This window comes from Sinohyriopsis cumingii, unplaced genomic scaffold (genome assembly GCF_028554795.1).
Source record: "Sinohyriopsis cumingii isolate HCF-2022 unplaced genomic scaffold, ASM2855479v2 utg000792l, whole genome shotgun sequence".
NCBI lineage: Eukaryota > Metazoa > Mollusca > Bivalvia > Unionida > Unionidae > Sinohyriopsis > Sinohyriopsis cumingii.
Window position 1 is genome coordinate 387,485 of NW_028315931.1, and position 133,012 is coordinate 520,496.

Sequence of the window (133,012 nt, forward strand, 5' to 3'; positions counted from 1 at the left end):
CCAATTTCTGCTAATACTCTAGTTCTTAAACTATGCAACTGAAAGGTGAAACCGAAGCCACCAATTTAAGTATATTCAATAAATAATTTATTTTTCTTTAATACGGAGTAAACATATGTAAGACACAGTATAGGACGTTCCGAATAAATTCCAATTTTTGTAATGTCTCAATGTATCACAATCATATAATCCAGACTGTCTTTGAAGGAGTCCCCAAAAATCCCAAAGTAGCTTTTTAGTCCACTGTAATTCCTATGCATACTTTAAATAAATCATTCGTGTAGAATTATATCCGAACACAACTCCAAACTCTGATCATCGATTCCCAAAGACAGATGTCAATTAATAATTACTTACCAAGCCTTTGTATATACAAAACATCACCTGTCCTGAGAATCAATAGTATTTGTAAGGAGAAGCACAGGCCTTGAAATAATATTGCTTAATGCTTAGAATCATTGCAATTAAAAACATGTAAAGCACACTATATATATATATATATATATATATATATATATATATATATATATATATATATATATATATATATATATATATATATATATATTAATAATACATAACAATTATTATTTTCAAAATAAGCAAATTATCGGGTTTTGCTAATACTAGTTGATTTGAGACTTTCACGATAATAATGAATACAAGAAAATAGTATGCATTACGCTAATATTAATTGTTTGATGGATCAATAAGATATTTAAGTGTCATCATAATTAGAATGCAAATACGGTGGAAAATGGCATGCATTTATTACATCAGTGTTGCATCCAAGGTAAGAATATTTGTTTTTGTATTAGTTCTCAGCTGTAACTTTAGGCGTTATTACACTATGTCGCGAGTCACCAGCTATTAGAATGTTTTCTGATTTATAATGTAAATACCTAAACAGTGGTTCTAAATCTGTTTGCAAAAGAGTGCTTATTGATGACCAATAGTCGCACATTTCCAAATCGTTTCTGAGTCATAACCTTGTTTCATTATACAAAGACATACTATCATGAGATATTAAATAGATCGGTAGAGATCCACTATCCAAATTGTGACAGAGTTACGGCCAGATTTTAACTAGACATAGTTCTGAAATCTTAATTTGAGCCACGTCTTTAACAGTGCACATCGCGTAAGCTTCACAAAGATACATGAAATATTTTTACTCACATGCAATGTAAATACAGGTTTTTAAAAACAATGACATAAAACTTTAAGACTACTTAACTGCCAAAGTTGAATCCTAAAATATGAAACAAACTTTTACCATGATACGTCAATGACATGTTGAACGTAAAGATCTCAAGCAGTTCAGGAGATAATAACTGGTAAAGTGTGTGACGGATAAATAGACGTACGGACGGACACAATTAGTGAAAGCGAAATTCTAACGGTAAGAATCTCGCAAAGAGAATCCTTGCGTGAAAAAGTCATAAATATCAGGAATCATTAATATACCTCAAGTAGTCCTATATATGTGACAAATGAGAAACATGTGACGAACAGAGAACCGATAGATACACTCTGTACTAGAAAGAACTCTTCCAAACATACAGGCTTTCATTGCAAACCACAACGTGTCACCTTGTGACAAAAACATACCTAGTCTAAGAATCATCTTAAAGGGCTAAGGAGATATTAAGCAAGCAGACCTGACTGGACATATTGGGGTTATGAACAATATGTAGCGATTGTCTGCATTGTGACGGTGATGCTTTGCGCATAACATAAAACGTTACTTCCAGTTTGACAGAAAATGCAGTTTGTCAACATTTGCAGACATAAATTTGTACATAACGCTTTCTATTGTCTTGTAAGCCAAAATAACTATATAAATAAACATATGCGCCTCCAATTAAATCATTCTAGTTTCATTTATTTCATAATCAATTCGCTTATTGTTTCACTAAATTGCGTAGATGCATTGGTGCTGCTTTACCACTTGCGTCACGTGAATCCATTGATGTCAAACTGGTTTCTGGATTCAAGGCATATCATTTCGCTATATTTTCCAACCACATTTGCTGTCGTTTATCAATGAATAATTGTGTCATTTGCATGGTCAAAGTTCAGTATTATGTCTGACCTATCTGAAATTGGAAAGAAAATAATCGAACTGGGTATCTCATAAACTTATGTTGTATAATTCCAACAGTCTTTCCTTTGTCAAAAACGTCTCGAGTTCGACGCCGTGATCTAAAAGTAGCTCCACAAAGTCCACTTTGTTCCACTGTAGTGCTGACAACATGATGTCATCTAGACTGCCAGGCTAAAGATAATACATATTTTAAATACACACACACACACACACACACACACACACACACACTAAGCTTGTCCAACAGTATAAACATAATAAACTAACTGGTATATCATGATGGTTCTGAGCCTAACATTTTGCAAACCAGATGTAAAGTTTGGATTATCTGCTGCTTAGTCCCATATTTTGATCAAACGATATCACCTATAACAGAGACATACATCACACTTCATTGTTATATACATTTCAGACGTAAGAATTAAAAAAGACTAACTGATCTGAAATGTAACCAAAGTGGAAATGGGAAGTGCACATCTAAGCAAACTATGTAAATTAGTTAGGCCAGAAAATACTCACTACCTTTACGCCTGGAATTGTTTTTTATATTCGAATAGTTCCATTCCAGGCGGAAAAGGAGTGGCTGCCTTCTAAATGACATAGTATCTTGTCCGTGGGGGAATTCATTGACTATCAAAATATCGATATGCCGAAAGTCAATTTCATGTAAAGTATCAGTAATGTTTGAATATGCGTGCATACTAACAGAACGTTGATGCCCTGTGAAATTATATCAGATTACAACTACAACCCGTTTTGACACCGGACTCTGTCTATCTAACTAAAAATGATCAAGTTGTTCTCCGACTTCTATTTTTGACATTACTGGGGCGTACAGGCTCCATAACCAATCGTGGATCGCACAATCGATCCTCACCACTACTAATGGCAGAAGAAAACATGACGGAGAACAACCTGTTGGTCTAAGTTGCTTCATAATTCACCATTCTACTTCTGATACTTGATGTCAGGCTAATGTTACTATCCACGAAGACATCCAACCATAGTCAACTGCTCAGTTTACTCATGAATATTTGTTTCTATTCATCAAGTCGTCATTGTCTTATCTGCTTTGCACCAAGCTGAAGTTACACGATACGTAAAGAATTGTACAACGTTTGCTTGCCCCGTCAATGGTATACCCATCTATTATTTTTCGATATGTACACATATATGCGATGCCTCTATAAATCCCATAATTATTTTGAGAACATATGTATATCCATTAAATCAAATCATCTCAAGGAATCTTATTAGGTGTTTGTAAAAGTCCGTCAGCTATAAATTAGGGAGCGCTTATGGGGTCCTCATAAACGAGGGACGAAAGGTGATGCTCAAACGTATTTACTTAGATTTTAGCAGTAAAATTATATCAGTTAAGACGAATTATTTGCTTTTTATAAATCGCAAATATGTGTACATCAAATCATTTTTAAATTAAGTAGTGACATTCGTAAGTTCATATTTTTTTAAAGTGATATTAATTATGATATCGAAATACACTATAATTTGACTGGAGTAATAAATATAGTGTTCAGAAGTTTTGAGGACAAAATGAAGATTCAACGAAATCATGGTTATTTAAAATTTTCGCAAAGATGTTCTATAATAATTATATTTTGTGAAACCAGGGTTTTTTCTGCTTAGCTATTATTTTTAACCTTGACAATTGGTGGTATACATCTTATTATTTCAAGGAAATGAAAGTATCAAAGTGTTTAAATAAATCATTAAAGAATTTTTGTGACTCATAACTACTGGAATTACGGTTAATCGGGAGACAAATCATTATTCATATTACTCATTTGGAGGTCTGATTCTCTTTTCATTCTATGTTTTCAAATATTGCTAACTAAACATCTGATCATCATAAATATATACATACATGTATCTATATGTGAAACGTGTTTATTTATCCAAATATAACGTTAAAAGCACGAATAAGAATTAAGAAAAATCAAATATAATCTCCTATAATAATATTTGCAATGATAGTATGCAGGAAGCCACACATAAAACAACAATCCATTATAAATACATTATCATCTTATTAACATGATCTAATTCATGATACAAAATAAAACAAAAAATTTGAAATCTGGTGTTTGATGGGGAGAAAGAAAACGTAGGCTGTGGAAAACATGATGAATGGTAGGTGTTTCAAGCATGCAAGTATGCACACAGTCAACGGTCGAGAGAGAGAGAGAGAGAGAGAGAGAGAGAGAGAGAGAGAGAGAGAGAGATAGATAGAGGGAGAGCAAATAACCTCCCATCGCATGTCAGCAGTAAAAATCTCACTCCTGGCGAAATCAATCCAGTTCCAAGTTAAAGCTAGTCTCAGCTGTTCCACCAAATCTTTCTCGTTAGCTGAATAACATCAAAATTTTTAATCAGTGCATTTATGTGCTTTATCCTTAGCTATACTTATTCAGTCGACTTTGGTAATGGGGGATCAGCAGTGAGTCTTACCACTAGTAATATTTATGACCTCAATTCTGCACGAAATAATACACACGTTTACTGTGTATCAGATCATGGATTGTATCGTGTATCTGCACGTATATGTAGTGTAGGTAGAGTGTAGGATGGGTAGATAAGTAAGTATGGGATCTTTCTGACACTTAAGCTACAATGTAATATCAACTTACCCGGTACAATATGATTCTTGTCCAGTATCATGCTCGGAGGTACCAGACGTCATTTATAATTTTAATGATAAAAACAATTATAAAAAAGCAAGATAGGATAGATAGATAGATAGATAGATAGATAGATAGATAGATAGATAGATAGATAGATAGACAAAACATACATAGATAGCTATATTGATGGATATGAGATTTTGTAAAACATTCTCAGGGAGGAGAGTTTGTAGAAAGTTGAACGAGTTCTTCCATTCGAATTGAAGTGAATGAAATGCAAACACATTGATTTGTGATTTCAGTTTCAGCAAATATAATAAGTTACATTTGCACAGTGTGTGCATGCTGTTAAATTATTCAACCGATATTTTTTGTTGCAGTATTGTAATATATGTATTGGTTTCAAACGTAATCCTGCGAGAAATGTTTGCAAATCATCTTACATCTATGCTTGCATGGTTTTGAAAACTGACTGACTTGTCTATGTATTACCACAGCATGAGGTATATTAAGACCCACCGAGGTATACCGTGATACAAACGTGTGAGTGATACCCAGCAGTTGCAAAAATATCCTCAGTATCACTATATGTGTGAAACACTAATTCAATGGTATTATATGTGTGAAAATTATTTGCACCTACATGATAATTATTGACGAACCATACAGTAATCATATTTGGGTTTGCGTTCTATACATTGATCATACCTGGTGATATAGCCATAAATGTTATATTTGCTAATAGGTAACTAACACAAATGTAGCCGTAACTATCAAGTTTATCTTGTCAGCTCGATATCTGAAGTTCAGCAGTAAAATCCAGTAAATATTTTAGAAATACTGATGCCTTTTCGAAGTCATGACAAATTGTCCCAGACAGATACGCGTTTGGTTTATTGTAGATAAACTTTACAGATTTTAGTTAGAATGGCCATAAGCATTTTGCTCTTCGATGTTTGGTGACATTAATGACGATTTTAGTGTTGGGCTCGCAGAAATTATGTTGTATCAGCGGTAAGTCATTAACATTCTCAAAGTTGTGAATACGTCAATATTATCCTCAGTTTAACTGCACACTTTCGCGGGACAGTACCATCAAATATAATTCTACACATAAGTAACTATTATCAATTTGGATCACAGTTTCAATTTGAAAAGACGGTATATGAGCATAATCCTGTGTTGGAGCAAACGTAATATTGGAATCTCTGAATAACTGCGGAGATAATTCATGCAACCTATACATATTGAAGCAAATTATTTAAAGCGAAGGCAAGAACTTTTTGGAACACTATGTCATGCTTGACTTGTTCACTATGATGAATGATACAGGACTTACTAGATAAACATTTAACATCAATCCGAAAGGCAGCACCATTTAATATTGATACACCAGTCACTGAGAACATTACTAGTATCTTTTTATTCATTTAAGTTGGTGCTTAATATACGTAAGGTATCATTGCAATAGGTACAATTATACATTTATTTTACTGTAATGTATTATACAGGTACAAAATGAAGTACATATATAAGGGAAATATCTTGCATTAAACGTACAATTGTAACATGGCTGCAGTAGCAGCAGTGACAATAACTGTTAGCAACAGTAACGGGAATGGCAACATTTTTCCATTTGAAATATATTAATAACATTTAGTTATTTGTCCCTTCAAGAAAAAATATTGTATTTCAAATGTAGTGACCACATACCTTTAAGTAACGCTTTAAGCATTGTTTCCTGAAGATCTTGGTCACCGCTGCCCAATTCAAATATATGGATCAGATCGAACTTGTCAAGGCAGTTCTCGATTTCCTTGATATTCTTAGGAATATCTTCCATTTTACAGAATTTGCTGTGCATCATCTGATTACGAATGTAGTCTTTCAGGTCCTTATTCAAACGTTTCTTCGTTCTGTTGCAACAAATTTATTACATTCTCCAAGTCAAATTCAAATGTACAATTCACTGAACTATATTTCAGTTTTTCCACTTCTTTCCATGAGAACAAATATGAACTTATGAAACATAGTCAATAACTGTTTATATAAATAAACATAATAAATTGGAGAAAATATTTATCAAGGAAAACCCCTACCGTTACCACCAATTAAATAATGTGACAAACACAAATTCAGAATATAATATACCACCATTATAACGTGAGCTTTTGATTACATACCGACATTTTCCACTTCCTTGTTCGACTGATATTGAGAAAATGAGCGAATAATTAACAAAATAAGAATAACTTCCAGTCCAAGTATTAATTCTTCATACTTTGGAATTTTGTCTGGTAAATTATTGCATCTAAGATAAATCAATATGTTCTATTCGAAACAATTAAAACGAAAATTTGAATCCTTGTGTACTGACTTAATTTTTTGTTTGATTTGTATGACCTAGAACCTTATATTAAATGTTATACAATTAAGTTTTAGAAAACTTTGCTATAACTTATAATATTACTTGGTAATAACCATACACCAAGTATAATGGTATGGTACGGTTAACCTGAATGCCAACATGTTCCTTTGTTTTATTTTACCCACTCACACAAACACACACACACGTTTGTTTTGCATTGAAACTATGAGGTATTGATTGCACTTAAATATGTAATCTACAAATGTGGTTAATATTCTGATTTTACAGAATATATATGTAGTGGTTCAATGATTAGTAGGGTGCTAGTCTAAATAATGTCACTTTACTTGAATTGGCATGGCATAGAGTATGATATTGATGTGATATTAAAACCAAAGTAATATCAATTAACATCTCCTAACGTACTACTTCATTTTTAAGAACAATTTTTATTTATAAACCTACTTCCTGATGGTATTTCCCTCGTCACCTTTAACATTATACTCAGCCAGCTCTCCGTTTTTTAAGGCATATGCTAGCAGGTCTGCCGATCTTCCAGAACCCTGAAATATTGTGTCACGATGTCGATATGCAGTTTAAGATTGTTTGTACTCCTTTTATATCATTGGCCTTTAATCTCTGACCTAGTATAACAGTGTCTCCATCAAACATACATGCAAATTGCAATGATATAACTCATGAAAACATAATCTTAATCTTAAACATATTAAAATCAAGAAAACTGTTTATATCAATATGTTTTCAAACTTTGTTGCTCTTTTCGATGTTTACATATTTCATGAAGAACATTCAATTCTGTATTAATGTATCCTTATTGACGGATGATCCACAATACGTATATATTTATAATATCACATGATTTACATGTGAAAGTTTATAAGCCAGTGTTTTATGTTGACCGTACAGGTAACTTCGAGTACAATAAATATGAAGGCACCAAATACATTATATTATTATGTGCCATAATCTTATATCCTATGAACAACTTTACATAATACTCTGGAAAAGTCTTCGCAATATACTTCATCTTGTCCACTATTCAGTTATATCCCATATTTACCTATAGCTTATTTCATTATAAACAGAGTTTACCCTGAAGTTTAGCATCATCTTATGAGGGTGGATGACCTGACATAGCAAGAAGAATACAACATGTAAAAGCCTCAGCTGTATGTATCGGCTACTTGTAACGGATCTCATTATTAATTTACCTTTATTGCCTATGTTATGTTTATCTAATTTATATTGTTTGCTTGACCTTTTTCTTACACTGAGGGTGGAGTTTTGGCATACCTGACTATTACCATGGAATGTCTATTTGATTTCTGTCGCGATTATATATGTGGTAAATAAGATGTTACTAAACTTAAGTTCATGGCATGATCCTGTTTAGAATTAATGAATACCAATGATCCGTTTTCCAGACCTTATTGTTGCGTCATAGATCAGGTTACAGCGTGTATATAAATTACATTATTCAACAATGTTTAAGATCAGACTGGTGTGCTGTGATATGATACCTCAAGAAAGGAATCTCAATGTCATACTCCTAATAACTTTACCAGTCCTTCTACAAATATAATCAGGCTTGTTTATGACATGAATACATCTGAGCAGAAAATTCCTACGTTAATGAAACGGTACCAATTACTTCAAGCAAGTAATTTATCTTTAAATTGGTGGATTCAATTATTTCATGTTATTGCTTTATCAGCATGAATTTCGGATATATCTAATTTCTAACGAACTGGGCTGTTCCATGAGAAGTTTACCAATGTGAATGAGCCCAAATTATGTTCTCTTGCAGCAATGCCTTTGTCAACTATATGATATGTAGAATGGGGGAATATATCTATGTGGTATTTAGTGCTTTTAAATCATCGTTATGACAGATAATTGTGTAAATTGAACAGCGATTTTAGTATTCTAAACTACGCGAATCGCAAATAGCTACTGTTCATAAAGCACACAGTTACTGGGCAGCTTTCATAGTGTTCAAATAATCTTTCTCTCCGCTTTCTCTGTTTTTGGTTTGTTTGGTAGGGTGGGGTTGGGTGGAAGTACTGTTATATTAAAAATAGTTCTTGATCAGCGTGATTGTGCTGCGCGTTTGGGTTTTTTGTATTGCATTTTTTAAATTGCAGTAGGACATCAAGAAAATACCATATATTCAGTATAATAATAAGGCTTTATAAACCAGTCTTTATGTTGCAGACACCATAGCTTTTTGTATACCTTGACAATGACAACTGGTGTAGTTTCCGAGAGAGCATTTTTAACTGTACTCAATGTTTCTGGTCCTCCGTTTATAACCAATAAAACTACAGGCACTGACTTGAAATCTGCAATAGACGTGTAAGAAAAATATATTCAACGTTCAACATATTTCTATGATATAATGTGCATTATTATCCAACACCATGCTTTGCACCAATATTCGAAATAAAGATGTATATACCGGATATTACAGATAGGGTCTCAGTTATTGCCAAAATCTGTCGGTATTCCTAGACTGATTAGATCTGGAAGTTACCAGTACAAGCGAATTCATTAAATATTAGTATACCAATAAACATGACATGAATGTTATTCAACCGGATTTGAATATATTCACGGTGTGAAGACGTATATTTATAGGTTACTGCATTTGTATGGGAAAATAGGAACGAGTTTTCGGAATGAATACTGCAAGAACTTGTGAGTGCAATATATCCTTCCGAAAAAACGAGTTCCTATTTTCCCATACAAATGCAGTAACCTTTTTATTATATGCTCATTTTTTTTTATTCAACCTAAGGTTAAATTATATAAACAAAATACACTACAAGAAACAACGTAAATGAATGAATGCCGTATTCCAAACTAAATACACAAGCGCAGATTTGACATTACAAAATGACATCATTATTAATGCGCACATAGCTCCGCCCAGATATATTTGAACTTAGTCGCGCGGTCGACATAACTTTCGAAAGAAAATGGCGTGTCTAGTTAAAATTGAAATTTGCATTCATATTGTGAATGAATGCGCATTGCAACGACTTTTCCATTTGATCTGGAGTGAATGTATTTTTGGTAGTTTGTATGGGAAAGTTTGTGATTTTGGACTGGATTCATCTGTGGAAATTATACATGAAATTCATCGGATTGAAGTGGCGCGGGAGAAGCGTATTTACGTCTGCAAATGTGTTTCTGTTTCTGTCATTGAATGTTTGAAATCATAACGTGGGAAAATATGAAGTCTTTCAATTGCAATTTTCAAAAGAACGCTATGGAATTTAATGTGTATTTCATTTTGAGTGCAGTAAGGAGGATGCAATTGGACTTATAGAAATTACAGCACACTTTTGAAATGTGTAATCCAGATTGAAAACCTATGATGTGGCTCATGTAATTCCGATTTGCAGAATTAAGAAAAACAATTTTGAGGAAATTCAGGATGTAAAACTGTAAGTATATTTTATTTTGCCATTCTTATCACCACATGAAGAATACACTATATTCCTTGTCAGTTGTATGTTATTTGTAAGGACATGATCGTCCGTCTTTTATATAATGTAGCTAGCCTAAATCCGTAACATTGTATCAACGCAGAATGTGCCAAAACAGCTGGGTTTTTTGTGTGTGTACAGTCTATGAAACATGTTTTAGTTCATTCAGAAACAAATTTAAATAACCACAACGTAAAGAGCCTCTTACGCGAGTGTACATGATTTGTTTACAAATCAAAAGTGCTGGTGTCTGCGTCTTTGCTTGTTTACAATAGAAAGTAGTTCCTTTATTCACGTGAATGCTATATGTGGCTTGTCGCGCGCATTCAGTATCGGGGAATACTGAACGATTCCGACAATGTAAAGTTAACGGGGGAAAAAATGAGCATATAGTATATATATATATATATATATATATATATATATATATATATATATATATATATATATATATATATATATATATATATATTACCTTCGCAAGAGTTTTAAAGCTACCGGGTAAAATAATCCATACTAAAGCTGATGGAATAAGTACAGCTGGTTGAGTCCTTCTTTGCTTGTAGAGAGCAATCTAATATTATGACATCGTCATACTTGCTACTTGCATGTACTTACAAGCTGGTGATGCACGTAGTTCGGCTGTGTCAAAAACGTATAGGTTGAGCGATCTGGATATCCTCTTAGATTGTATATCATGTGTAATGTTATTATGCTGAGCTTCTGAATAAATAGATCACGGATGGTATCTGCTGCTACCTAATACCGGTTAAAACAAGGTCTGATTCGCAATCTGTTTCGCACAAGTTGCTTATCATTTCATGACGTGTGTACCACAGGGCCGGTTTTCTTTAGTTATTTCGGACAAACCTTTTTCGCAGGTAATATATAAATAAATAATTATTAGTTTTTATCAGACAAAAATACAATAACATGGTTAGTTCAGCCCCAAAATGATACCTGTCCACAGAGGACACAAAAAGGACCAACAACATTTGTCCATTGTAAACACTTGTCAGATTTCTGGAAGGTGATAGGAAAATAAAATTAAGACTTGTTACTGAGTGGACAAAATTATTTTATCCGTTGAGGACAGGTTTCAAATTTATATGTGTTACATAAGGTAGTGAAATCAAGAAACGGCTTTAAGGGACAACATAGTGTGATCATGTGCAAGGTTGACAGAGGTTGTATAGGTAAGTTAAATAAAAAGGTACTCGGGGATCAACCATTTGTGCTGTTTGCTAGTATGAAGTATGCATAAGGATGCATAAGAAGGAAATGAATTTAAAATACAGGACCTAAGGGTCCTCTTTATATTGGGATCGGTTTTGTGGAGGTTGAAAAGGGAAATGAAATTCCTCAAATGAACTTAAAAGGACCAGAAGAACATGTCCTGTATTGGCAGTTGTCTTGTTCATAGAAGTTAAATATGGAAAGAAAATTAATAAAAGGGTCTTAATGAACCAAAACATTTATCCTTTATCAATGGGTATTAGGTTTCGAGACGTTGATTTGGAAATAAAATTCGGCAAAGAGATTTATATGACCAAATATGTGTGCCCTTGTTAACAGGTATTAGGGTTATAAAAACTAAATATTAAATGAAGTTAAGAAAGGGGACTTCAGCCTCCTTTACCTAATGAGGAGTATCCATCATAAAGTTATGCATAAGAACTTAATAAATCATTGAACATGAAATACAAATTAATGCACAAATCCGATATTATGAGTAAATGATAAGAAAATCAGTCAGGTTTGATATATAGTTGTTTCAGATTAAACACATGCACATTGATCTCATACGATATTGACGAGATAAATTGCATATATGCAAAACTGGCATAGAGTTTATTTTAATGGCACAATTATAGTCTTTACATACATTTTACTTAAATTACCAAGGGAAGATGAAAAGGCAAAAGTGCAAGGGTGGGGCTTATATATAACATTAGATATATCCAATTGAATGGACATTTGAAGTATATCAGAGAAAGGGTACAAAATATGTGTTAACAAGTTTATACGAGACATTAAATGAATTCAATCCCAATAAACATTTAAGGGGTCGCATAAAACGAAAAGTGAAAGATCGATGTGTTATCAGTCTTATGTTTCACATTACATGGTTCAAATATGATAGACGTTTGATAGTGGTATACTGCAAGGCACTTTTAAATCATTTCTCGACAAATTTCAAAATGAAACCGAATTTGTATGAGGCATAATCGCTAATTGAATGGTTGTATCAAGTACTTGATTATCGTCCTTAAGAGAGATTATTGTCATCGACGATACGTGTTATTACCTTTACAACTAAATTGATAGCATAATTTATGCAATTGTTTCTCACTGGCTGTCAAAATATTATGTGAATGAATTTTAATGCTTCATCTTATAACATTGTTGTGACAACTTTTGACGTGTGTTCGATATGATGACTCGTTGTATGTAATAATACAAGTAAAAGTTTATTTAACTACCACTAAACACGATAACTATCAAAGTTGTCCACTAAATCATGAAACAAAATTGAAGGCCTTTGTTGTAATGTTTAATGAATATGTATATACTGGCCCTTTCATTGCAATGTATTTTATAAGTTTCACTTGCTTATAAAACTTAATATTCACCTCAGCAATGTCTTAACTATATATTATTACTTTCTAAACTTTGATTGGCTGAACAGGTCACACGTGTTCTACAGTAATACAATGAATTAATTTCCTCAGTTTCATTTGATATCCACAAATCTTCATTTTGTGCTAAAACTGAAAACTGACGTAATCCAGGTACAAAGGTAACGATACGATTATGGACTCTTCTTTGCTGAATAAAATCTCGACAAATGAATTTAATAATATATTATTGTTACGTCCATATTTATATTATAATTATTATTATTATTATTATTATTATTTCAACTTGCTACGATTAAAAAATATTTCAGCACAATAATTAAATTACCATGGCTTCAAATATAATACTTTCACACGTGTTCTACAGTAATACAATAAGTTAATTTCCTTTGATCTTCACAAAACTATTGTGCTAAAATTGAAAATTGTCATAATTCAGGTACAAAGGTAACGATACGATTATGGACCCTTCTTTGCTGAATAAAAACTCGACAAATGAATTTAATTATATATTATTGTTACGTCCATTTTGATATTATTATTGTTATTATTATTATTATTATTATTATTATTATTATTATTATACATATCTATCATAATTTTATGTGCATAAAATTCAGCTAATTCTAAACATTAAGCATTATGGTGGCACTAAAATAACAAAATTCAGAATCTGAGGTTGCAATTGGATGTTTATTATCTACCAATTCGACCCAAAGTTTCAAAATTACTATCCTTGTTATTTACTACGACAACCTCGATCTAAACCTCAAGTTCGAGAATCTTATATGTTCCAGGTCATGGTACAATCTGCTCGTTCATCACTACTAGCAAAGGCTTCATCTGTCACTTCATAATGTAATGACAGGTCTATATCATCACATTCTACAGTTGGACACATTACAGTTATTTCAGCTCTATAAAGCAAACTATTGTTCTAGAATTCAGGCAGAAGAGTAATGTAAACAATTGTAACAACTGTGTTTTTGTAGTTAAATATGTTTACTTGAGGTAAGATATATATATATATATATATATATATATATATATATATATATATATATATATATATATATATATATATATATATTAGAGAGAGAGAGTGAAAGAGAGGGAGAGAAAGATAGATAAATAAATATGTTAAACTTGACAAAATCATGTAGCTGTACATTATCCTATCATTATTTTTAGTAGAACAAATAGCAATAGTAGTAAATATTATATGACTCTGTCATAATTATATTTGTACTAAGTGCAGCTAACCTGAAAGAACTATATATTGTGCTGGAAGATCAAGCATAGAGCTGATAAAATTCAGAAGCTGAGTTTCAAGCTGGATGTCCAACATCACCCATTCAGCTTGACACATTACAGAATAATATGAAATATCAAATTAAACACCATTACCATATTCATCGCATTTGTCCCATTCCAGCCGAGCCCTTAATTGGGTCTCTGTTCCAAACTTGTGCTGGGTACCATCATCTACCAATATATAGTGGCTATGATTTGGGTTCAGGAACCTCTCGTTTTCTTTACGTTCGTCCTCTATAGTGTATTTTATTGGTTCTGACTTCTATATGAAAAAGAACATGACAAGTTCTAATGAAAACCAATATATTATAATATTTTCTGAACTCATCCTACGATCTAAAACGATTACACTAATAAGTATGCTTTCGCAATATTTTGCTCAATGACTTGAAGGTCAATCTAATAAATATGTTGAGAAATCCGGATGTAGGCTTATTATCAAACGATTTGTTTTGTCGCCTTTTTAAATTTGAGGCTTATAGCAAGCTTAAAATTCATTTAAATGTGTAACCATAAAAGTAATGAATATTATTTCTAAATGGCATCATTGCTTAATAAATGGAACGCCGGATTTATGTTCGAAATGTCCTGAGTTTGAATGTCCACAGTGTATGTGCTGTATGACACAAATCATTGACCTGAAAAGTTCAATAGTTACACTGTCCTTTGGTCCAAGTGAATAAAATCAATGCAAATTGATGCAGCCAACAACACTAAAATGTTATCCACTATATGAACACTAATAAAACACCTATTTTTGTTGGAGTGACCAACGTCAATGCCAACCGATGCAGACACCACAAATCGAATTGGTTAATAATCTAATTCATCCACTGTCCATAATTTAAACTAGCCAAAGACCGGCTCTCACTATCTCAGTGCAATCGGCATGCAGTGGCAATATTTGATATTTTTAAAACTCACCAAAAATCGATGTCAACCAAATTGAACGTCAGTGGAATCAATCTTTTGTTTGTGACTGCCTTATGTGCAAATCTACTTGAAGTTCTTAGGTCGCCTTAGGGACTCCGACTCCGGATTTTCTGATGGGTTTTACTCCCTTAGCCTTTCCTCTGAGAGGGTATAGTCGCAAGGCAGCGAAGGTTTGAAATCGGAGTTTACCTTCTCCTAGATGGGTGACCACCCAAGGTTAACGAGCCCCATCTGCCCGAAGCATCTGGTTTTGAGGAGCCAGAAGCTCACCTGTCATCCCTACTCCAGTCAGTTTAAACAGGTTCCGCCACTCGTGAAGGCCTGGAGCTGGATTTGGTTATCAGAGGCTCTATCAAACACAAGCCATTGGGAGATTTCCAATGGAAGTGGGTGCCTATCTCCTACAACCGCCCCCGGCGATGACAACCCTTGAAATCCATAGAATTCAACACGGGAAGCAGCAGTTTACCGGTTATAAGTCACCTCTCGATTAGAGTAGAGCCATACGCCAGGGGTTGCTTCTGACGGTGGGAGTGACCAACATGTTTCACTGGACATCTACCGCCCGCCTCAAACTGGGCAACCCTAAGCCAATAAGGTGCCGTCCCGCCACAGTTCGCCTGCCTTGCTGGGTGCGTAAGGCTTAAGGTACGCGAGTACCTGACAAGCGGACTGCAACTACTGCACCAAGAAATAACAAAATAAAAATAAAAAAGATGACTTCAATCCTCAAGCTATGTACCTGGAATGTCCGGATCATGCTGACTGGGCTTTTAGATGATCTCCAGACAATCGGTGATGTTCGTAAGACTTCAGTCATCAACGACGAACTTGCAAGGCTCCAGGTCGACATCGCCTCACTACAGGAGACACGATTACCATATTCTGGGTCCCTCAGAGAAAAGAACTACATATTTGTCGGGCAAGGAAAGAGTGCAGGTGAAGCCAGAGAGTTTGGTGTTGGATTCGCTGTCAGGAACACTCTGCTGGGAATGATATAACCCTGCCAACAAGGAAATGAAAGACTGCTATCCCTCCGCCTCCACACCACAAACGGGCCTGTCAACCTGATCAGTGTTTACGCTCCCACACTAAGATCCGCCACAGATACCAAGGATAAGTTTTATGATGAGTTAAACTCGCTCATCGACAAAATTCCCAAAGAAGAGAACTTGATTTTGCTGGGCGACTTCAATGTTAGGGTGGGTGCCGATCATGACTCTTGGCCCTCCTGTCTTGGCAAGTTTTGTGTTGTGAAGATGAATGAGAATGGGCAGCGCCTTCTAGAGATGTGCTCATATCACGAACTCAGCATCACCAATTCATTCTTTCAGACAAAGCCACAGCACAAAGTGTCTTGGAGGCTTCCTCGGTCTAAACACTGGCACCAGCTGGACTTGATCATTACAAGACGGTCAGCTATGACGGGTGTGCTTCTTACCCGTACCTTCCACAGTGCTGACTGAAACACCGACCACTCGCTGGTGTGCTGCAAAATGAAGCTTCAACCAAAGAAGATCCACCACTCTAGGCAAGAGTGTCAGCCACGCATTCATGTGAGCAAGACATCATATCCAGACAAGGCTGAGGAATTCACATATGCTCTTTCCAAGACGTTTGACTCAGAACCCCCCAACGGCAGTGCCAAAGAAAGATGGGATTACATCAGAGAGACTGTATACATCACAGCCACACGGATCTTTGGTAAGAAGCAATCAAAGAACAATGACTGGTTTGAGGCTAACTCTGTCACACTCAAGCCAGCCATAGAAGAGCGTCGCAGTGCTCATCTGCAATACAAGCGATCCCCCTGTCAGAAGACACTACAGGCACACAGGTCTACCAGAAGCAAAGTGCAGAGATTAGCATGGCAGTGTGCCAATGAATACTGGCTTCAGCTCTGTCAGAGTATCCAGTCAGCAGCAGATATTGGAAACATCAGAGGCATGTACGATGGCATAAAGAAAGCAATGGGTCCCACGAAGAAACTGACAGCACCACTGAAGTCTGCCACAGGCGATACCATCCACAACAAGGGCAAGCAGATGGAGCGTTGGGTGGAATACTACTCCGAACTGTACTCCAAAGAGAACCACTTGAACAATGATGCCCTCAATGCCATTGAAAACCTCCCTTTCATGGCCGACCTGGACGAGAAACCTACTGTAGACGAACTAAAGAAAGCCTTAGAGAAACTGTCCCTAGGTAAAGCCCCAGGGAAGGATGGCATCACAGCAGAACTCATCAAGTGTGGATGTAGCGTGCTTCTCAAACACCTGCACGACCTCCTCTGCCAGTGCTGGGACGAGAGGGCTTAGCCTCAGGACATGAGAGATGCTAACATCATAACCCTGTACAAGAACAAGGGTGACAGAAGTGACTGCAACAACTACAGGGGCGTATCACTTCTCAGCATCGTGGGTAAAGTTTTCGCACGCGTCATCCTGAAAAGACTACAGACGCTTGCTGACAGAGTTTACCCAGAGTCGCAGTGCGGGTTCGCGCAGAGAGGTCCACAATCGATATAATCTTCTCTGTCAGGCAACTGCAGGACAAATGCTGAGAACAACACAGACCCCTCTTCCTGGCCTTTATAGACCTCACCAAGGCATTCGATCTGGTCAGCAGAGACGGACTCTTCACAATCCTGGCGAAAATTGGTTGCCCTCCAAAGCTGTAATATATGTTTTAAAACTAACAAGACATTAATCGTGTGGGTCCTAACTCAATTACTTACCACGCAATATAGATATACATTACATATAACACGGAGAAAATCAAACACAAATACAAATTAAATTAACTTTGTATAATCCTCCATATTAGAGACATACAGTACTTTTAATGACTTTATGCAAAAGAAAGAGTGACACAATTAGAGCTTATGCTTCAAATGCATGTTCAGAAATAAATAGTTTAAATCATTATAAACCTCTTGCCCCTAATTCTGACCAGCAGACCCTAAAACATGAAATTCTTAAATGAAATGAAACAGATAAGTAAATATAATGCCGATTGAAGCTGTCCTGAATGCAGGACGATATCACAATTTATCAATTTGAAGTTGATGATATAGTTTGATGGTCTTAAAAACGTTTCTGAGATAATCTGGGATCATAATTTTTCAAAGGACAACTTTTCACCCAGTCATTTGGTTTGCTGAGACAGCAATAAAATAGCGACTGTTCATGTGATGAAAGGCAGAGTGTTAGGCATCATCGCTCCTAATTATGTCTATATAGTCTGTATATGATTGAAATATAAAATACTGATAAATACACTACAACAATATGCTTGCACTTACTGCAGTTGTGGTTATATTTATTTTTATATTATATGTAATGCTGTGTTTTATATACAAATATTGCTATTTCTGAATATATTTGTGTAACCCAAAATTAAATACTCGAAAATGATGGTCGACAACTAAATGCAAAAATGAATTGAATTTAGATTGTATATAAACTAACTGATGGTCTAAGGTTGTCATTGCCCGGGGTGGGAGTGGGAGACAAGCGCCACAATCCTCCAAAATTTCCCCATACGGCTTGCGTCTCTAACTGCCTCTGTCAACTAAAATCCAGCTCCTGGCCTTCGCGAGTGGCTTAGATTTGAAGCCCGGCAGACCATGTTTTCTACTAACAGGAGAAGGGGTGAAGGCGGCCCACTGGCGCCTTAAAACCAGTTGCTTCGGGTAGATAGGACTCGTAAACCTTGGATGGTAGCTCATCTAGGAGAAGGAAAACTCCGATTCCAAACCTCTGCTGGATTGTGGCTATACCCACTCATGGGAAAGGCTAAGGGAGTACACCCCGACAGAAAATCCGGAGATGGAGTCCCTAAGGCGGTCTGACATTGACTTCATTGTCATTCCGGCAACTCCTGCGACGCCGTTGGTGCCAAGCTGTATCGGCATTCGTCGTTCCCTTGGGCACACCAGCTGCATGGAGAGGGGGGATCTGCTGAATGGGCAACAGCTGATTCTCCATACCATCCTGCCCAGGCTTCATAGCTCCACTGGAGAGGACACTCCAGCGTCGTCGTACGGCGTCGGCACAACACGAGAAGTAGCAGTTTACCGGTTCTAAGTCAAAGCTCGATAGACGTAGAGCTTGGCGCCAGGGGTTACTTCTGACGGTGGGAGAGATCACCAGGTCTCACAGGACAGCTACCGCCCGCCTCAAGCTGGGCAGCCCCCAGTCAGTAAGGTGTTGCCCGCCATGGCCTGCCTGCTTCACTGGGTGCGTGGAGCTTAGAGAACCATCTCGACATATGGGCCACAAAACTCCGCACCAGGAAAGACTAAAAGAAGAAATAAGAAGTCTCCAACTCTTTGTTTTGCAACCTGGAATATCAGGACCATGTGTCCTGGATTGACCGCTGACCTACAGCAGATCGACGATGCACGGAAGACTGCCGTCATTGACAGTGAACTCTCCCGACTGAACATCGACATTGCCTGCATCCATGAGACCCGACTGGCTGATAGCGGCACCATCAGGGAAGCCAATTACACGTTCTTTTGGCAGGGGAAGCCCTTGGATGAACCTAGGCAGCATGGTGTAGGCTTTGCCGTCGAGAACACGCTAATCGCCTTCATTGAACCTCCATCATCAGATACTGAGAGAATCCTTGCCCTCCGGCTGTCAACATCCTTAGGCCCGGTCAACATCTTCAGCGTGTACACCACAACCCTCTGCTCCACCTACGAGGAGAAAGACAAGTTTTATGAAGCTCTGGATCAGGCAATATCCAGTATCCCCAACAATGAAAGCCTTTACTTACTAGGAGACTTAAATGCTAGAGTGGGAGCTGACCATGAGGCCTGGTCCACCTGTCTCGGCTTTTACGGAAGGGGCAAGATCAACGAGAACGGTCAGCGACTGCTGGAGATGTGCTGCTCCCACAGCCTATGTGTGACCAACACTTTCTTCAAATGCAAGGAGATCCACCAGGTGTCGTGGAGACACCCACGTTCACGCCACTGGCACCAGCTAGACCTCGTCATCACCAGGCGTGCAGAACTGGCCAGTGTCCTCCTCACCCGCAGCTACCACAGTGCCGATTGTGACACGGACCATTCCCTCGTGGCCAGCAAGGTGCGAATATTGCCCAAGAAGCTGCACCACGGCAAGAAGAAGGGTCACCCACGCATCAACACCTGCTGTGCAAGCAACCCAGAGAAAACACAGAAGTTCATCAGCAAACTGAAGGAAGCCCTCACCAAAGTGACACCTGAAGACACCATTGACTCCAAGTGGTCCCATATCCGTGACTCTGTGTACAATTCAGCCATCACAGCATACGGGAAGAGAGAGTGAAAGAATGTCGACTGGTATGAGGCAAACTGGGAGGAGATGGAGCCCGTGACTGAGGCAAAGAGGAAAGCCCTCCTGGCATACAAGGCTGTACCTAGCCCCAGAACACTACAAGCCCTCAGGATTGCAAGGAACAACGCCCAGAAGACCGCCCGCCGCTGTGCCAACACCTACTGGCTGAATCTTTGCAACAGTATACAGACAGCTGCTGACACCGGGGATACAAGAGGAATGTATGAGGGTATCAAAAAGGCGACAGGCGCCCCCAGTTACAAGACCTCCCCCCTCAAGTCCAAGACGGGCGAAGTCATCACAGACCAGGGGAAACAACTGCAGCGATGGGCTGAGCACTATCTCGTGCTATATGCAACCCAAAACAATGTCACTGGAACTGCCCTGGACGCCATTCCAGACCTGCCTGTCATGGAGGAACTAGACACACAGCCCACCCTGGAAAAGCTCGGAAAAGCCATCGATTGCCTTGCCTGTGGGAAGGCTCCTGGAAGCGACTGCATTCCGCCTGAAGTCCTCAAAAGCGGAAAACCAGCTCTGCTCCAGCCCCTACACACACTCCTCTGCCTTTGCTGCGAACAGGGATACATCCCACAGGACATGCGTGACGCCAACATCGTCACTTTGTACAAAAACAAAGGAGACCGTAGCGACTGCAACAACTATCGGGGCATCTCCCTCCTCAGCATCGTCGGAAAGGCTTTCGACCGTGTTGCCTTGACGCGCTTGCAGATCCTAGCCTCCCGCGTCTACCCAGAGTCCCAGTGTGGATTTCGAGCCGGCAGGTCAATTGTAGACATGATCTTCTCACTACGTCAGCTGCAGGAGAAGTGTCGCGAGCAGCAGATGCCCCTCTATATTGCCTTCATAGACCTGACGAAGGCGTTTGACCTGGTTAGTCGGAGTGGACTCTTCAGACTCCTGCAGAAGATCGGCTGCCCCCCACGTCTGCTTGCTATCATTATGTCATTCCATGAGAACATGCACAGCACAGTGTGCTTCAATGGCGCAACCTCTGAAGCATTCCCAGTCATCAGCGGAGTCAAACAAGTCTGTGTCCTTGCGACGATGTTCTTTGCCATCTTCTTCTCCATGCTTCTCCAGTACGCATTCAAGGACTGCAGCGAGGGAGTGTACATCCATACCAGGGCTGACGGCAAGCTGTTCAACATCGCCCGTCTCCGTGCTAAGACTAAAGTCACAGAGGTACTCATCCGTTAATTGATCTTCGCCGATGATGCAGCCTTGACATCACACACGGAAGATGGACTGCAGCAGCTGGCATGCCGCCTCTCCCATGCTTGTAAGGAATTTGGACTGACCATCAGTTTGAAGAAAACGAATGTCATGGCGCAGGACGCAAACTCCCCTCCCTCTGTCACCATCGATGGGTACAACTTGGAAGTTATCGAGAACTTCACATACCTCGGGTCTAACATTTCCAGCTCACTCTCCCTTGATTCTGAGGTGAACGGCAGGATTACCAAGGCAGCTGCAGTGATGGCCAGACTTAACCAGAGAGTCTGGAACAACCCCAACCTCACAGAGAAGACCACACTGCGTGTCTACCAAGCCTGTGTACTCAGCTCACTTCTCTACAGCAGCGAAACATGGACCACCTATGCAAGACACGAGAGGAAACTCAACAGCTTCCACCTGAGATGTCTGCGATGCATTCTGCACATCCAGTGGCAGGACAAAGTACCCAACACAGAGGTTCTAGAACGCGCCAACATGAACAGCATGTTCTCCATTCTCAGCGAGAGGCGCCTTCGCTGGCTTGGCCATGTCAAGAGAATGGACCCAGGTCGCATTCCCAAGGACCTGTTGTATGGGGAGTTAGCAGAAAGTGCACGACCAACTGGACGACCACATCTGCACTACAAAGATGTTTGCAAGAAGGAAATGAAGACGGCAAACATCAATGTCAACGACTGGGAGAGCTGTGTAAACAACCGTTCCAGCTGGCGTCAAGCTGTCAGGCAGGGAGTTCAAAACGCAGAGGAAGAGAGAAGAATAAAACAAGCTGAAAAGAGAGCTAGAAAGAAGGATAAGCAAAAGCGTACTTTGGAGCTATGCCATCGTCTCCCGTAGACGGACGGATGCCAGGAGAGAAAAACTAACTGGGAAATTAAAAGATGCATATACAATTCAACTGTATTAAAATCTCCTGTATGAGGTTCTGATAGAGTCAATTTTCAGGACATGCCATATTCATCACAATTAACTGGGAATTCGTTCAATAAAGAGGAAAGTTCCACCATAGTACATGAAAACTGACTTAAACCAAAACGTAAACAGGCAGATTAACGGATGTATAAGGTAAGACATTTGCACCTGTCAAAATATATCAATTTATGGTAGGGCATAATAATCTAATTAATCCCACCTTTTTATTCTCCAGTAGTTGTTTGTTCTGAATAACTCCCCATGGAGCTATTCCGATGGCAACAATATCCTTCTCATTTGTAGAAGTCAAGAGAGAATATTTTACTGCCTCTCCAACATGTTTTGGTACACCTTCATGGGTTCCTCCAGTTATAATCCAGGCATCTGCAAGAAAATAGTTGAGGACCGTTATATATCACATGCTAAACCTGCCTCCCCTCGCAAGAAAAACAAAATCTGGGTGCAAGTAAAATTCCATACAAGGTTTACTAATTCAGATTTACAGGCAACTAGTTCTCGATGTAGCAAATACAAATGTCAATATAACTGGCCTTGATGAGCCCCTTTTACGTCATGTCACAGTTGCTGCGGGGAGTAAATAGGTTTACAGCATACGTGACATACTATTCAAGAAGCAGGAACCTCTCAGATAATTACAAACATCCACCTAGTACTCAAAGACTTTACTAGTGTCAAGGGATGAAAAGCTTACAATTTATGCGGAGTAAAGTCATTTCTTTCGATCAGGAACCCAAGACACAGTCATCGTATATTATGTCCTGCAGAAACAATCCTACCAAGTCTAATCTAAAACAGGTGTTATACCAAATGAGTGGGAAAATATTTTGCGCCTGATTCTTAATTTAAACAATAGTATCAATATAAAATGAGTATGACGGAATTAGTTGGAACTCCGAATTTAATACAGCAATTAACCCTGTGAATATGCACCTGAGTACAGATATCGATAACAACATATTTTGAATTATTACACTCTGATGTGGTCATAATGTACAACATGAGTTTTCTAGTTGTCATTAATTTGAAAAAGTATGCATACAGAAAATAGGATTTTTGAAAAATAATGCTTGACTTAATTGATCAGCAAATCCTCCAAAAAACAAACACGTAATCCTTCAAGTGAAATTTAACTAGTTCGTGCCACCAACTACAGCATCCACGCCCTTATCATTTCATTATTTTCTACTATGTGACAGACAAGCATCATTCATTTGCTTTTATTGGCTCAGTGTCGGGTCCTTTAGGGCCTAAGATGACTATTTTATACAAAAATACAAGTATCGCCTACTTTAACGATATCATAATGCTGCGGAGGATTCCTCAGTGTTTGCAAGTACAGCAAATGACTTTTTGTATATACAAACAAAACTCAGTTATCTTTGCACAATATATAAATACGCACTATAAGGCTTGATACCAAGGCAAAGAAATCCTAAACTCACAAATATATTATTTTCATTCTGCTTCAAAGAACTTTGCAGAAGTCAAAATATGTAACCTTCTAAATTGAGATTTCTTATATACTTCTACCTCAGCTAAAAAAAGAACATACTGATAAACTCAAATATTTTAATCAGTGTTTTGTAAGTGAGACAACCAAGTAGAAAAAATGTACTATGGGCATTATGTGTTTGTAAAAAATATGATAATTAATTGTATCTAAATAGGCTCAATATAAGATGTGCCAAGAAGCAAAACTAGGAAGTTTATATTCAAACTCTTTACTTCCTACCTGTGTTACGCGCAGCATTCACAAGACCAAACCGGAACATATCTCGTAAGTCAGGCTTCATGTTGAAGTTTTTTGAACCACCGGTCACAGAAATGAGCAAGTTTGGCTTATCCATTCCCCACACATTCATCATTAGCTCCAGCATCGTGGTCACATCAGTGTCACTGTCAACACGGACAAACTGAAAATTTTGAAAGGTTAAATTATCTGATAATGTTTTGATGATAATTGCTTGTTTACATTTGAAGCAAATTGTCAGTTGACTACATTCATCACGTCTGCAAAACTATCAAACAGAATGTATTTTACTGTGCAACATATCTGAAAATGGGTATTCACTCTAAACTGATAACAATAGCTACTCATTATATGGGTTAATAACAAAGACTATATCAATATATATATGTTAATTATTTGTATCTATATGTATATTGCGAAGAACTCACACTCTATCATAATGTGTATAAAAAACTTAAAATTAATTTATCTTCGCATAACTATAAGTTGTAACTTATACTCATATTTAACTTTATACATAATTACGCGGGTTGGTTTATTTTTCATTCACTGAAAGAATGGTGAACATCACTAACATATCTTACTTTTGCATTATTTCCTATAAAACCAACAAATTCTATCTCTCCAAATGCATTGGTTGGTACAGGGTCTGAGTGATCCTCAAAATTCCATTTTAATGTGGCTGGATGACTTTTCCGGCCTTGGTTTGGTTGATCTTGTTCGGGGCGATCAATGACAGCTTTATCATGGTCCAGTTTGTGGTACCCACACTGGCAAATGCTGTAAGAAGGAATACACGATGGTTAGTATACCATGATATAGTAGCTTCCGGTATGACAAATAAGGAACTGCAACTATGATTACATCTGTTACGATATAAATATAGACCAGCACATCAACGGCTATACATTGCTAATTAAACGTTAAGTCCTAAAAGTAACACATATAAAGAATTGCAATGTACAATCTTTATGAAGACGCAAAATTAATGATTGCCTGATGCAATTTCAACTCAAGCTGCAAACGTATGCCACTTTAATAAAAAGTGTGCTTTTATGTATAATAGTCGATATTTACGAACAATACAAAGATTTTGTGGGTTAAATCCGTTAGTATAGATTAGCATACATGGCTATATTGAAACCAAAACATTAGTGCACAATAATAACCGACTTTCGCATCAGATCTCATATTTACACTATTTTGATGACATGAACACAATTTTAAACACGTGACTTTACCATCATTTTGCTGATAGTTAATGTTAGCAATAATTGTTATGCACGTTTCAATTTGCAGAGTCTAAATTCTAGAGTTTTCCCATTTGAGAACATGTGCATCAGACGTAACCTGCTAATGTAAACACTTGCATCAAAGATACCTGTTATTGAAGGAAATTAATATTTTCTATTGTCTGCCATTTTTGGGGGTTATATATATATATATATATATATATATATATATATATATATATATATATATATATATATATATATATATATATATATATATATATAGTCTGTACATATGTTTATAAAGGAAATGGTTTACTTCGTTATAACCCCATTTTGAGATTTGACCAGTCATAACCTCTACATAATAGACAAGTGTTACAAAAGGAAAAGGTTTACTGTGTTATCGGAACATTTCTCTGAATTGACCATACATATCCCATTTAGATAATGGATACCTGCTTGTTTTTGTTCTTCTATGAATGCCATTTATAAACAGGTTACAACTGTATCTTTAGAGAATTGGCTAGACATATATGGTGGTATAAATATATGTAGCAGAGATAACAGCATACACATGTATAAGATAAGAGTATTCTATCATATTCTTAGTCGTTGATGAAATAAACAGCTGTATCGCAAATACTCTTTAAAATTATACTCCGACCCATGGAATTTTCGTAGAGCAAAAAACTAATGATTTCTTATGATGTCCAGATATATACTTGCCTATCTAAGCATGCAAACTTTAAAAATAAATAAAGTAAATACAATAATAACAACAATATTAAAAAGCTGAAAAGTTGTAATATATTCATAAAATAATTACCTAACTATGATGGATTAGCAACTTTTAATAGTTAACGTCATACAACAAATCGAATACCGTATCGTTATAATTCCCATACGTGAATTCATTCAATATCAAATTGTGATCATCTGTTTTGCATTTATGCTATTAATTCAAACTGATGTGACCCGTTTCCATTTCACTTCAAGGGACTACACTATTTGTAAACAGACACATATGCATGCGTGAACCTATGGTCACATACACTTTGACGAGGGACAGATGATTTCTTTTTGTGAAATCAGCAAGGAATTCATCATTTGAAAATCTAACTATTAAATAACAATTAGCGGTACACATTATTTGGTTAAACCATTATACTTCAAAACCATCTGCTTCAATAAGTAGAACTCCCGATATAATGACTATCAGCGATAACAAAACGGCCTACAGGAGCGCATAATGTGATTTGTCTTTTTTAAATTTGGTCATACACATAAATTATCGGGACATTTTCTAATAAAATTCACTCAAAGTTCCGTAAAACTGTACCAATAATAAGTATCACTGTCATATAAGTATAATTTACCGTGATAAACTAGAATATTTAATAAGTGTATGTTCTTATACGGTAATACATATTGGTCTTTTTGTGAAATTCACATTTTTATTTCATAGAATTGGTTAGATAACTTTTACGTCTGGATTTAACCAATGATATGTTTAATTATCCTATACAGTTAATTATTTTTTTCACCCCCATAACACTTTGAAAGAACTTTAAATAATATTATTTAGATGTTGTACCTGAATATGTGAACTACCAATAATTTCAGTCGAGTAAATTAGCAATTTTCTAACTGATATTTGGACTGGTGCTTGTTAGCCAGAATCCAACCAACAGAATCATTTTCAACACATGGAAATAAAGTCTAAATCTATGAGATGCTTTTGGTAATGATGTACAAAGAGGTTTGCGTAAGTGTCTCAATGGTCTATTTTAAAGGATGTTTGACTCCATCAATATTTCAAACTAATGCAATGACAATAAGTTAAAATAAAAAATACAATAGATATATACATACGAAAAAAGGTAATGTATATTCAGTATGCGTAGATTTTGCAAACCTACACATTTGCACAATATTTACTGACAACCATGCTACCTGGAACTCTGATGCAACCTTATAAATACAACTTACTGAACGTGAATATTAACTCAGAAATATATTATGGCTACATTATATATATTAGCCTACTCATGCGATGAGGCCACAAAACCTATTTCATAGTTTTCTTGAACAGGGAAGTGAATTTTTTTACTATTGGTACAAGGTTTTAACTTGTAAACAATTTTCTGCCAACTGTAGCACATTTTCGTTCCTTGCCGAACTCTACTGGAAGTGTTTCCAAACAAATTCTTTCAGATGAAATATGGTCAGATATATTGTCGGTGTCATAAATAAATAATTGAACATTAGCAATACATTAAATCATACATATTAGGTTACAGTATCAAACTTTTGATATGGTCAAGTTACACTTCTGAAATTACATCGACGTTTAAAGTTTGATAAATCAATATGTGATATTTTCAAGATATTGAGAATATAAATGACAAATAGCTCAAGTACAGAAGTCAATCAACATGACAATTCGGTCAAAGATTCCATGTTTTGTGTGATTCAGCTGTTATTCTACGAAATTCCAAATATAAATGTGCAATATGGTCACTGATATCAAAGGGGTATTGATCAAAGAGGTGAAAGTTACGTTTAATTACTCTTCTAAAAGTTCACCGAGAGACAAATTTTCGTGGGTCTATATGCAGTAGAATGGAAGTTATTAAGTGTGAAACAATTAGTGAAAAACAGATCACTGAAACATGCAGTTAGACCACAATTACAAACTTTAATAATGGATACGTTAGTCTGCTTGAGATGCCAACACATGAAAATGGATCCAGTATATCCAAAGTGTAATAAAGAAATAGCATTAAATGACCATATGAATACATGAATATCCAAACACTACAATCCCTCAAATATTTTGTTGACTAAACCTTAGGAGATGAAAATGGCTTTAAACTAAATTGTATTACAAACTAATCAATAGGTACTTGTACTAAACATACATTTCACTGAATTGTATTTGCACTTTGTTGATGCACACAAATTTTAATTTGTCTGAGATTGTTTGCAGTTCATTCACGTTTGTTCTTTCAGCTAATCATATCATAGCTTTTTCAATGGTTTCAAACAAAAATATATTAGATTTTATTTTCATTCCTTCCACTGACCATCTTTAGTTTCACTCTGAACAGAATGTTCTTGCATTATCTGGGTGTTGAAGGGACATAACTATTGGTTTCATATATATTGTCTGCTCAAATTTGTACTTCAATTACAAGACCGACAGTGCATATTATGCACCACAAAAATGAATTCAGATTAATTTAACATAATACTACAACTGTAATATGTACAAAACTATGGTTGTGGGGTATCTGACAGCAAATATGATTCTTTTCATTTCGTAACAAGTGTTCAGATACATATTTCAGGTGATGATGTTATCGTATCAAGGGCAGTTGTGTTTATGTCTGAATTGACAAAAGCAATGCATTGGCTTGAAAAGGCTGAAAATATTGACGGTGATGAAACGAATATGACCCTTTTGTAACATAACACAAATGCATTTTTGTAATTATTCGGTACGCTGTTTACATTCTGGGTGCAATTCTTAAGAAACTGAATGTAAAAATGTCTGAATTGATGCAAAACTATGACAATATAGACGTCAGTGAAACTGCAATAGTAATTAATTCAGTACTGCATGTATGTGATACACAAATGGAGGCTGCGTATTCATGGTGGATGAAAGATTAAAATAAAATATCATATAACATAATGGAAAGATTCTAGCTGATCTTAGTACCTATACTGTACTTACTCCTTACTCTTGGTATTTGTAGAAACAATATAATATGAGCATTTTCTCATTTTGATGTTTTGCTTGATCCATTTCACCTTTTCTTTCTGAAACGAAAAAAGTAAATGAAAAGAAAAGATAAATACAAACATGAAACAAGAGTTCCATTATGGCAGTGATGCTCTTTTGCTCAAAACACCAAACTTAACCATTTGTTTCAAAATGTAATAAAAGCATGTATACTATTACAAAACCAGATTTACCCGAAAAACAACCAGATGCCTATCATGAATAATAAATATAAAATGTGATTTCTACAGAGTTGAATATGAGTTTCATTCTAGCTGGTAAAGAAACCAGTTCATTGAACACGAGGTCACAAATATTAAATAATTATATCTCACATTTATCTTTATTAATCACTTTTAAAGTAAACTAACTGGTTAGTATGAAAGTGAATTGGCTAACCCGTATGCTTCACTAACATAGCACCAGATGGTAGCTAATTCATGTTTATTCCGCTGTCAATCAATGTATTTATGATACGCCTATCTTACTGATACTTCAGTACTATGCAATATGAACAAATTCGAAACTGTAACTGTATCAATGTTAGTTACATTTGCACAGCGTATTGCTCTCTTTTTAAGTATTAAAAGTTTGTAAAGCAAATATTTTTACCAGAACAAATGTGTTTATTTGCAGGCAACGTTATCTGTTATTTAATAGCTGTCAATTGTTCTTTATGAAATAATTTAAAATTGCAGTGTCACTAAAATTACCGATCCTGCTTTCTTTTAGATACAAGATCTGAGCTGTAACAAATTTCTAAGAACAACCATTCAATTATTAGGTTTACATTTACAATAAATGCCGCTGCTTTTTTTTCATGATGATGATTAATGTCAAGACTGAATAACACATTTCAAGCATTCGTTCTTTTCATTCATTTCTTCCGGTATTGTTCAGAAATGTTGCTGAACATTGAATGACAATTATTCAGAACATGCTTTCTATCTTACCGGATAGTTTGCACATCGCTGAAGAATTTCACACCTTGCTAAATACTTTAGCAGTTTGCTGAATATTTCCGCAGGGTGTTTACCAACAATGTAAACAAGAAACTGGGTGAAAATGAATTCACATATGCTTACATCAGACAAATTTCTAAACCTTCACGCATGGATGCGCTCTGCAATATTAGCTCGAAATCTGTTACGCCGTTTGGAGGGGACAGTAATTTAAGGTAGTTAGCAGCTGGAGAATTATCTGATATGCAATAAATTTACAAATTGGGGAAAAGTCATGCCGCAGCATATTTCATCAATTCTTAATAACTGTAAATAATTAAAATAACGCTAAACAAGGAAACATTCTTGAATCAAAGAGATATGTTCACATTAAACAAATTTTTATAATATAGTGGTTCCCTCACTATGATAATGTTTCCAGGGAGACATAAAACAGTACTGCTTAATAAGTAAGAGCACTTTATATTGAGGCACGTTTCACATTAAAATGACAATCAGAATAAAATAGGATTCATGGCCAGGCCCACTGAATATGAAGCAATGGCGCTATATACTGAGGCACGTTTCACAGAAAGAAAATATGCAGGCCCACACCCATCCGTAGGCGCGTAGACGCGTTTATTTCTTCCATGATGTTTCACTGGTGGGGGGAAACAACCAAAAACATTTTTGTGGGGTTTTTTTAAAGTCAATGCACAATAACGCAAATTGTTGCGAAGTAAACATTTTGATTATAGTGTGTTTCTTACATAATTTAAGATACGATAAAATACGTCATGAGAAACCATTACATGTGCAAATTAAAGGTTATCCATTAAGAGAGCTGGTCTTTCAAAACAAGTCATAATCCTAAGAATTTCTAACTAGTTCCTAAATGGGAATGAGAAAATTTGTTCATACATAAACTAAACTTGGAATTTCTAAAATAAAATAAAAATAGCACAGTACCAGTTATACTCGCGTATATGTCGATTACATCTGCAAATTGAATAGACCAAAACCTGCCATCGCATAGTACAATGACATTATGATAATTGGACATAATAAAACTGATCGAGTTAGAATATCTAATATACTAAAAGCCTGAAATTAAGGGATTCAAGCCTGGTATATAAACCACATTGTCTAAATAGGCAAATATTTTCTCAATTGACACATTGCGTTATTTGCATGGTTGTGATATGGAACACACAGGTAAGGTCTGTACAGATATATGTATATATCATACATGATACCTACCCAGTCATCGGCTACAATTTATGTAAAAAGATATAAAACCGCAGTGTCCATCTCTCTATATCGTAACTCTGTATTATAAGTAAAACCTATATTTTCATAATATTTATAAAATAAGCTAAACTTTCTAGAATAATATAATATGATCAGAAGTATTCTTACCCTATACTTATAGGTTACTGCATTTGTATGGGAAAATATGAACGAGTTTTTTGGATGGAATACTGCACGACCTTGGGAGTGAAGTATATCCATCCGACAAAACGAATTCATATTTTGCCATACAAATGCAGTAACCATTTTATTATATGCTCATTTCTTATTCTACTTATGGCTTAATTTTATAAACAAAATTTACTACAAGAAACAACGTAAATAAATGTATGCCGTATTAAAAATTAAATACACAAGCGCATATTCGTCATTACACAACAACAACATTATTACTGTGCACATAACTCCGCCCAGAAAAATTTGAACTTAATCGCGCGCTCGACATAACTTTCGAAATAAAATGGCGTGTCTAGTTAAAATTGAAATTTGGAGTCATATTGTGAATGAATGTGCATTGCAACAACTTTTCCATTTGATCTTCAGTGAATAGATTTTGCTATTTATTTCGAGTCTACGATATTTCAAGATTATGGGCTGGATTTGTATCTGACAAATCCATATGAAATACATCGGATTGAAGAAGCTAGAGAGAAGCGTGTTGATATATGTAAATGTGTTTCTGTTTCTGTCATTGAATGTTTGAAATCATAATGTAGGAAAATATGAAGTCTTTCAATTGCAATTATCAAAAGGACCCTATAGAATTTAATACTTATTTCATTTTTTAGTGAAGTAAGGAGGATGTAATTGCACTTATCATCGAAATTACAGTACAATTTCGAAATGTGTAATCAGGATTGATAACCTATGACATGGCTCATGTAATTCGGACTTGCAGAACTAAGAAAGTACATTTTGAGGAAATTCAGGATGTAAAACTGTAAGTATTTTTTTGCCATTCTTATCACCATCTAAAGAAGACGGTATATGACTTGTCACTTGTATGTTATTTGCAAGGACCTTTTCTTGCGTCTGTTGTATACTGTAGCTAGCCTAAATCTGAAACATTGTATCAACGCGGAATGTGTCAAAGCAGCAGGTATGTGGCAGTCCAAGAAACATGTTTCACTTCATTCAGAAACTAATTTAAACAACCACAACGTACAGCTCCTCCTACGCGAGTGTACGTGATCTGTTTACAAATCAATAGTACTGACGTTCACGTCCATTATTTGTTTACAATATAAATTAGATCCTTTATGCACGTGAATGCTATATGTGTATTCGCGCGCGGGTTCAGCATCGGGTAATACTGCACGATTCTGAAAATGTAAAGTTAACGGGAAAAAAATGAACATATAATACGTATGTTTATTGTATAGTTGGTTGATAGTATGCTAGAAATCGTTGAAGAGTTGAAAATTACATGCAATCGAACTGTATTATTTTCGTTTTTATTTATATTATTATTGTAATGGAGCAAAATAACTCCATAAATATTGAAAAATCTTATGCACACAAATTTTCAAATTAGGATATAAAGCCTTGTTATACAATGTTACTGAGGTCTTTTGTATCCTCCACAGATTTGGTGGGAAAAAATATTGTCATCTGATTATCTTTCTTATTACTAGTATTATATATTGATATAAGTATTACTAATTATTATTACTAGTATTAATAATACTACCACTACTGCTACTAACACTATTAATACTACTACTGCTACTACTACTACTACCACTTCCATACTACTACTACTACTATTACTACTACTACTAATAATAATAATTATAATAATAATCATAACGACAATATTAATCTTGACAATATTGTTATTTTTGTCATTATTATTATTATTAGTATCAGTATTATTATTATTATTATTATTATTATTCGAACAGCTAAGGATAATTATGATTGACTTGTGATATTCTTGCTTATCAAACGTTTCCAACGAACAACAAAAACACTGCAAACCAATGAACATCTTTAAGACGTTCGGGTCTTATGCAAGTTATATTACTGAGGGTAATCTTTTGGCTTATCTGATTTTGCCATTTTTAAGAGATGCTTATTTAAATTTTAGTTAAGGGCATGACATTATTTACTAATAGTGAACTGTTAAAAAACATTATTTTTAAAGAATATTCTGTTGCAAAGTGGGTCATGAGACAGCTTGATTGTTCATAAACAGGTTTCAGCAAGCAGGTATTCATTCCTGTTTTATCATCAGTTTTGGGCATCATTCACTGTTGCGTTAAGATATAATTTGAGCAGAATCGTTTATTTAAATTATTCATTTGGAATTACGAAGTGCTGTTATACATTTTGGAATAAACAATTACTTTATTGTTAAATTTGTCAAAGACATTCTAGATTAAATCATTATGATACATCTAGACTGTTGGTACATCAAGATAACCAAGATTATTCATTCAGAACATTCTATACTTTTGGACATGTGATAGACCATTAGGAATATTTGGAATTTAATTCACAATACTATTAATCATGAATGTTCATTTAATATTGCAGGAACATAAACTAGTTGTCGAAGTTTACTATACCTGTAAGTTTTTCGTCTTTCAATTAATTAGTTTAAGACTATCGAGTCGTATGACATGTAGCATTGCTACATTTGTACAAGCCCAACAAAATTGATATTGTTCAATTGTTCCTCATTCATTGCGGAGTTGAGACAATCTTTCTTACTATTCGTTGAAAAGTATGTGACCCATCTCATTATCCCTGCCAATATTTGCATTATTCATAAAAAGACACACACATGCATGGATATCATCAGTAAGAGGTTAGTGTTAGGACTGGTCAGTCTGGTGTCAGGATAATGTGACTGGGTGGGACATCATGCTACGTGTCTGCGGCATGATTCCCAAGTGTTAGGCATCACATTATACTGTCACATTGCAGACATCGTAGAGATATGACTGAAACATTGTTAAAACTAAGTTAACAATCCAACAAACACACACACACACAAACATATATACTATAGCATTTGCTAAGAGTTTGTTCTTATTCATTAGAACTTGTTTGTGTTCCTCTCTCTTCACGACAAGAACTGACCTAACAAAGTTCGACTTGTGTATTTCACAATATTTATTGACTAAATTTTAATTCCGACATTCATAATTTATGGCGCAGAACGTTCTGAAGGAAATATTCATGCAGTATTTAGATGTGTTAGCCTGTATATATAAACAGAGATTTAGCCATTTTATATGATATTCTGATTTGCTGTTAGCACGTCGCTTGTCAATATCCAATCAGAGATGTCTTGCAAGTATATTCATTTTTTGCTCGTGATGATTTTAATGTACCAGACAAAAATATTTGCATAAACAGATAAATGATCCGGTACAATGGATTATTTATTTCCCTGAAATTTTACCTACTTCACTGATAATCAGAAAAACTAAAAATGCAATAAATCTTTACATGTTACAAAACTTATGCATACTCAACATGTGTACGTTTTGCAAAGCCTGCGTATTTACACAAAAAGCATGTGTAATATACATTTGTACGTCAGCTCGCTGGATCCCTGATACAATGTATCATAGAGAAGCAACAAAACTCTTGTACTAACACAGTTGCATCATAATTGCGATGCGCCTTTTGTGAGTAGCCAAGATGAACTCCTAAGCTGATTTCATGAACAGCAAAAGTTGGTATATTGCTGATACGATATATTTGATTGTAAACCCTGGAGCACAAGAGCAATTCCTGGGCACGTTGCTGGAAATGTGTCTACAGAAGAAAAAAAAATTATTGTTGAATCTAGAAGAATAGGGTCAAAGATTGTAGTAAATGTAATGAACAAATACCCGAAATGTGCAAATCACTAAACTGAGAATATTATGTCACAAAAGGACAACATTCAAAATTTAATAAGTCTATATGTGATATGTTTCAAGTAATTGTGGTAAGGGCTATGTGAAACAAACGTTTTTTTATAATCTAAATGGCACACATATCTGGGAAGGAGTAATTCCGTTTAATTTTATTTGCGCTTCATTTGTATTGCAAATAAACATCTGAATGCATTTGCAATCCTTCCACATTTACTTGAGTCATACCAAAGACTTACAAAAATGGTATTAACACCTGCCTCGTTTGGCGCTCAGCATTAAAAGGTGAGTGTTAGGACTGGTCGGCCTGGTGTCAAGATAATGTGACTGGGTGGGACATGATGCTACATGTCTGCGGTATGATGCCCAAGTGTTAGACATCACTATAAACTGCCACACTGCAGACATCTTAGCGATATGACTGAAACATTGTTAAACCTACGTTAAAAATCCTAATCACACACACACACACATACTCCTGTATGTATGTAAAATAACACATCATTGCTTCCGTATCTTGTCTTTCCAAACGTGCATTTTATCTTGAAAAAGCAAATGCGTAAATTGCAAACATAAAAACAACGAGTTAACAATCAATGAGAATATAACAATAACTGCATTAAGTATAAATATACTGAGGATTTCCACCCGCTTCTGCATACGCAAGATTTGGCGGTGAGTATCAAATCCTTAAGAGTTCCCTGACGGTGGATTTATAGTGCAAAGTAACTCTGTACCGTCACGAGATAGACGAATCCTGTCAGGAAGCTGTCTACGTTGACAAAACGACTTCCATGATAAACATAATAAAGTATTATGTTACATGTAAGAACTTCCTGTCGCTGAATATTATGCTTTAATTGTTCAGCCCAGATAAAAAAAAAATAAGTCATCATTTAATTCGTCAGCGCACGTAAAGTATAATCTATATATTTTCAAGTGATAGTTGTAGCTATCTGAATATCGGCTTCTTACTTTTTGGGATAAGAAATTGTCAAGAACTATTGTAAGCATAAACGAAAAGATAAATTTACAGTGAAGTTCAATTTTGTCATAACACTATCTTTTGAATAATACCTTTACTTTAATGTATTTAGCACTGTAGTAAACATAAACGTAGCTCATAAAAAAACAAACCAACCCTGATTCTATAATAATTTCATATAATTACATCTTACGTTTCCATTGTGGCAGCAATAAGCACACGGAATATAAAATTGCTTCTAAAAACATTGAACTGAATGATTTCCACGAACATAAAATATTATGAACTTGAGTTACATTTTCTGTATTTATGAACTTAATATATAGTAAAGATAAAGACTGAAAATTTTCATGGACTTTCCATATTAAAGCTGCGATTAAAACTATCGCACATTGTCACGTGTCTTCTACGGTGTTATTTCTAGCACCGAAGAAGATGGATAGTTAAAATTTAAAAAGCTGCAAGCCACCAGTAAGCAATGCCCACGGCCTAGGCGTATACAACAGTTAAGGTGAAAGGAATAACAACTAAACAAAATATATTAAATATATTCAACAATTTCATCGGCAAATTTTTCAATCGCAATTTCTTAAAAAAAGATACAACGACATATTCACAGTAGCCAATTTACTATTTCATCATATGAAATTAAAGTATTAAGTGAGAGTGTTTTCCTTGAGTGTTGTCTCTGTTACTCATCTGTCCGCCGCTTGTTCTCTTCTGGTACTTCCGGTACCCTTGACTACGTGCTCTACTGGCACTTTCGGATCCGTCATTCCAATACTTCTGGTACTCTCTTCCATGTTTTCTTCCGGAACTGCGCCTCCATTCAACTGCTGACGTCACAATAGACCTCCCAAGTGCTCTTAACGTGTCTTTCTCTCTCCAATCCTAGGGTGTCACCTCTCACATCCATTCGGAAAGCTTCCTGTGTAATTAGAATGGACGTACAATCTTGTCTCATTGCTCTAATCTCAGAATTAACCACACTGTCATAGACCTTTCATCAGAATAATGTCGAATAAATTATCAGGTCAACTGACGCACTCACATCTAAATATTACATAAGCGCTTTGTTCCATAATAAATTGTCCTATAATAATAACAATAATATCAACTACTTCTAATACATGCATAAACATCCCTAATTGTTAACCTCTCGATATAGCAACTATCATCATCAAAAACAATCATGTGCATTTCCCATCCTAAGCATTATAAGACATATAAATATATAAATACATAATTATATGTGCACAAGTCCAGCTATGACTAACTCTGTATAATTCACAATCTATATATTCACATACTAATAACAAAGTACAAGTTCTAACACAATTCACTAATAAATTCAGTCATGCATTATGATTCAGCATAGTAAATTAAACAATCCAACAATCTACATAGGTTAATCTTAAATATTAATAATTCGCTTTATGCTACGTTACGATTTGTTGATAATTCAGCTATACATGGAAGATTCAATTTCTAATAAATTAAGTGTACATAATAATGTATTAATCTAATATCACCTAGCTGTAAAAGAGAGACCAATTCGGACAAAGATAAGTTACCTCAAGAAGCTGTTATCTGCAAATCCAAACTTAAAATTTCATTCGAATACCTTTCTGCCATTTTACGAGTGCACAACTCGGAGAACAGTCTAATGCCTCCCAACTCCGATGCACACCTGGCAACGTTCGCGCGTGCACTGACTGGAAAATGGACTTTGTTCGAACAAATTGTATATTGATACTCATCCCTAGATTTGAATCTCTCAGTTTTGATTGGATCAGTCTGGTCTCTTTGAAAACTGTCGTGAAGAAATTTGGCACTTACCTGTCATTCTTGGTTTCCGCTCTCCAAAAATCCAAGCTTTCTGCCAAGCCGGTCGTGATATCATTGACTGATGGCAAAACAAACAGAGAAGCCCCTAACTTGACGGCCTGATGGTAGATGTCCCTTTGAATTTAACCTCGAACGGGTCGTCGCGTAATGGTTAAACAACAGACAGGCAGTTTCTTTATCCAGAATCGGGTCTAAATTCGTAATCTAACATAATACGTATTTAAATCATCTCATTAACTAAGAATTAACTATAAGAAAGTATGCGTATACATCAAGCATGAAGCATCAGCAAATTTTCCCCAAAACGTGACACACCTATTATTTTAAAACTCATAAATCATGTTATATACAGACATCAAACGATTTTGTTTCAATCATCCATTACAATTTTTTATTTTGGAATTACGCCTAACTTAAAAATAAGCAAACTTTAAAAATAAATAATACAATATCAAAAGAAAATTATTAATAATTACTATAAGCTGATGCTTATATTATGCGAGATATCTAACTATGTCGCGTGATTTACTAACAAAGTAGAGACAATACCCGTTCACGCCTTTGTTCTGCATCTTCTTCATAATGCTGCGTACCGGCCCTACTGATTGTTCTCTGCCTCAAGGCTTGGTTAGAGTCTGCGGGGAAAACTGATGTCATGGTCAGGAGGTATAATCTCTTCCCTTTTTAAAATGGCTATCCTGGAGAAAAACACGAGTGATAGCTGTGCATTAAGATATTGAATAATTACAATAACTACAAACCAGTGGTTTTTAAAACCTGTGTTAGTTGCAAGCATCCAATTAAGAAGAAATTAAGTTTTAATCCAAAACACTATTCACAAATGTTCTTACAGTAAATAATGGTCAACATCTATAATCAAATCTGAAGAATATGGAGGTTCATGTAATATATAGTTTCTTAACAATTAATATCGAACTTTAGTATATCATTCTCAAAAGCATCTCTACAATGTATAGGAGCTCAAAAGTTTGCTTCATTTTCTATTTTTGAGCATCATTGTGCCAATGAATTCGAATTTATTATGATCCTTCAAGCCATATCTCTCTAGAAAATGTCTTCTCAATAGTTCGTTGGATATATACAATGCAGGTATTGATGAAATGTTATCTTCTATACGTTAAATATGTAAAATTAATACATTTATCCGCTCTTAATGTTCACATTTATAACCTGGTGACTTTTTTGCGGGAAACTGTAATTTTGTTGGCGGACTTTATTTGGTACTAGCAAATACCACAGTCCTAAGAGGCAGATTAAAACTAATGTGTTCATACGAAGAGCTCGGAGTGTTGTGTACTTTATATTATTGTTCCTTTATGACTCAGTGATTTTTAAAAGTGCACCATTTCAATCGGTTTGGAAAGTACCGCCAGTCTTTCGAAAAGCATGGCTTTACAGGGATCACCTTTTCTGTGAAAGTTAATGATACTAATTAGTGTGAGCGTTGGAACAAAACTATTACCACTAGTGTCTTTAGCTGGGGGGAAATGGCCTATATCCGCTGCTCAATGGCGAATCAAAAAGCATGAGGCAACGTTCCAAGTACCTGTTACTGCTCAGCTGCTCAACTTTCAGAACGAAAAGTGATAAGAGCCATTATTTATAAGCAATCTTATAACTTCAACGTGAAGACGAGAATACGTCTGCCACTGGTGCCTCTACGTCTTCGGCGTGGGCGACCTTTAAGAATCCCAACGAACGGATGTAGCACTATAAGCATAACGCCCTGCTATGTGTCTTTACTGAAGCAAGACAGAAACAGCCTAGACTCCACAGCCACTATGGCCAGATGCCTGTTCCGTACATTTTGATGCAGATTTCAAGACAATAAACATGCCAAGTTAAGGTCCTGCCGGTACTTCAAAATAAAGCCGTATGCAAACATGTAAATGACCAGACTCAATGTAACATTTTATATAACGTCGTTTGCACAGACTGGCTTTCAAAGGGGTCAGTGATATACCGTAGCAAAGATGTTCTATGGCCGATAATGGATTAGATGTAGTCGACTGCGAAGTTTCCAAGAAAGCCACAGACGGTCACATAAATGGATATGAACTATGTAACAATATTCGAAAGACCACATTGTATGGAAAAATATTCCAATTCTAAACAACGTTAAGAAGTACACGACCTTTCTCCTGGGGTACCGACATGTAATAATCATTCCATTGTTTTTGAATAACAGCCTGGAAAAGCTAGTTGCTAATATGACCAATGAGTCATTGCGTACCACCGCAAGGCACACAAAGCTTTGCACCAACGTTAATCTCCTTTCATGCAAAATCGTCTAAATGTGAATTTAAAAAAAAACTATGAGTACTTTGGAGAGATAGAGTTTGCATCGCAAGACGCTTTTTGTAAACAACGATTCGATTCTGGTATAAACAAACGACTATGATATTTGGTTGCCAGAACAAAAGAAGCTTCTTGACCTCAAGACGGGTGCATTTCTGTTAATGGCAGTGTTCAAGGTATTGGGTAATATCTAACTAAATAAATATGACCTCAGCTCGGCATATTACTGCAACACACCCGGAATAAGCTGTGATAATCTCGTAAAAAGGCAGATACCACCTTCGATCTGTGTCATAGACCTACACCAAATTATTGAGGAATGTAATTATAGTGGCATTTCAACGGTAAGCAAGTATCATGCGAAAACAAGGAACCCAGTGTATCCTAAGTTTGATAGTGCAAAGAGAACAAGATGTATAGCCTGCCTCAGTGTGAACAATCTTTATAAAAGGGCCTTGATGCAGTGTTTCCTAAAGGGTGAATTTAAGTGGGTTAATCAAGGCGCATTTTGCCCATTGCAGTGGACGCATCCAAGGCCTATATCAAGTTTCAGAAGGAATGTAACGGGACACACAATGATTATTTGCTGGCACACGAGACTATGAAAATTCCAGAAGGTTGGCTAAGAGACTATCAAATGTTGCCGGTAAGTTCACTGAAAACATGACGGTAAGTTCTAGAACTATGTGGACCACTAACGACACATCCAGTTCCACGCCTGACATGGAATGCTCGAAGATGCACCGGGGAATACCTAAGAAGTCAAATTGAAATCAGAAGAGGTAGTAAAAGGCCTCTTCAAGTCGACGAAAACCGTATTTTGGAAGACCGTGGAAAACGCAAGACAGATGATTTCGGTAGATCTCTTGACGCCTGAAGGTGAGCCAGACATATTTCGTATCTTGATCAGCGTTTCGGTCTTGGAAATTGTTTTGCTATTAACAAAGGTTAAAGAGAAAAACCGTTGCCTCGTCAATACAGAACAAACTATTCTTTACTTTAGAACCTCATGCACGATGTTTACCACAATCATACAAAAGTGATACACTGACAATCTGCTGCTCAGTTTCGAGACCTCTGTTACCTTACGAGATATGTCCGAATATATTCGCTTCTGTGACGTGAGCGAATATCCTAAAGAGCATCAACTCTATATCGCCTCAGATGTTTCAATCACTGAGTTTATCAGCTTCCGACCGAAGATTTACTTAGTACTAGTCAGAGGAGACAAATTTAGAACATAAATACATAAGATCAAAGTCATCTCAAGGCCGGTCAAGAACCGAACATGGGCATTAACTCTACCTCAAGTCCTTCCAAAAGAAGAAAATGTTCGGCAGTCTATGACCACTATACTCAGCAACCCCACAATGGAGGATTACTTATTAACGAGGCAAGCCTTACTTCTCTTGACACAAAAAAGTAATGTGCCAGACTGTATTATGACGCAGGCATATTGGCTCTATCATGCCAAACAGTAACAACATGCCTGAGCAGAGGAGTATTTCAGTGAATTCTTTTGCATGGCCATTGGAGAAAACTCACCGTAAGTGGCAGGTGGGTACATTCAGACACAATCTTAAGTTCTTTGTGAACTAAACGTCTACTCAGAAGCCACTATCAGAAAACTAGAATGTAGATCAGGCCTAGTATGTCAAACTGTTGACCTAGGTGAACACTTTGAACGTCTGCACAGGATCTGTGACAATGTGTTGCCCACCCTCCAGTTCTCCAGACGCACTAAGGAACCAAATCGGAGTCTTTGATGTCAGCGGTTCATGTTTTTTTCTAGTCCAACTTGTCGTGTCTTAATCACTGAGGACGTAGCACGAATGCTATCAATGCGTGTTTTTCTGTGAACTGCGTTATTCCACTGTTTAGGGTCGCCATAACGGCAGGTGCCTGAGTAATCCACTCAATACCATCAGTTTGACAAAAAGCATCTCATGGGCGTACGGGTGACTAAACATCCGAACAGCTAGACTACGATTGGACCACTTCACAATGTTCAGGCTAGAATCGCGCAACAATAAACGCACACATTGCTCAAACAAGATTGTAGGCTAGACACCCACAATCTTCCAGCCTGGTTCAAACTTCAGCAGCTGGATCCACTTTAGAAGCACCTGCTTGTAGAGACTCCTTGGTGTTCAAAGACTTAGTCTACTTGTATCTTCTGACAATTGCGGCCTGAGAATTGTACTGTGTTGTGGAACGTAAATTATGCACGTGACATGATACTCAAGTCACGTCGTGGCAATATCTTGTAAACGTTTGGCGGCTTTTCTGCCAGTTTCTTAACTACTGTCACATCCTTCCAGTCACACTTTAACTTTCATGCAAAGGTTTAAAACCTGGCGAATAAGGCCTTTGGTGACTTTTGGACCCTAATTGTCGTACATTCGTTTGTCAGGTATACATCAGTATTTCGCATCTCGCTCATGTTGCATTTGTGAGAGTACGCTAGGTACTGTTAATATAATTTATTAGGGCCACACCTAGACTGGGTCGGCCATCGGCGTCTAGTCGAATGACAAGCGCGCAGTAGATGTGACGCACTTGATGCTTCCTGCCTGGATACTTGCTCTCTGGCAGTCTAAGCAGTTTTTCAAGGCTTCGGTGATGTCGACGCCTAGCTTGCACTCGCTTGCTGTGTCCTAATATTGGTTGATGTTGCACAAGTTCTATGGATTTTTCAACATTATCAGTCGTTTTTGCATGCAGCGTAGACAATATGCACATGTGCTTAAAGACGTGAAGACTCTTTAGTCATATGAACAGCACTAACTTTATAGCATCAAAAAAGCAAAATAGGCATGTCACCAGTGAACCCTGCCTTCTGAAAACTTCCTACACTTGCTGAGGAAATATACAGTTACTGCAGAATCCCATGACGCGCTAGATGCAACTAAAAAGGCTCAGCGTGGTTGGGCACAGAGCGGAGGATCGGGAGTGTCATGACACCTTGTGGCAGCTAACAACTCTACCATTTTCAGTCTAGGAATATATCAGGTAGTGTTCATGTTTGCATGTATGAATGAATCTAAAAATACATAGATAAATAATTTCACCGAATATAAAGAAGACATACAGGACGTTGTTCAACAATATGTACGGTCCCTTGTGTTAGATATTTTTTTTCACTACCATTCTATCAACCCACCCACCATAGTCCAAAGACTGAACTTAGTATCTAAAGTAGTTCGATAGAAGATGATTCCATCCTCATGCTTATTATAAAACCTGGCAAAACGAAAATTGTCTGAAGATTAACATGAACTGGTATTTAAAGAGCACTAGTTTTCTGATTTCGTTCGATTGTTATCGGGGCTATCTGAGTGGTGGGGGTCCCCTCCACTTAAACTATTAATGTCTGCCACCTTTGCGTTAACGGGGTAAACTATGAATGGCACATATCAGACAAGACAGGAATAATTACAATCATTGTATACTCCAGTATGTGATAATAAACTCGCACTCAAGGGACAGATATTCTAACCTAAAGATAGGGCTTTTGCTGTGATTCGAAATGATGTTTAAAACCATGTTTGTATTCGAAATGGCAGAAATGGCTAAGCATGTGTATAACATTGCACGTGAAATGTGTACTGCAGATAGTTTGTTGACCAATACAAACATGAAACGGACTAAATCTAAATTCAACTCCTATCAATATTATAATTCGAGACAGATATAAAATAATGATTTAGCCCCATATTTAACTTTGTGCATTGATTTATCATTCATAAATAATATAACGAATATGAATCTAAAATAAATAACTTTTACAACAGGTTTTTTTCCTCGGCTCTAAATAGGACTATAGACGATGTAAATGAACTAGATCGATCAGTGAAAAAGTTCTGTTTGCACGACACTTAACTTCAACCTATGTCTTTTATGGTACGTGAATGTGTTCCAATCAATGTTTAGTATCTTGATTATGTTAACGAATGCTTCTGCCTAATTATACCATGTAACTGTTCGATAGGAAGGTGGACATTGTGGAGGTCCTGCTACATTGTATGTATTATGCTTGTAGTTCAAGGGCAAAGTGATTCGCAAGTAAAGGTAAAGGTCAGGTGTGAGGTCGGATAAAACCTTCTGCATTGTTGTTCAGCCTTGAAATCTCAATCGATACTGATCATGAATGCGATAATCCCTAGCCGTAATGCGAGAATCATGGAGTGGTCTAATTCTGGGGTTGTTCAACGCTGGAATAAGGAAGACAGATTCGTTTCTTTACATGTCAGATCACCTTAGTGGGGATGAGCATAGTACCAGGGTAATAGTGAGGACGGGTTTATTTTTTTATTTTTTTTATTTTATAGTAAACTGGGAAATAACGAATTATTTCCACACTTCTGGGACATGGAAACATGCTAATAAAAGTATATTACTTTAAAGTATTAAGTGTTGAATTAAATTATTTGAGGTTGTTTGAAACATTTACATTTCTACGAGTTCCTAGAGTTTCAGATGTACCCGTCACCCGGGAAGATAACCACAGCAGCCTCAGTAAACAACTTTGCTCAACTTTGTAATGAGCATGAGAATGGAACTAATGACACATGTCTGATGTAAATTTCAGCAATGTAGACCGATGTAAATTTCAACAATGTGGACTTCTCATACAAGCTTATTTTAAAGTCAAGGTATGTGGGCATAATGAAAGTCGCCATACTGAGATTCTCTCTGATTAGTCGATCACGATTGCTTGGTATAGAAAGTAAGGTTTGATTCGCAAGAGGGCAGTTATCCAAACATATTTTAACTCAATATATATCCCCAGGGTCAATATGGAACGAAATGGATCCGTAAACCTTAGATAGCAAACATATGGCCCTCATGATGTTCATGAAATAGGTCCGCGACCCTTGAACAACAAAAGTATGGCCGCAATGTTATCGGATAACATTGGTTCGATTGGACTGGGTCGATCGAGGTTTCATACCATTTAAGACTAATTCGTTTTGAATTGACTAGCTGCAGCTAGTTCAGGAACGAAGGTAACATTTACACAATGTTAAATCCAGTAGAAATAGCAAATTATTATTTAAGAAAAATAACTCTGATCGTAACTTGAGATTCATGATGTAACCATTACACTTATACACTTACTCTTTGTGTAAACGCTTGTACCTTTATAAAGAAAAGAACCGCTCCGGTGGCCTAGTGGTTAGAGCGTCCGCCTCGGATGCGGGAGGTCGTGGGTTCGATCCCCGGCCGAGTCATACCAGAGACTTAAAAAATGGTACTAACAGCTGCCTCGCTTGGCGTTCAGCATTAAGAGGTTAGTGTTAGGACTGGTCGACCTGGTGTCAGGATAATGTGACTGGGTGGGACATCATGCTACATGTCTGCGGCGTGATGCCCCAGTGCAAGACATCACTATAATCTGCCACACTGCAGACATCGTAGCGATATGACTGAAAAATTGTTAAAACTACGTTAAAAATCAAAATCACATCACATCACATTACATCACATAAAGACAAGAAAACACGCTTACACAATCTCAAAATCAATACGTCATTTTTCTTAGATTTATGAGTCATTCTTTCAAAGGAATTGTTATCTCTCAATAAGGAATAATTGCATTGTTTTTATCATGGTTATAGATTATTTCTAAGGTGACTATTGTAAAACTATGGAGAATAGTCGTCCATTCCTACACATAATCAAGTGCCTGTGTAGCGTGGAGAGGATATATAGAACACATTTCCGTTACGAAGGGGTGTTAACGGTCAAGTGGGAGAAATGTCCGCTTTTCTGTATCTCGTGTACATAAATGATGGATTGAATGACTAGTCGCGGGTTAATCAGATGAACATACCTGGCATGCTTTTAGCAGACGACACTACTTTACTAAGTTCTACGCTTAATGGATTACATATACTCGTGAAAACAGCTTAGCAGTATGCACATAACAGGAAATTGAAACAGAATCCAAGCAAGAGTACTTGGATGATATTTAGAAGAAGAAAAGCAAAGTATACTCATCAAACGGAATTACTATGGGATTACAGGATATTCCTAGAACAAAACAAGTAAAATATGCAGGAGTTACTTGTTCGCAGTCAATGAAAATTAATAATCGTGTAGACTATTCTTGCGATAAAGCTGAACGTGTAATAAACTCCCTATACCCATAAAGATTAAATGCAAATATAATTAATCCTGTAATTTCTGTGAACGCCTGGTAAAGAGTTACATTAGGGGCCGCTTTGCATGACTCAGAACTCTGGTTCAAGATGACATAACAAGATATTGAAACATTGGAGTAAATACAACGACATTGCGCCCGAAGTGTACAAGGTTTCTTTTAAAGATCACCTATTTTATCTGCTACACTGTCTACAGCATGCACGGGGACGCTTTTAACGGAAGCTCGCTTTGATAAGCAAAAACGTGTATTTCAGGGTCGCATGTGTAGAACATCGGCAAACGTAACTGCTAAAAGTTTTTTCCTCAGGGCTATTGGCAAATTAGATATGTGACCCCAACAAAGCTACAATTCTTGATATATGATATAAATAATGTACCCTAAATTTATGATTTATAGTCTGACGATACATAACCGTTTGTTTGTACCCCGCTACTAATTTCGTAAAGAAGAAGTATAACTAAGATCAGAAATGCAGAGAACTTACTCTGTTCATTCATTGATTTATCATTTCCAATCCGACTGCAACTATTGTAGGCCGAACAGTGTTATCCTCTGCGCGTTTCATGCTTAACGGAAGTTCCGATACTAACATGACGCTAGTCGGTATATTACATACACTATGGGCAAGTCTATTTTGGTCTCACTGGATTGTTTCGTATTTTGACACCTCGCTAATTTTTAAGGTACAAGGCATGAACCTAATTATCACAAACATAGCATTTATAAATTCACACAGAAGCTAAATATGTAATGTGGTTGAGATATGCTTTGAGTTAGGCTTGGAAATGGGTTGGCTTCTTGGTGACAGCCTGTCACAGTTCGACGAGCATCAGAGATCAAATGCGTAACTTGGGCTGCAAATGAGCAGCGAACTTGGCTTACGTATTTACATGTGTCAGCTGTAACAGAGGTAAATATCTAAAAATCTAGATTGTTGAGGGGTGATGAAAAGTATGCTAATTTGTTATAGTACTAATGAACTTGATTCATGCATAAGGCACATACTAATTCTTTTAGCTGCCTTATCACAGGAAAATATTCAAAATAGCTCTTTCCTCTCAAAAATGAATGTTAAAAAGGCGTTGGTGGCAGCGTTGGTTCAGTATAAAAGCCACCAGTTGCATTAGGAATTAACCTGATTACCGCAGTAAAAAATCTCATATGTATGCTTTCTACAAAAATCATTAGTTTGTTTTTATTTGTATCTTCAGTGGAAAACTATTCATATTTTTCTGCAATTGGTCATTGTCGGATGAAAATTCACCAAATAAACTGGCCAGTAAGACCTTGCCTCAAAATAGTGACGTCACTACACCTATTCGGTTACTCCCGGATACTTCCGTCAATTACGGTATGGTTGAGAGTTATATCCCTTTGCACACTGTAAAATCGACGTGAAACCTATTTGTAGTTCTGATTGTTTTCCTTTGCTGCATTTCACATAAAACACGTTCAGTTCTGTGTTTTAGGATGTGTTGTGTAAATATATCAATTTTCCAACTTAATGTAAGAATCAGGAGCTCCTACATTATATAGACGCTGAAATGAAAACATAAAAAATCGGTTCCACAGTTCAACGGGTACTTGTGGACCGATACAGTGTCTGCATAAACAGATTCTACGTGATAGGTAATAGAGCCATCTTCCACCGTTGTTTCAGGTACGTTTTCAAACACCAGTTTCTTATTTTAATCGTTAACACTTGCATATGACTTCTTTTTGATTTGTAAAAAATATTTTTATGAGTTTTGTGATAAATTATGCACCTATTTCTTACCCTTATTTATTTTGCAACAAAAAATACACACTCACACACATATATATAATTTGAGTTTCTTGGCTTTGTCAGTTCATTTTATAATTTACTTTTTACAAAATTGGGTATAGATTTGTTTAAAATATGAAAAATTGCATCTTTAGAATGCCTAACACTCCATGCAAGCTATACAGCTTTGCGATTGCTCATTATGTGATACAGTCCAAACAAACAATTTAAGGTAGCATTGGTCCTATAATACCTTTGCATAGGAGTAGCCAATACAATTGTAATGTTAAATAAATCACATATTTAACCAATGAAGACAACCTGTATAATCAGTATAGTAATCATCTGTGATTATTAAGGGCTGGATCTTTCCAAAATAAAATCATAGATGGCTTAAAAGGGTATGGTGTTTTATCGCTATCAGAAAGATCAGCTAAGACTGGAAACATGGCTATGCCTGAATTGTCATGAAGAAGAGAAACCACAGCGAGATACACAAGCTATAGTAATTGATGACATTCTCATTAAATAAGAACATATTCAGATCTTGTAATATTATATGCAGAATTAGCATCATTTGTATTTTTGTTCATTGTTCATATAGAGCAGTTAAATCATAATTAGGAATAATCATCTTTTCAGGATGAATGTATTTAATAACAATCCTGCTTTAATGTATTATTTTCCTCAAACCAGGACATAGACTACATGCAAAAAACCCACAGTAATGAGAGAAGATGGATCTGATGATATGATAATATGCTTGTGACTCAAACAAAAGGGACACTGGTTCAACTTAATACATCATGGCTCCCCACTGATGTGGAAAAAGATGCTTCAGAACAGTCATTGCCCATTAATGATGATCTATTCAATGGAACACTATTTGCAAATTTAGAAATTTTATCAATGCATATTATGTAACTTTTGTAGCAAGCACAGTAAAGAGGAACACTGCCCCAAAAAATGTTGTCCTAATGAGGAATAATACAAGAGAGATATAGAGACTTCTAAACCACTATGTAATTACAAAACTAAAATGTTGTCATAATTTGTTCATGTTTTCAACAATTATTATTTCATGCTGAAAGTTTCTTTTAATGTACATATATAATGTAGTAATTAGATGAATCAGGAGATTGGTAAACATAATAAATAATACATTCATATCAGTTACACTACTTACTTTCATACACTGTACACATTTGATGGGTTTATTTTGTGTACATGTTTAAATATGTGCCATTGGAAAACAACATGCTTTGGCAAATGACCTATAACAAACAAGGGAGTGTTTTATGTGTCTTGAGTTTACTTTACTGTTTTGACACAATTGGTGACAGTGGACTTTTCCAATTAATCAATCAATTAAAGGATTTAAGTCGCCTACACAACTAGTGCTTTCGCGACTGGTTAAGTCTCGAAGGTGAAGATTTTTAATTGATCGGGACTAGGAATGGAGCCACTACAGTCCTGCTTTTATGTGCAAATGTCACACTTTTTAATTGTGGACTTTTCCAGTAAATTATGCAATACATGTGTGTATGAAAACAAATTCATATTAGGTGAAAACAATCTGTTTCTTAATGCACTGGTGTGAGTCAATTTGGGTAGGTTGATTTCATGGGGGGCACAACTGACTCATTGACATACACAAATCTGTTTTTTTTTTAACTTGTAAATTATTTTTAAAACTGGGTTGGGTGATAGTGTCAGCAACAAAAGCAAAGACAGTCAGAAGATAGAAAACACAATGGGGGGCTTATGAAAAATTATTAAATATTTGGTTTTTTGATAATATTCAATTGCAGTGGTTCATTGTACAATAGTAAATATTATGGTCATTTTAGATGAAAACTTGATACTTATTTGTACATGAAGTATTTGACTAACAACTTCCCAAAACTATTGAACCTTTTTAACATAATTTATAATGTCACAGTCATGAGTGAGGATTGTGTACATTCGAATATTTTTTGTCCACAATAAATGAAATGTTAAAATGATTATTGTATACAGTCACCACCATTATTAGTATCATAACATTATGACAGAAGTCATAATGGGAAACAATGATCATTAAGTTGATAGTACTAGAAAAGCTATCAAATATATTGGGTTAAAAAATTATGACAGCATAACCACTTTAAATTTTCATGAATATTTATTTCATTTCAAGTAAATTATATAAAACATTACTTCATTACAATGTAGCTATTGTTAGCCATTTCAAATGAAAATTATATGACATCAATATATGTAACAAATAAATTAATGATAATATTTTACTTGCTTCATATTGCAGGTACATGTTTATTCAATAATAACATGTACACTTATTTGTGACTTTCTTGTAATGAACAATTATTAACAAATTCAGAACATTGCATATTTAGCACTGATTGTGAACATATACATACACACACACACATATATATATATACACACACATATATATACATGTATATATGTTTGTGCATGTGTTACAGTGAATTATCTGTGTGATTGATGGTATACATATGTACATCTTATCATTCATAATGTAACACTTCATTTCCAAATATTATGTTTATTTGTTTGGATTTTTATCGTAGCTTTATCAAAATGGGTCATATGCTATGCTCTCTGTAGTGTGGTACTTTAAACAGAAGTCTAGCATTGAAGCATGATGCAACAGACATGTGGAATCGTGTCCCACCCAGTTATATTGTCCTGACAAGAGGCCAGTCAGGCCTTTCACTAAAATATTAATGCTGATCACCAAGTTAATCAGCTGCTAGCAACATTTATACAAACATTTGGTATGACTTTGCCTAGGTTACAAAATACGACCTCCTCCTGCATGGTCTAATTACTTAGGCTACCACCGGACCCGTAGTTTACAAGTAAAGATTATGCATAAGTAAACTATAGAAAATATATAACTGAAACAAATTTTATATTGTATTGTTTAAATGCTTCACTTTAAAGGCATTAGGAATAAGCTCAATCAAATATACATTTATTTCATTCTCATAGGAAGCTACCAGAACTTTACATATTACACTTATTCATCATAATTTTCATAAATTCATAATAATTTAAAAAATTGTAATATGGATACTAAATGACTTTGAGATTTTTAGAACCATCCATTACTGCACACTGAAGGAAAACCATATGTGCAGATGACCAGTTACAGATTATTTTAAAATGATTAGGTTGAAAATGTTTCACAGCAACTGTCCTTTTCATTCAGTAATTATAAATGATGTTAACTTTCAAAACTTCTGTTGTGAAAGATTGTCCACCACCAATCGCACAATGATTTATTTTTCAGTTCTTTGCAACATTTGTCATGTACTCACTTCACACATAACTCACATTCATGCCAGCTCACATTCCAGATTCTTGTGCTCAAACCTGGAGGCTCTCTCTGTTGACAAATGTTGCAAGGAATGTCATGGTCATTTCTGTCATCGCTGATGGCATCAGAGAGGTCATCATCATCTGTCAATTTTTCATTACCTGAATCAAATGAGTCTTCAGAGTCTGTGTCATCATTGTCACATTAATTTAGTTCAATAATTACTGGGTCTACGTCATCCTCTTTGATGCCATCAGTTCCCAAAATTTTTCCTCTACCTCTCTGATTACATGACTTTCAATTTTTTGCCACTGAACCCTATCAATTCTTTGTCTGGCCTGGCTGTACAGGGTTATGATGGTATCCTTTTTAAAGGAAGAATTGTCCCTAGCAACACAGCCCTTTACATCAGCCCAAACTAACTTTATAAGGTTAAATTCATGGCACCTGGGAGGTAGACATAGCACCTCATGACCATAAAGAGATGCAAGTTCATCAATTATGTACCTTGGATTAGGCTTGTTGGTCTTTACTAACCCCAAGAGCTCAGCCTGACACATTTCAGGATCATAATGAACTCAGCGTCTATCAAGCCAGGCTTGAACCTCAGCTTTATGGCTAGAGCTACTTGGAGCCTTTGACTGAGGATCAAGCTGGGAATGATGGCTTGCATTGTCCATTACGATGACTGAGCTCCTGTCCAGTTTTGGGATAAGTGTGTCCCTGAACCACTCAGTAAAACACTCTGCATTCATCTCATCATGGTAATCACTTCTGTTGCTTTTGGACTCGAATATTAGGCTACAGCCTGGTATGAGTCCCATTTGTGATGAACCAGCATCAGCAATTATCAGTTGAGAGCCCTTCCCAAAGGGGACAAAACATCCAGTTGATTTACAAAATGGCTCAAAGGTATTGGTGGATGAATGATTTTCTTAGACCCATCCTCCCTTAACTGTATGGTGAGATTTAATCTAAGTCTCATCCAGGTAGACGATATGGCAGCCTTGTTCCCTAAGTTTCTTAATTTTATGTAAATAAGCACTGGGCTGGGCAATCACTTCATCACGCTCCACCATGAATCTTCATCCAGTAACATTTCTTTTATATCTGCAAAGAGAAAGACAATATTATATTGAAGAAAAGAAAAGCACAGGTACTATTATGGATAGTGAAAGAGAATGTTAGATGGGTATTGATGACTACTTTTAGGAAAAGGTAGTAGGTACCAAAGATTTTTTTAATATGATAATATTTTTTTGACATTATGACTTTGTAATTAAAGATATGAATATGTCTTTAAAAATTACCTTGCCATAATTGGCAGTCAAATTTAATGTTCACTACTGACATTAGTTCGAATAGATTAAACAAATTCACCTAGTTATTCAACATTATATTTAATTCAGATACATAAAGACACACATGTAACATGTGTGCATCAATTGCATTTTATCATGATTACATAAAATAATTACATTACTGTTTATTCTTTCTGATGTTATTATTGTTATCTCTCATTTATCTATAAAACCATTTTGTAATTGTTACAAATTGGACATAATTGTCTCTAAAATTTTGAGTGTCAAAGTCTGTATTGTATGATACTCATTAACTTGAATATTACCAGCAATGACGTTATAAAAAATCAATGTAAAGTTTATTAAATACTGAAATCCATGTCTTCTAAGTACTTTGCAGACAGTTGTCTGTGAGACATCCACACCCTTTTCTCTTAGAACAATCTGTAACTTGGTAAGAGTCACTGGTTTTCCTTGCATGAATAGGTCATGGACTGTTCTGTTACCAGATTCTCATCAATGCCATCTAGTTTCCCCTTGCAGACGTTTTGCTCTTGTTTGTATTTTTGGTGCATGGAATCAATAACATTTAGAACTGCTTCATTTTCATCCTCTTTTTTTAGTAGGTTTGGCTTATTATTAATGCCTATAAAATGGGGGGAAAATAAGTAATTATATAAATAGCAAGACTTTTTACATCAACTGGCCATAAGTTCAGTTAGTTTATTATTTAGACCTTTATATGTGATGTGTATTTAACCATAATTCATCATTTAATTAACATTTGCTATTTATATTACTACTAGATTGTTATTTTTTTTAAAAACGTAATTGATATTCCACATTTCCAAATGAATGTACCACATTACAGTTCAGCCCAGAAATGAGAAACATATCAACTTCTTTATATAGCCTAGAAATACATATTATCAACATGTAAATGAGGATATAAATAATGTATTAGGTATCTGTTTCCAGTGGAGTTATACTTGGCCCCTTTTATTCTCTTTTTTCCATTTATCTAACCACCGCATGCAGGTGGACATATTGTATTTTGAAACTCTAACCAAAAGTAATAATGCTTTTGGAGAGAATGCCAAAGATGCATAATATCTGGCAATACTAATTTTGTTTTGTTACATCCATTTTCATGCATATTAATCATTGTCTCATTTACCTTGGATAGGTGTTTCACTGGAAACGTGCGATATTTGAAGTGATTTTCTTTTTCCGATTCAGATAGTTTCATTATTTTCAGAATGACATCTTTAACCTGTAAAATACTGTATATTACATTTTTCAATGTTACTCTTATTAAAGATGGACAATAAAATGTATTAAATGTCTTTTTTATCATAGGACCCTCTTTTCATGAATACATATTGAATAAAATATTACATCATCCAGATTATATCACAATAATTGAATATTTCAATAAGCATTTTGAAATATAGAAGTAAATTTGTAAAATCACATGGATAACAATATTCATCCTTCTTCATCATATTTGTATAATGAAATCTTTGTGAAATGAAGTTCATCATAGTAAATCATGTCTGTATAATGATCTTGTTTATAAAACTGGTGGATGAATAACTCAATTAAATCTTGTTAGGAACAATTGACATGGTAATTCTCTTAGTATATCACACACCTCTATTTTCCAAGCACAAAACTCAAAGCAACACCCATGTTGAGAGTTGAGACAGTAGTAATCTCTAAAGGTGAGTGGTTTAGATCAGTATGTCACCAAGGAAGAGCAAGTATAAAAAGATTATGCCATGTTGATTATGTATAAACTTTCAATATGATCATGATCCACTGTGTATGTATAATTATGTAATGGGTTCATGGTAATTTTCAGACACTATATCATTCTGAATGACAAGGACAATTAAGAACGATCCTGGCAAACTTTTCAGTCTGTGTATATAGTACTTTGGTATTACTTTGAAATTTCTCAGCAATATCTCCAACCCATCTATGTCATGCACTGATCACAATGCATAGGTAGAGAATGTTTTATGGTAGTTAAAGGTATGACATGAACAATTCTTTCATTCCTAATCTTTTTTTGCGAGACAAAGTTTAATGTGGTATGCATGTTTGCAAGTGATATACATAGATTATTTTTGTTTAAGCATGGAAGAAGTAATGTAATTATATATATAACATTTTTATTAATATTATTATTACTATTATTAATTTCAATTGATTAATTAATTTTATCTAAATATTATGAACATTGAGGAAAAAAACATTTCTTGTGATACAGCTTGTAAGTGTAATAATAATGATAATGAACAACCTCATTAACATAATCATTCTGAACTGCAACAATACAATGTGTAGGTAATAATTGTAATGTTGTGCAGTCATGCTGTTATATTTTGTGTCATCACCACCTACATAAATAAAGAAAAATATTCCAAATGTTTAAATTTCTAATCAAATTATACAGTAAGGTCACAATTTATGAAACAACTTACTGTGCAGGTTCTCAAATTTGAGGGCACATTTTTTAGCCAATTTCGTTGGATTTGCTTTGGTGAAATATGACAATCAGACAGTAATTATCGGAAAGAGATGATGTAGTATTTACCTTCTATATACATACATGTAAAGTCATGCATCCACCCCTTCGCTGAAAATGGACTTGTCCAGGAACTGGAAATTGATGTCGAGCATGGATATGGTTGATAGTGAAAACTTCCGTTAAGCATGAAACGCGCAGATGATGACAGTGTTATTGACACCCTGGTGGCAATCAGGTTAGAAATTATAAATCAATGAATGAACTCCTTAAGATATGTGGATTTGTGATCATGTTCATGCTATTCGTTATTGAAATCAGCGGGGGGGGGGGGGGGTACAAACATATGGGCTTGTATATTCTGACTATTGTACTAATTATTTGACTTTGACTGGAAGATTTCGAGACAAATTAACATGGACAAACTTAATTGGGACAAGATCAAAGGTATTCAAGGATAGACAAGAAATAAGTATAGAAATCCATCGGAGGGATTCAGTCGATTTTTAAAACTTAATCTTGGACTAAAATATATCATTTATGGAAATTCACTTACACTGACTCGAGCATAAAAATGGAATTTGGGATATTAATTTTTATTGGAAGAATGCAAGCAAGATCTGTCTATACCAACCCATTAGTTCGTGCCCCCGACCGATTCCAATAATTGAAACCTTTAATGTGACAAAAAGTGCAAGGAACCAAGTCAATTCATTCATTGATTTATAATTTCTAACGTTACTATGAGTAGATTGGCCCTAACACCGTAATCATCTGTGCGTTTCATGCTTAATGGAAGTTTTCAATATAATAGACCGGCATGCTCGAGATCCATTTCCAGTTCCTGGACAAGTCCATTTTCAGCAAAGTGGTGTGTGCAAAGTCTGGTTCCCTGCTTAGTATGCTCCCTGTGTTGCCCTCCGCTATACTAAGTCAGGCGAACGCCAACGCCATATTATCACGTGATCAAAACAAATGGCCTCACATGGAGAGATCTCGGTAATCTAACCATGGCACATTTATTGCTTTAATATTCTGTTTGTTAATGAAGCAATGCAAACTTTACTAATACTTTCGAGTTTAACTATAGCAGTCGTTATATTGTGTTCAAGCTTAACCAGCAAATTGGCTACGTAGGTATTTTTACAATATTTCTACGATTAGGCGAAGACAAAGTATAGGGATACACACAACACTATTTTGTTAATATTGCGCGTTTCTCACGTCATCTCAAAAATTCCTTTTCCAATAGATTCCTTGCTAAATTTTACGTCAAAATTGATATGAGGTTATGTACGGCAGATTTAATTTTGCCAAAGATTAAGACAAAAATATCTTCCCCATTTTACCAGGGGTGAGGGTAACGATTGTTTTGCAAATATTGCACATTTCATACTGTGTCATCTAAAATATTCTAGTTGCAATGAATTCCTTGACCAATTTTATATCAATATGAATATATTGTTTTCCATGACAGTCCAAATTTTGTCAAATATTAGGATTGATATAACAACCCTCTTCTACGAAGGAGATAAAGTGACAACATTTTGTCAAATATTGCATATTTCAACTGCATCATGTACGACATTCCATTTGCTATCGATTACTTGATAATTATTACGTCTGAATTGTTATAAGATGATAGATGACACCCTTAATTGGCCAAAGGTTAATATCAAATCCCAACAATGGGGGGGATGTTGCCAAAAACTGAATATTTTAGACAGCATCATCTCAATGTTCCATTTTAAATAAATTGTTTGATCAATTTTAAATTGATATTGATGTATCTTTGAACATGACAACCCACATTCTGCAAAAGATTATTACCAAAATACCAACCATTTTTCTTATTACGCTGACAACACTGGTCAACAGTGAAATCATTACTGACTTGAAAAGGCCCTAATCTGTAGTATTTTGGTGTGCCGAACACGAATATAACCGTGAAAAATTTGTATTGGCTCTCGTTTTGAAGATATTCATATACCTCATTTTCTATGTTTCACTGTGTAAATTTCTCCAGTAGGACTGCAGCAACATCCGGAATAATGATGTAACATTGCATAATACCATCATGCTCACATCATCCACAGTTGATTGCATCATTTTCTGATGCAATGCAATACTAATGCCATGCGGCTGCTGAAGTAAGTTGACGTCAGCAGTGTACTATACATGTGTAGGCCTATTATACTAATGCCAGGCGGCTGCTGAAGCTGACGTAAGCAGTGTACTATATAAAGCCCAATCAGATAGGTTCAGCATTTAAAATATTTTAGACGTTGTGCGAGACAGTTCAAGCTACTGTTACATAAAACTTATTATTTTATCCATTTACGTACAATAAAGAACAGTAATGCCTCGAAAGTGTGTTAATACCGCGGACAATTTTTGCTATATTTGTGGGGAAGTGACATTTGCCAACCAGAAGAAAAGTATCAATTCTCAAGTGAAGAAGGCATATCATCTTTACTTCGGATGCAAGGTTGGTGACCAAGACAAGCCTTGGGCTCCGCATATATGCTGTGCTACATGTACAACACAGCTTTCACAGTGGTTGAATTGCAAAAGGTCATCAATACCGTTTGCAGTCCCAATGGTGTGGAGAGAGCCAAGCAACCACCTAAATGACTGTTACTTCTGCTTGGTTCCTCCTCTTTCCGGCGGAATAACGAAGCGAAAGAAGTCGAGAATAGTCTACCCAAACATTCCGTCTGCATTGAGACCAGTTCCACATGGTGAGGGACTTCCTATTCCAGAACCTCCAGCAGAATATTCTCTTGATTCATCTGACGAAGACAAAGGTGAGTCGACCTGTTCTTCTCCTGGTCCATCAGCATGCAGTGATCCAGATTTTCACTGTGGTGCATCATCAACCCCACACAGAATAACACAGGAAGAACTAAATGACCTGATTCGTGATTTGGACTTATCAAAGAACAAGGCAGAATTGCTAGGATCAAGACTCCAACAATGGAATCTTCTAAGAAGATGTCACAATTACTGCATATCGAAAGCGCCACCAGCAATTGGAGCCTTTCTTCAGAAAGGAAAGTAATCTGATATTCTGTTCCGATATTGAGGGCCTCATGAATGCTTTAAAAATCACTCATGACCCACAAGAATGGAGACTATTTGTGGACTCTTCGAAACTGAGTCTCAAGGCTGTGCTTTTGCACAATGGAAACATTCTTCCATCTATTCCAGTAGCGTATGCTGTCCACATGAAAGAGACATACGATAACTTAAGGCAGCTACTGAATTCCATTGAGTATAACAAGTACAGCTGGCACCTCTGTGGTGATTTGAAGGTAGTTGCCCTTTTAATGGGACTGCAGCAAGGATATACAAAATACATGTGTTTCTTATGCGAGTGGGATAGCCGAGCAAGGGAAATGCACTACATGAGGAAGGAATGGACTCACAGGCAGAATGTAGCCATTGGAGAGAAGAATATCCAACACCCAGCTCTGGTTGAGGCTCAGAAAATCTTGCTACCACCCCTTCACATCAAACTAGGTTTGATGAAGAACTTCGTGAAAGCCATTGACCAGACTTTGCCAGCATTCCGATACCTGCATGAAAAATTCCCTCGACTCAGCGAAGCAAAGATTAAAGAGGGAGTTTTTGTGGGTCCTCAGATTCGAGAGCTTTTCAAAGATGACCGGTTCAACAACTTGCTGGAAGGTGACGCGAAACAAGCATGGAATGCTTTTCGCCTAGTTTCTACAAACTTCCTCGGAAATGTTAGGGCAGAAAACTATAAGGAACTAGTAGAAGACATGTTGATGAAGTATAAGAAACTTGGCTGCAATATGTCTCTAAAGATTCACTTCCTTCATTCCCATTTGGATTTCTTTCCTAGCAACTGTGATATTGTTAGTGATGAACACGGCGAACGTTTTCATCAAGATATCGCAACAATGGAACAAAGATACCAGGGAAAATGGTCCACTACAATGCTGGCTGACTACTGCTGGACACTCCTCAGAGATGCTCCCGAACAGCTGTACAAGAGACAGGCGAAGAAATCTAAGATGTAGTCAATGACTTGATTTTTTATAGGTAGGCTATTACAGTTGACCTTTTACTATTGGAATGCATTTCGTTATGTAAACATTAATTTCTTGCAGATTACAAAAAAACTAGAGCCAATTTTGCAATTTGACTGTCATATTCGTGTTCAGCACATAAAAATTGATAAGAATTGACTAATTTTATTTCAGTAACATGACTTTTGTAAAAATTTGTTGTCCAGTGCAATCTGGCTAACATTGGACATTTCTTACTGTTAGTTCCATTTCAAATTGATTTCTTGAAAGAAAGTGGCATAGCATCCCTTACAAACTGGGGTGGTGGTGAAGGAGCCTAAAATAACATCAGACAAACTTTATTGGGAGTGGGCCATATCAATAAGTCTTTGGGAGAGTAGGAGCCAAATTTCTTGTTACACCACTTACATTGATATTGATATATTACTGTAAATATATTCTATTCATTAGGCAAGGCACATTAATTGTCTCCACATGAAACAAATTTAATGTGCTGCTGTGTTGCAAGATTTCCAAAACAAACTGCATTCAGGTTTCATTCACATTCTTATATTGGTAAGATGCTTCAAAATTCACTCACTATATCATCATAACTGAAATACAGTGTTAGTACATTTAATGTTAAGCACTGTACAGAAGTTTTAATGTTCTCATCACTAATTTGATTTGCTTCCATAATGAATGCTGTTTTCAATATTTAGTTAATAAAATTCCAAAACTTAATATAAACTTAGTTTTTCAGTATTAATGCAATGTTGAGAGATGCATTATTAAAGATAACACTGTAGACAAGTTGAGACAGCGTTTCATATTTATTTTGTACTTTTCATCATTACTGAAGCATGACATGAAATTGAACAGTATTTTCATTTTTTATACTGTCACAATCATTCATCCAAATATGTGTCCTAACAGTGATTTCTCAATTTAACCAAATGTGTTGTTGGATGTAAATATAAAAACAAATAAAACACACTGACATGTATATTAAAGGAATCATTGAGCCTTGTATGATTAAATATGGACAGCAGTAACTCTGAGTTGCTTTGATTTAAATGAAAATGTATCAAATATAACACTTGCATATTTGACTTTCTTAGTTTCTCTTTGTTATCTGTCATTGTCATGTTCTGATAACTGAATACATACAGTTATATGCAAATGTGATACATATTTCAATTTACGCCCATGTATAAACATACGAAAGGAAAAAAAATGAACGTAGCAGCATATCTTATGATTGTTTTGTGTGTGTATATATAATCTTAAATGAGTTCATTAATAAGAAATAAGTTATGTAACATTCATATCGACTGATTCAAAAGAGTTCATTATGTAGTATCAATTATTCTTGTGTTACGATGAACATCAACTTAAACACACATTTGACATACACTTTGTACAGTATTAGTACTGAAACACATGCCAGACTATCATGATGCATATAGTTTTTATGATAATTATTTAATATCCATCAACAGAATGTAACTCAAACTCGGATAAGTGTTCATCAGTGAAGTATTCGTCAAGTATATGTATGAGATCCATGTATGTGCAGTCCTTTTGAAACATAGAGGGCTTCAACTTAAGATGTGCTATAGAAAGAAAATCTAAAAAGGCAGTTAAGTAGTAACAATGAACATTTTCAAAGGATTTTTTTCCAACATCAACAGTTTTCAACAAAACTGGATGACACAAAACACTTTGTATGGTCTTGAATATCTTTTATCATTCAGATAGTAATGGTATCTTTAAACAAACATATGCACACACACATGAAGAAAAAACTTGCTTCAAATAAATTAAGGTAGTTTTTATTGACATTAAAAATCTCAATAATATTTTATTGACATGGTATTTGTAAAAAATATTTCAGAAGACAGACTGCATGAATGATAAATGGCTTCATACTAAGATTGATTTGCTGACTGAAAAAGATTAATTTAATCACATGTACATTTATTGATATATAGCAACTTTCATAAACATGGTTGTTTCCCAGTGTTAAATTATCAAAGTTTTCTAATGTTCATCCTATTTGCAGATGGCTTACTTAGATTAGATGTGTAATCTCAAATGAGCTGTCATGAAATATAACCAGACAATTCTTGCTTCACAGACACCAATTACTGGGCTCAGGCCCAGACAAATTGATGCTTTGTACAACCCAAGAGAATCCAAAGACTTAGTTGTTGTATTACCCACAGGATATGGAAAAACTCTGATTTTTGAACTGATTCCTTTCTACCTACAGTGCACAGTCATAGTACTGGAACCTCTTAGTCAGCTTTGTTACACATTTGATGGACATGTGATACGTGTCACTGAACAGTTTTAAGATCACAGTACCTTATGCATAGGTGAATTTTCATATATGGTTGGACATCCAGAAGACATACTGGATAAAAATGTTCTTGAATGCCTACTTGAGGCTGAATAGACAAAGCAACAGGTATGTTTGATTACTGACGAGGCCCAATGCATTCTGCAGTGGCAGGATGAATTTAGACCTGCATACAAGGAGATTAAAAATCTTCAGGCTCTTTTTCCAGTTTGTACAATCTGTGCTATGACAGTAACTATTAATAAAGGCAGCATCAAATCTATAAAGAAAGAGTTTAAACTTTCCAGATGCAGCATAATTAATTGAACACCTCTTCTAAGAAAAAACATCAATTTGCTGGTAAGAAGACGACCACCATATTCAAGTGACACAACACCAACTTAACCTTGTGACTGTTTTCAAATCACTGTTTCAGGACCTTATTAGAACAAAGGAAAATAGTTCATGCATTTCTGTAACAATAGTCTACATAAAACTTGTATGGTGTGGTAAAGCTATTGAGCAAGCTAAGCTACTTCTAGGTGATCAACTGTACAATGGAGAAAGAAAGGATGTGATGTAATGTGATTTTGATTTTTAATGTAGCTTAAACAATTTTTCAGTCATATCGCTATGACGTCTGCAATGTGGCAATTTATAGTGATGTCTAGCACTGAGGCATCATGCTGCAGACATGTAGCATGGTGTCCCACCCAGTCACATTATCCTGACACCAGGCCAACCAGTCCTAACACTAACCTGTTAATGCTGAATACCAAGCGAGGCAGCTGTTAGTACCATTTTTAAGTCTCTAGTATGACTCAGCCAGGGATCAAACCCACGACCTCCCGCATCCAAGGCGAATGCTCTAACCACTAGGCCACTGGAGCGGTTCATGCATTTCTGTAACAATAGTCTACACAAGACTTGTATGGTGTGGTAAACCTATTGAGCAAGCTAAGCTACTTCTAGGTGATGAACTGTACAATGGAGAAAAAAAGGAAGAAAACTGCATTGTTGTGTAATACCACTCTCCACAATATTGCAAAGTAAATGAATATATTCTGTGCTATCTTTCAAGTGAAAACAATCACATAAAAATCATTTCTGCGACAATTGCAATTGGAATGGGGGCAGACCTTAGAAAGGTGCATAGAGTGATTCATGCTGGATCCCCTTCTTCAGTGGAAGGTATACTCATGCCCACCATAAAATCAGTCTTTGTTGTATGTATATTAGGTCTGAAAACATTTACAACTTGATACCTGCATATTTCTACTAACTCAGATATAATAGTTGGAGTCTGTTGGTCTTTAAGAAAAGGTCTGTGCACAGAACAGTGATAGAAAATGAGCTTCTTTTTGTGTTCTCAATTAATTTACCAGTTCAATTAGTTTATTTTAGTAGTCTTGGAAGGACTACAATACTTAATTCAAATACATGTATAAATATTTCTCTTCTCATCAAGTCAAATAGAAATGGACATTTTTTCCATATAAATTTTAATAAGGAAAATGAAGCAGGAAAACCCATTGTTATATTGACTTCCATCATATCCTGAACTTGTCTTTAGGATACGAGAAATTACTTGCCTTTCAAGCATGAATCCAATACTAGGTTTTCATGTGTTTCATTATATATACACCAATCCCTCGATAACTCACGCACATCGGGGTCCAGAAACATTGACTGCACTATAAGTGAGGTGCGAGTTATCAAGGGACCTTTAAAATAAGCCCAAAACCAATAAAGTGATTGACGACATAACGGAAGAATAAGGGAGGGGGTAGGCAGATTATACGGTTGAATACTCACTTTATAATCGTTCTGAGATTAACTGTGAATAAATATCTCTTCATAACGGTGTATTTTATTATTTCCTCATAGGACAACATTAATTTCAGGATAAATTACAGTATATTGTGTTGATCATCGAAAACATTATTCCTCGTGGTTTCCGTTCGCTTAACATGTGTACCACTTCAAACAATGTGTACTATGTCACTAAGTTTTATGTTGAATTGGATACATTCTAGTTTTATTGTTTGATCCAAATTAGAAGTTTTTTTATATACAAAAGATCGACTCTTTTCGAGAAACAGTGTCGATTGAACGATAGCTAGATAGATAGATTTGAATGCGATAGAAGTAAAATGGAAAACAAAAAAACAAGGGTTAATCAGTACTAACATATTTAATTGGTCTACAAATTTAAAACAATGTAAATTAGAACAAGTTAATACTTGCCGTTTGTGCCACGCTTGACAAATATCAATTCACTTTTTGAAAAAAATCATTTAATTTTTTTTGTGTGTGTTACCCCTTGGTTTCTATGCCGCTGAGCAAAATCCCTTAGATTTCTCAACTGCATGAGCTTTACGTAGTCAACATTTTGGGTCTCCAGCCACCTTATGGCAATATCAAAAGATCTGATTGCTTCGTGTGCAGAGGGGTAGGTGGGTGCAACATCTGCGTCTGCATCACTTTCAACACTTGTGTTACTCCAGTTAGAATCGTCTTCTGCTGCAAATTTGGTCGTTATAGAATTAATTATAGTTTCATCTGACATGTATTCGGCTGTGGGGCAATCATTGTCAGCACAAATCCACTCCTCCACATCATCAAGAGAAACGCCCATCTCTGGACCATGAGTATGTATGAATTTCTCCCAAACAGCCTCGGCATTAATGACATCAGTTTCACTGAAACATTCGAAGTCACTATCATCGTCGCTGTCTCTGTTACTGTTTTCCTTTACGTCAAAGGCAACTCCAAGACCCTTAATCCAGCACCCCAGGTCTCTTGTAATCAATTTTTTTTAAATGCAACAAACACTTCCCCAAGTTGTTGATCAAAACAAAGCCAGCATGTAATTAGGTTCTCACAAAAGTACTCACAGTTTTCGATGTGACTGTCGATTGACTCTTCATGTTTTCAATGAACAGAATATGTTGTGATTATAATGTTTACACTGAAACGGAATTAAAGGATTAGAACGTGACTTTCACACAGAAAGACGTTTAATTGGTGTTTATTTCATTCTCTGTTGCCACCTGTTAGCATTTATCAGAAGTTTTCATTGATCGCTATTTCACCAGACTGTTTATTTACAGTATACTGACACCTATTTATCATAAAAACTTACATAATATATGATATCTTTAAACAGAGGTCTCGCTAGGATTTGAAAACTGGGTCTTTCTGCCTCTGAATTTAATCACTAAATATCAGTACATTTTCTCACTCTGCCGCCAGTCAAAGTCTTTGAACTAGCCGCCTAGCTGTTGCATCATGTTCTTTTTTTTTTTAATGTACTCTTATAAAATGGCGACAGTACATCAAAGAGTCTTTCAGTCACTGAATTCTGTCATTGTAAATATCAGCACAGTTAACTGATCAACACATTTTCCCACAAAGCAGGTGGCTGAAACAGGACCGGCAAATCTTTGAATTTTCCCGCGCACCTATTACATGCATAAGGAGGACTCCCGCCTCAGTGATTTTCTGCGTTCCAGATGAAAAATTGGCGTCCAAATACGCGTAATTAAGTGTTTTCGAGATCTCTGAAATTAATTCTTCTTTAGAACTTGCAAATTTCAAAATATGGATTATATTTTTACAGGCATTAATCACCATTTTCGATGATAAAACGAACAATGTATCAAGGTTTAATTTATCAATTCTTATCATAATTTTTTCATGTTTAGCATATTTTAAATACATTTTCTCTGGAAAAAAATTGGGATATCCGGGCGCGAGTTATCAAGGGAGCGATATATATATATATATATATATATATATATATATATATATATATATATATATATATATATATGTATATATATATATATATATGATTGTCAAGTCTGCTTGCAATGCACGGTACATCACATGTGAAGCCATACACAGTTTAGAATAATCTATGTCAGTATATTAGTTGGTATTCTAGGATAGAGCCATGGACTCTTTGTTGAATAAAGAATACATATTTTCATTTAACACTTGAAACTGCTGCACACGCCAATTTTTGAAAAATTATTTTGAGGCAGCTGAATTTATATGCTCTGACCTTTGTAAAAATGATGCACTTGGAAGTCCATTTGGTATTAAACAGATTTCAGGGCAAAATCAAATAGATACCTTGTGCATATGGCTTTAAAGGAATATGTGAGAGCTGATATATCTGGTGAAATTGCATTTCACCTGAATGATGATTTACGTCAACACATAACTGAAAACTGAAACATTTTATATTATACCTATGGTCATAAATTGTTCATTATTACAACATTCCTAGGTACATTGCTGATGTACTGAATGCAATACTTGTTACCTTTAGGAAATAAAAAGTTATTCAGACCAAGCAAGTAAATGTTGACCGCTCTGGTGGTCTAGTAGTTACAGCATCTACCTTGTATGTGGTAGGTCATGGTTTCAAACCCCAATACTTGTTACCTTTAGGAAATAAAAAGTTATTCAGACCAAGCAAGTAAATGTTGACCGCTCTGGTGGTCTAGTAGTTACAGCATCTACCTTGTATGTGGTAGGTCATGGTTTCAAACCCCAGCTGAGTGATACCAAAGACTTATAAACATGGTACTAACAGCTTCCTCACTAGGCACTCAGCATTAAGAATTTAAGTGTCAGTACTGGTGGCCTGGTATCAGGACAATGCCACTGGGTGGGACATGATGATACATGTCTGAAGCATGGTATCACTGTGCTAGACATCACTATAAAATGTTGCACTAAAGACATTGTAGCGATATGACTGCAAAATTGTTAAAGCAAAGTTAGAAACGCAAATCACACGCACACAAGTAAATGTATGTCCTGTCACCCTTTATGATTCAAATCAATTTTAATTTTCTATCGACTATAACCTTGCCAACAGGACAGAATAAAGGTGGGCATGTATGCAGGTGAAAGTATAATTTAAAAATAAGACCAATGCCTCCCACCCCATCACCTCGACTTTGGGATTTGACTATAATAACAAATTATTCATCATTCTCAAATTACCTTAAACTTGTATCAGGAGCAAAAGGAGACTATGGTTGTGTTGTGACAAAAAAGGGAAATGTATGACATTAACAGCTTCAGAATTTGGGAATTGTATCGCAGGAGGAAAAAGATAAGCCCTAAACTTACATGTTGAAGACACTGTCACTATAGAACAAATGAGTGATGCCTATGTCCTGCCTCTGCCAAAGTTGGAAGTACAACTGGAGAAATGTTGTACAAATTGCTTACTTAAACAAACCACCAATTCCCCATCATCTCACACATGCGTGGGGGGGATTATTCTGATGTTATTGATTGATTATCATTGATTAGCAAGTGTGGTACTAGTACATGCCTGCAGGTGCGATTACAAAAAAGGGGCAATAACTTTGTTGTTCTTGTTGTTGTGGGGTTTAATGCCATTTTTCAGCACACGATAGGCTATACATGGCAGCAAGTATTAATGGTGGAGGAAGAACCCGGGAAAACATTGGAAAGAACCACCGAGCCAGGAGAAGCTACTGGGAAGCTTTCTCACATACCCACATTGGCTGAATCTGAGACTCGAACCGGCGCAGACAGAGGTGAGATGGCAGTGATCCGTAATGAAGAGTGCTTTAGACCACTTGGGGCCCCGGCAATAACTTCGTGTGTGTGTGACTGGATTTTTAACCTAGCTTTAAAAAAATGTTTAGTCATATCATTAGGATGTCTGCAGTGTAGAAGCTTTTAGTGATGTATAGCACTGGGTCATAATGCCACAGACATTTATCATGTCCCACCCAGTCACATTATACTGACACCAAGCCCACCAGTCCTAATACTAACTTCTTAATGCTGAGCACCAATCGAGGCAGCTGCCAGAACCATTTTTATAAGTCTTCTTATGACTTGTCTGGGATTTGAACCTGTGACCTTCTGCAACTGAAGCATGGCAAGTGGCTAATAATGCCTACCACAATGGCATGTGACTAAAAAATACCTACTTATGGCAAGTTGCTAATAATGCCTACCTATGGCAAGTGGCTAATAATGCCTGACCTATGGCAAGTTGCTAATAATGCCTGACATATGGCAAGTGGTTAACAATGCCTGACCTATGGCAAGTGGCTAATAATGCCTACCTATGGCAAGTGGCTAATAATCCTGACATATGGCAAGTGGCTAATAATGCCTTCCTATGGCAAGTGGCTAACAATGCCTACCTATGGCAAGTGGCTAATAATGCCTGACCTATGGCAAGTGGCTAATAATGCCTGACCTATGGCAAGTGGCTAATAACATCTACCTATGGCAAGTGGCTAATAATGCCTGACCTATGGCAAGTGGCTAATAATGCTGTCCTATGGCAAGTGGTTAATAATGCCTGACCTATGACATATGGCTAATGCCTGACCTATGGCAAGTGGCTAATAATTCCTACCTATGGCAAGTGCCTAATAATGCCTACCTATGGCAAGTGGCTAATAATCCCTGACCTATGGCAAATGTCTAATAATGCCTACCAATGGCAAGTGGTTAATAATGCCTGACCTATGACATGTGGATAATAATGCCTGACCTATGGCAAGTGGCTAATAAAGCCTATCAATGGCAACTGGCTAATAATAGCTAACAATACCATTGGCTAAAAATGCCTGACTTATGGCAAGTTGCTCATAATAACTGACCCATGGCAAGTGGCTAATAATGCCTGAGCTATGGCAAGTAGCTAATAATGCCACCCTATGGCAAGTGGTTAATAATGCCTGACCTAATACATGTGGCTAATAATGCCTGACATATGGCTAATGCATGACCTATGGCAAGTGGCTAATAATTCCTACCTATGGCAAGTGGCTAATAATGCCTACCTATGGCAAGTGGCTAAACATGCCTGACCTATGGCAAATGTCTAATAATGCCTACCAATCGCAAGTGGTTAATAATGCCTGACCTATGACATGTGGATAATAATGCCTGACCTTTGACATGTGGATAATAATGCCTGACCTATGGCAAGTGGCTAATAATGCCTATCAAAGGCAACTGGCTAATAATGGCTAACAACAGCATTGGCTAAAAATGCCTGACCTATGGCAAGTTCCTCATAATGCTTGACCCATGGCAAGTGGCTAATAATGCCTGACCCATCGCAAGAAGCTAATAATGCCTACCTCTGGCAAGTGGCTAATAATGCCTGACCTATGACATGTGGCTAATAATGCCTGACATATGGCTAACGCCTGACCTATGGCAAGTGGCTAATAATTCCTACCTATGGCAAGTGGCTAATAATGCCTACCTATGACAAGTGGCTAATAATGCCTGACCTATGGCAAATATCTAATAATGCCTACCAATGGCAAGTGCTTAATAATGCCTGACCTATGACATGTGCATAATAATGCCTGACCTATGACATGTGGATAATAATGCCTGACCTTTGACATGTGGATAATAATGCATTACCTATGGCAAGTGGCTAATAATACCTATCAATGGGAACTGGCTAATAATGGCTAACAGTAACATTGGCTAAAAATGCCTGACCTATGGCAAGTTGCTCATAATGCCTGACCCATGCCAAGTGGCTAATAATGCCTGACCTATGGCAAGCAGCTAATAATGCCATCCTATGGCAAGTGGTTAATAATGCCTGACCTATGACATGTGGCTAATAATGCCTGACATATGGCTAATGCATGACCTATGGCAAGTGGCTAATAATTCCTACCTATGGCAAGTGGCTAATAATGCCTACCTATGGCAAGTGGCTAATAATGCCTAACCTATGGCAAATGTCTAATAATGCGTACCAATGGCAAGTGGTTAATAATACCTGACCTATGACATGTGGATAATAATGCCTGACCTTTGACATGTGGATAATAATGCCTGACCTATGGCAAGTGGCTAATAATGCCTATCAAAGGCAACTGGCTAATAATGGCTAACAACAGCATTGGCTAAAAATGCCTGACCTATGGCAAGTTGCTCATAATGCTTAACCCATGGCAAGTGGCTAATAATGCCTGACCCATGGCAAGTAGCTAATAATGCCTACCTCTGGCAAGTGGCTAATAATGCCTGACCTATGACATGTGACTAATAATGCCTGACATATGGCTAATGCCTGACCTATGGCAAGTGGCTAATAATTCCTACCTATGGCAAGTGGCTAATAATGCCTACCTATGACAAGTGGCTAATAATGCCTGAACCATGGCAAATATCTAATAATGCCTACCAATGGCAAGTGCATAATAATGCCTGACCTATGACATGTGCATAATAATGCCTGACTTTTGACATGTGGATAATAATGCCTGACCTATGCGAAGTGGCTAATAATACCTATCAATGGCAACTGGCTAGTAATGGCTAACAGTAACATTGGCTAAAAATACCTGACCTATGGCAAGTTGCTTAAAATGCCTGACCCATGCCAAGTGGCTAATAATGCCTGACCTATGGCAAGCAGCTAATAATGCCTACCTCTGACAAGTGGCTAATAATGCCTGACCTTCGACATGTGGCTAATAATGCCTGACCTATGGCAAGTGGCTAATAATGCCTGACATATGGCTAATGCCTGACTGATGGCAAGTAGCTAATAATTCCTACCTATGGCAATTGGCTAATAATGCCTACCTATGGCAAGTGGATAATAATGCCTGACCTATGGCAAATGTCAAATAATGCCTACCAACGGCAAGTGGTTAATAATGCCTGACCTATGACATGTGGATAACATGCCTGAACTTTGACATGTGGATAATAATGCCTGACCTATGGCAAGTGGCTAATAATGCCTATCAATGGCAACTGGCTAATAATGGCTAACAATAGCATTGGCTAAAAATGCCTGAGCTATGGCAAGTTGCTCATAATGCCTGACCCATGGGAAGTGGATAATAATGCATCACCTATGGCAAGTAGCTAATAATGCCATCAAATGGCAAGTGGTTAATAATGCCTGACATATGACATGTCGCTAATAATGCCTGACATATGGCTAATGCCTGACCTATGGCAACTGGCTAATAATTCCTACCTATGGCAAGTGGCTAATAATGCCTACCTATGGCAAGTGGCTAATAATACATGATGTATGGCAAATGTCTAATAATGCCTACCATTGGCAAGTGGTTAATAATGCCTGACCTATGACATGTGGACAATAATGCCTGACCTTTGACATGTGGATAATAATGCCTGACCTATGGCAAGTGGCTAATAATGCCTATCAATGGCAACTGGCTAATAATGGCTAACAATAGCATTGGCTAAAAATGCTTGACCTATGGCAAGTGGATTATAATGCCTGACCCATGGCAAGTGGCTAATAATGCCTGACCCATGGCAAGTAGCTAATAATGCCTATCTCTGGCAAGTGGCTAATAATGTCTGACCTTTGACATGTGGCTAATAATGCCTGACCTATGGCAAGTGGCTAATAATGCCTGACATATGGCTAATGCCTGACCTATGGCAAGTGGCTAATAATTCTTACCTATGGCAATTGGCTAATAATGCCTACCTATGGCAAGTGGCTAACAATGCCTGACCTATGGCAAATGTCTAATAATGCCTACCAATCGCAAGTGGTTAATAATGCCTGACCTATGACATGTGGATAATAATGCCTGACCTTTGACATGTGGATAATAATGCCTGACCTAAGCCAAGTGGCTAATAATGCCTCTCAATGGCAACTAGCTAATAATGGCTAACAATAGCATTGGCTAAAAGTGCCTGACCTATGGCAAGTGGCTAATAGTACATGATGTATGGCAAATGTCTAATAATGCCTACCATTGGCAAGTGGTTAATAATGCCTGACCTATGACACGTGGATAATAATGCCTGACCTATGACATGTGGACAATAATGCCTGACCTTTGACATGTGGATAATAATGCCTGACCTATGGCAAGTGGCTAATAATGCCTATCAATGGCAACTGGCTAATAATGGCTAACAATAGCATTGGCTAAAAATGCTTGACCTATGGCAAGTTGATTATAATGCCTGACCCATGGCAAGTGGCTAATAATGCCTGACCCATGGCAAGTAGCTAATAATGCCTACCTCTGACAAGTGGCTAATAATGCCTGACCGTTGACATGTGGCTAATAATGCCTGACCTATGGCAAGTGGCTAATAATGCCTGACATATGGCTAATGCCTGACCTATGGCAAGTAGCTAATAATTCCTACCTATGGCAATTGGCTAATAATGCCTACCTATGGCAAGTGGCTAATAATGCCTGACCTATGGCAAATGTCAAATAATGCCTACCAATGGCAAGTGGTTAATAATGCCTGACCTATGACATGTGGATAATAATGCCTGAACTTATAATAATGCCTGACCTATGGCAAGTGGCTAATAATGCCTATCAATGGCAACTGGCTAATAATGGCTAACAATACCATTGGCTAAAAATGCCTGACCTATGGCAAGTTGCTCATAATGCCTGACGCATGGCAAGTGGCTAATAATGCATGACCTATGGCAAGTAGCTAATAATGCCATCCTATGGCAAGTGGTTAATAATGCCTGACCTATGACATATGGCTAATAATGCCTGACATATGGTTAATGCCTGACCTATGGCAACTGGCTAATAATTCCTACCGATGGCAAGTGGCTAATAATGCCTACCTATGGCAAGTGGCTAATAATGCGTGATGTATGGCAAATGTCTAATAATGCCTACCATTGGCAAGTGGTTAATAATGCCTGACCTCTGACATGTGGATAATAATGCCTGACCTATGACATGTGGACAATAATGCCTGACCTTTGACATGTGGATAATAATGCCTGACCTATGGCAAGTGGCTAATAATGCCTGACCTATGGCAAGTGGCTAATAATGGCTAACAATAGCACTGGCAAAAAATGCCTGACCTATGGCAAGTTGATTATAATGCCTGACCCATGGCAAGTGGCTAATAATGCCTGACCCATGGCAAGTAGCTAATAATGCCTACCTCTGGCAAGTGGCTTATAATGTCTGACCTTTGACATGTGGCTAATAATGCCTGACCTATGGGAAGTGGCTAATAATGCCTGACATATGGCTAATGCCTGACCTATGGCAAGTGGCTAATAATTCTTAGCTATGGCAATTGGCTAATAATGCCTACCTATGGCAAGTGGCTAACAATGCCTGACCTATGGCAAATGTCTAATAATGCCTACCAATGGCAAGTGGTTAATAATGCCTGACCTATGACATGTGGATAATAATGCCTGACCCTTGACATGTGGATAATAATGCCTGACCTAAGGCAAGTGGCTAATAATGCCTCTCAATGGCAACTGGCTAATAATGGCTAACAATAGCATTGGCTAAAAGTGCCTGACCTATGGCAAGTTGCTCAGAATGCATGACCCATGGCAAGTGGCTAATAATGCCATCCTATGGCAAGTGGTTAATAATGCCTGACATATGGCTAATGCCTGACCTACAGCAAGTGGCTAATAATTCCTACCTATGGCAATTGGCTAATAATGCCTACCTATGGCAAGTGGCTAATAATGCCTGACCTATGGCAAATGTCTAATAATGCGTACCAATGGCAAGTGGTTAATAATGCCTGACCTATGACATGTGGCTAATAATGCCTACCTATGGCAAGTGGCTAATAATCCTGACATATGGCAAGTGGCTAATAATGCCTTCCTATGGCAAGTGGCTAACAATGCCTACCTATGGCAAGTGGCTAATAATGCCTGACCTATGGCAAGTGGCTAATAATGCCTGACCTATGGCAAGTGGCTAATAACATCTACCTATGGCAAGTGGCTAATAATGCCTGACCTATGGCAAGTGGCTAATAATGCTGTCCTATGGCAAGTGGTTAATAATGCCTGACCTATGACATATGGCTAATGCCTGACCTATGGCAAGTGGCTAATAATTCCTACCTATGGCAAGTGCCTAATAATGCCTACCTATGGCAAGTGGCTAATAATCCCTGACCTATGGCAAATGTCTAATAATGCCTACCAATGGCAAGTGGTTAATAATGCCTGACCTATGACATGTGGATAATAATGCCTGACCTATGGCAAGTGGCTAATAAAGCCTATCAATGGCAACTGGCTAATAATAGCTAACAATACCATTGGCTAAAAATGCCTGACTTATGGCAAGTTGCTCATAATAACTGACCCATGGCAAGTGGCTAATAATGCCTGAGCTATGGCAAGTAGCTAATAATGCCACCCTATGGCAAGTGGTTAATAATGCCTGACCTAATACATGTGGCTAATAATGCCTGACATATGGCTAATGCATGACCTATGGCAAGTGGCTAATAATTCCTACCTATGGCAAGTGGCTAATAATGCCTACCTATGGCAAGTGGCTAAACATGCCTGACCTATGGCAAATGTCTAATAATGCCTACCAATCGCAAGTGGTTAATAATGCCTGACCTATGACATGTGGATAATAATGCCTGACCTTTGACATGTGGATAATAATGCCTGACCTATGGCAAGTGGCTAATAATGCCTATCAAAGGCAACTGGCTAATAATGGCTAACAACAGCATTGGCTAAAAATGCCTGACCTATGGCAAGTTGCTCATAATGCTTGACCCATGGCAAGTGGCTAATAATGCCTGACCCATCGCAAGAAGCTAATAATGCCTACCTCTGGCAAGTGGCTAATAATGCCTGACCTATGACATGTGGCTAATAATGCCTGACATATGGCTAATGCCTGACCTATGGCAAGTGGCTAATAATTCCTACCTATGGCAAGTGGCTAATAATGCCTACCTATGACAAGTGGCTAATAATGCCTGAACCATGGCAAATATCTAATAATGCCTACCAATGGCAAGTGCATAATAATGCCTGACCTATGACATGTGCATAATAATGCCTGACTTTTGACATGTGGATAATAATGCCTGACCTATGCGAAGTGGCTAATAATACCTATCAATGGCAACTGGCTAGTAATGGCTAACAGTAACATTGGCTAAAAATACCTGACCTATGGCAAGTTGCTTAAAATGCCTGACCCATGCCAAGTGGCTAATAATGCCTGACCTATGGCAAGCAGCTAATAATGCCTACCTCTGACAAGTGGCTAATAATGCCTGACCTTCGACATGTGGCTAATAATGCCTGACCTATGGCAAGTGGCTAATAATGCCTGACATATGGCTAATGCCTGACTGATGGCAAGTAGCTAATAATTCCTACCTATGGCAATTGGCTAATAATGCCTACCTATGGCAAGTGGATAATAATGCCTGACCTATGGCAAATGTCAAATAATGCCTACCAATGGCAAGTGGTTAATAATGCCTGACCTATGACATGTGGATAACATGCCTGAACTTTGACATGTGGATAATAATGCCTGACCTATGGCAAGTGGCTAATAATGCCTATCAATGGCAACTGGCTAATAATGGCTAACAATAGCATTGGCTAAAAATGCCTGACCTATGGCAAGTTGCTCATAATGCCTGACCCATGGGAAGTGGATAATAATGCATCACCTATGGCAAGTAGCTAATAATGCCATCAAATGGCAAGTGGTTAATAATGCCTGACATATGACATGTCGCTAATAATGCCTGACATATGGCTAATGCCTGACCTATGGCAACTGGCTAATAATTCCTACCTATGGCAAGTGGCTAATAATGCCTACCTATGGCAAGTGGCTAATAATACATGATGTATGGCAAATGTCTAATAATGCCTACCATTGGCAAGTGGTTAATAATGCCTGACCTATGGCAAGTGGTTAATAATGCCTGACATATGGCTAATGCCTGACCTACAGCAAGTGGCTAATAATTCCTACCTATGGCAATTGGCTAATAATGCCTACCTATGGCAAGTGGCTAATAATGCCTGACCTATGGCAAATGCCTAATAATGCCTACCAATGGCAAGTGGTTAATAATGCCTGACCTATGACATGTGGATAATAATGCCTGACCTTTGACATGTGGATAATAATGCCTGACCTATGGGAAGTGGCTAATAATGCCTATCAAAGGCAACTGGCTAATAATGGCTGACAGTAACATTGGCTAAAAATGCTTGACCTATGGCAAGTTGCTCATAATGCCTGACCCATGGCAAGTGGCTAATAATGCCTGACCTATGGCAAGTAGCTAATAATGCTGTCCTATGGCAAGTGGTTAATAATGCCTGACCTATGACATGTGGCTAATAAGGCCTGACATATGGCTAATGCCTGACCTATGGCAAGTGGCTAATAATTCCTACCTATGGCAAGTGGCTAATAATGCCTGCCTACGGCAAGTGGCTAATAATACCTGACCTATGGCAAATATCTAATAATGCCTACCAATGTCAAGTGGTTAATAATGCCTGACCTCTGACATGTGGATAATAATGCCTGACCTATGACATGTGGATCATAATGCCTGACCTTTCACATGTGGATAATAATGCCTGACCTATGGCAAGTGGCTAATAATGCCTATCAATGGCAACTGGCTAACAACAACAGCATTGGCTAAAAATGCCTGACCTATGGCAAGTTGCTCATAATGCCTGACCCATGGCAAGTGGCTAATAATGCCTGACCCATGGCAAGTAGCTAATAATGCCTACCTCTGGCAAGTGGCTAATAATGCCTGACCTTTGACATGTGGCTAATAATGCCTAACCTATGGCAAGTGGCTAATAATGCCTGACATATGGCTAATGCCTGACCTATGGCAAGTGGCTAATAATTCTTACCTATGGCAATTGGCTAATAACGCCTACCTATGGCAAGTGGCTAATAATGCATGACCTATGGCAAATATCTAATAATGCCTACCAATGGCAAGTGGTTAATAATGCCTGACCTATGACATGTGGATAATAATGCCTGACCTATGATATGTGGATAATAATGCCTGACCTTTCACATGTGGATAATAATGCCTGACCTATGGCTAGTGGCTAATAATGCCTATCAATGGCAACTGGCTAACAACAACAGCATTGGCTAAAAATTTCTGACCTATGGCAAGTTGCTCATAATGCCTGACCCATGGCAAGTGGCTAATAATGCCTGACCCATGGGAAGTAACTAATAATGCCTACCTCTGGCAAGTGGCTAACAATGCCTGACCTTTGAGATGTGGCTAATAATGCCTGACCTATGGCAAGTGGCTAATAATTCCTACCTATGGCAAGTGGCTAATAATGCCTGACCTATGGCAAATGTCTAATAATGCCTACCAATGGCAAGTGGTTAATAATGCCTGACCTATGACATGTGGATAATAATGCCTGACCTTTGACATGTGGATAATAATGCCTGACCTATGGCAAGTGGCTAATAATGCCTATCAATGGCAACTGGCTAATAATGGCTAACAATAGCATTGGCTAAAAATGCCTGACCTATGGCAAGTTGCTCATAATGCCTGACCCATGGCAAGTAGCTAATAATGCCTACCTCTGGCAAGTGGCTAATAATGCCTGACCTTTGACATGTGGCTAATAATATCTGACCTATGGCAAGTGGTTAATAACGCCTGACCTTTGACATGAGGATAATAATACCTGACCCAGGGCAAGTGGCTAATACTGCCTGACCTATATCATGTGGCAATTGGCTAATAATGCCTGACCTATATCATGTGGCTAAAAATGTCTGACCTATGACAAGTGGCTAATAATGCATACCAATGGCAACTGGCTAATAATGCCTGACCTATGGCATGTGGCTAATAATGCCTGAACTGTGTCAAGTGGTTAATAATAGCTGACCTATGACAAGTGGCTAATAATGCCTGACATAATTCAAAGACAAGGAAATATATTAAATGGGGTATTGCCACAAACAATTTCTTTGAACTATCAACCTTTGGATTCTTGATGATCTATCAATAAATCATAGACTTTTTGCCACACAAACTCAAGAAAATGAAGCCAAACCCCTTATGATACACTAAACTAAGACTATTCACTAGTTCTATCATTTAGAAATTCATGGCCCTTTAAAAGAAAAGACCTAGACAAAGTGTGAAGTTTACAACCAAACCAAGCTGACAATAAAAACTAATATTTCCTAATCAAAGACCATTAGTAAAATATTTTTAAATCACAATATGTATCATAATTACCTGACATGCTGTAAATAAATTGTTTTATCAAAGTGTTTTTCTACACCTACATTCCATAATCTGGTCAGACTAATAACCTGACCAACATCTCCATTGCTCTCAAAGCTTATGACTCCGGGCAATTGTAACATTGTAAAATTAATCAGTACAATGCAATGATGAGGGCACAAATTTCAAACAAATTAATTCTCTGAGGGTTGTTCAATGAAGCTAGTTAATGGAATGCATTCAATTTAACTATATTGGTCCAGACTGGGTGACGATACAGTTAAAAGGTAAGTAGTGTTAAGATCCAAAGAGATTCATACTCTGTATATATTTTGCTAAATTTAACCTGATTTCACAAGGCCAGTAGGTTGGAAAATGTAGTGTGCACACTCCTCCCAGAATTTGTTAACATTTGCTGATGGTATTCCATGCTCCTCCACAAACTCCATCATTGCTAACTTCTCTTCTTTGATCCATTTCTTGTATGATCTATTTTGGTCTGGGAACTGCAATCAATAAACAGTTATGAGCTATAATGTTTGAAATTAACTGTAAGTATGAGTTGCTACTTGTCGTATAAATCTCAGACTCAGTAACAATAATTTAAAATTTATCATGAATTTGGAAAGACAAATAACTTAGTTAAATACCTATTGCTACTTAATAATGCAAGTATTTACCTATTGTCTTCTGGAAATAATGACCACATTTTCAACCCTTAATGTTACAAGCCTGTTAATTGCATAATAATGTATAAAAATTACCTGCTAACAACTATTATAACAAACAAGACAATACACAGAGTATATAATGAAAATAATACTGGATTACAAGCTATCAGCCAATGAAATGTTTGTTTATATGTCATTTATATCTCAATGTAAAAACACACATGATGTCATAAAATAGAATACAGTCGTCTTGCAATACAGTAAATGTAAGTGTCACACGGTCTGATTTATGCATATAATAATGGCATGGTAAACATTCAGATATATAGAGTGATTATATGATTCTTCATTTCAGTACTTCATTACAATAATAAATACTTTTTATATTTCCATGTGTACCTTACAAATGCAAAAATAAAGATAAACAATTGATTTTAATTAATACTTATTTACTTGTCTTACTGATGAGTTAAATGCAAATATTCCTGTGTAGTTTTAAGAGAATATCTGTTTCACTTTTGTAACAGATCTGAGGCAAAGTGAGTATCAACATAAAATGAGCATCTCCTTAAACAAGGTCTTGAATGCAAACCTTGAGGCTAGACATTCAAAATTTGTGTAAAGTGAGTCAGTACAGAATGTTGCCAACTGTAAACAGCATAATATACCTCTGTCTGCGCTTCTCTATCTGCACAGGAGTCTTTCCTGTTGTTGATGACCTCTCTCTTTTACAATAGGTGTGGAAACTAAGATGACCCTCCATTCTATAAAATCAAATTAGAACATTTCAAGAAACATGTTTTTTATTTTTTATTCTCACTAGGTATCAAAGAATCAATTCAGTGTATTTTCAAATGACATAATAATTATTATTCATTTTGCAACCATTTTCTATAGATATAATAAAGATATTATTGAAAGCATTTTCATTTTTTATGATAAATGCTTCACATATCTTGTTTTATTGTCAGTCATTAAACATAGAATATTAAATTTAAGTTCCCTAAACAAATGGATATTTATTTAACTTGATACCATGAAGATTTCATCATAAACTTTGGCATGTATGTATAGTTTTATTTAATGCTTGAGTTTTCTTTCATAAATATGCCCATGTAAACACAGAACACCAGAGTAAATAAGATTTTATCAATTGGTACATTTTATAAATATGCCCATGTAAACACAGAACACCAGAGTAAATAAGATTTTATCAATTGGTACATTTTATAAATATGCCCATGTAAACACAGAACACCAGAGTAAATAAGATTTTATCAATTGGTACATTTTATAAATATGCCCATGTAAACACAGAACACCAGAGTAAATAAGATTTTATCAATTGGTACATTTTATAAATATGCCCATGTAAACACAGAACACCAGAGTAAATAAGATTTTATCAATTGGTACATTTTATAAATATGCCCATGTAAACACAGAACACCAGACTAAATAAGATTTTATCAATTGGTACATTTTATAAATATGCCCATGTACACACAGAACACTAGAGTAAATAAGATTTTATCAATTGGTACATTTTCGATGAATCAGTCAAAATGAGATTTTTCATTCCATACTTGAGCTCAATCCAAGCCTCCAGCAGACCCTCATATATGAAGGCTAGTGTTTTGGTTTTAATAAGTGCTAGCTATACATGAACAGAGGAATCCTTTACCCGCCACCCATGTCCTTCTAAATTGTCCCCCCATGACTCTCAACACAATTCTTAAACAATTCCTTCTAAATTGTCCCCCCTGTGACTCTCAACACAATTCTTAAACAATTCATTTAAACTGTGTTGTTTTATATTGACTCCTCTTATTTTTAATGTTTATATAATTTAACATAAAATCATGAATGACGTTTTATCTCTATTTCCATAAAAAGGTTTATATCCAAACCTAAATAAGATGCATCAAGTTCTATCAACCTTTTTATTTACAAAATGTCCCTGAATCATTAGACCAAATTACTACTCTCTTTGAGAAACTCCTATCTAAATCATGATTAATCTTTGGCAAAACCTGTGCTGTTACATAGAACAATATATTAATATCAATGTAAAATTGGTCAAATTGCTGTCCAAATTGTTCAGTTTTTGGCAACATTTGCCCCCCCCCCCCCCGAAGGGATTTGATGTTAGCCTTTGGCCAATTAAGGGTGTCATCTATCACCTTATACCAATTCGGATGTAATAATTATCAAGTAATCAATAGCAAATGGAATGTCATACATGATGCAGTCGAAATATGCAATATTTGACAAAATGTTGTCACTTTAGCCCCTTCATAGAAGAGGGTTGTTATATTGATCCTAATATTTGACAAAATTTGGGATGTCATAGCAAATATATATGCATATTTATGTAATATTTGTCAAGGAATTCATTGCAACTAGAATATTTTAGATGACACAGTGTGAAATGTGCAATATTTGCAAAACAATCGTTACCCTCACCCCTGGTAAAATGGGGAAGATATTTTCATCTTAATCTTTGGCAAAATTAAAGCTGCTGTACATAACCTCATATCAATTTTGACGTAAAATTTATCAAGGAATCGATTGGAAAAGGAATTTTTTAGATGACATTGTTGGAAACGTGCAATATTAACAAAATATTGTTGTGTGTATCCCTATACTTTGTCTTCACCTAATTGTAGAAATATTTATAAAAATACCTGCGTAGCCGATTTGCTGGTTAAGCTTGAACACAAGATAACTACTGCTATAGTTAAACTCAAAAGTATTAGTAAAGTTCGCATTGTGTCACTAACAAACAGAATATTAAAGCAATAACTGTGCCACGGTTAGATTACCGAGATCTCTCCATGCGAAGCCATTTGTTCTGATCACGTGACAATATGGCGTCAGCGTTCACCTGACTTAGTATAGCGAAGTGCAACGCAGGGAGCATAGTAAGCAGGGAACCAGACTAAATTTTGTATTACAAATTTCACATTTGATTGGTTTCTCTCCAGTATGTATCCTCGTGTGCTGCTTCAAATATGAATTCGGACTAAACATGTTATCACAAACTTCACATTTGAATAGTTTCTCTCCATTATGTGTCATCATGTGACTTTTCAAACTACGGCTACGCCTAAATACTTTATCAGAAACTGCACACTTGAATGGTTTCTTACCAGTATGAATCATCAGGTGCTCCATTAGATGTCCATTCTGAGTAAACGTTTTACCACAAATGTCATATTTAAATAGTTTCTCTCCAGTATGTGTGTTCAAGTGTCTCTTCAAATCACCATTCAATGCAAGCATTTTCTCACATCAAAGTGAATTCGAATTTCAAATATGTACTCGTATCAAAAATGAGCATGCGCATGGACAAGTTCCAACTTCGATGGCCGCTGTTTCAGGATCGCAAAGAACCTCGACATAGAACACAATTAATTTTACTACATGTTCTCTACATTTGTTTCTCAGTACCGACCTTTCCACTGTGTGACAATCAATGCAAATCATATGTTAATCTGAAATACCTTTCAACATGACTTCACGGTGAAGTTCTTGTCAATGGTTGACCTGCTCTTTTTTGAGATGCTGGACTGTCAACAGAGCAGCATGTAAACAGAACACAGATTTCACTTCCGGATCATCACCAAGGCCTTATTACTCACTGTGCACTGTCGCTAAAATACACACAGACAACGACACCCTGAGCTCATATTATCAAGAATAAACAATTACCTTTAAATAAATCCCTACCAAAAATGCATAAATAAAACTCTTCTATCACCACCAAAATGAGAGGAAAAACTGTTCTAAAAATAGACTAGAACTACATTCGTACTGAACTGGCAGTACTAATTGTGACCCGATTCCAAAAGCCAAAAGCCAAAAAGGACTAGCGCTTGAAATACCCGATTCAAAAAGGCCCATTTCTGTATGCAGTATTAATTATTGCTATCATGTATATTAATATAAATGTTGTTGTTATAGGGTTTAATGCCATTTTTCAGCACAAGATTGGCTATGCATGGCAGCCAGTATTAATGGTGGAGGAAGAACCATGGAAAAAGCCCGGAAAGAATCACCAACCCACGAGAAGCTACTGGCAAGCTTTCTCACATATCCACATTGGCCGAGCCCGAGACTCGAACCCACGCAGGCAGAGGTGAGATGGCAGTGATCCATGATGGACAGCGCTTTAGACCACTCGGCCACTTGGGGCCCCTGCTAATATAAACAAAGAATGCATAAATATGAAATCCTAATTTTTTTTATATTGTGAAATATATGTATGAATACTGAAAAGGAAACCAAACACGGAACTAAAACCATAAGAGACGGACCTGATGGATAAAAGGGTTGTTAATTTAACAAGAATCGTGAAAGTCAAAAAGAAAGACGCAGATCCCCTTCCACCAATATTTTTGAGTGATGTGTTGTAAAGACAAACATAAAGGATATTTTAAAACAAACAAACACATAAACGAACAAACAGTACATAAATAAGTAAATAAATAAATAAATAAATAATGCGTGTCATGAAATATGTCATTTAAAAAATGTGAAAAGAATCAGATCAAGTCGAAGTTTGACAATACAATCTTCATGAAATTTTAATCAGGAAAGTGTAGAGAGAAAAACCAATCCATGGAAATATTATGTGAATTCAAAATCAGGATTTTGACAAAATGCTATTTGCAAATCTGAATAAGTATTTTGGGGCTAAACAGAAATTCACAAGATTGTAATGAAATTCAGAAGAGTGCTAAAGCTGATAGAACTGATAGTTCAGATTGAACATTAGCCAAGCTTAAGAAAGTGTATGGGGCATAGCTTAGTGCCTGAAATAAGACCTTTCCTTGCACTGACAATTCAATCTCACTCTAGTGGATAAGCAACAAAATATGTCAGTGGTGTAAAGAATTAAAAAAATTAAACCCAATGACATGCCCAATATATTTCTGGGAGGGGACTTTTTTCAACTCTTGCTGGTGGGACTAAAAAAAAATCCAAAATAGGACTCCTGGGTTCCTAATTATAAAACCCAAGCAACACCTGTTTTACCCCAAAGATCAACATGATCAGTTTCTCTCCAGTATGCATGGTCTGATGCTCTTTTAAATGTCCATTCCGACTATACAGCTAATCACAATCATAACATTTAAATGGCTCATCTCCAGTATGTGTCATCTAGTGCCTCTTCATCAGCACTAAATCTAAACACTTTATGTCAAAACTTCACATTTGATTGGTTCCTTTCCAGCATGTATCCTCAGATGCATCTTCAGATTTAAATTCTAAATAAATGTTTTATCACAAACTTCACATTTGAATGTTTTTTCTACAGTAGGCATCCTCCGATGATCTTCTAGATGTGCATTTTGACTAAACATTTTATAACAAACATTACATTTAAATGCCTTGGTATGTGTGCACATATGCTCCTTTCGACTTCCATTGTGACTAAATATTGTATCACAAAAGTTACACTTTAATGGTGTCTCTCCAGTATGTGTCATCATGTAAATCTTCAAACTACTGTTACATATAAATACTTTTATCACAAACTGCACACTTGAATGGTTTCTCACCAGTATGTATCATCAGATGTTTATGTAAAGTAACACTTTGACTAAACATTTTATCACAACCATTACATTTGAATGGCTTTCTCCGGTATGTGTCCTCATGTGACTCTTCAAACTACCATGACAACTAAAAATTTTATTACAAACCTCACAGTTGACTGGTTTCTCTGCAACATGTATCCTTAGGTGCTGCTTCAAAGATAAATTCTGTCAAAACATTTTATAGCAAACTTCACATTTGAATGGGTTCTCTCCGTTATGTACGTATATATGCCTCTTTAGACATTCATTGCGACTAAATGTTTTCTCACAAACTGCACACTTGAATGGTTTCTCTCCAGCATGTATCCACAGATGCACCTTGAGATATCCATTCTGGCTAAAACATTTATTACAAATATTACACTTGAATTGTTTCTCTCCAGAATGTGTTACCATGTGCCTCTTCAAATCAGAACTACTCCTAAATGCTTTTATTACAAACTGCACACTTGAATGGTTTCTCTCCAGTATGTGTCATCGTGTGACTTTTCAAACTACGGCTACACCTAAATACTTTATCACAAACTGCTCCCTTGAACGGTTTCTCACCAGTATGAATGCTCAGATGCTCCTTTAGATGTCCATTCTGAGTAAACATTTTATCTCCAGTATGTGTGTTCAAGTGTCTTTTCAAATTACCATTCAGTGCAAGCATTGTCAAGTTCCGACTTCAATGGCCGCTGGTTCAGGATCGCAACGGACCTCTACCACTAAAGACTAAAGCCAAAACGGACTAGCGCTCGAAAGGCCCGGTTCAAAAAGGCCCATTTCTGTATGCAATATTAATTACTACTATAACGTATACTAATATAAATAAAGAATGCATAAATATGAAATCCTAATTTGTTACTGTGAAATATACATATGAATACTGAAAAGGAAACCTAACACGGAACTAAAACCACAAGAGACGGATTGGCTAAAAGGGAGTTTAATTTAAGAAGAACGTATAGAGATAGTCACGGGAAGACGCAGAACCCCTTCCCCCAATATCTTGTAGTGATGGGTTGTAAAGACAAACATAAAGGATATTTTAAAACAAACAAAGACACAAACGAACGAACAAATTTAAATAAATAAATAAATAAATAATGCGTGTCATGAAATATGTCATTTAGGAAAATGCGAAAAGAATCAAAACAAGCAGAAGTTTAATAATAAAATCTTCATGAAAGTTCTAATCACGAAAGTAAAAAGAGAAGAACAAATCCATGGAAAAATTTGTCATGTTGTACCCATTTAACAACCACAACATTAAGACAACACCGAAAACATACCTACTCTACAACACGATGTGTCACACGAAACGTGAGATTTGCCCCCGCCGCGACAGTCATATTTCGTGACCAAAAGACCCCTTCGATTTTCAGGAATTGTAGCCATAACGGTTTGTCATCAACAAAGAAAAAAAAAAAAAAGAATACAAAAAAAAAAAAAAAATTCTTGATGAGTGTGATTATGCCTGTTATAAGCGTGCATAATAGTAAACAGTTTTTCTCAAAGATTAGCCAAACCTATCCTTGGGGCATACGGCATTTTCTTCTCTTTTTAGATGCAACTGAAAAGTTTCTTTGAAGTGGGAATTTTACTCCAGACATAAAATGCAAAACGTAATTGTTTCAGTTGTTGGAATAATGTCCACGTGTGCGATTCAGGAATCAATACGCTATCAGTAAGCAAAGCCAAGCAAAAATAAATTTAAAACTTCAGGTTGACGGAGATTTTTTTAATCAAATACAACAAGAAGGAGGAGGATTTAATTCATAACGCACATAATGCAATCATGCCACACATACTGCAATTATAAGACACATACTGCAATCATACCACACATACTGCAATCATAACACATATTGCAATCATAACACACATACTGCATTCATACTACACACTGCAATCATAGCACACATACTGCAATCATACCACACATACTGCAATCTTAACACATATTGCAATCATACCACACATGCTACAATCATACCACACATACTGCAATCATAACACACATACTGCAATCATACCACACATACTGCATTCATACCACACACTGCAATCATAGCACACATACTGCAATCATAACACACATACTGCAATCTTAACACATATTGCAATCATAACACACATAATGCAATCATAACAGACATATTGCAATCATACCACACATACTGCAATCATAACACATACTGCAATCATACAACACATACTGCAGTCTTAACACAGACACTGCAATCATAACACACACTGCAATCATAACACACATACCTCAATCATCCTACACATACTGCAATCTTAACACACATAATGCAATCATAACACATACTGCAATCATAACACACATACTGCAATTATAACACACATACACTGCAATCATAACACATACTGCAATCATAACACATACTATAACGCATACTGCAATCATAACACATACTGCAATAATAACACATACTGCAATCATAACACATACACTGCAATCATAACACACATACTGCAAATATATCTGCAGTAGTCCTTCTAAAATATGCGACGTCAGTCGAAATAGGAGCAACATGTATATGTTTCATATTCGACATGTTGGACTGAACATTCAGATTGGTTCACTGTATTCGCAATTCATTGTTTTAGTCTTGTTAAAACGCTACCTATTAATTTACTCATGGTTTTTCAGGATGAATGTAGGCATGAAATTGATTGAAAGGTTATAATAAGCACATATTCGTGTTTGCATTTGATATGTGTTGATAAAGCGTTAACACTCAAACCGTACGGAGGCATATATTCCAGCTTTATCACCAGTGAAGACTATATCAAACTTAATATGACCCCCTCCCCCACTTCTCCACTGAAATAGTCAGTCCCAAATGTGATAAATTCGTTTATCTTTAGAGACAAGTACATCGCGATGTTAAACTGCATCAGTGATCACAATGTGTCAGATATAGCTCTGAAAATGGTAAGGCTGCTTGTTTTACAATTTCCTAAATTATTTGCCTTTACTTTGGGCAGTAATGCAAGTCGCACGTGCTTTGGCTAATTATTTTTCTGAAAACAATGGTGTCAAAATCAGCCCAGCTAATCTGTATTTATAAATCACGTGGTCTACCTCTATTTAAGTCCATGTCTGATACGTACTCGTTGGATTACAAGTATTCGACAAGGTGAGTACACGTTATTGTATATTCTTTCATTTTATAAGGAGTGGGTGGGTGGTTTACTTTTTGATCAAATTAATTGTTTGTTACTTCATTCTCAAGACAATTAGTTTTAAATGATAGCATGGGCACAATTGGTTCATATTATATATCAATCGGAGCAATATTATTTTTCAAAATAATCATATCTCACCCACCTCTCCAAAAATGAAAGGATTGGCCCCAATGATTCCTCTATAGGACTGAAATAGGTCGATAGTATTTAGAACTTGTGAAAATTCTCAGAGAATAAAAATACAACTGAAATACACGTTATTTTGTTGAAATAGAAACCAAAACTTGAAAGAAGGATTTAAAATATGAGAAAATGCATGTTCTTTTTATTTATCATTAAAGAGCACGGAATATTTATTGGGTGGTATGGGTATTTCTTGTCAACTGCATCGTATAGAAATTCGACCAGAAATATCTTAAAACAAATGAGCAGAAATAAAACTTCCATACTTTAGAAACAAATTATTATTAACCTTGTAAAGCATTCAAACACGAGTTAAAGACGAAGTGATCTATTAAATAGTTCAAGAAGACAGTACTTATATCCCCGCCAAGATTCAGTACGCCTGTTATTGAGGCAGACTCGAGATGGCAGCTTTGTAGAAACCGGTATGAAAGTCGCTGAGAAAGAAAAAAACTAGGTTTGCTTGATTCAGCTTACAGTTAACTTTGCCTGAAACCAGACTGTAGGGCACGCGGATATTTGGAAACCATACTGTTTAGGTTTGTTGTCTTACCAGTAGTTATTTATTTCTTGCTCCGCTCTGTTCATGGCGTTTGATCTTGATCGTAAGCGACCATTGAGTACAAGCAGCACGGACTCCCCTGACCGCTTTTCTGAGCCTAAGAGGAAAAACAAATCTCTCCAGATACCAGTAGTCGTGTAATAGATAATCTTGAACAATAAACTAGGCGGAACAACCTACGTATCATAAATATTACAGTCACCTCTGCTGATCCAGCTGAGTTTAACACAGATGACGTGGTCACTACGTTTTTAAAGGTAAATGTTGGAGTTGATGTACCAGCTGAAATATTCGACCGCTCCCATATTCTTGGATCAATTAATAAGAAGTCTGCAGAGCACAAATACCTGTGGATTTTGTGTCCTATCTTAGAACGAGCTATTATTCTGCTAGAGAGAAAGAAAAAAAAGGAAAGAAAAACAATGAAAATCGAACCTTCATTACTGAAGATTTAACCAAGACTAATTATAACCAAACAATAAAACTGAGAGAACTTAAGAAAAAGAATCCAGTTTATAATTTATGGACATGGTTGGGAATATCTCATTGAGGGAAACCTGATATGATGAGATGTTGTATGTAAAATCAGCATCAGATATCCCAGTATCTTCCTAATTCACATTAATTAAAACCTGTAATGGCTTTTAAAGTTTAATTCAGAACCACCACCCCCAACAGTTTCTATGTTTTTCACGAACAAAAACGTACCAAATAATCCTAAAATTGTCCTTCATAATATTGAACTTAAATATGCGGATTCTCATTGTCATCTAGGATTAATACTTTCATCAAATACCAAATGGACTTGACATATTTTAAAAACAGCAGCATCTCAAATAGCTAATCTATGAAAACAAATACAAACTAAGTATGCAAATTTTATGAAAACTGTATATAACTTGTATTAGGCATATCATGGAATGTGCTAGTGTTACAGTCTGGGACAGAGGCTCATTGATTGATTCAGAAAAATTGAAAAACTGCAGGACATCCGAATCTCTCTACTTTGAAACAGGGTGGGAAAGTCTGCAGCCTAGAAGAAAGACTAAAATTATTAACACTCTACAACATTAAAACGAGCCAGACTCCACAGAGTATATAATTGAATTATTCCCTCCCCAGTTTCTGAACAAACAAATTATAACCTTTACACAAACAATATGGCCATGTACAATTTCAGGCAAATTGTACAAATTCATCTTTGATACCAAAACAGTATCTTTGTGGTACAATCTTGAATGGGATACTCATTATAGTATGTCTTACAGTGCTTTTGAAAGGCTTTTATGTCCATAAACCGTATCGAGCAAATTGTATTATTCGTCAAACATTGGATACTATCTACACTAGATTATGACATCATGTAAGTTCATTAAAAGCTGATCTTTACCATGCTCAACTTCCTGACACTTCTTTTTGTTCATATGGTGGGATCAAAATCACCATGCACTTTTTCATGTTCTTTCTCAAATACAGTAAGCAAGGAACTGAGTAGATGATAAATTTACTTTCAATGACATATCTAGTTATTAGTTTGGTTTCACTACTTTGGGGAAAGGTTGATGCAAATGAAAAATATAGAATTTTACATCATGTATGCAAGTATATAACCATTACTGAATGATTTCAATAATTACTCAAATTTGTCATTGTCCCCCCTCCCCATCTCGCTTACTGGGTCCCAGAGTGGCCGAGTGATTTAAAGTGCTCACCATTACGGATTACTGCCATCTCACCCTGCGTGGGTTCGCGTCTCGGGCTCGGTCAATGTGGATACCTGAGAAAGCTTACCATTAGCTTCTCATGCATTAACGGCTATTTCCGCGTTTTTTCCTGGGTTCTTCTGCCACCATTTATAATAGCTGTATAGACTCTCTTGTGCTGAAAAATGGCTTTAAACCCTACAACAACAACAACAACAACTTTCTCACTCACCAATCATTGTTAATTATGATATTGTCATGTTGAATATGTTGTATTACTTGTGACATGCGAGGAGAATACTAATTTGAATTGTTAGAACTTTTGCCCGATCCCATTACTGTGACAATAAAATGTTGTATTACTTGTGACTTTGCGAGGAGAATACTAATTTAGGTTGCTACAACTTTTGCCCGATCCTATTACTGTGACAATAAAATGTTGTATTACTTGTGACTTTGCGAGGAGAATACTAATTTAGGTTGCTACAACTTTTGCCCGATCCTATTACTGTGACAATAAAATGTTGTATTACTTGTGACTTTGCGAGGAGAATACTAATTTAGGTTGCTACAACTTTTGCCCGATCCCATTACTGTGACAATAAAATGTTCTATTACTTGTGACTTTGCGAGGAGAATACTAATTTAGGTTGCTACAACTTTTGCCCGATCCCATTACTGTGACAATAAAATGTTTAAAACAAAGCATCATTAAGTATTTGGTTTTGTAAAATGACAGATTTGACCAAATTTAGCTGCAGACTTAAACCATTGTGCTCTTACTTAAGGACTCATGGTACTAATGATATGGGGGCCCCGAGTGGCCGAGTGGTCTAAAGCGCTCACCGTTACGGATCACTGCCATCTCACCTCTGTCTGCATTTGTTCGAGTCAAGGATTCGGCTAGTGTGGTTATGTGAGAAAGCTTGCCAGTAGCTTCTCGTGGGTCGGTGGTTCTTTCCGGTTTTTTTCCGGGTTCTTCCTCCACCATTAATACTGGCCGCCATGTATAGCCTATCTTGTGCTGAAAAGTGGCGTTAAACCCTACAACAACAACAATCAATGATATGGAAATAAGGGAACCAGTCTTGAAATGGTTGAACATAAGAGCTTAAGGGGGCAGGGTCAGTTTTTATATACAAATTTAATGCCGCAATCAGTGACCTAGTATAACAAATCATAAAAAGTCAAATACACAAGCGAGGTAAAAAAAGGTCCATATTTTTAGATACCTATATTAAAACAAAGCATAAGAATAGTATTCACTTAACCAGAGAAGTCAATCAGTTCATAGCAGAAGAAGTTTATGCACCCAACCCCTATTTTATACATGCATTTTACACATTCAAAAGCCATTGTTGACAGCATGTGGTGTTCAGTGTGAAAGCAAGCCCTTTCTCTGGATGAAAATTTTGATAAACATTGTCTACTAAATAGTTTAATGCAATTCAGAATAGCCGTTTTTGAGATACTCTACTTGCCTTGATCCCATGTGTCTACTGCTATGGTATGCTAGCTCTTCTCCCTAGCCGACTATTGGTATTTCACTATCAACATACTGCAGAGTAACTATGGAAGGTGTACATGCCTGACATCAAATTAAAAAAACAACACAAGCCCGAAACACCTAGTTCACAAATATATCCATATTTATGAATAGTAAACAATAATAGCAGAAAAGGTCACACAATATCGTTTAAGCTAAGAAATTTGCAGGGGCCAATTTACGAAACTGGACCATGCGACCTTAAGAATTTGGCTGAAAATGGTTTGTCAAAAGTTGTGCAATATCACATATTTAGACATTATCTAGTACAATGGTATAAAGGAAAACATTTTGCGCACAAAACTAAAAATGGTATTATGCTTTTAAAAAAGTTACCTCTTTGTGGCACAAAGCAGTGCATTAATTACATTGTGAATTATGACTGACTGCATTGCTCGAAAAATTTCAAATTGTTTGCAACCTACAATGCTTTTGGTCTTTGTTTACCACCACGGCATCAGTACAGAATCAAAATTCCTTGACAGTATTTCATGAATGTCAAGAAGAGATCTGGAAGTTATACATTTTAGGAGGGAATGACAGAAACGCTATGTTAGTTGCCAGTGACAGAAGTGATAAGTTTCTATAAACTCTTCTAGCAAACTTAACGAAATCGCACACATTTAAGTAAATCATGTGCTTCAGAAGTGCTTTTAGACTGATATAAAAGAAGTGGTTCATAACTTTTCATTATCATTCTAGAGATGCTAATAGCAGCATCAGTGTTGTCAGTGTGTATCGGGGGGGGTGGGGGGGGGTAATCGCAACACAAGTCTCGCTAGTCTGGAGAAGTCAAAGTTTAATCAATTAACATTAGACAATGCTGGACTATTGATATACTGATGTGTGTGACCCTAAAACTTACAAAGTGACATATCAAATAAATTCATTGATACATAGCCAATGAAATTGACCATATATATACAAATTACTCAATACAATTTAACAAAGAAATTTCTTCTCAGACACCAATTTACTTACAATTGACTTTGATGTTTTCTGGAGTTTACAATATCGTAGTAAATAATAAGATAAGGTATAGAACAAATATTTACAGTGGAAAATTCAGTTCAAGGTAGAAAGCATTTCACCGGCTTGGCTTTTGATAAGTACGTACCATAAAATAACTGCAGAAGCTAAATCTGTCCATCAAAGTCACTCTCTTGTGTACTTAGATTAGAATGAGTATCGGATGAGATTGAAGCTATTGTTTCTTTCAGCATGACTAACCAATTAATCCTAATCTCTTACCATGCAAACTGAGGCCTGAAAAAGAAAAGAAACAAGTGATATTGATGTAATTTTAACATTCAGTGAAAACATAAGACTTTCAGAGGAGAAACTGTATGTGTATTGTCAAATGCATGAAACTGCCACTTAATTTTAAGCTTTTCCCCCTTTGTTAACTGAACCTAGAAATTTCAAGATATATTCATAACACTGAAATATTTCCTATTAGCACCCAAGTGTGAGATATGAATCTCTTATGTCAACTTAAGAACGGGGTGATGAAGGTAGAAACTATGTTGGTGTGCTAAAACTTTCATTCTTCTCACAAAAATATAGCAAGTAATATGCCATATGCATCATTATTTCTAAGACCGTTCTTCAGGTGATATTCAATATTCACAACAGTATGTTTATGTATGATTCCTATGAATTTTATCTGCTCATGTGGAGTAAAATTACTTTTAAGAATACATGCTGACATGCTATGCTGTTGTTTGTGTCTGTAATTCGAAATGTGAATATTATTCATAAAAGTAGGGGTGCAAACCATGACAGCTACATAAAGTGCAAGACAATACATTATGGTTAGCATTTTGTTCCCATATTTAGTAAGTTAAGTCCAAAATATGCTACTTTGTCATGATGTAAACAGTTCTCACATGGAGGTACAAAACAGTTACCTCCCTCTCCAAAGAGCATTACATACAACACTAAGTGATATATGGAAAAAAGATAATGAAGCTAATGCATACAAATTATTTAAATATACAAAAAAGAAACAGAAAAGTATAATAGATGAGGCTGACTGCACCATACAAAGATTATCAATTTTCCATGGTGGCAGGGGCGAGATTTTTATGTACAAATATAATGTCGGAATCAGCGGTCCTAGTATAAAAAATCATATAAAATCAAATACACAAGCGAGGTCAAAAAGGTCCATATTTTTAGATACCTATATTAAAACAAAGCATATGAATAGTATTTACTTAACCAGAGAAGTCAATGACGGTTCATAGCAGAAGAAGTTTATGCACCCCAACCCCTACTTTATACATGCATTTTTCACATCCAAAAGCCATTTTTGACAGCATGTGGTGCTCACAGTGCAAACACAAGCCCTTTCCCTGGATGAAAATTTTTTATAAACATTGTCTACTAAATAGTTTGATGCAATTCAGAATATTTGTCATCCAAGCCATTTTTGATACTCTACTTGCCTTGAACCCACATGTGTGCTGCTGTGAGAGGCTAGCTCTTCTTCCTAGCTGACTATTGGTATTTCAATATCAACATACTGCAGAGTAACATGCCTGACATCAATCTGAAGAACAACACAAGCCCGAAACACCCAGTTCACAAATATATCCATATTTATAAATAGTAAACAATAATAGCTGAAAAAGTCACACCGTAGTCTTAAGTTAAGAAATTTGCCAGGGGCCAATTTACGAAACTAGACCCTGTCATCTTATGGGTTTCACTGGCCAGGACTGGTTGATAATGAAAGTTTTTAGTACAAATCTTTTGAGAGTTTATTCTAGTTGTAACTGATTTTTAAAGGGACATTGTTTTATAAATGGAATTTTCATCCTTTAACACACTTGGGCTTGGAACACACTCATTACTGAAACTTAACTGACTTATGCCTATCTCACTTTAAATTTTAAATTATTCATGTTCTTAGGAAATGTTAAGTAGTTTTTGTCATTTAAATCTTTTTTTTTTTCTGTCGAAATACATCTAGATGGTCACCTTGACCATTTCTCATTTATTGCACAATTTGGCAAGACAGATGTTACATTTCAATCTTAAATTGAAGACATAACTGGTGATAGTAAAAAGGTAACTGTCACTTAGACCTCTTCATTTTCATTTTTTCTGATTTTCTTAATAGTCAGTAAGGTAATCTTTGACAAGCACAACTATGTGCATTACTTGCTTATGCATTTGCTACTGTTCCTAGGTGTAAAGTACATCAAGGGTGGATGTAACGCTTCTGGCCGTAATGATATGAAAATCTGGGAACCACATATGAAATGGGTGAAGATTAATGAGAGTATAAATGTGTTTTTGCCGGACAGGATTACTTGATAAATGAAATTTAGATTTTACTTACAAGAATCTTTTGAGAGCTTACCTAGGTGTAACTGAAACAGAGGCAGTTTTTCATTAATGGAATTTCAGTCCTTTACCAAGCTGGAGTTTAGAACCCTCATTAATGAGATTTAATTGACTTATACCTACCTAAATACTCTAGTTTTAATTATGTGTTCTGTGGGAATTTTCTATAACTTCTGTCATTGAAATTTCCTTTTCTGTAGTAACCCATGCACATATGGATGGTCACCATTTGCTTATTTATTGCATAACATGACAAGGCTGGTAATATATTTTAATCTTAAATTAAAGAGTAAAAATTGTGATTATAGAAAAGGTAACTCTTGATTAGACATCTTTATTTTCATTTTTACTCTCTAATGTTTTTAAATGAAGCTCAAATACTTAAATGCTGCCTAAGCTATACCATTTCCATATAGATGAACACAAACTCGCAATATAATTTAATATTCACTAATGTCTTTCACAAGCAGAACTATGCACATTGCTTCCTTATGCATCGAGCTACCTAGGTCTGTCCAGAAAATCAAGGGTGGATATAGAATATGGTTCTAATGGTTTGGTCTCACTAGAGCGCATCCCATTTGAGCGCCGCTCAGTGAGGCGCTGAAGAAAAAAATTCTCATTACAGCTAATCCCATTAGGGCGCGAAAAAATTTCACTAGAGCGCATTCACATTAGGGCGCGGAGGAAAAAAATAAGTTCAAGATTTAATTGCCATCACGTTTGATGTTTTATATATATATATATATATATATATATATATATATATATATATATATATATATATATATATATATATATACAAAAACGGCGGTCTCGTCACTTTTAGAAAATAATTACAAGACAGAAACCAAAGAACCATTAAGACACATAATTTTATACAACTATTATACCTTACACCGGTTTATTCTTTTTTTGTACGCAAATAAGCAAGTAGATAAAAAATGTAATGCAAATTAAAATGTATAAAGTGGTCATTACTAGTACAAACACGATATTACATGAATAAAACAATATAGATACATATATAACACAAGCACAGTACTATAATAGATTGATCCTTGGTCAAGATCACTATAATTTAGAAACCATGTTATAGAAACCAGTCGCAAGACCTAGTGTCTGAAGAAGGAAGTATATGTCATAAAGAAATATACCGGGACGGAAAACAAAGAAACCAGCTCCATGGACAGTATGAGTACGACACATCGTAAAATAATGAAATGCAAAGATCAATGATCACCCCCCCCCCCACCGAGCGAGAATAATACATAATTTGTTTCTTCAATATTCTTTTGATTAGTTCACGCTCTAGTGATACTAGTTATTCGCGCTCTAATGGGACGTGCCCTAATAAGATTAGCTGTAGTAGGACAAAAATATTTTTTGTGCTCTAGTGGGATAAGCTCTAATGGTTTGCGCTGTAATGGGACATTACCATTATAATGATAGCAAAAACTAAGAACCAGCCTGGAAATGGGTTAAGATAAAATAGATTATATACATGTTTAGCTGGCCAGGAATGTTTGATAATGAAAATTAGATTTGAGTATAAAGAGACTTATCCTAGTTGTAACTGAAAAAAAAAGACAGTGTTTCATTGATGGAATTTGAGTCCTTTACCAAACTTGAGTTTCAAACAAGCATTAGTGAAATTTAATTGACTTGTGCTTACCCTTAGTCCTAAAGTATGTGTTTGGGGAATTTTAGGTAATTTCTGCCATTTAAATCTCCTTTTCTACGGTGATACTTGCACAGATAGTCACCTTGGCCTTTACTCATTTATTGCAAAATATGACTACGTTGGAAATATTTTTTAATTATAAATTGAAAAGAGATGAATGGCAATAGTACCTTTTGCTTAGGGATTTGTATTTTATTATTGCTTTTCTGATTTTCTAAAATCAATCTCAGATACATAAATGGTGCCTAAAATGTACCATTACCATATTGGTGTACATGGACTTACAATAAAATTTAATATTCGCTAATGTGATCTTTCACAAGCAGTTCTGTGTGCTTTATTTAATTATGCATTGAGCTATTCCTAGGTCTTTCAAGAAAATCAAGGGTGGATATAGGATACATGGTACTACTTGTATGAAAAAATGGGAACCAGTCTGGAAATGGGTGAAGATAAAATAGAGTATATATGGGTTTGGCTGGCCAGGATTATTTAATGAAAGTTAGATATTAGTTAAGAGAATATTGTAAGAGCTTATCCCAATCATAACTGACAAAAAGAGACATCAATGTATCAATAGAATTTCAGTCCTTTAACAGTTTGGAACACTCATTGCTGAAATTAGCACCTGACTATTTGGTGTGGAATTGAAAGCAAACGTGATAAACATACATTAATCTAGACAATGTCACAGCTGATATGGTTTTATCTTTACAGTAGTTATCATCCAGGACGGATCTATATTGATAAATATAGGCTTGGTCATGAGCTATAAGAAACTTAAAGTTATTGAATTTTTAATATTATTTTGTATCAAGATAAAAAGAAAAGTAAAGAGTACAAATTTTGCCGAAGGGGACTTGCAATGACTTTTAAAAAAATTCATTTGTTCTTTCAACATATCCTGGGGCAGAAGAATACTTACAAAATGGAGTAAAATAGTGTTTTATTGCATTAATTTCTTAAAGGATTTTAACAAATTTGGTAAATCTTGTATTGAAAGGAACACAGTAGATGTTAATACATTTTGGAAGGATGTTTTTATTTCTTATAACATATACTGTACTCTCAAACATTTATTTCAAAGACACTTTCAGATTTTCTTACTGAAGCCCTAATGTATAATGAAAATATGAAGATTGGAGGCTCTTTAATTTTTAGCGAAATGTTTGAAAAAGGTCAATTATTTATAAATGATAATGTCCTGAGTGATATGAGCAATTCCTTTAATGGCGAACAGTAAATGAAATATACAGTATAATGTTGGTAATGTCTTTTCTACAATATGCAGGGTTCCTTAATTCCAGGAAATCATATATAAATAGATTATCTATTGAATCACACAAAGAATGTTTGGAAAAACATTAAATATAAAGAAAGACCTTACTTCTGGACACTAAAAAAGGTTGCAGAAATATTTATAGTATTTTGGTAAAAGACAGAAATTAGAAACTTGAGCAGTAATTAAATGGAAAACTTAATCTGCCAGACCAACATATATATGGGCAATATTTTAATTAAAAAAATATACATAACACTTCCCCTGATGAAGAAAAAGAATGATTTATGCAACAAAGTTTCTTTTTTATATTAGTTAAATATACATTTAGTGAAAGAATATAATTTAAATTATGTGATAGTGCATCTGCTAATAAAACAAATGTTCTCCCCCATAAGACAATTTTTTTTAAATATGGCTTTTGCACACGTTTACCATTGGAACTGAATTTGAGTACTTTGTGTCCTTAACAGTGAACACCATGAGATATCATCCAGATCTTGGAGAATCTTGTATCAGACTTCAGAACTTCACTGTTTACTTTTCAGCAATGATGCACATTGAATGTTACTCATTTCTGCCATTGGGGACGTCCATTAATTATGTCAACAATTTTTAGGCAATTTTTTCCTACCCCCCCCCCCCTTGTCAACAACTGTCAAACTTTCAGTGACCCCCCCCCCCCAATAGAATTTACCCCCCCACCAACAAACTAACAATATTTTATACGGCTGGCTTTTATGCTAAATATAGAATTATGGAAATTAAAAGGTCTACAAATAAATTTTATTACATAATTTTAACTTAACAGATTTCAAATTGACTATAACAATTTTACAGCACATGCAAATGGGGGGGGGGGGGGGCATTTGCCTGAAATGAACAAGAGTCTGTTATCAAAGTGTACAATATTTGTAAGGCATTAAGGTTACTGCATCTGGTTGAAGAAGTTGTATGCTTGTGTAGGCTACATAATTTATTTTATGTATTAGGTTAAAGATGACTGTATAATAGTCAAGCTCTCAAGTTTCCTAGGCTCAGTTATCCATCCTTGGAAGGATAGTTCATGGACTACAATATATATAACATCTATACATATAACATAGATGCTATTTAATAGAAATCCATGGATAGCTATACTATTTAGGTGTCTATGGATCAGTGCAGTCTTTGAATTTACTAACAGCTTCCCTTAAAAATCTGTCTACAGTCTATAATCTACATTGAATAAAAACAAAATATGATGATGCAAGACTATGACTTCCTTGGCAAGAGCTCAACCGGTTTAGGATTAAACTGGTGGGCTGTTGACGGGCGTGCGAGTGTGTGCCATACTAACGCACCGACTAATTTCCTATTTTTTGATTTATTAAATTTATTGTAAAAAATAACATTGTTGACGTCAATTTATCTTGAACTCGCCCCTCCCCCATGTCAACAATTGTCAAACTTCTTCAAACCCCCTCCCCCTATTTTGTTGACATAATTAATGGACGACCCCATTGCACTGAGTATCATAAAGTATGAGATGGGAAATATGTCTCTGATGAGATGGGAAATATGTCTCTGAGACATGTACATATAACATACCCAAAATTTGCTCTGATGGTGATTTTTTAAATATAAATCTACATACTTCCATTATCCACATAACAACAAAAGCTTACATAACAGATTTATTTTTTCAACTAAAATGTGCAAAATTATAATTACTGGTAGTATTGTTTAGTACAAAATCAGAGGGATAATTTTTTCAAGACACTTTGGGTCATTTTCAGTCAACCCCCTCCAGTATAATGGAAGATGTTGACCTCAATATTTATGATGGAAAAATATCAGGGTCAATGTCTTCCATTGCTGGACTACACATCCCACCCCAGAATGTGAAACTTTTCCTCATCGTATGCATGCAAATATGTTTACTTGTGACAGATTGTAAAAGAATTTTATTAGACAGCTTAACATTTGAAATACATTTCTCAGATTTAAAATATGTACCAGTAATCGGAACCAGAAATTTAAAATTGTTTGCATGTGAACGGATTATATTTAGTACTAAAGTATTGATGAGTCACTGTTTCAGTTGAATCCATAATAATGTACTTTTCTAGATTCAGATAATAAATGTACAGGTAATCCTTCCTCTGATTCACCACTATATTAAAGTCATCCGGCATTCTGGCCTATGTAAAAACATCTTTGCAAAATTTTAATCAGTATTTTAAGCTAAAGGTACTTCCAGTTTCAAGATGAGATATACAATGCTCTTCCATTTTCAGTTATAAATTTAAAAGAGAATTTCTGCACTCTTTTTCTTAATAAAAATCTTTCAGAGGATGGCTGAAATATCATTAATTGATGTTATACGTTAGTCTGCTACACCTTTCTTTTATATTAGGAAATTTCAATTGTTTCATCTTCAGTTAAACCTTTCAAAGTCTTATGAATTTCTGAATCATTGACACATGATATAAAACATTTCCTGTAAATTCGTAGCTTTTTAACATTATTCACTAAGAGTAGAAGGAACCATCATGTACAAATATATAAAAAATAAAATGGATTCCATTTTCACCCCAATTATGTAGGTAATATGATGGATGCCTTTTCAAGGCCAACTATATGAATAATTTTATGGATTTAATTTTAATGCCATCTATATCAATATTATAGATGTCTCTTTAATGCCATCTATGTCAATAATGCCTTTTTTGGGCCAACTATGCTAATAATAATATGGTTGTCTTTTTAGGCCAGCTATTATCAGCGAAATGGTTGCCTTTTTAAGCTTTATATCTGTTGAGGATAACCTGTCACAATATGCAATGTGTAGTCTTTATTAGGGACAGTTTGAAAATGACATAATAATAAAAATAATAATAATGAGGACTTTGTATAGCACCTAATGTTTAGAAGCTCTAAACGCTTTACAACATTAGACAACACCTATAAGATAAGACACATAATAATGTCATTACAAAAACAAACATGAAATTGGAAAAACATATAAAAAAACACGCTGAGAATATTTCAGGTAGGAAACTTTATTAGGTCTTTAAGTTTGTTCTTGCAGTCGAAATAAGTGAGTTTTGAGAGCCCTCTTGAATGTGATCACTTTGTCTTTGTGTATAAGTTCTAAGGGCAATTCATTCCACGTAGCTGGGCCCTGGTATGCAAAAGAACGCTGTCCATATGACTTTGTTTTCATAGTGGGAATAATGAGTATACAATTGTCAGGAGAGGAGTGTAAGTATCTTGCTGATGTGTACACATGGGTGAGGTCAGATAGGTATGTTGGACTGGAGTCTGACAGTGAAATTTAGCACAGAGAACAAATTTTGTGTTTGATTCTGGATCGAATGGATTAGGGTATAGAGCAGCGGAGAGGTGTGCTCTGATCGTGGTACTCTTAAGTATGATTCGAGCAGCTGTGTTTTGAACTTTTTGAAGTTTCTAGAGTAGATATTGAGATGAACCAGACAGAATTGAGTTACAATAGTCCAGTCTTGAAAGTACTAATGAACACACAAGTGTTTTAGTGGCTTCAGCTGAAAGATATTTGCGAATTGAGATGATGCGTCTCAGCTCAAGATACGCAGCCTTGCATATGTTCATGACATGTTGGTGCAGTGTGAGAGTACTGTCCAGAGTATCACCTAGGTTTCTTACTGATTGTGTGAATTTAATGTTGGCGTTGCTGATATTCATTATTTGAGGTAAAGGATCTGAATGAGAAAGTCTTTGTGTTGTGATCAGAATGGCCTCAGTTTTATCATCATTCAATTGCAGCTTGTTACAAGTCATCCATGATTTCACATCAGAAATACACCTCTCTACACCTTGGATGGTAGCATCAACTTCAGTTGGGTGGCTAGATTCGTATATTTGGGTGTCATCAGTGTACAATTAGTGAGACACTGTATGATGATCTATGACACTTGAGAGCGACTGAGTGTACAGAATGAAGAGAACAGGTCCAAGAACAGACCCCTGTGGAACACCTCAACATAGATCAATGGGGCTGGAGTGTATTCCCTTTGCAGATACAATTTGTGTCCTGTTGACCAAGTAGGACTTGAACCACAGTAAGGCTGTATCATGAATGCCAAATACATGCTGGAGACGGTGAAGTAATATATCATGGTCTATTGTGTCAAATGCTGCAGACACATCAAGGAGGGTGAGGACTGTAACCTTTCCGCTATCCAATGCAGAGAGAATGTCATTAACTACTTTTAGAAGAATAGTTTCAGCACTGTGGCAATTGCGATATGCAGATTGTACATTGCTGAAAAGACTGTTTGAATTTAGATGAGATACAAGCTGGGATAGAACAAATTTTCTAAGATTTTTTAAATGAATTGGAGATTAGAAACTGGGCGGTAGTTCTTTCAATCGTTATGTTCTAGTGTTGGTTTCTTGAGCAGAGGCTTTACAATGGCAGTTTTGAAAAATGATTGGAATTCCCCAGATAAGAGAGAGGTATTAATAACATCAGTTAGTGAAGGTAATACTGGATCTAATCACTCAAGCAGCAGTGATGATGGAATTGGATCAAGTTCACATGACTTTGGTGCACTCTTCATCAGGATTGTACGTACGAAATCCATAGAGACAAGTTCAAATGCTGCTAATGGTTGCCGCTCAAATTCTGTATCCCAACTGTATGGGATATTTACCTGTCACAATATGCAGTGTGTAGTCTTTATTAGGGACAATTTGAAAATGACATGTTGAGGATAACCTGTCACAATATGCACTGTGTAGTCATTATTAAGGACAGATTGAAAATGAGTATATTTGTTCTATGTTCAACTGCTCTTGTTAGAAAGGGGCTTCTCAGCAGGCTAGGATGTACTTGGTTGGAAGTTTGACAGTTTTGACATGTACATTGCATGCCATTAAACCCAGGCTAGTGAATTGTGGAATATGGGCCACAGTGACAAGTGTTATAATGAGGGTGTAATTCTTCAGATACAATCCCGTTACCAAATTTCATGATTTATAGGGTAGGTACAACAGTATATTTTTTAAAAAGGTGAAGATCAACAAAATGACATGTATGTCACAATGACATTTTGTTGAAAGGGTTGGGCACCAATATAGATGCATTCAATAATTTTTGATTCTTGCGTGAATAAGGTTTGAAAAATGAGCTAAAAACAAAACATAAAACTCTGGGTCACAGTGACCTAATTTGTTATGACATTGTAGTTACCATCAGCTCTTGAAGATGCATCATCATACCAAATTTGACAGTCCCAGGACTAATTATATTTATGCATTTAAATGCAAGATCAATACCTAAGAAGTACAATGAATGTACATGTACAAAATTCCACCCCAGCCCCCTCCCAAGCGGATCAATGGTATGACACACAATCCAAAGTGTTACCAAGGACCTACATGTAGGAATAAGGAATGCTTGAAATGCAGTGAGGCTGTATGTACTTATGTTTTTATAAATGTAGAAATCAATGCCATTACTCTCCTAACAGTTCTCAATGTAATATTAACAGTTTTGTATATTTTTTTTCAGTCTTCTTGATCAGTGTTTGAAATCCTCCCTTGGTGCTTGCCTTATCTCAATGCTTTCAGTACTCAGTTATTGCTTGAACCAGCGTTTGCTAGTGCTTGGAAGTGTTGTGTCAACGATGGTCATATCCCTGGGGAATTACTATCGCTGTCGCAGTGGTGTGTGTAGTCAGGTTGTGACTAGGTCGATGGCACGGAAGATAGCAGCTGAGGTATGCAGCTTGAAGGCATCTTGACTATATTATTGACTATATAATTATTACAAATGTTAATTTATTTGGGAAGTACCAAACAATTGGGCTTAAAATACTGCATATAACATTTTGTCATCTCCATGTAAATATAGAGGAAACAATTTGTCATTGTTTCAAAGATCAGAAATTAAAATGTACTACTCTTAGGATGCAAAAGCATAACCTATAGTTTTGTCTTGTAAAGCGTATTCTGCAAAATTAGACTGCCAAAAGGTCGTTCATTTTATCTTTTGACTGTTTATAATCAAAGTCCAAGCAAGTCCCACTCAGATTTATTAATCACTTCAAATCGCCAAGGCAGAGGGAGGATTCCATGTCTTTCATAACCCAAACTAGACCAGAAATGTGTGCATATATGTCTGGGACATGTATGATTATTGGTAATATGTCATGTCCAGCAAATGCTTCGAAACAAACTTTAGTACACAAAATGAATTTTACTCCTTCATGTTGCTTCAGAAAATTGAATCAAATAGTTCTGCCCTAAAATTATTTTTGGCCATACCTCAGAGCGATGTTGGCTTATGGATTGATGGCAAAACTAGCTAAATAAAGCTCATGAGAACATGCATGAAATTAACATGGACCTACTCTTGTGCAGTTTAAAATGTAATTTAGGTGAGATTTTGAAAAGATAAAACTTGCTGATTGAGAAAACTTTCTTATACCAACTTGTCAAGTTCTGAAATTTTCACAGGAACATTTGGTGACTGATGTTTGGATGTTTTCAACTGGTAACTAATAACGTACAAAAAGTATGGTCACATAAGCTGCAATGAAGAGGAAACCTTGCAGAAGTTCATGCCGATTATGCCTAACATCAATGTCTTTTGCAAGCATTTTAGACTTGGTATGTTCTGGCTAAATACATCCAAAAGTTTAGTTAGGAAAATTTTAATGCAAGATCACATTTGAGATTTTCATGCTAAAACTTTCTACATGTTATAGTAAGTCTTTCTTTTAAGCTTTTTATGGGCTTTTTTCCAGCTTTCCAAAGTTGATTTTGAGGTGTATGAGTAAAGGCTTATTTAATTACTATTCTCAGTTGTCAGCTTATGTATTGCATATAAGCGGGTAGATAATTAATTCTGTACCAGATTGTAAGGACATCTTTTGTCAAAACGACTGAAGGTTTGTGCTTATGTTTGCCATTCAGATAATTGTTAATTTATTGTAGAGACACACAAGTCAGTGTCAATCTTTCATGAGCAGTATTGCACACTTAAGTGAACAAAAACAGCCTAGGTCACTGTGACCTACCACTGTTTTTGTGTTTATCTGTTTCTTTGACACTTTTGCCTGTAGAATTATGCAAGCCTTTCAAAATGTTTTGGTCAGAAATTCTGAGATTTTATTTATTAAGTCAATTAGGAGCACAGTCTGAACTTTTTGGAGTTTAAAAATTGGACTGCAGTCAGCAAATTTTGTTTTGAACTTCTTTAAAGTGTTAAACTGCATTAACAATTAAACTTTTAAAACAAGGGTATCCAGAGAAAAAGTCTGGCAAACACATAAACATAGCCATTTTTTTGGTATTCATTGTCATGAAGTCACCACATTTTGAATATTAAAATTAAAGCACATTTGGATAGTCATATACATTTATCTTGACCTTGGTTAGTTATCTCATTGTCAAGTTAGTTATGTCAAGTGTTTTGTGTCCAGTCCCTAAAAAATCCATCTGTTATGCTAATTATTCCCCACTTATCTTGGCCCCAGTTAAATTGATAAAGACCTTTAATGTATGGCATAAGTTTCAGTTTGAAGTAAGAAATGGACCTGCTTATTTCAATGAAGTGCAACTTTTAATGTCAGTTAAATTTTGTTACTGGTCAGAAGTCAACACTAAGAAAAGAAACCAATTTTTAAAAGTTCAGTCCTACATTTTGTGAAATTGGTATTCTTAATAGTGGGTAGAGACAATACAGCAGAACAATGCACATCAACCTTTGCTGACTGCTGAGATTAACACTCAAGTGACATCCTATCGAAGGCGATGTACCCAGCAGAAAACTATGCACTGCTGCTTCTCTTCTAGCATGGAGACACATTATTTTTAATGGCAGTAGTCATATGTTGTGCACAAATGTAAAATTTACCCCTCACAAGAAGTCACATTTTTATATTGTGTCCAGAACCAATATTTAATTCACACAGTTAGGTAGGCAATCGATTTGACTTTATCAATGTCAGTTTCCCAATGTCAGGTTTTCATTACTGAAAGAAATGTTGGCTAAACTACAATTACCAATAAGGTTAATTAATATCAGATTATTATCTATTAATGTCCATGCTTACAGGCAATGTTTCAGCAATGTTGTAATGGTTTTGGGCTTCACACAGTTCTTTTCTTTGAGTAAGTCTGGATATAATTCTCAAAATTATAACATGGTCAGCATAGGCTAAATATAGATTTTGTGGCTGCATTTTAGGTCTGCATACTGTGTGTTTTCCAGTATTTCTCTAAGTTAGGTAAGTTGACCCCTGGAATGAAGTTTCTCACTGTTATGATGGACTTGACATATATCCCCAAGTCTCATATTTCCTAAGCCAGTGTTTTTTTAAGCATTGGGTGAAAACATGTTTTGGCATTCTGATGTGAATTGAACACACACACACACACACACATATATATATATATATATATATATATATATATATATATATATATATATATATATATATATATATATATATATATATATATATATATATATATATATATATATATATATATATGAGCTTTCCTTAAATAATACTATGAAAACATCTTGAACAATACCGCAATGATTAAAGATTGCAGAAACTCCCTTTCTGGTTCTGTAATGTGGTAATAGAATGCATACAACTTGCATTTTTGTATAACATATTTTATAGATATCTTTCCACTGAGTCAGAACATCTCCCAATGTGTGTTTAGGAAGTAAATAACTTGTACCAATATTAATATACAGTGTAGAAAAATTATGTGCTACAAGCTTTCTTTCCCCTTTACATTTTCATTGTATTCAAAAGCTGACATGTCATCTTCCTAGTTAAGTGAGATCAGGGCCACTTGGGCTATTTTATTCTGTTTTGCCTCTTTTTCTATTATGTTTTCCTTATTGCTATACATTTTTGGTGCATTTGAAATAAACGGTGTTGCATCACTCATTAGCAGGTTCAATACTCAAGATTAGGGTCACAAGTCAGTATTTTGTTCTTCAGTGACATTTGTCCTAACGTTTTCCAGTTGAATATCTGTTTAAGATAAAGATTGGAACACTTAGATGCTATCACTACAATGGAAGTTACTTGGTAAATTTGAAGGAGTATCTTCAGTGTCAAGGTTATATGTCAATATTTTCAGTGTCAAGGTCACATGTCTATATTTCCTTTGGTTTCTGCTTTGTATAATTAATGCTGTTTGAGATCAAGGAATGAATCATGGTACATTTCATTTTTTCAGTTTGGTTCAATTTAGGTGACCAGCCAGTTCTGCGTAATTCTCACTGCTGAAGTGATTGTTTTTTAATCTACCTTATAATCTTAATGATAATAGCTCTACAAAAAGAATTGTCACTAGCGTTGGAAGTGTTCAAAATAATTGTCATTGTAATCATGTAAAATGCATTTTATAATCAGATAGATATGCAGTTACTTTCATAATTAAACAAAATTAATAAATCATTTTGTTAAACATCAGGACTGCAATTTGCAAGTTCCTGGATTGTGTAAAAATGTACTTATTCCAAGCATAACTGATATAAAAAAGATAGAATGAGGAAAAACATAAGGAGTTATTCTAGTGTGTTTGTATATATATATATATATATATATATATATATATATATATATATATATATATATATGATCTAATTTACAAGCTATTGTCTAGATTTAGAATGGTCTGGAATCTATTTGGCTTGAATTCTCATTTCCCCATGTTAGGTCAGGTCTAACCTGCTTTGTATACCATTGTTGATGGATTGACCAATTTGAGAATCATATTATAATGGCTTTGTCTGATTGGTTATTATGGTTTAATGTCATTATTTAGTAAATGATACTTGATAGCCAGTATATTATGTGAGGGAACCACCAACCCACAGGAAGCTAATGGAAAGCATTCTCACCTACCCCTGGTGGCTTTGCCTGAGACTCATACCCACATGGACTCATCCCACATGGACTCACTCATACCCACAAGGACTTATACCCACACGGACATATACGTGATGTTATTGATCTAAAAAGACATCCGCCTGAGACCACTCTTCGACACAGGGCCATGGCTTCATCTTGTGACTCAAAAATAAATAGATTTCTGGAAAATAATACAAACTTTTGTCGATCTTGTATAAATAGCAAATAGTTCAATATGACACAGAAAAACAATCTTAGATATTTTGCGAAAATGCCTAATTGTAACTCATCCATGAATGATTATGTATATGCCACTCATCTCAAAGACAAAAAACATGTAGTGCTATTACTTTCCACAAGTGACCACTCACAGGATTGGTTCAGAGTTAGAAACAAAATATAAATGTTTTAAAAAATGAATGAGATTATTTTTCTGCATGATTTTTCAGACCCAGATGAAGGTCTTAAGGTTTCAAAATTCCTAAATATACATGTTGAGCATACACCACAACAGTTACAGAATTAAAACATTGAGGAAATAGAAACACTACTGTGAACTTTTAATGCTTAATTGCTATTGGGAGCCATTTCAGCTAAGTTAGAAGATCAGCAGTCCCTGAAGATCATTGGCTTTATGCCTGCCTAGGTCAGCTTGGGTCACCTGCCTCAATGCACATGTCTCATGAAAAGGCACATTTCCTTAGCATGATATTTGTCAGCAATGTGTTGAAATTGCTAGCAACAGTAACTTAATTATTCCAATCAACAAAAAACCCTAATCGCATCTGTCATCAAAAGTATGCTTGATCACTCATTTTGAACAATATGATTGATGTATTTGCTTATACATGTATATGTGTACTGTTTCAGTAATGAACTCTTCCTTAGAAATCATTTTTTATCTTATGTTAGTTATAGAAAAAATCTTTAAAATATCTTCCCCCGTTCATCTAATCAAAGATAGAAGTCCTTGTAAAATCACACTTGTTTTGAACGTTTAATGTTGCCCTTTTTGCTAGGTTTTAATGATATACATTGAGTACACATGACTGGTTAAAACTTATTCCAAGGACATTGGAATGATCACAAGTTTTTTTATAAAAAAACACATGGAGGTAACTGACCTGAGCTGGTATTGAATTCAAAACCTTTGGAATTCAAATCCGTTGCTATACCAACTGTGTTACCACAGCTCAACAAAATGTTTGTAAAAGGTCAAAAACAGTGAAGTGAATTTGAACTGAACAAGAATAACCTTGATAAAGAACACTGAATGTTGTATTACTCTCTGTGAAATCAAAATGAGCTTCTTTATTTGTTTTGGGACCTTCTAACAGTTGTCTACCTGCTTAAACAGGTATGCTTTGAGAGATTATTTTTAGTTGTGAAAAGTAATTCCCATCTGTTGAAAGAGAAAATTTAGATAAGCATTGGTCATTTAGTCAGAGACAAATAACACTTAGGTGGTAAGGATACACATTGTTGTGGAGATAGGACGAAGTGTTATTGATGCAAATGATTTTACCTGGGTATATTTTTCATAAAAGAAGTCTTCAGTAAATCTTTTCCCACAAAGGAAATATTAGCTAGCATCGTGTTAAGGTATTTATTTGAGAGGAACATGAAAATTTTCACTACTCTTCCAGTTTTATAAACAATTGTTTGTTTATATACATTATTTATTATCTAATTCAGCTGACAAAGTTGCTGGTCTGCACTCACATTTATATTTTAAAAAGAAATATTCAAACAGAATGGGACCCCAAGTGGCCAAGTAGGCTAAAGTGCACTCCATTACGGATCACTGCCATCTCACCTCTGTCTGTGCCGGTTCGAGTCTCGGATTCAGCCAATGTGGGTATGTGAGAAAGCTTGCCAGTAGCCTCTCATGGGTCGGTGGTTTTTTCCGGGGTTTTCCTGGGTTCTTCCTCCACCATTAATACTGGCCGCCATGTATAGCCTATCGTGTGCTGAAAAATGGCATTAAACCCCACATCAACAATAACAACAACAAACAGATGCACATAGAAGAGTGAGACAGTAAATATATGAACAAATGAATGAAGCAAAATAAAAAAAAATGCAAATTGTGGAATTACACAATATATGAATGCTCAAAAGAAATGAAGATCAACAAGAAAACAAATCTATTACAAAAGTATTGGTAATCAAATAGTAACCTGCCTTCATTCACAAACTAATGCTTCATTTCACAGTGAAACCTTTTATACAACAAACCTCAATATAGTGGACACATGTTGAACCTTTTTGGCATCTCCTTGATAATCATTCTGTAAATATCCTTTTATATAGCTGACATCTGTCCTACACAAAGTTGCAGATGCTATGACTTTGCATGCCCAGATTTGCATAGTGCAGATGCTATGACTCTGCATGCCCAGATTTGCATATCTAATATCAGATGAACAATTTCAAAACCAGATTGTCATTTCCACTCGGTCATTTATTTCACAAGTTCACCCAACGTTGATTTCATAACTGAAATGACCTTGCTTTAGTCAGGTCAGAAAGAGTAGATACAGTGATGGGTATCGGCATACTAAAGTGGCAGCTTGGAATATCATATACATTATGCAGCCTATGCATGACTTAGATCTGGCTCAAAGTTTTAATATATATCTAAGTGTGTCCTCAACTAGAATCATTGCATCTCAATGTAGGACATAATGTTAATTTTGGCTAAGAAATTTATTTTAAGGTTGGTATCTTGTTCACTTCATGTTAGAGTGGATTAGAGTTAAAAGGCCCGTGGTGCTTTTGTTTGTGCATTCATTGCTTTGTAAAGGAAAATGTTACAATCAGACATGATAAAAGAAATCATTTGCTATACTAGATTGTAAGTTACTTGATTTTTGAGTGAGATAATGATAATACGCTGGAGTAAGAAAAAAAATTTCACTGCTTGTCAATGGACATTGATAACGTTATACAGCTACCATTACATTCAAAGTTATACTTAGACACATATGTATCTATCTGGCAAATTTCATCTATTTTAGAGGCCCCGAGTGGCCGAGTGGTCTAAAGCGCTCTCCGTTACGGACCACTGCCATCTCACCTCTGTCTGCGTGGGTTCGAGTCTAGGATTCGGCCAATGTGGGTATGTGAGAAAGCTTGCTAGTAGCTTCTCGTGGGTCGGTGGTTCTTCCCGGTGTTTTCCCGGGTTCTTCCTCCACCATTAATACTGGCCGCCATGTATAGCCTATCGTGTGCTGAAAAATGACGTTAAACCACACAACATCAACATCATCTATTTTACTTTTAAGATTTTTATCACAATGAGTGTTGGCAATGCTGCTGAGTATTCGAATTAACACTTTGGTTGTGTGACCCTTGACCTTTAGATTGCTGATGCTAACTGATTAAATGACTAGTTTTGTAGTGTAATTGTTCAAATTATCTATTGAGGACATAAATGCCTAATTTAGTATTGCATTAAAATGTTACTTACTGGATTCTGACCTTTTCGATGAAAGAGTTTCTTCCTTGTTGGATGTACTATATTGCAGCAAATTTAGAAAAAAATAGCTATCCCTATGAACCTTTGCTTTTTTGCATTTTGTCAGTAATCATCACTGGGCAAACTGTAAATTGTATAAAAGGACAATATTATATAAAGCACCTGTTTTTCATGTCTTTTATATACAGTTTTTAGTTCATCTTGAAACCATGACCAGAAGAGTTTATGGAATGGACTATTGTCTATTATGTGCTAGTCATCCATACATTAACACAAACTGAGATGTTTTTTTGCCATAAAACAATATACACATTTATCCAAAGTCATTTTCCTAAATGAAAGCAGTGCTGCTTTGCCATTCAGTATAGCTACATCTCAGAATGACTAATCATGAGCATGGTTTTAAAAGACTTTATATGAGGTCTCCCGTAGGCTCCAAATGTAAGATTTGCTGATCTGACATTTAGTATGGCTTCCCCATACAAAGTTTTCCACATGGATTGGATATTGAATCTATGCATAATTTTACAGAAATATCCATATGGTCATTTTGATTCTATAGATGAAAATCCTATGAAATACGCAAAATAGTCCATGAGATCTGTAGGTTATCCATATGGAATAAAATTAAAATTCCATATGGGCTTTTTCAAAAGTCCATATGGAATTTGGTAATGGTCCATATGAAATTTGTAAATAGTTCATACAGAATTTGGTATCAGTCCATTCCACACAAAAGTTTACAGGCATACTTAAAGCTGATTTCAGATGGGTTTTCTAAGCACTTTCTGCCTAAACCATAACAAATCTGCTTCAGATTTCTATTAAACTGCCTAATGATTCTTAGATATCATTTTGATCACAGCAGCCATCTTGAAAATTGTCACTACTCCCCCTGAATCTTTAACAGAAGACTTGTGAAGTTTAGTGATCTTTAATTAGAACTGTGCTGATGTCACCTCCAATATGTATGCAATATTGATAATCTTAAAGATCTGGTTATCACTATATCCTCATGGCTTCTTCAAATCAGAATGGTCTTTTCACCAAAACACGTGTGATGTGAAGTGACCCCTACATCAAAATAGTTAGAATCGAATATACAGTATAACAATTTCAGCCATTATCAAAATCAACTTACTGTTACTCCTGATAAACAGAAAGTTATATCATATCAAGATTACTATCTGTTTTTAAATAAAATTATGCCAGTAAGACCTCAGATCTGGCCACAATCTTGTTACTCTAGTTCTTGCTGATGGATGTCATATCAACATGATTTTTGTAACAAGCTTTTTATGTCTGCCAGTTGGACCTAAATAAAAATGGCACTGAACTGACATTCAGTATGGCTGCCAGGATAGTAATCTTGAAAATGTTATCACTACGTCTTCTAAATGAAAAGTCATATTAACAGGGTCTTTTTACAGAAGGCTTTTTATATTACTGGTTGGGCCTAAATGAAAATGATATGACATATGCAGTATGGCTCTGTTGACAGTATTGTGATCATTCTCACACAGAATGGATAGTCATCATACAAACATGGAAATTTCATCTAGCTGGTCTGAAATAATGATGGTGCCGATCCAACATTCAGTATGGCCAAACCAATGGACAGTTCGAAAATCTTTTATTGCTTAAGAATATTAGAAATGTTGCATTAAGCGGACTTAGATTCTTTTCAGACAAAAGAGTGTCTGCCATTTTGAAGGACTATTGTTGGATGGAAATGAAAAGAATGTTGCTTTTGAATAAAGGTTTAGTGTTGTTATTAGACCTGGCAATGAATCAGTTTTCTTGTTAGCATGTAATACCCATGGGTGTACAAACTAACATTTAAACATACTTAAGAAGTCACTAATCTCAAGTAACTAGAGGAGTCAACAAAACAGTCATTATATTTAATATACAGCATGTAGGGTTTTATTATATAGCTGCCACTGTGTTTATCTTTGTTTCTTCTTTGTACAAATTGCAATTTAAAATCATGAAAAAACCCTAAAGAGTGTGGATATAAGTAAAAGTAGTTTATTGATAATACACTGGCAAGGGTAAGTCACTTACTGTATGATAATAGGACAATTTGTTACCTACTATCTCTCCTGTGTGTGTAATTGATAATAATGTTGCTTAGAATGACTCTGTTGTTTGTTAATGAACCTGTTAGATCAGTATTTACAAAAAGTGTATCAAAAATGAAAACTAATACAAAGTTAATAAACTCCTTGAATAGGTTTAAGAGGATATTTACAGTCACATATTCCTGTGAACATCACTTCTTATAAAGTTTGACAAAACTGTCTCAAACATTTGAGGTTCACTTCAGATATAGAATTTCATCACACAGAATTAATAAGTACTGATGAAACATACTTTATATAGATAAATCCACCTGTTAAATGTTCATGCTAGAATAAGATACTGATACAGTTTCACATAAGGAAACACTGCAAGTCTGTTTGTTTTTGTTTCTTGCTACAATACTACCAGTGTGTGCACAGTTGAGTAGCTCTACCTCTCCTTATGCTCACAAACTTTACAACTCTTTTTTTCAGATGCAGACTCAAGAACTTACAGGGGGTGAGGAGACCTTGGTCGAAGTCACCCCATTGTTTGGCCTCCCTGACCCACTGTCAGATCCCTCTCCATCGTTGGGGGTGGGTGCCGATGTGGAGGGAGCTTTCATTGGTGAAGGAAAGGTGTGTCTAGAGCCTTTTCAAGGATCTTTCTTCCAGGTTGTTGACCTTCGGAGAGTATGTCTGTCTGCATGGAGAATGGTTCCGGTGCGTGTTCTTGTGTGCATGCAAGTGTTTGTGTGTTGTATGTGTCTCGTGTGTGTTGTGGTGTCACGCCCTGTAAAGTCCCGTGCCATGCTTGTCCCCTGTCTTGTTCTGATGTGCCGTCTTGTATTGTCGCGTGTACAGGGTGTGATGCCTGCGAGTGCTGTGTGTGGTGTATGCCTGCGTGTGGTGTATGCTTGCGTGTGCTGTGTGTGGTGTAGGCCTGTGCGTGCAGTGTGTGGTGTTTGCAGTGTGTTGATGGCCTGTGTATGCAGTGTGTTGATTGGATGTGCATGGTTGTTTGGTGCTTTTGACTGTCGTTTTGCCCCGTGTTGCTCTTGCCATGCGTTTTTTACCGTAGCCTTGCATAGTCTCACATTGCGTCCTGAGGCCATCTTGTCTTCTTCGGGTTCTCATTTTGCTGAGAATCACCGTGCGTGCCCCTTGCCTAATGCCCTGCGATGCGTTGTTTAGCCTAGACTCGAGTAGTCGAATGTTGCGTCATTTGGCTACCTTGCCTTTCATCGTGTACTTATTTTGCTTTGCCAAACGCTTTGCGTTGCGTTCTTTAGCCTTGCGTAGCCAAATGTTGCGTCGTTAGGCTACCTTGCTTTTAACGTGCTAATTTCCCATGCCTCACCTTGCATAGTCCTTGCTCAATGCCCTGCCTTGCGTTATTAGCCTAGCCTTGCATAGCCTCACGTTGCGTTTTGGCCACCTTGACTTTAATCGTGTTCTCGTTTTTACCGGGAATCACCGTGCGTGCCCCTTGCCTAATGCCCTGCGTTGCATTGTTTAGCCAAGCCTTGAGCAGCAGAGGGGGCGAATCGGACATTTTGTCCAATCGTTATTTTGCTTAATTATTACTTTCTGCACTCAATGATCTAGTGTCGTCAGCGCCTGGTAAAAAAAAAACGACGTCATCGTTGGGGGATCGTCGCGTCGTCATTTGGTTTAATTAACACCTTCTGCGCGCCGATCCCCAGCGTCGTCAGCGTCCGGTAAGCACGTCGACGACCGCGTCGATGTCATCGCCCCCTCTGCTGCTAAGTGGTTATTTACAATGATCTTACAAACAGAGTGATCACTAACTCCTCCTCCTGTAGATCAATTAGGTTATTTGACTGATCGGTAATTCTAAAATTAATTCTCGTTAAAAACCGATTATGGCATCTCATATAGACTGGATTAATCGGACTCTCAACGATTAAAAATCCGGGAGGGGCTGTTGGTGAAAACGAATAAAGGATATACCCCTGTTGAGCTTGATTTGATTGCTTGGTATTTACCTGGTAACTCCCTTCGATAACATCACACACTAGATTAATCGCTATCACCGATGCGATATTTACGTTGTACGGGGCGATATGCCTACCACCATCTCCGTTATCGTGTTTGAGGATATTAGTTGATGGACCGAGAAAATCATTAAGAGATTTTCTTAGTTCTGGTGCGTTGTATCCTGAAAACTTTAAATCGGGTAAATCGGCTTCTGTGATATTATACTCGGTTAGGAGTTTTTGTTTATTACCATCGCTGTTATCGGATATTGTTTTAACGATTCGTTCATTGATATATTCCATGTCTGATATGAGTTGATTTAACACCTCAACGTGTTTTCGTGCTTTTGTTTGCCGTAGCTGTTCTAGTTGTGAATGGTAAATATAATTAATCTCGGCAAACGCATTAGTGATATCATCTAAATTAACTGTTAATACGACGATCGATTCAGGGGTTTTGTCATACTGAAAATACCACTGCATGGTGTCCATGTCTTGAAATATAAACCTGCTGGGTAATGACGTGTTTTTCATAATAGACAAATTATCTCGATACCCGGGATTAATCTCATGATACGATTTCTCATTCGTGTGCAAGTCCGCGGGTGGATTCTCAGGCCAACCTAGTATGGTTCTTATTGAACTGTTATAAATATCAACCATATACCCCGGTGTGTTTATTTCAATCGTTGACGATAACGTCGGTTCATGAACCGTAATAGCGATTTTTGATTCTTTTCCTGTGATCGATTTTATCCTGCGTTGAAATTCTTTATTGATTTGTTCTATTTGGTATGACCCAGTTGGTATTGTAACCTCATTCCAGTCTGGGGTCCCATCGGGCTTATTTGTCCATGCAAAAACCAGCGAGTTATTAGGTTGTTGTCCGTTAAATGCGTCTGCTCGAATATTAGGCCAACTGTGATATACTCGCAATTTTGCCAGCGCTATTTCCTTTACTGGAACCGGCGATGGGAAGTTCACACTGAATTCGGGTTTCGTTGATGTTATCGATATCATATTTGTTTGTACCGGAGTGGTGTTCTCCGCGATCCGCTGAAGTAATTGAGACCCTTCGGGGTTCAGCGACATTATTATTATTCGTTGTTTTTAGTGTCTAATTTTAACAACCAGGTGGTTTCGGCTTCCAGTTGAAAATCCTCGATTTTTGACATCGCGGAGCTATACAACTGGACCATCGTGGAGAATTCAACATCGGATACGAACAAATTATCAATCGATAACGAGATCAACCCGGATAATTTCGAGTATGCGTCGGATACTATTTGATGTTTTACTGTATACTCGTTGAGTTTTTTCTGAAAACACGATGATATCTTCCTAGTGATTGCGTTGGCAACTCCAGCAACTGTTGTCATTGCGGAGACAGCGATTGGAACAGCGATCGGGGCTATCGTGGTCACCGTGGATAAAATAACACCGGCGCCAGCTACTATGCCCGACACTGAGTACACGATCGCGTCGATGGCGGTTATTTTACGACGGTATTTTTTTATTTTTGCACGGTATTGTTCGGAAAGCGTTTTCAAATTCGCGGAAAATTCTTTTGCGGTATCGAATCGATATTGATGTGACGTCGGTGATACCTCTGATTCAATTTCCTTGGTGGTCATTTTTATTTTAAAAGAGCTAGTGTTTTTAATTACTTAGATTCGCTACAAATTCCACATACCATGTAATGTCTGCCCTAAATATACTGCTATCAACGGCCTTAATCACAAACCGTTCAGTTGCGTCCTTGTCTATAATTGTTGATATTGTATTGTTAAACCCGGATGAACTCGACGATGATATACTAAACTGCATCGCCGAAATCAATGTCAATCGATAAATACCCTTAACAGTTGCGGTGATATCTACTGTATTCTGTGTAGGAGTCCAATCGAATGATCCATGCTGAATTGTGTATACTGTGTTGATGATATTCTCATGAGGGATTTTTATTCTTTCAAATTGCCCTGTTTTCAATAGTGATTGTCTAAACGCTTCAACAATAATTCTGATTTTTTCTATTTCCTGTCCATACGCAGTGATATCATTTATAGTTATTGTGATTTCATCCGGTTTGATATTTTTTTTACCAAAGAATTTATCAACGGCGTTATCAATCTTGTTAACATTTTTTCGTAACGAGGATAAATTGGCTGTCATCGCCGTAAACTCCAAAATAGCATTTCTTATTGTTTCAAGATTTGGTTCGGTTATCGTCGTGGTTCCAAAAAAACTATTGATAATTAATTGCATACCGGCGACAGATACTTGTATCCCCTCGAACTGAATTGCTTGTATGTTAAATTTATTATACAAATTTTTTAACGAATCCGACATGGTTATATAATTGTCGCCAAGTGTACTTATTTTTCCATTTATCGTCAAGATGGATTCACCCGGTTTGATTCGTCCGTCGCTGGTATACAGCGCGATAGTGTCCTCGGCGGCATCACGCTGTCGTATTAAAACGTCATTCAGTGACACATTACTGGATTTCAATTTACCCTGGCGGTCTTGAAATACAACTATTTCATCTGGGTCAACACTGGTTAAATTCAACGTATCAGCGATTTCATCCTCAATTAGTTTTTTTATGTCATCGGTGGCGGGCGTTTCCGTGGGTTTTTTCAGCGCCGAAACCGGTCGTCCCCAAATATCAATCATTATTATTGTAAATGTTATTCTCTAAAATCCGTTGGGCTTCTACGACTCCACTAGTGTATTCGTTTACAACCACATGAGGTGGTTTTCGCGATGATGAAATCGCCGCAAGTACGTTCAATACCTCACGGCCACATATCGGTGGGTCGCTTAATCGCTGTGTTGGCAGCGTGGAATAAAAAACCCGGGCTGAACACGCCCGGGCTGAACACTCCCGGATATACCGCATGAACTCTTTCGGCGGGGTTAACCCGTATGAATCAAAATAGACGATCGCACGCGGATCAATTGCGTATGCAACCCAATGAGTTCCCGCTCCGGAGGACCCATCGAGGTTAATTATGCCGGTTTCAATATTTCTTGGTGCCGCCGGTAATTGATCCCTCATAAAAACACCTCTGAAGTTTTTTATCGCTAGCGCGTTTGCGGCGTCTATTAAATCAAAATTAGACATTGGAGTCATAGACTCAGGAGTCATTGACTCCCGAGTCAATAAACGGTTCCCGGTAGTCTTAGACCCTTTCCCGAGTACCATGAATACGGGGTTCCCGGTAGTCTTAGACCCTTTCCGGCTACTGGTCGTTTTTTTTTGTAGCCTTTCCCGGTTGCCTTCTTCAATGCCATTCCCGCCGCGGTACCAATGGCTCCTAACGCCGCCGCCTTAGCCACTGCTGGTGCGGCCGCGGCAATCAATGCCGGAATCGCAGCTAACAGCGGAAATATCCCACCGGTCTTTTCCATGTTTTTAATTGCTGCGGCTGAAAAATCTATTTGAACACCCTTTTTATTCTTCATCGCATCATTGAAATATTTTATTTGACGCGCCGTCAACGATATCTTATGATTACCGCCCGCCATCTGCGACGGCTTCAGCGTTATTGTGGTTCCGCATTGTTTAGCCGACTTTGATCGTAATTTCTTGACTTGACCATCAGTCAACTCTACACTGACGACACTATACGACATTTATTGTAAACGCGTTTTGTGCTTTCAATTACATGTTTTCCACTGGCGCATCAACGATTCTCATTCGTCCACCAACACCTTCTAGCAGCATTGATTTATCGCTGAGAATGACAGCGACCGCTCTATAATTAACACCACCCGGGGCTATACGAGCTCGGAAGTGTATATCAACAACGGATTGTCTCGTTAAATCAAGATGTTCCAGCGAAAAATAATAAATCGGATACAGGTTTTTAAAATCAAGTTGTGATATTTGCAAACCAGTGTCGACGTTTTGATCACGGCTCATATATGACAGCAATCGATGGTATACACGTGCGACATGGTTGTCACCGTAATTAAGCTGTATATCCTCGGATGGTTCCTGTTGTCCGTTTATTCTCAGCGAAACATCCCTGACTCCTAATTGATCAAATATCATATGGCTGTGTTCTTGACTACCCAATCGATTCCTATTCTGCAGCGCTATGAATATATGACGCGGGGCTGAAACACCCTGTTTTGATGCCAGGTGCCATGTAAACGTATCGGCGACGTTATCCTCTTTAGCATCAGTTGTTACCGCTAGCCAACTCAACAGCGATTTCCCTCCCTGTTCCATAAATGCTAACAATCGTGCTTCCGTGGTAACTGATGGAGTCAGCACCGGCATCCACAATGCCATTTTAGTTAAAATGACTTTACCGGCAGCGACGCCAGCAGCACGCCATATTGCATTGTTATCATCGCCCCTTCGCGTCAGCGCGATTGTATGCTTAGCCCCATAGACAACTTTTCTGACATTTCTGCAGAATCCAAATATGTGATGGAGTGGAATCGCGCATGAAAACTGTCGGCGTGGTCCTTGCAACATTCCTACTCGTGCTGCGAATCCTAGATTGTAATTATCGTTAAGACTTTTTGTAACAGTGAAATCAGCGTCCGGTTTTGCTCTGCGGTCTGGATTGGCTGCTTCAGCCTGATCACCTGCGGTCTCTTTTTTCGCCAGCACGTTGATGTACTGAAGATGGTCAGCGTTATTGGTGGTGTCCTTCGAAAACATCATAGATGGGCCCGCCGATCTTGTATAATCATCCGAGTATCTCGCTAACCCAATTATCGTCGTTGCAACATCAACCTCGCGTTCTATTGATTCAATTTCTCGCCCGTCAATAAGATATCTGGCGCTCTCAAATAACGCCATGATACCGTTGTTGACGAAGCCAACTCGAACACGATGGTCATCTGCGTATGGTGCATTATCGGCAGCATTTGTCACGAGTTCTCCCTCGATTTCGATAAACGCTTCACACGGCAGAAAGTATTTACTGGTATCTTGGACTTGAAGTTCAATTCGCGATCGTAGGTCGGGTTGCACTGCATAATAAGAATAATATTGATAATCACGGACAGAATCATCCCTGCGCACTGGGGCGTCCATATCAAACGCGGGATCAGCGGTACGCGCAAACATTTTATTATTTATCATGTTGATGTTTTCAATTGCGATTTTTTCGTCGTAAATTCTTTGAATTTAAACCACTCCCCGCTATCGCGTTCATGAGCGCGTTGGTTGCCGCATCGGCGGATGGCGAAGTCGCCAACGACGGAGTCGTCGCCAACGACTGAGTCGTCGCCAACGACTCTAATTTTTCTTCCACGGCGTTATTTATTACTTTACTGACATTTGCAGGCATCACTGTCGTTGATGGCATTACCGGTGGTTTCTGTTTTTTTCTCCTGGATTTCACCAACGACATTAGTTTGTCCCGCGCGGCTGAAAGCGCCTTTCCGGCAACATCTCCAATAGCACTAATTCCCTTATCACGAATAACATCAATAGCCTTCATCCCTAATTGTTTGGCTAACGGCGCTACTTTTGGAGCCATTCTTGTAAATAACCCCGCAATGGTGCTACCCAGACCATCTCCATAGTACGCGCGGTAAACAGGCAATCGCGAGTTTACCACGTAGACGAGTACTGGTTTATCATGGTTGTAGTGTATGATCATCCTTATTAAAAACACCAGTTTTCCAATTAATCATCCACGAGTTCGTCTATGAGCGTTCGATATGCATTAATGTCCATAATACCGCCTGCAAATAACCGCTTGCAAATATCAGCGGCTTCATTGATTATTTCCGGAGAGTTATTTCCGGCTCGTTTTCCTCCAATTAGTACCTCTAGCCGTGATATATCACTGAGAACACTACCAGGACAGGTAACGCCGTAGGATTCTTTACCAACAGAGTATCCTTTTCCTTTTTTTGGTGTTATACTCTTAACTTCCTTGTGGAATTCATCGTAATCGGGATCACCACGATGTGGTAATGCTTCTTTATGTTTACTCGCTAAATACACTATTCTTGCCCAGTCCTTTAACGATTTTATATTTTTCTCGTAACCGCTATTGATATGCTTCTTATCTCGTATGCTCTTAGCAAAATTGTTGGCAACAAAATTAATTAATTCTTCCCTGTTGCTGAAGCCTCTAATTTGATCTATTGTGCTCTTCTTGAGTACAATACGGGGTATATTCCCCTCTTTTTCTTCCGGTATTTCTTCTTCCGGTATTTCTTCTTCTGGTATTTCTTCTTCCGGTTCTTTCGCAGTAGCACCTAGTTCTTCTTCATCGGCCATTGTAACATAGGGTTCTTGTGGTTCGGTTATAGCGAGTGGTGGCGGCCTCCGTGTTGTAGCAGCCGCTATTTTTGCAGGAAGTGTTTCTAAAGACCTTTTTGTTTGTTCGGTCTGAGCCGCTATCTTTTCAAGCGCACCAAGAACGGGTACAGTTGCCGCCGTAACATCTTTGGTCGCTTTAGTTACCGGGGCAAAGAGTTGTTCGCTTCCAACAGTAAAATCAGTTTGCATTTGCTGCCGCGTTTGAAGTTGTTCTCGGACCCTGTCTCGTAACGGTATGAACTTTCTAAGCGCTGCTAGCCGCTCTCTGGCTAGCCGAGTAGTAAGTGATTCGCCTACCATTATTGCAATTGCGAAGCAATTTCTAATTTCTCGCCGGAGACTCCGTCTATAATTCTTCTAATGTTTTTGATTTTACTAGAAATCTCCCTGCGTCGTTCATAAACACGTCCAAGTTTTTTTCGTATTATTTCAACGGCAGTGAATAGTCCAATGAATGCATTTGCGTCATTGTGGTACAAGTTTTCATTGATCGTATGTTGTAATCGTTTTATAAAAAAATACTCGCGGGCCAGGGTAAAACGCCCCCGTTTCGATTGTTCGTTAATAATTTCATAATCGGATAATATTTTTTCACTGTCGAGACCATCAGATAATTCAATTCCTTGATTTTTTAATTTTGAAATCTCGGCTAATATATTATTGATGTCTTCGATATTCATTATTCTTATAAAACATCTTGTTTTTAAATTAAAAAAATGAACCCCGTGTATCAATCCCGAGGTGTTTAATAATTCGTTAGACGTGACCTCGTCAGCGCCATAGGCGCCGGTGACTTCGTATCTACATATGAAAATCGAATTCTATGCCCGGTCTTTTTTGAGATTGCTGTTTGATATACTCGTTCTGCTACTTTTCGTATTGAGGCGATACAAATGTCAAAGTATCTACTGGCTTCATTCATCGACTGAAATATTTTTTCCTCGTGAGTTGTTGTATCAAATGACTTTACGGGTTTTGCTTTCTTTGGGTATTTACCGGTTTGGCCTTTTTTACTATTTTCACTCTGAGAGATGGCTTGCAAGTTTGTAAGAGAATTATCAGTCTTATTATTATTAATATGATCAATAACAAGCCCATTCTCGATTAATCCGTGAAAACATTCATAGATGATTCTGTGACAGAGATATTTCTTCTTTCCGGCACCAAACATTAAATACCCGTGATTATTTACGGTACCAACCGGCTTCTTCAGTTTGCGGTTTCTAACAATGCCGTCGCGAGACGCCTCGTAACTGACGAACACAGGATGCGGCTGAAATTCTTGGTCCATTTGTATAATAATACTATTTGTCTAATTTATTATTTGGTTTAATTATGAATCTTTCAACGTAGTCTTGGGGGGTTTTGATGACGAAGTCTGCGGTGGGATCAATGACGGCGTTTTTAATTCGCTTGTCATAATAGCGTTTTAGTTCCCTGTATCGCTTTCCGCCACAATTAATACACAACTGCGATTTTCCTCTTACACCGACGTGACAAACCAAGCACGGGAGGGGGCCAAGAGAACCATTACGAACGCTTTGTAAATGATACCCGCAGAATTCACCTCTACATGATTTATTGCACGGGGTTGTCGACCCAATCATCAACCATTTGCAGTGATTCATTATACTATATTCTTTCATTTAAATACTTGTTTTAATTATATGGATGAGTTTGAGAGATTGGCAGCAATTAAGCCCCGGAAAAATATTAAATTCAATCTCGATAGAGTCCTCAAGGACACACCAAAAGCGTTAATAAACGATAAAACCCTGTTGAATAAAATACGCGATTGTATCAATGAATTCAAGCGTGATGGCGCATCTCACAGTTGGTCAACATTTCGAATTGATGGCATTGTTGATGCTACCATGAACGACAACCGCGCAGCAACGATAATATCACAACTTGACGGTAAAAGATATTTCTTCAGAGTAAAATTCATTGTCCGGGTGAAATCAGGCGATTGGATCATACGTGATAAATTTGAACCAGTTTTCAGCGACAAGAAAACAGTCACTGTCAGCCGCGACTCCAAGCCGGGGTTGTTAACCGGAATTGACAGACCATACTATGAACGAGCGTATCCTGAAACAGCAGTTGTTTATGGAATATACCCGTTAAATAAGAAACCTGATATCGGAAAACTGAAACCGATGAAACAGTCAACCGGGATAAATTGTGTAGCAGAACGAATAATAGAGCATTTTACAAATGCGTGTCGAGGAAACAAATTGACTGATTTACGACGTAGCAAAATCAACCAGTGGGAACTAACCGTAAAAGAGCGTGGAGCGACCATCAGCGACATAGCGAGATTAGAAACATCGCTGAGATTTCCAATAACCGTTACAACGATAACCGGTGAAGTATTATACGAATCGAAGTATAAATCGAAGGGGACCCCAATCAAAATTATTGATCATAACGAACACGCATGGACGCCTGCGATCACAATATTTCCACGGGATAGAACAGTAAAGTATATACCCGAAGAATTCCTGGGAGAACAATTCTCCAAGGACGGTTTTCTCGCGGAGAGGAAACTATTTGATGCTATTGCCTACTTGTGTAAAAACGACCCTGTATCAGTGTGGTTACTTCGCAGCGCTGAAAACGATGCGGATACCTTTGATCAGTTTGTAAGACCAAACGGCGAATTATATCGTACTGAAGCATTTCACAACAGGATGAAAAAAACCGCCATGGAATTTGAAGAGCATGATGAACAACTGCTAACAAATTGTTTTACGATTCCATCGGTTGTAGCTCATGTTGCAGCAAGGAAAAATGCGTGGAGACCAACGCGCAAGGAATTTTTACCAGATGTACAATCCAGTTGTTTGGAATACTATCACGGTGGACTATGGAACACTGAATACAACCGCGACGCTATGATTTCCGTTGATATGGTTGCCTGTTATCCAGCGAGTTTTCTCGGGTATGGATCCGCCGCTGAGTATTTCAAACGATTTGGACACCCCAGACATGAAATGACTCGTGTTGCTATTAATGGACCACTGCCTGATTTTGATTTAACGGGATTCGCTCGCATAGTATCTTTTGAATTCGCGGCAGGACTCCATCGCTGTTGCTATATTTGGATCGGTAGACACATAGCTGAAAAGAAGTGGTTGCCAATAGCGCTGCTACGGTATATGATTGATTGTAGCATGCTAGTTTCGTTGATTGTCAGTGACGCGATTATATCATACCGGGCGCAGACTGAAGTCTGGTTACCAGAACCGGAGCGTCTAGATAGCATAATAGACGAGTCCAGAAAACACATTGATGCCGACGAGGAATATATCATCGAATGGTCCAGGAGGATATTCAACCAACGAAACCACGAGGCAAAAGATCTCGGTAGAAGAATAATTGGTAAGTTTACACAAGGTGGAAAAAACTGCGATTACAAACGATATTGCTCACGGCTGATTATAGATGACGCAGAATATGATTTCGTAATCAAGGACGCAGTGGCAAAAAATAGATACGTGAACTGCAAAACAGCTTTCTTGTCCAATGGAACAAAGTTGGGTACAGTTGTTTCCTACAGCGATGGAGACAGCCCGGCGTATCCACATTTGAGGGCGTCTATGCTGGGTTATGCCGCTATCAATTTATTCTCGATGATAAATAGATTTCCCGATACCGCGGTTAGAGTAGCCGTTGATTCATTTTATATTGACGTAGCGTATAAGAAAAACGTAACCGAGTTTACTAGTCCGGACGAGAGTTGGGGTACATGGAGAATTAAAGAAGAAATACGACGCGATTATTCCCCGTCAGCAAATGTCATCGTTGAGAACAATTACCTACGCGGTGATAAATTATCAGAATGGTCTAATGCACCATCGTGTTCTGATCCAATTTGTAGACACAAGACGGTTTATTTAAGCGGCTGTGGCGGGTCAGGAAAGACGACTCGGGCAATTGAATTATTTCGAACGCGGGCAAGTATAATCGTGCTTACACCGACCCATAGACTAGCGCGAGAGATAAAACAACGAAATGTTGACGCCGTTACTTATCACAGCTTTTTTCGATACAGCGGCGGTGAGTGGACTCCTGATCGAATGGGCGAAAAATTTATTCCCGACATTATCATCTGGGATGAGATATGTACTGTTTCGTTAGATACTTTACAAATGTTTCTTGAGTGGTTGCTGCGCGCGAATACAGCGGTGATCATGTGTGGCGACCATGGCCAACCACCACCATTTGTCGGCGAGGGTCCACATGATTGGTTAAAGGGTTTTGTAGACTATTATGAAGAAACCGATACTGATTACCGAGCACTTGATGAACAACTGCGCGAGGTTAAAAAATTAATCAGATTACAGCCGGATAGAATTCAGTGTGAAATAATCCGAGAGGTGATTCCGGAAACGCCGTTAAATGAATTCTGGGAAACATGGAAACCAAACGATTTGATTGTAGCGAGTAGAAAGATAGTCAGAGACACACTTCAGCGGAAGTTGTTTACGTTTCATAAGGAAAAGTTTCCAACGCGCCCAGTGCCGTTATGTTATAGACCCGTGGACACACGGCGGCAGAACATTGAAGTTGAAATTCCAGGCCCGACAGCGTCGGGGACAAAAAAACAAATTCTCGTGCTGAATGATATCGTGCTCGTTGATATCAGCGTCGTCGAGGACGCGCTACGTGCTGATAAATCCCCGTGGACGCTAGGATACGCAACAACAATACATTCCTCGCAGGGACTAACCATCACGGACACAATTGTTTGGATAGTTGATAATCGCATCGAATGGTCGAATCTAGTCTATCTTGCAGTGTCCAGAGTACGAAGGATAAATCAGCTTCGAAGAATTGTTATTGACGGAGTCAGTGACGGAGTCACCAACGACGAAGCCGGCGACAAAGTCACCATCGATGCAAGCGTCATTGATAGAAAACTCTCGGGTTACCGCCAACAGGATAAAAAAAAACAGCGGCGTTTTGATATTGATGCCGAATTAATAATCTCGCTACGACAACAACAGAATAATCACTGCGCGAGTTGCAATTGTATAATGAGTTGGCGTTATTCGGATAAAGACACTCGCCAATTTACCGTGGATAGGATCGATAACAGTCTCGGTCATGTCAAAAACAATGTGAGGTTGACCTGTCTTGAGTGCAATAGACGCAACGGCGCTAGTTAAGACCACGTGGGGGCAATTGAGTATCGTTAGGTATCACTTGTAGTTGCTCGCGTGTAAATCCGCGCTGAGGAGCAGTCGAATCCAGTCTGTAGATCGGTGGTCTACCAGTTGATCGTGTTATCGTTGATATGCTATGTGTGGTAACACTCCAAATAGGATCGGTAGCCCTTTTTTTACCGCCTTCAAGCTCTCCTGGTTCATATAGATATCTAACAGTGACATCGCCAAGAATCGGCTTGGAAACGCTATTTATTTTTGATTTTCCGGGTATATACTCGTATTTAATCGCGTCGCTGGGCTTCATGTTGATTGCTCGGGTAATCTCGTTATTTAACGCTGCAATTACATCTGGCAACCTTTTAACCCATTCACGAGATCGTTTTTCTTGGATGAATTCCTTCGCGTATTGATATCCAAATAACCGTTCAGCGAGAGTCCGATTGAATCGTTCAACAATTGCCTGATCACGATGTAGCGCAGTATGACCTCGTCGTATCGCGACGCTATGATGTTTCAGCGTTGATAAAACAGCGCCGCGAAATTCACTACCGGGATCAACTTGTAATAGATTTGGCCAGCGCAGAGGGCCTCTTCGATAAATTCTTTCAAACGCAGCGGCTACTTCAGTTGCCGACTTTGTTTTTAACGGCTCCGCTTGTTTGTATCGACTCGCAACATCAACTACGGTTAGCGCGTATTTGTAACCGTTGTCATGCGGCAAAAATAGTATATCAGCCTGATGAACTTCATTAGGTACGCTGACATCAAAGCGCGAGAAGTTGATTTGTTTAGGCGGTGGTAGATAGATTTGCCATATAGCCTGTTTGGATAACCAATTAGCCGCAGTGGTCTTTGTTACCTTTGCAGCGCTTGCAAGCTTACCAATTGCGGCCTTCCCCTTCCAGTATCCTCTCGGAGAATAATAGATGGATTCCATGTTGTTATTATAAACGCTATCGTTTTCAATTACCAGCGCCAGAAGCTCCGCTTCCAATCATTAATTTACCTTTCATAGCCGATTTTACCAACCATGAGGCCAATTTTTCTTTGACGGATTTATCAGGAATAGCATTTAATGCGTGAATTAATTTTATATCCGCGATATGACGCTGTTGCAGATCGCTACTTTTGTAAGCAACATCATGAGCATGACACGCCTTATCGATAGCGTTTATTGGATACTCACCGGGTTTGGGCTGATTTTGATCATCGAGTCTAATATCTATTCGTGTTCCGGGGCCACAGTAGTTATATCCTGGGAGGTGTTTTTCTCCTGGATACTTTGCCCACGGTGTTCCGGGGAGTTTTGCCAATTTGGCTGCGATGTCACCTCCTCGCTTTTTTTTAAAACATCTCCGGGTCTAATAGAAATAAATCTAAATTTCTTTGTACCGCATTGTACACACTTGCCAGTAAGGGCCGATCTGTTATTTCTTGTTGTAGCGGTTGTCATATCATTTGTGCCAGTACGTACTCTACACTTCACACAATATAGATCCATAATTTATGTATAGAGATATGAATATAATTGATTTTTCGGCGACTAAAACAAGAGAACCAGTTAAGCATGTTGCAGCGTTACCAAACTCGATCCGGATGATTATCATCGGACCATCTGGATCCGGCAAGACGCAATTGTTACTCAATTTAATAATGAGATGGATGAAGTGGGATAAGTTGTATTTGGTTGCTCCTAGCGTAGATGATCAACGATGCTACGAGGTGTTGAAAGATTTCAACGAGAATGCATCAGCGATCGCTAAAAAAAATGTTATTGAGTTTATTACGGATATCAATGATGCACCGGGTATTGATGATATTGATGGCGACGTTAACAATCTAGTCGTGTACGATGATGTTATGTTAGACAATCAAAAAAAACCCAGCTAGGATATTTTCCAGAGGCAGGCATAAAAACACTGACGTGATATATGTCACTCAACGATACACTCAGATTCCAAAAGTAATTAGAGACAACTGTAATATTCTTGCTGTGTTCAACGGCGTTGATACACACACGCTACGAAATATTTGGCAGACATGGTGCGGCGGTGACATGGACTTTAATGTTTTTCGAAACTTTTTTAGTCATGCTCAGTCGACCCCACATGGATTCGTAACGATAAATTTACATGATCCTCGGACACGATATCGTATCGGACTTGACCAAATATTCGGTTAGTTGTAAATAATTTTCATTGTAAATAACCACTTAGCAGCAGAGGGGGCGATGACATCGACGCGGTCGTCGACGTGCTTACCGGACGCTGACGACGCTGGGGATCGGCGCGCAGAAGGTGTTAATTAAACCAAATGACGACGCGACGATCCCCCAACGATGACGTCGTTTTTTTTTTACCAGGCGCTGACGACACTAGATCATTGAGTGCAGAAAGTAATAATTAAGCAAAATAACGATTGGACAAAATGTCCGATTCGCCCCCTCTGCTGCTCCTTGCGTAGTCAAATGTTGCGTCATTTGGCTACCTTGCCTTTTATCGTGTTCTTATTTTGCCATGCACACCTATCATACTCCTTGCCCAATGTCGTGCCTTGCGATATTAGCTTAGCCTTGCATAGCCTCTCGTTGCGAAGTAACGTAAGCTTGTCTTTAATCGCGTTCTCATTTTGCCGTGAATCACATATAGTAGCTTTTGCTTAATGCCCTGCGTTGCCTTGTTTAGCCTAGCCTTGCGTAGTTAAATGTTGCGTCATTTGGCTACATTGCCTTTTATCGTGTTCGTATTTTACCATGCCTCACCTTGCATACTCCTTGCCCAATGCCTTGTCTTGCGTTATTAGCCTAGCCTTGCATAGCCTCACGTTGCGTTGTGAGGCCACCTTGACTTTCATCCCGTTTTCATTTAGCCGTGAATCACATTGCGTAACCCTTGCCTCATGCCCTGCGTTGCGTTCTTTAGCCCAGCCTTGTCTAGTCAAATGTTGCGTCATTTGGCTACCTGGCTTGCTATCGTTTTGTATTTTTCCACGCCTCACTTTGCATACTCCTTGCCTAATACCTTGCCTCGCGTTATTAGCCTAGCCTTGCATAGCCTCACGTTGCGTCGTGAGACCACCTTGACATTTATCGTGGTCTCATTTTTGGCGTGAATCACATTGTGTAGCCCTAGTCTGATGCCTTGCGTAGCGTTTTTTAGCCTAGCCTTGCATAGCCAAATGTTGCGTCATTTGGCTATCTTGCCTTTTATCGTGTAATTATTTTGCCATGCCTACCTTCCATACTCCTTGCCCAATGTCTTGCCTTGCGTTATTAGCTTAGCCTAGCATAGCCTCTCGTTGCGACGTGACGTAAGCTTGTCTTAAATCGCGTTCTTATTTTGCTGGTGAATCACATTGCGTAGCCTCTGCTTAATGCCCTGCGTTGCCTTGTTTAGCCTAGCTTTGCGTAGTCAAATCATGCGTCATTTGGCTACCTTGCCTTTTATCGTATTCTTATTTTGCAATGCCTCACCTTGCATACTCCTTCCCCAGTGCCTTGTCTTGCTTTATTAACATAGCCTTGCATAACCTCACGTTGCGTTGTGAGGCCACCTTGACTTTAATCCCGTTTTCATTTAGCCGTGAATCATACTGCGCATCCCTTGCCTAATGCCATGCGTTGCGTTATTTAGCCCAGCCTTGCATAGCCAAATGTTGCTTCATTTGGCTACCTAACCTTTTATCGTGATCTTACTTTGCCATATAGTCATTGCCAAATGCCTTGCCTTGCGTTATTAGCTTACCCTTGTATGACCTCACCTTGCGTCGTGACGCCAGCTTGTCGTTAATCGCGTTCTCATTTTGCTGTGAGTCACCTTGCGTACCCCTTGCCTAATGCCCTGCGTTTCGTTGTTTAGCCTAGACTCGAGTAGTCGAATGTTGCGTCATTTGGCTACCTTGCCTTTCATCGTGTACTTATTTTGCTTTGCCAAACGCTTTGCGTTGCGTTCTTTAGCCTTGCGTAGCCAAATGTTGCGTCGTTAGGCTACCTTGCTTTTAACGTGCTAATTTCCCATGCCTCACCTTGCATAGTCCTTGCTCAATGCCCTGCCTTGCGTTATTAGCCTAGCCTTGCATAGCCTCACGTTGCGTTTTGGCCACCTTGACTTTAATCGTGTTCTCGTTTTTACCGGGAATCACCGTGCGTGCCCCTTGCCTAATGCCCTGCGTTGCATTGTTTAGCCAAGCCTTGCGTAGTCAAATGTTGCGTCATTTGGCTACCTTGCCTTTTATCGTGTTCTTATTTTGCCATGCACACCTATCATACTCCTTGCCCAATGTCGTGCCTTGCGATATTAGCTTAGCCTTGCATAGCCTCTCGTTGCGAAGTAACGTAAGCTTGTCTTTAATCGCGTTCTCATTTTGCCGTGAATCACATATAGTAGCTTTTGCTTAATGCCCTGCGTTGCCTTGTTTAGCCTAGCCTTGCGTAGTTAAACGTTGCGTCATTTGGCTACATTGCCTTTTATCGTGTTCGTATTTTACCATGCCTCACCTTGCATACTCCTTGCCCAATGCCTTGTCTTGCGTTATTAGCCTAGCCTTGCATAGCCTCACGTTGCGTTGTGAGGCCACCTTGACTTTCATCCCGTTTTCATTTAGCCGTGAATCACATTGCGTAACCCTTGCCTCATGCCCTGCGTTGCGTTCTTTAGCCCAGCCTTGTCTAGTCAAATGTTGCGTCATTTGGCTACCTGGCTTGCTATCGTTTTGTATTTTTCCACGCCTCACTTTGCATACTCCTTGCCTAATACCTTGCCTCGCGTTATTAGCCTAGCCTTGCATAGCCTCACGTTGCGTCGTGAGACCACCTTGACATTTATCGTGGTCTCATTTTTGGCGTGAATCACATTGTGTAGCCCTAGTCTGATGCCTTGCGTAGCGTTTTCTGGCCTAGCCTTGCATAGCCAAATGTTGCGTCATTTGGCTATCTTGCCTTTTATCGTGTAATTATTTTGCCATGCCTACCTTCCATACTCCTTGCCCAATGTCTTGCCTTGCGTTATTAGCTTAGCCTAGCATAGCCTCTCGTTGCGACGTGACGTAAGCTTGTCTTAAATCGCGTTCTTATTTTGCTGGTGAATCACATTGCGTAGCCTCTGCTTAATGCCCTGCGTTGCCTTGTTTAGCCTAGCTTTGCGTAGTCAAATCATGCGTCATTTGGCTACCTTGCCTTTTATCGTATTCTTATTTTGCAATGCCTCACCTTGCATACTCCTTCCCCAGTGCCTTGTCTTGCTTTATTAACATAGCCTTGCATAACCTCACGTTGCGTTGTGAGGCCACCTTGACTTTAATCCCGTTTTCATTTAGCCGTGAATCATACTGCGCATCCCTTGCCTAATGCCATGCGTTGCGTTATTTAGCCCAGCCTTGCATAGCCAAATGTTGCTTCATTTGGCTACCTAACCTTTTATCGTGATCTTACTTTGCCATATAGTCATTGCCAAATGCCTTGCCTTGCGTTATTAGCTTACCCTTGTATGACCTCACCTTGCGTCGTGACGCCAGCTTGTCGTTAATCGCGTTCTCATTTTGCTGTGAGTCACCTTGCGTACCCCTTGCCTAATGCCCTGCGTTTCGTTGTTTAGCCTAGACTCGA

The 133,012-nt window shown here is 36.9% G+C and overlaps 1 protein-coding gene across 1 annotated transcript; it reads right to left on the reverse strand.

Moving 5' to 3' along the window:
- Positions 1-2,043: 2,043 nt before the first annotated feature.
- Positions 2,044-85,664, reverse strand: LOC149773239 (transient receptor potential cation channel subfamily M member-like 2). The gene is made up of 14 exons (XM_089946574.1): positions 85,068-85,664; positions 80,025-80,120; positions 79,032-79,184; positions 39,314-39,462; positions 29,760-29,845; positions 25,370-25,565; positions 24,768-24,948; positions 23,235-23,398; positions 14,676-14,844; positions 9,374-9,480; positions 7,583-7,680; positions 6,463-6,665; positions 4,367-4,474; positions 2,044-2,099 (listed from the first exon to the last, which is right to left on the reverse strand). The coding sequence occupies exons 4-14, from the start codon at positions 39,419-39,421 to the stop codon at positions 2,044-2,046; spliced, it is 1,476 nt and encodes a 491-aa protein (XP_089802700.1). The 5' UTR covers positions 39,422-39,462; positions 79,032-79,184; positions 80,025-80,120; positions 85,068-85,664.
- Positions 85,665-133,012: the final 47,348 nt, after the last annotated feature.

Bases quoted from the DNA above. Each gene is read 5' to 3' on its own strand.
- LOC149773239 (XM_089946574.1), bottom strand. From the start codon at position 39,421: ATGACATCAGTTTTCCCCGCAGACTCTAACCAAGCCTTGAGGCAGAGA. The intron at 24,949-25,369 runs GTAAGATATGTT...CAAAATTTTCAG, and splicing joins TTATAGGAAATAATGCAAAA to TTTGTCCGTGTTGACAGTGA. The intron at 4,475-6,462 runs GTATGTGGTCAC...GATGTTATTCAG, and splicing joins GCTTAAAGCGTTACTTAAAG to CTAACGAGAAAGATTTGGTG.